This window comes from Artibeus jamaicensis, unplaced genomic scaffold (genome assembly GCF_021234435.1).
Source record: "Artibeus jamaicensis isolate MK-2021 breed Jamaican fruit bat unplaced genomic scaffold, CSHL_Jam_final scaffold_369, whole genome shotgun sequence".
In the NCBI taxonomy this organism is placed as follows: domain Eukaryota; kingdom Metazoa; phylum Chordata; class Mammalia; order Chiroptera; family Phyllostomidae; genus Artibeus; species Artibeus jamaicensis.
The window spans coordinates 17,321,738-17,465,916 of NW_026522042.1; the positions used below are offsets into that span (position 1 = coordinate 17,321,738).

Genomic DNA, 144,179 nt, shown 5'->3' on the forward strand with positions numbered 1-144,179 from the left:
TGCCTCCTATGTTATCTCATGCTCCATATTGATTAGAGGATCAGCACTATGGAGGTGCATATGCAGTTCATATTAATAGGTGAAACTAACTTGATATAGCTGTCTATATCTAAATCCACTAAAGATAATACTAAGATCATGGATTATACAAATAAACAAAAGAGCAAAGACATCCTGTATAAATTAGGTATAGCAAAAACAAAACAAAAAGGTAGGAAATAACAGATCTCCCAAAGTAAATGACATTTAACAATATTCACTTCATATCATGGTTACATGATACGAAACCTACTTCAGAGGAACTACTCTAAACAAAGTTCAGCTTGGAGACTCTGCCTCCAGCCTGGGACCCAGTGTGACTCTTCACTGAAGGCCAGGAAGAGTGCATTAAAACTGTGTGTATTCTGGGGCCCAGAGAGAGCAGCAGCAGATTACCCAAGAAAAACTATTCTTCACGATCACAGAAGCATAAGTGGATGAGTTGAGCCAGGGAAACACAATAGAAACATCTGTGTACCATGCATCAAATTATATCTCATTTGTCAAAGTCATCTGGAGTCATCTGGACAAGCCCATAGGCAAGCTCTGAGGGTAAATAATCTGCCCACCTTGACACAAGCACAATGAAAATGGAGTTTAAATATTCTCGTTTCAAGAAGATAGGAGGTATGAGTGAACATTGATGAAGAATAATCTAATCTGAGAATTAAATTTGAATTTTATGTGATGCGTTTAAATACATGATGGTTTAGTACACAGTAAATAAAATTGTCCTCTTTGGATATGTATACCATATACATTTTCTTCTTTTGGTATGTGTGTATATATTCTTCATGCACTGAATGCTAATATTATTCTTTTGAAAGTACGGGCATGGATTTTGTAATTTTCTACATAAAAAACCTTTTCCTTATTTTAGTCAGTCTCCTTTATTAATTTAAGCATTTTATTTTTTTATTTCATGTCTTATTCACCAATCTTTTATTCATTCATTCATTCATTCATTTATTGTTGTTCAAGTACAGTTGTCTGCCTTTTCACCCCACCACTTCCCCCAACTCCAGGTGTCCTCACCCCCTCCCCTGGTTCCATAACCCCTTGGCTTTGTCCATGTGTCACTCATTGTTGTTCCTGTAAACCTTTCATTCTTTCCCCCTCATGATACCCTCTCACCTTCCTTCTGGTTACTATTAAATTGTTCTTAATTCCAATGTTTCTGGTTATAGTTTGCTTACTTATCTGCCTTTTTGATCAGGTTCTACCTAAAGGTGAAATTACATGGTATTTGTCTTTCATCGCCTGGCTCATTTCACTTAACATAATGCTTTCTAGTTCCACCCATGCTGTCACAAGAGTAGGAGTTCCTTCTTTCTTTCTGCTGCATAATATTCCATCATGTAAAAGTACCGTGGTTTTTTAATTCATTCATTTGCTGATGGGCAGTTAGATTGCTTCCAGCACATGCCTATTATTAATTGTGCTGCGATTCATAGGACTCCACTCTAGGAAGACAAACAATCCAATTAAAAAATGGACAAAATACTTGAACAGACAATTCTCTAATGAGGATACACAGAGGGCCCAGAGACATATGAAAAGATGCTCAGTATCACTAGCCATCAGAAAGATGCAAATTAAAACCACAATGTGATACCACTTCACACCAGTGAGAATGGCCATAATGAAAAAATCAACAAACAAGTGTTGGAGAGGATGTGGAGAAAAGGGGACCCTAGTGTACTGTTGGTGGGAATACAGCCTGGTGCAGCCACTGTGGAATACAGTATAGAATTTCCTCAGAAAACTAAAAATTGAACTGCCTTTTGACCTAGCAATTCCACTGCTGGAATTATACCCTAAGAACCCTTAAACGCCAATTCAGAAGAACCTATGTACCCTAATTTAAGCATAATGACCACAGGGAGATAGTCAAATATAAAAACACAGAGCTGAGTGTTTAATAAATTTGAATATAATTGTTATTTTAAAATTAATTATAAGTAAATTTTGAAGATATTTTATATGGAAACATTAATTTTTAAATGTCAAAGATTTACTAGCAGGGATTATAAATGATGACCAAAAAATCCTTTGTTTTGTATTATTATTTATTTTAATCAAGATGCCAAAATAAATCAATTTGCTAAAGTAGAAAAATAAATAACATATATTTAAATTAATTTTTATTTAGTAATTATAAGTAATGATTTATGTTCCTGTGTGATCACAAAAGGTAATTATCATTTTTAAAAGCTTGAAAAACTGGCATGCTTAAATTAAAAAACTACAAACTCTTAAGCGTAATAACATCTAAGGACTAAATTGAAGATATCCTGCATTAAAGAAAAAAATTTAAAAAGGAAGTAATTTGTCAACTAGTATAATAATAGTTAATTTGGTAGTATTAGATACACAGAGTAGAATTTATGTTGTAAAACATTTTAATTTATCAGGGGAAAAGAGGTTAAGACTTTCATGTTGCTAACAGCAAATCATGTCATTTTAGAATATAATGCTGTTACTTAAAACCTCCAGCCATTTTAATTTACAAAATTCATTGTGCTAATAATGCAGATGTTTCATTTTAATTATACCAAACATCTGGATATTTTGGAACATCTGTTTAGCTTTCTGTTTTACAACATCTAATTTTAACTTCTAAACTTAACCGTGGCATTTTTTCCATTAAGAAATACAGGGCATATAAATACCCATAAGCTTATACCTCCATATGCAAATTCTCCTTAAAATTCTATTGCCCACATAAATCAATTAATACATGTCTCAGGCCATTTAAAACTATGCTTAATAACAGAGTTAATGTCAGTGTAATAAAATATTCACACTTATCTCTTTATATCTATGTATTATATACATGAAATATGTGGTTTATATAATCATGTATAATATTATGCTATCTTGTGGTTATCAAAAAATGAAATTTATGTTATATGTTAGGATTAAAAATAACTTTCATGAATAATACATTTCAAAACTTTTTAAGTAAGCCATTAATTTTTCATTATAAAATTATTTCATGAAAGAACTAAAGCATATATAATTGATTTTATGAGGTATTCTTATGATAGCTCATAGTTATCATTATTCTTAGTTCTGAATAACTCAGCTAGGTTTTTCGCCTGTTTTTAACATTTCTCTTTTATTGATAAAGATTAGTTAACATAGATGAATGTGTGTGCAGATTGGCTAAGGTCCTAGTGACTAATATTTTTAACAATTTTGTGTCAAAATTTGGCTGACAAGATAAGAACAGTTGCTAAAGTAGTTTCTAATCATAGGTTTAAAAAGTTTATAGGGGAGTCTGCTAAAAATATATATCTTAAGTCAGTAGGTTAGAAAAATTACCAAGACTCCATCCAACTTTGCAGGCATGACAAGGAGAACAACACATTTCTAAAACTGGAATAGTTTTATTGCAATGTGGGAAAAAATTCTATAGAAAGTAACATCACAGGGTGATCTGATCACACGCTGGCATGTGACTTTGAATAGGAGCTCTGTCTTTGTCTTTAACAGGCCCTGTTCATTGTCCCTGTGGCTCTATTGATACATCTTTGAAACAACTGCCCTTAAGAGAGCACATAGTCTTGTTAATTATTCTGTAATACAATCCCTGTTTTGCTTCCCACCTCCTTGTAAGCTTCCTCACATTCCTCCTTAATTTCAAATGCATGAAAGAAGCTTCAAAACTATTATTCTCCAAAGAACTTAAGATCTTGTTCCCTGGCATATGACATTGCTTTGAATCAATGAACACATAAGAATCCTGTATAGGTTTTGAAATTTCCTGCATTGACAAAAATATACATATTGCATTGCATCACACTGAAATTCAAAGGACATTTGAAAATATTCCATGGACTACTTATCATTTTTTTCATCAAGTTCTAATTTTCAGAAAGTTAATATTACAATGGATATAACTATAAATTAGATATTACACATGTTTATACATGTTTTTTATAAGTGTTCATACCTGTTTACAAAATACGGACTTAACTACTCCTCTCATACTAATAGACAGAACCAGACAGAAGTCAATAAGAAGTAGAGGACTTGTACAACACCATATACCACTTACATCTAACAGACACAGACAGAATATTTGATGCACGAGAGAATACAGGTGATTCTCAAGTGTTCATGGGACATTCTTCAAGACAGGTCATATATTAGGACACAAATTAAGGCTCAATGGACTTATACAGATAAAAATATAAAGCAATTTCTCCAACAACTATGAGATCAAGTTAAGAGTAAATAACGTAAGGAAAATTGGCACACTTACAACTAAGTGGGAATTAAACAATATATTCTAAAAAAGTTATGGACCAAAGAAGAAATTACAAGGTAGATTTGAAAATACATGTGAATCTAAAAGAAAGCAAATATGAAAACTTATGAGACAATGAGAAACTTTGCTAAGTGAGAAGTTTATAGTTATAAATGCTTACATTAAAAATGAGAAATAGCCCTGGATGATGTAGCTCAGTGGATTGAGTGAGGTCTAGGAACCAAATGGTCACAAGTTTGATTCCCAGTCTGGGTTGTGGGCCAGGTCCCTACTAGGGGGTGTGCAAGAAACAACCACACGTTGATATTTCTCTCTCTCTTTATCCTTCCCTTCCTCTCTCTCTAAAAAAAATAAAGAAAATATTTTAAAGAAAATAAAAATAAGAAATATGTCAAATCAACAACCTTAAACTTATACTCTATGTAGATAGAAAGAGAAGAACAAATTAAATTCAAAACTGGCAGAATTAAGAAATAACAAAGATGAGAACTGAAATAAAGAATTGAAAAATGACAGAAAATTATCAGCAAAAACCAAAAGATCAACAAAATTAACAAAAATTTAGCTTGGTGGGGAAAAAAGATAGAAGACTTTAGTAACCAAAACCACAAATGACAGTGAAAACTTTACTACCAATTCTTGAGAAATAAAAAGAGATTGGAAGAGAGTACCATACTTAACTGTAGGGCAACTAATTGATTAACCTAAGATAAAACTGACAAATTTCTAGAAAATGAAACCTACGGACTCACTTATAAAAAATTAGAAAATCTGAATAAACTGTAAATAATAAGAAGGTTCAATCAATAATAAAAATTTCACCATATTATCCAAACACCCTAAACCTGTGTGCTTCATTGGTGAATTATATAAAATATTTTAAAAGGAACTAATAATCAATACTTTTCAAACCTTTACAAAAAATTACACTTATTCTAGAAGGCCAGCATTACCATAACACCAATTCCAGACAAAATAAAATAAGATAAAATAAAATAAAAATAAACTCACACACCAATATTTCTAAAGAACACTGATGCAAAAATTCTCAACAAAATACTAGCAAATCAAATTAAAATGATTACAAATCACAACCAAGTGGGATTTATTCCTGGTATGCAAGGATGTTAAAATATAAAAAATATTAATTAACATTATACATGAAATTAACAGAATGAAGGAAATAACTCCTATGATCGTTTCAATTGATAAAGGAAAAAACATGAAAAAAATTAACACCCTCTCATGATAATAACACTCAGCAAACTAAGAATAGAAGGAAACTACCTCAACGTAACAAAAAACATACTTGAAAATACCACAGCAAACATCATACTCAATATTTAAAAAAATGAAAGTTTTTTTCCTTCTAAAATTAGGAACAAAGCAAAGATACTTGCTTTCACCACTTCTATTCAGCATATTATTGGAAATTCTTGCCACAGTAATTTGGCAAAAAAAAAAAAGCATCAGATTCAAAAGAAAGAAGTAAAACTATCTCTGATGGCATATGATAAGATTTTACATGTGTTAAATTCTAAAAATACCACAGATAAACTGAAAGGACAAATAAATGAATTCAACAAATTAGCCAGATACAATTTCAATAAACAAAAATCATTTGCATTCCTATACATGAATAATGGACAATTTGAAAAGGAAATGAAGAAAAATAGTTCTATCTAGATTGGAATAAAGAGCCCATTATAAATTTAATTTACAGTTACAATTTACAATTAAGAGAATACAACAGTTAGAAATTCATGGCTGACAGGGACCAGAGGGGAGAGAGGAGAGAATTTCAGGGGAAAAGGGGAAGGGTTCACAGGAACAAGTATAAAGGACACATGGACAAAAACTAAGGCGGGGGGGATGGAAGGGTGGTGGGGAGCACTGGGGGGGGTGGTCTGGGATGAGAGTAAAAGACGGAAAACTGTACTTGAATAATAATTAAATAAATTTAAATTAAAAAAAAGAAGAAGAAAAAAGACTTCGTGACAAAAACCACAAAACATTCCTGAAAGAAATGAAAGACAAATGAGTGGAAAGACATCCCATGATCACATACATGAAAACTTAATATCGTTAAGATGTGAATACTACCAAAAGTGATGGATAGATTTAATGTAACTCCTACTAATTTCCAAATAATGTTTTTGCAGAACTAGAAAACACATCCTGAAATTCCCATGGAATCAAAAGCAAATGAAATAGCAGACACTGGCGAGGATGTGGAGAAGTGAGAACCGCTGCGCACTGTTGATGGAAATGTAAAGTGATAAGCTGCTATGGAAAACAGCATGGCAGTTACTAAAAACAATAAAAAACAGAACTACCAAATGATCCAGAGATTACATTTTTTGGTATGTATTCCAAATAAGTATGGACCGAAGAAGGTATTTTTATACTCATGTTCATTGCACCATTATTCATAATGTCTAAAGCATAGAACCAAAAGAAAAAAAAGGGAGAGTCAGGAGTCTACCGCCAAAATTTGACTATGTTAGCTATGCTTACCTATAATTTTCTAAACTGTGATGAATCACTCTGTACTCCACTTGAGAAACATTTTCAGAAGAAAGAACCAAAGTCATCTTATCCTCAGGTTCTGTATAGAGATCTGTTGGGAGATGGTACTTGGTAGGGTTGGTCCTGCAGGGTCCTGTAGACCTCTTAACATGCGGAAGAGGGTGTGCATGTGTTTCCATCCCTATAGGTCCTGTCTGGTTTCCAGATAAAAGGGTGAAGCCTTATCATGAACACAACAGAAACCAGGCTCTGCTACCTGGAAATGAAAACTGATCAGCTAACAGTTCAGATAGCCCATTAGAAGAAAACAAGCACTGAATTTCAGTGCCAAAAAATACGGTTTATGTTGCTGTATTTTACTAGTTTAATTTTCTGTTCTTATTGGCACCGTGTTTTCCTTTAAAGGAGCAACTTTATGCTGCAAGCAAAGAGCAATACAGGAATTACTAGTAACTTTCCATAGTAACTATAATTAGCCTGTGTATCCAGGAGAAAATTTATCATACTCTCAATCCCCCTCCCGTTCCACCTTGTACTTTAGACAAAAGCCACAATGACTCAGTCTTTTGGTCTTTGTGCAGAGGACTGAATGCCACTATTGCTTTTCTCCCCAAAAGCCCTTTTGTAGTGGAGAACTGGGGAGCTAATTGAACAGCACTGGCTAAGTTTGGCACAACAATAGTTTTGGCTCTGCCTGAAATCCCATATACTAATATGTGGTGGGAGGGGCCCAGTAGTGGGGCACCTATTATCAGAATTGTTTCTCTCAACTACACTAGCCCTTGGCATTACAACTCATGGAAAATGGGCTTGCCTTTTATTGCTAGAAAATGCCTGTATAAAATTTTTTTCAAAAGCTTCTAAAAGGATGGCCCTCTAAAACAAGATTGGGTCACAGTTTGTACCTCTCACTCTTATTTGGTTTTGGCAACTCCAGGGACAGCTCAAGTCTTTTATAACAAATCAGCAAAAATTGATTCTTTGCCTGTTCCTGCAGGCTCCATACATGCCAGCTGTCTTACTCATCTCAATATTACTCAGTTAAGTCTCACTACAGTTTATATAGTTAGAAGAAAAACTCAGATATGGGTGCAGTTAATGTAGCCAGAGAATGGGAAGATCCCCATGGGATAATAGCACTTAACAATGTGCTGGCCTCTTTAAGGGTCCAATGGTTTGTTGGCACTTTGATTGCATTCATTGTTTCTGCTATAGTTGTCACGGCTACTGCGGCCATGGCAACCACTGCCCTCATTGGGTCAGTTCAAACTGCTCATACTGTTGATGTTCTCTTAACCAACTCCACTTTAGAAATTACTTCAACAGGCCCAGATTGATCAAGAAATCCTGACCCGACTTTCTGCAGTGGAATCAGCACTCAACTGGATCGGTGAACGCCAGGATGTGCTAATATGACTCGTCAGCAGCTGACCTGTGATCCTGGTTTCTCCAAACTGTGTGTTACCCCACTACAGTGGAATTTCAGCCAATACTCCTGGAGCGATGTTCAACATCAACCTGAGAGGAGCTTTTTCTACTAATTTAAAGGCACAAATCAATAAATTGCAACTAGAATTACACAAATAGTTGCAGGACATTCAACATTTAATGAAGCAGGAGATTCTTCAAACCCTTAATGATAACTTGGCTCGTTAAACCCAAAACACTGGTTTGATAGACACCAGTTTACTATCTACATGCAAAAAAGTGAAAATTAATCACCAACTTACACCATACACAAAAATAAATTCAAGGTGGATAAAAAACTTAAATATAAGTTGTGACACCATAAAAGTCCTAGAGGAAAACATAGGCAGGAAAATCTCAGACATTCTACACAGAATTATTTTCACTGATATGTCCCCTAGAGCAAGGGACATAAAGGAAAGAATAAACAAATGGAATCTAATCAAAATAAAAAGCTTCTGCATGGCTAAAGAAAACAGCATTAAAATGAAAAGAGAATCAACTGTATCGGAAAACATATTTGTCAATGATACCTCAGACAAGGGTTTGAGCTCCAAAATAAAGAACTCACAAAACTCTACTCCAGAAAGACAAACAATCCAATTAAAAAAAATGGGCAAAGGACCTGGACAGACATTTCTCCAAGGAGGACATACTGAGGGCCCACAGACATATGAAAAGATGCTCAGCATCACTAGCCATCTAAAAAATGCAAATTAAAATGACAATGAGATATCACTTCACACCAGTGAGAACGGCCATCATAAACAAAGCAACAAACAACAACTGATAGAGAGGATGTGGAGAGAAGAGAACCCTAGGGCACTGTTCATGAGACTGCAGACTGGTGTAGCTACTATGAAAAATAGTATGGAATTTCCTCAGAGAACTAAAAACTGCCTTTTGACCTGGCAATAGCACTGCTAGGATTATACCCTTGGAGTCCTGTAACACCAACCCAAAAGAACCTATGCACCCCAATGTTCATAGAAGCCCAATTTATAATATCCAAGTGCTGGAAGCAACCTAAGTGCCCATCAGTAAATGAATGGATCAAAAAAACTATGGTACATTTCCACAATGGAATACTACCCAGCAGAAAGAAAGAAAGAAGGGGCTCCCACCCTTTGTGACAGCATGAATGGAACTAAGTGAAATGAGCCAAGTGGTGAGGGACAAGTACCATATGATCTCACTTTTAAGTGGAACCTAACAACAAAAGAAAAAAGCAAGCAAAATATAAAGAGACATTAAAATTAAGAACATTCTGACAGTAACCAGAGGGGAGGTGGGATAGGACAATGGAAGGGAATAGTGGGAAAGGTTTTCAGGAAAAACCTAAAACCAAGGCATGGTGGAAGCAGAGGAAGGAGGTGTGGATGGCTGGGGTGGAGGGGGCGGGGTTAAATGCAGACAACTGTAATTGAACAATAAAATAATTATCTGTGAATATTTTTTCACAGATGAGCAATACATTGGGTGCTGTATAAGAGGACTGAAAGGAACAAATAGAAATTATAGAATAGAGGGAAACTAAAATAGTTTTGATAAAATACATCTTTCTTCAGAGATAGGTAAACAAGGTTAACAAAATTGGACAAAAACAATGGTAGAAAAGAATTAATCTCAGGAATTCAGACATTTGGGAGTGAATTAGTACAATAAGCAATATATTTGAAAGTGATCATTGTGCTTTTGTCCAAAGTGGTTTAAGTCACAGGAGTTTACTCAGATGGGTTGGGTTTAGTGAGCTCTACAATTTCAAGGTCTGACCTTAGACAATTTACTGAATCTCTTGGCGCCATGAATCTCTATGAAATAAACATGTAGTATTTCATATGGTTGTGCAGATTAAGTGAACCATTACTTGGCATAGTGTCTGAAAAGTGGTTATTTCTAAATAAGCATTCATCATTATTTTTTAGTATTATCAACATATCAGATGATGTATCTATAAAACAGGAGCTAAAAATCAAAAGACAAATGGTTAGGCTATCAAATAAAAGATCAAGTGGAAAGAGAGATTAATGAGATGAAAAGTGATTTAAAATAAACTGTAAATGCAAAAGGATATAAATAGCTTTCAGCATATTAAAGAGTAGAATTGATACCAAGGAAATTTACATTTGTGATGTTTTCCCAGTGTAGAAAACAATGATGGAGATAACATTTATGAGAAATGTAAGCATTATGGCTAATAATACAGATGGGAAAATTAGAGTGCCTAATATGCTCAGATGATATCTTGTCAGATGTTTATCTATGAGATTCCGGTACATTTTTTCCCTCATCAGCTCTTTGACAAGGGCAATTTTCCCTTTTCAAGCAAACACAGAAGCAGAAAACCATTTACCACTCTGCAGCCTCAGGTTCCAGTCTCCAGAGCAAGTTTTACTGTACTGGGGCTGGAATGTAACCAGAGCCAGCGAAAAGGGAAATAAAACAGACAAGAGAGCCAAGTGGGCAAGAATTAGGCACCCTGATATATATCCTTTATATATATATCGATCATAGTAAAATATGTATGCATAAAATATGCATATTCCATCCTTCGTATATGCATATGTATGCATATATCCTTTATATATCATAATAAAGTATGCATGCATATTTTATATATGTCAAGGTAGATAAATAGAAGATAAGCTATAAATAGGTACTACAAATAGATAATGAAGGTAAGTAAAGACATAAGAAAAGGTAGGGATAAAAATAGACAGACACAGAGAGATATAGCCTATGTGTAATAGACTTCATATGTGAGATGTAAATGCTCATATATTTCTCCAGTGTATGACTTTATAAGGGTTTATTCGAATAGTAAATATTAGTGGTCCATAGTTTATCTTGATCAAATGAGCGCAAATGAAATAATAACAACTATTGTATTATTTCAGATTCCAAGTTGATCTTAGTAGTAATTTTATCCTTAGAAAACTACAGGCTTTAATGGGTAGCTGAGGCCTTCTTTAACACTGCAACAGAAATGTGTTAAATAGTGCCTTAGAGGCCTAGTGATTAACACTCAACGATCCTCGGTAAAAGTCAGTTCATTTAGAATTCTACCTCCCTCAATTCTCTTATTTTACTCAAACCCATACATGCTGAATAACGATAATTTATGTTCATAATGATAACTCCAAGGGAATGCAAGACTGCAGTGTACTTTCTGACTCTTTGAAGGAATAATAATATGTTTAGCACTGAGCTAAATTTTTATGCTCCAAGACTTTTCAAATGGCTAATTCCCATATTCTCTAGAAAATATAATAATTAACCAAGATTTCTCTTGTCCCCTATAGCATTCTTGGTAATTAAATTTGCTGTATAGAGAATTAATTGGAACTCTGTGGATACTAGAACCCAATGTTCTTTTATTTAAAAAGTGCCTTGAGCAGGTTTACTTAACGTTGGCTATGTTGAAATTTTTCACTTTCACGGTTGTAATATTGATATGTAAGTTGCTGATTTAAGATGCCTGACACACCACATTTTCAATTGTATTGAATGGTAATCACTGAAATTTTAGTTAAATTTAAAAAAATGCCTGACAGTCAACAGGAATGAATAAATATAGTTGCAGTTGTTATTATACCTGTCAGTCCACAGTATCAGTTCATTCCATAAAGTTCGTTGAGAGACGATGAAAGCATTGTTGTCTACTGAAACAAAATCTGATGATTTTATTCCTCTTGTACACTCAAATCATGGACATCATATTTATTAATCGAGTTCCTGAACTTTTGTTTTTTTAATATCTAAAATAGTGCTACAGAAGTGTTGTGCCTTGTAAATATATTTATATGTGATAGGAGATCATAATTAAAAACAGCTTATTTAATTATTGCCAGAGCTAAAAACCATTGCTATAAACTAGGGATAAGTAACTGAACAATTTTTGAATGTATATATAAAGAGCATTCAGTCATAAAGCTTAAGTTCTACAAGGCATGCAAATAAAAAATAGCCCCAAAGTGAACTCAGAAGTTTACGGAACTAAAATGATGAATCATGCATGTAAAGAGAACAAGGATCCCTTTTCTTTTATGCAGACAATTACATATCTATAATGAAAATCAGGAAGTATTTTTGTTTTGAGGAAAAAACAGCCCACAAGATTTATTATCTGTTGAAATGCCATTTCTGCTCATTATATTTTAAACAATGTAATCACTTTGTGAAACAGTGCTCATATGCTCAACAATTAATATACTAACAGTTTTGACGAAGATAGTCATAAACTAGCCTGCAATTACAACAATTGTTTGATTTTAAGAAAACAAAATGATTTCATTTGGCAATGAGTGTCAAGGAAGCACAGAATAACAGTGTGTTTAGTTAAATACACAATGTGCAAAATATTTCTGTTTTGAATATTGTTGACTTGCGGAAAAATAATAAATTTTTCAAATGCAGATGTTCCCACAACAGTACAATTCTCCGTGCAGGCTGGGGAAGTTGAAGTCAACACATACATTAAAAATAGTCACAGTATTTTCTTCAGATCTAACTACTTAGTCTTTAAAGATACTACAATTATGCATAAAAAGCCTTATGGCTTTTTTATAATTATTTTTTTTACAGTTTAGTGAAGACAAGGAAAGTAAAAATTGAATAATACACGTTTGTCTTCTGCTGATAAGTAAAGATGCTAGTAAAATGCAAGCAATCGTTATTCTATATATTTGGTGGCAAACATTTCCTGTCATTTAGCGACATTGTGTAATCAATAAATGACATATGTCATGATTCTGTGTTCAACGATTTATCCCTCTCAAAGTGAGTAACTCAAAGCCCCAATTCCTATAAGAGGAAATGAAGTAGAAAGAGATTTTTGTCCTCTAAATTAAAAATAATTATTTTAGTATATAGTACATAATTGTCATATAATGCAAGAATATTAAGTGGATTTGAGATTGCACCAAATCTAGAAAATAATTTAGTTACAGAACAATCAAATAATGGTTTTTCAGAGATGCCTATTTCTGTAAAATTAGCCAGTTAACTAGCTTGTCACTTTACTAGTGGAAGTTTAAATATTTAGGCTCAGCATTTTCTGTTAAAAGTAAAACATCAATTATTGTGAGTTATAGGATACCATGTTTAGGACAAAAATACTGTTATGGGGTGCAGTGGATTGAAGAAGGGGAAGAAAATTATGCTAACTTCCAAAGGCACGCTACTAAGTAAAGTTGGGAATTAAAACTAATAAAGACCAACACATATACATTATACAATGAAATGAATCTAATCCTTTCATTCATTTGTATTTCTAGTGGAGTTTATTTTTCTTTCTACTTTCTCTTTTCTGAAGTAAGAACCATCATAGTAAAGTGGAAAAACAAAACAAAACCTAGATGTTAAAAATGGCCGAACATCTGAATAATTTAGGCAGAGCATTTATTTATTTATTTATTTATTTTACTTTTCGTGTTATTTTGCTTCATATATATATATATATATACACACATATATATAATAGATTGCCTCATCATCAGTAAATTTTGCTGTACATCACTGGTTCCCCTCAAGTGATTGAATATTTAGAATAATCTAGAAAATCTATTTTAAAAAATGTAGATATATTATATGGCTAAAGATATATTCCATGTTAATGAACTAAGGAGAAAACTTTGGGAAAACAGCAGCTGCAGTTTGGTTCCCAAAAGACGTTTTTTCTGGAGAAGCAGAATTCTCAAATAAAATGCATATTAGAACAACACAACTCTCTAAGAAAGAATTTACACTCAGTTTAATGGTTTGCTAATGCAGAGGTAAGGGTAGAAGGTTGGAAAACTGCAAAGAAATTAACATGGATGGTGGCTATTACCAACAGTGAATGCTCTGTACCCCAGAGAAACTGAGGCTTTTACAAGGTGATTAGGTCAGGAGGGCCACGGCCCATGAATTCAATGTATTTCTGTATTCCTATATTAGTGCTCTTAAAAAGCAAAAGTGTTCCCAGAGAGATCCCTTTTCTGTTTCACCATATAAGGTTGTATTCAGAAGTTGCCTTCAATGCCCCAGAAAATGATCCCTCACCAAACACCTTGATCTGGGATTTCTAAGCTTCTAGAGCAGTGAGAAATATATGTTTAAATATTTTTGTATTATGTTATGGCAGTCAAAATGTACTAAGATAATCTAAAAAATGGGTTTAATATCCCCAAACAGATTTTTAGACACAAAAAGCATTGGTTGGAATCATGGCAAAGTAGAAAATATTAGGTCTTGCTTTTAACTTTTAACCATGAACATTATTAATTCCTAGACTAGACTCTTCCACAGTACATATTTATGTTATCCTGTGGTTTGTAGACTGGTAAGAAATTAATTCTAGATTGCAAAATAGATATGCTGATTCATGCTACTGGGTTTATAGTTGATGCTAAATAGCCTTATTAAACCCTGTTGAATGCTTGAAACTACAGAATTGCATCAGCAAGAATACAGACATAATAGAGATACAGATTCATTTTGCTAAGCCTGAAGTTGCTGCACTACTAACTCTGAATGTCTTCACTAGATATATCTGATGAAAAAAGGGGAAAAAAAAACAGTCACTTGGGCAGCTTTTAAGAATGCTCTGACTGGAGCTATAAGGAACCGGAAACAAATGGGGGAGGGAAACGCCATTTGTTTTATTCACCCCGTAATATATGAATAAATATGACATCAACAGTTATCTCTCATTTTGAGTCAAGGTTTCTCCTGCAACTCTAGAATGTCAGTATGAAGTGACAGATCCTAGGACTCTTTATTTTCAATAATTGCATGAAATACCAACCTTAAAAGATAAATGACATACAAGAACGTCATCGCTGAGGAAAGCCAGCTTCTCAATCAAATCATCACTTTCCTCAATAACGTCCCTTTTACCTTCAAAGGAGGAATTGTGCCTACTTGACTGTATTTATCTTCATCACATACACATGCACACAACATACAACAGATACATGATAAAAGGGAAGAAAGTGTTATCAGAAGGTGGTAAAAGTAATGGTAAAGATATAACTTGTTAAAATGGCCCCTGTCTCATCCATAATAAAGATTAAATGAAAATCTTTTAGTTGTAACTTCTATCTCTTCCTCTACATGAAATATTTATGTTATGCATGAGCTGCAAGTATTTAGATTTTATTTGTCATGACAACATTTTGCAAATTTGGGTAAATCTTAACTTTTCTTTACATAATATGCTGATTAGATTGCATTTTTCACTGACATCTGTTGCTCTATATTATTGAGAATAAATTGTAAACTCTGTACTCTCTAAGTAAACATGTTTTGCTATTTTTTTTGGATAAAATGTAGGATATAACTAAATATATGCGTTTAATTGCTATTAAAACTGCAGAAAATTATGTTTAAAACTATCACATGACAATATAAGGCACTGTAAATTTACCTACAACAATTTTGTGAGTTTTATTATGTACAAAGGAATATATGGAACATAAAAAATCAACATGGAAAACTTACTTGACCTCAAATGACTCAATTTTTTTAGTGAGAAATCATATCAGAGTATGCATCATCAGGTATTCCTGAATTACAAAATAAAACAAAAGAAGACAAACTATATCTGTCTGTGTCTGGAGTTCAGGTGATTCTAATTGCCTGCTGCTGATTCTGGCTGGGCTTACTCAAAAGTCTGTGGGATGGTGAGCTCAGTCATTGACTAGCATTGTACACTAGGCTTGGTCCAACTGTTAAAGATGGTTAGACCAGCCCTGCTCTCTGTGTTTCTCCTTACCCTGTTAAAAACAGAGGGCCAAAGACAAGACAGAAGAATAAGAGAGCAAGCAAGAGTAGATAAGTTCTCATCAGATATTTTCTTGTGTTATATATCTGCTCACAACACATTGAACAAACAAGTCAAATGTTGTCAAACTGAAGGGGAATTGTGTTCCAGTTATCACTGCTTCGTAACAAACTAGGTTCCATCATAATGTCTTAAGACAATAAACACTATACTATACTATGCATCGTGATTCTGAATGCCTAAACTAGATAGATTAGATTGGCTGTGTCTAATAAATCTTAATGGCATAGGTTAAATTGCTCTACATGACATAGAATGGGATCACTGAATGGATCTCAGCTAGTGGACAGGTTAGTGGGCTGCATTAACCTGTCTGGCATCTGGGCTAAGATGGCTGAAATTCTGTTCTCAATTAGGACCATTAATCAGAAGGCTTAGACATGACCGCTCATGCATGTTGGTCCCAGGACAGTCAGACTTCGATATGATTTCTTTCCTCAAGAAACAATTCAAATAGATCCAGACAAGCTGCATGAACTTATCTTGCCAAGCCTATAAAGTCATGCTGTATATATTCAACCATGTTTTATTGTTTTCACAATTGAAAGCTAAGGACATACCGATATCAGAACTTTGGCTCATCAACTCATCTCTCTGCTACAAGTTTAAGAAATATTCCCAATGTAAGAGAACATAACCAGGTTTCTGGGTTTTTTAAAGTTATTTATTTCATTTTACTTTCTTAATCCTTTTACTGCTAGTTGTTATTTTTTCTTATTCATGGATATATGAATATAAAGAACTCATATAATAATTTCCTTTAACAAAAACAACTTCTGCTGAAATATAGAAATTGTCACACACTTTTTATCTGGTATTACCTAAAACACTCACTGGATTATAAGTACAGTGTAAAAATAAGTATTGGTTCTATAATTATCTACATAAATAATTATATATTTATAAATAATATATTTTACATGTGTTAATATAGCCCCTGGTACCACCAATTCTGCACAAGTTAAAAAAAATAATGCCTGATACTTCACAGCTTCATTAAGCACATCAGAGACATACAAGAATAGACTTTTCACAATGTTGAAAAAAATCATTGAATTCCAGATTTTCACACATGTGACACATGTCCATAAAGTTTCATCTCATGAGCCACATTTGACTGTAACCTGCTCTGAGAAGAGCTGGTGAAGAAATAGCACTAGTGGGGATCCAAGACCACTGCTGCCTAAGACACTGGATTTAGAGTGTGAACTTTCAGCTGGGAAGATGCTTACCCTGGTTCCACAACAGCACAGGTCTGAGAGGCAATGCATAGTGAATTAGACATCAAAAGGCTCAGAATATACATTTGGATAATATATTATCCATGAAGGAAACTCCAAAAGAGAATCAGTCATGGAACAAACTAATGTTGACAAATTTGTTTGGACACAAAGGAAATTGTACACCACTTTTGGTAGTCTTACTGAGGGACGAGGACACACATGTGTGCACAAACATAGATACCAAGATTGTGTGCTAAAAATTAAAAACAAAATTAATTTTGCAGTAATGTACATGATTCAAAATGAATAGGAGGAAATATAAGTTATGTGGTGGAAAATCATAACATTTAAATATTTGACAACATAGTGAGATATTTGAATTCCCTTATATACTCAGAAATTATCTATCTATCTATATGTGTGTATATCAGACATAGAATGAGCAGAATGTATTATTGTGGAATTGAAGATCAAAATTAACTAGAATGCAAGCAGAAAATTAATATGTAAAATTTTGAAATTTTATTTCCCAAAAGCTAAAAGAAATCTTGTATTAAATGCTTTTCTTCACACGGGAGAGTATAGGTAAAAAAAAAAACTTGAGGTAAATGATATCTAAAATAATCCATTAATTAAAATCTGAGTATCTTTGTCAAAAATGTTAGAAGTAGGGATATCACTTCAATGCCCAAGCTGCGGAACATGGTTACTTCTTTAAGTGACTCTATAACCTGTTGAAAAATCTGGGTAAGGAAGTATTGAGTTTCTTTTAAATATCATATGAATAAATGTCTATATTAATAAATATGTAATATTTTACAGCTGTAATTATTATGTTTTATTGTGTATCATATTTATTTAGATTTCTTATTTATAATACAAGTCATTGGTCCTCATTGTCAATATTCTTTCAATATTTTCCTTTTTTCCTGCATGAATTTGTATCTCAAACCAACAACCTAAAGACTCTTATGCAAGTAACTGACTGACTACAATTTAAGAAAAATTAGTATACTGATTTGATACTAAGAAGAAATAGAGAGCTTTACTTTAAAGGTAAAAAATCATATAGATTCAAAATAAGTAGATGATGAAAAATAGATCATGTTAATAATAAAAGAAAGCAGGAGTAGTTATATTCATTTCAGAGAGAGCTGACTTCGAAGCATGGAGTTTTCAGGTACAAAGAAAGTCATGACATAATCATAAAGACTGTCTCTCCAAGAACACATACCAACTTTCAACATGTACTCATCTAACAACAGACCATCAAATTATGCAAAGCAGCTAATAGATTTTCAACGAGAAACTGTTGATTCTAATATCATAGATGGAAATTTCAACACTCCATATATTAAAAATGAACAAATTCACCAGGCAGAAAACTCAGGAAGGATGCAATTAAACTCAACAACACCATAAATCTACTAGAGTTTTTTCATCCTATTTGTCTTTAAAATATTTTTTAGAATTTTATTTTATTTTATCTTTTATTGCTATTCAGTTAAAATTGTCTCCATTTCCTCCTCCACATTGGTCTCCCCTGTTCCCCCCTGCCCCCACCCTCTCAGTCAATCTACTGGGTTTAACTGGCACCTGTAGACTGCTTCATCTTACAGCACAATGCATTTCCTTTAGAGCTCACATGAACATTCACCAAGATAAACTACATTCTGGGCTGTAAAACACATCCTAAAATTTTTAAAGAAAAGAAATTATACAATGGCTGCTCAGATAACAATGAATTAAAGTAGAAATCAATAACAGAAAGACAACAGAAAAATCTCAAAATACATATATAAAGATTAAGCGATACACTTCTAAATAACACATGGGTCAAAGAGAAAATCTTAAGAGATATTAAATCATATTTTGAATTAAATAAAAATGAAAATATAACTCATCAAAAATTTTTCATGCAAATAAATTGCTTAGAAGAAAATTTATAGCATTGAGCGCATATATTAAAAATAAGTTAAATTAGATTTTCGAGTTTTTAACCTTACAAATATTGAAAAAGAAGAGCAACTAAATCCAAAGCATAAAAATACTAAGAATTATAACATAAATTAATAAAATCAAAATAGAAAATTAATAAAGAAAACTGTAATAAAAATTTGTTATTTCACAAAATCAGTAAAATTGAGAAGCTGGGGTAACTAAGGAAAAAAACAGTGAAACCAAAAATACTAATATCAGAAATGAAAACAGAGAACATAATAACAGATCCTATAGCCAATAAACATATAATAAAAAATACTGTGACCAATTCTGTGCCCATATACTTGATAATCTAGATGAAATGGCCCAATTCCTTGAAAAACACAATATATAGAAACTCGCTTAAGAAAAAACTATCTGAATAGGCTTGTATCTACTAAAGAAAGTAAATCAATAATTGCTATCAGATATTGTTATGTGATCCCTCCTATTTTCTTCTTTCCCAAAATTGCTGCAGCTATTTGGGGTCCCTCATGGTTCCATATAAATTTTTGAAATGTTCATTCTATATCTGTGAAATATGTCATTTGTACTTTAATAGGTATTGCACTGAATCTATAAACCGCTTTGGGGAGTATAGACATCTTGATGATGTTATGGGAGGTAGGAGGGGGTAATGGGGGGAAAGAGGAAAGGGTTTTCAGGAACATCTGCAAAGGACCCATGGACAAAACCAAGGGGGGTGGGATGAGAGGTGGGAGGTAGGGATGGCTGGGGTGGGGGGAGTGGTGGGGGTAAATGAAAACAACTGTACTTGAACAACACTAAAAAAAGTAAAAACAAATTGATATCATTTAAAAACAAAAAACAACTAGGACCAAATGAGTTCACTAGTGAATCCAACCAAACATTTAAAGAAATTATACCAATTCTTTACAGCATTTGGAAAACTAAAAGACATTTTTCTAGTCTCTGAAATCTTAAGAAGCATTGGCAAGTATCAGAAAGAATGCTTTAAAGTATAACCAGAGATATTATCAATGATGGATTTAATGTAAAATAAATATACTTCAGTATAGTGTAAGCTATATCGTTTTTGATATATTTTTGTTAATGTTTGAATGTAAGATATCTGGTTTAAGCAGCAGTACTTAATTCACTTCTTTCTTCCTTTTGTTTTTTGTTGTTCATAGGTGTTTTTGCACACTGTATTTATCTGTTAAAGCTGTAAATGTTTCTTTGTTATCAACATATTTACCAACACTACCAAAAGTATTATACATTTTAAGCATGCAAGATAAATTTTATATAAAACCTTGCTACACTTAAAAGTAGTTACCTAAATGTTCAATCTTAAATTTTTTGTTTGTTTGTTTTTTGAAGTTGCAAGTAATATCTCTGTCTCTCCCATTACTACCATATTTGTTAGGTACAGTCCAGGTAGATTTTTAGGTATTAGGGTTAAATTAATTTCACATCTTAAATAAAATTTTAGAGTAATAAAAATTAAGGAAGGCACATTGTACTGTCTATTTTAATGATAGGTTTTAAATTAATATATTAAATTATTCAACATACTCAAACACATTTAAAAAATATCTAGGTTAGAGTGTTTACCAAGTTTTTTTCAGATCTCTAGATCAGACATGTTGCCAAATATATTGCAATGTTCCAGTTGTTCTTATTTGTGTGTATCTATTTCAATAACTTGATGGTTATATAAGAAGAGCAGAGTCAGCTTTATGCTGACAAATTATGCACAGGAGTGATTTGTGGTGCTTTGACATGTTTCTTATCTAAACATTTTAGATAAGTATTGTGTAAAGTACACAATATAATATTTATTTGTAACTAAAGAGAAGCTATCTTAATAACTTAAAGGTAGCAAAAAGCATAATAACTTTTAATCAAAAAGCTCACACACTATGAAACAATACAAAGTAGTAAATACTTGTGGGTAGAGAGAAAGTATTTAATAATACTTAACTATGTTTCATTGGTGTTCAGGTACAGAACCATGTAACACAAATTTTATTTTCTTCATGTTCAATTTTTGTTTATATACTCTGAAGTCTAGAAGAAAAATGGGATCAAAGAGGTTATTCAATTAAGAGGAATAATCGAATAACCTCTCAGGATTATTGAAGAAAATAATGCTTTTCAAGAAGATCAAATAGAAGAATAAATGACAAAGCAGTGGACTTTGGCTCCAGAGTTATTGACTGCCTTCTATCACAGCATTTAGAAAAAAAGTATATGTCTCAGTAAAAATATTTTTGAAAAATAAAATAATGAAAGAAATTATGTTCTTGGTAAATGTCAATCTAAATAAAAAATTGATGAAATTATCTACAATTTATTTTAAGGACATTTTTGGAATTATATTTCGTTTCTAAATAACTAGGATTCAAAATGCTACTAAAATTTGAAAGTTATATTTAATAAATCCAAAGTGAGAAGTTTATTCTCACTTTATGAACACAGATAGATAGTACTTTAAAAGCTTTCTTAACTCCTCCCTCAATTACTTTTTCAACATAAGAACAGTTCTTTAACTTAAGAAAATCAATAGTATCGGTTAGGAGGTTAACTTTCAGTTTCTATGTCTATGAACTTTTGAAACCATAAATTCATAGGTAGATATGTAGTTTGCTTGTGTTTCTTCTCTCAGTAAATACTGTTCTGAATCAAATGTTTTAGTATCTCAATATTTTTCAAAACATAATAATTCTTGACATTACTTTATTAGTCCTCAGATAAAGTAGTAGAATTATATGGCACACATATAAAACCCAATCTATACATAGTAACAAGATTATTTTTAATTAAAAAGCAGAAAATATTTATATATACCAAGAAATAACATTCCCCCCCCCCCCCCCCCCCCTCCCCCAAAAAAAATCTTAAAAAAAAAGAAATAACACATTCCCATTCAACATGAGAAAGAGACATTTTTTCTAGGTGCATAGGTATCATGTTGTGATTTGATATATATTACTATGATAGAATAGAGCTTCATGGTACTAAAATATATAATAAATACTTCATATGAAGTTATTTGTGAATCTTAGTTATTACATACAATTAATTAATTAACAGTGATGAATTGGAGAACTGTTTATATATTTAAGTATTTTATTATATCTAGCTTAGAAATTATCAATGATTTTTGGTTTACCAATCATTCTATAATCTTATGAATATTTTCTTCCCTTATAATACCCTGGAGCAGCATTTTACATGAATTATGAAGTTTAGAAATCAAAGTAAGATGATATAAAATGTTATATCTTGTGCTTTTGACATTCGAAATGCAATTACTCCAATTTAATAAAATGAACAAGAAAATCATTATTAAATGAACTGAAGAAGTGGTGCTTAAACTGTTCACATATGGCAGTGCTCTCTAAGTCCTAAGCATGCTCATTTTTAACAGTATTACAATAGTTTATAAACTAGTCCTTTGGAAACTTTAAATCAGAGATAAGTAATTTGAGTGTGTTTTTTATCATCTCCAAATTAATTTTATAGTAAACAAAATATTTTAATGACCAAACAGCCTATACAAGATTCTATTTAGTGGTATGTTAATACTATTTTTAACACATACACACATGCATGTAGAGAAAGAAAACTGAGAATGTAGAAAATAAAGTTGAACTTTTGAGTACACTATGATGAAGGGTAAAACAAACATACAAAAATAACTTCCATATTTTGTATTTGACTTATTTTTAATTTAAGAGAAAACATTCTGGAAAGAATATTAAAAATTCTATTTTAGAAATAATAACAGTGGTGTTTAGGGCAACACTAATATGCAATGTTAATATATTATCCCTATACATCTTACATTAGTTCATATTGGACATTTAGTCCCGTATAAAACTTTTTAAAATATTTATTTATTTATCTTTAGAGGGGAAGGAGAGAGGGAGAGAAACATCAATGTATGGTTGCCTTTCATGCATCTCCTGCTGGGAACTGGCCTGCAGGGAACTGGCCTGCAACCCAGACATTTGCCCTGACTGGGAATTGAACCGCGATCCTCTGGTTCACAGACCTGAGCTCAATCCACTGCCTGTATAAAACTTTTATTTCCAATAATATTGATCTATATTAAGAACATCTCTCTTATTTATACCAAAAATTTACTTTGTAAGTATAAAATATGCTTTTCCAAACATATACATGTATAAACATATGTCTGTGTGTATGTGTACACATGGTTTGGCTGCCTCTCTACCAAAGGCTTTGTGTGAAAAGCATTGGAATCTTTCAAGTCTTTGATAAAAGCAGTCAGTATGGTGTAACAAAGAGGCAGAATTGAGTTCGACAGGGAATGAAGGAAAAGGCTCAGCTTGAGAGCCTAGCCATAGAAAGTTGCAAACCAAATATAGAAAGTTAGGTACAAGCCTAAAGTGTAATTCGGGACTCTGTTCAGAATGCTGACATTATTTGATGTCATGGGGGAAGCCTCAGAATATTCAGGTGAGAAGCACATAGGAGATGCACTAGCAAAATACATAGTCATGGGAAATGGAAATGACTATGAAAAACAGCAAGATGGTTTAACTAGAATACCCAAATGCCCTCATTTTCCCTAGAACCCTCTACCTTTTCCAATCAACCATCTCCAAATTCACACTCTTTTCTACTCTACCAAACATAACTGAACACTCCTAATACCTCCAAACAAATATAATAAACTTCCTTCTATCACAATCTTCTCTTTGTAATACCCCTAAAACCCCAAGTGTGTTAAATGTATTAATTTATAATCCTTCTTTCAAAATGTCAAATGAATCCTTTCTCCATTCTTTCATCAAGCTGCTAGGCAGTGATGAAAAAAATGTAACTCAATTATGAGGATAACTGTCTCTATAAATCCATCTTAGACACTGGGCATTCATCTGCCTTGTGCTGGTTAGTTCTATTCTCCACAGCAGTTACTACAGATCCCTAAAACTTTAATTCTGCGCGCGTCCTCCCTGTTATATGCATGAGATAGGACTGAGTCTAGGGTGGATCCCTCTCTTCAATCATTCTGGCCAGTAATGTGTGTCTGACCAGAAGGACCACCTCCGTCTACGCTGAGTTGCATGTGTTATTGGTGGCTTCAGACAATTCAAATCTCTGCACAGGAATCTGGGGGCTCCTATTGACCCTGGACATTTCCATACACATTTTAGAGTCAGCTTGTCTATTTCTGCAAAGATTGTAATTGAGGTTATATTTGAGTCTGTAGTTGCATTAAAATAAGTATCGTTACATTATTGAATTTCTCAGTATATGAATATATGCATTCCTAAGTTTACTACAGACATCTTTCATTAATATATATTGTGTATTTTTCAAGTTAGTGGTGTTGCATTTGTTTTTATTATAAGGTTTTGATGTTTGTATATGTTGCAAATGGTATTATTTTAAAATATATATTTTATATTTGTTCACAATATCACAAAGAAAATGTTATAATTCTGAGTATAGGAGTGCAGGTGTTAAAATTTTTATGTAAGAATTATTACTGTGCATTTTGCTTGGGGTGTGTGTTTGCATCCTTGATTTTGCTGTGATAGTGTTCTCTTTAGATTTCATTTCTTTTAGTTACTGTTATAAACAAATACAACTGCATTTAGTATATTACCCTTGGTGCATGGCAAATTTCTAAATTCACATAATGTCTATTTTGTAGAATATATATATATATATATAGTCTAACTATAGTGAATGTTTTACATGTTATTCTCAAATGTTTTTTATTTTTCCCTTGGCTTACTAATTTTCGCTTCAAAGTTGAAAAACAGTGGTGTGTTTTGGCATCCATGTCTCATGGAAAAGAATTTCCAAAATGTGATCTGTGATTTTTGAAGATATCATTCATCTGTAGCTGAATGTCCTTCGGAGACTGGAGATTTGCTACAAAAATGATTAAACGTTCTACCTATTCCTAGCTTTCTTTATCTCCTGCTACTACAAAAGGTGAGAGTATCTTTCTATGTTTTCAGAGAGGCTCTCTGGCTGTCCCACTTGGCTATCATTTCCATGTTTACTACTGTGAACAATTTGCTATCTTTTCTTAGAGATTTAACAGAGTGTAGCAGCGGCTATCCTATCCCATTTCCCTTATATTATCTTCTCTTACCAATGTAAGAGACACATTGCACCAGGTAGTATCTTTCAGTTTACTGGTAAACCATCCAAATTCACCACCGGTGAAAAAGGTGTTAGCCTGTTACTTTGTTACAAGTTATCTGTATTACACCTACCAACCATTCTTATTATAAGTCAACCAGCTCCAAAACCCAATTGCCATAGGCTGGTTTTCTGAGCAGAAGAGTCTGTGACAGGATTAGTATATAGGATGTTTACTAAGAATTATGATTAGTGCAGCAAATGTGAAGGGCAGAGGGGAAGAAGGATTAGATGAAGGGAACACTGAAATAGGAGGGCCATCTGCCTCCATCAACTGCAAAATAAGCCATGGACCAGAAATGCCCTGTCAGAGTTTTTTCGAATTAGACTGAAATAGCTGAGCTTGATCATTCTTTGCACGTGGACATCCAGGTGGCCTTCTGCAACTGAGGTATCCTGAATGGACTGACAGCTGAAGAATGTCCCCCAACAATGTCACTAGCTATCTGGAAAATATCCATCTGTGAAGAAATATCCGAGCAATGTGTGTCTACATTCAGCATGCACTGACCTTTTTTTTGCCATGCTCCGAACAGATTTTGCTTCATCAACATTATAAAAACTGACCATAAACATGCATATATGCAACACACACAGAGGAAGTAACAATAGTAACAAAATGCCGCCCCTGAATTTTCATCTCCTCCTATTCTTGTAATAGTATACAATTGCAACAGGGAATTGTAACTCACCCTCACCATTCTTTTGACATTGTTTCTTTACCATGTCAAAAGAATGACTTTAACATTGCTGATTCTAATATGGAGCTTGTATATGAACAGCATGTTTGTATAAGAATCCTAGGAACTAATTTCAAAAAGTACAGACTCTGGCCTTCAGACATCCCAGCTCCAGAAGATTTGCTGACCTTCATCTGTGGATCCAGGACGATGGAAAATCAGGACGGCATGAACCCGGGGCAAGTGACCCAGGATGATGCACACCTGACCATCTCCTGCCTTATCGGAATGGACTGTGCTCATCTGTCTGTAGAGAACTTGTCAACCCCCTTCTTTATCTCTGCTCTGTTTCCCTCTTGCTCCGTATAAAAACCTCTGCCTCCACTGAGAGATGGAGATGGGCTTTGGGACCTCAGTCCTCCACCTTCCAGCTTGCTGGCACCCCAAAGTAAACCATTTTACATTAGCACCTAGCTTTCCAAGTATTGGCTTTCACAGCAGCAGTTAGCCCGACCTGCATTTGTCTACAGGCTAATTTCTTAGCTTATTTTCTTGGACAGCTTAATATTTAGCAACTACTTCAAGAGGAAAACAATCTTATCTGCTTCTCTTGTCTGTGTTCTTATTTTTCCTCCCTGGGGTCTAAATTTCTCAAGATCAGACTGCTTAGGCAGCTCTTTATGACTATTATAGTTAAAATACATATTTTAATAAGTATCATATGCATATATTAATTATTATACTAAAATATTGGTCTGATGGAAGAGATTCCATCATTGTCAAAAGTAGAAAATGTCTTCCCAGTTTTCAACATTCTAACAATTATCTGATAGTTTATTTTTATCACCCACTATGTACCACCTACTAGGTAAAACATTCTTTTCAGAGTCTTTGAATGTGACCCAACTGGATGAGGTTTACCACTGGGAGGAAAAGGGTAAGAAAGAGCAGAGATGAAAAACAGCAGGAGATTTTAAACCCCTTTAAATGCTCAAACATAGACAAGTAAGAGTTCAATGACTTACACTCTTAAAATGGATCATAGTCTAAATGGCACACCACAACAATATAGTATATTTGTACTATATATAGTATATTGTTAAAACCATTTTAGTGTTTATAAATAGATTTTTTCATGTGTGCCAGATAATATTTTATTCTTCTGTAGTCATGTTACAGGAGGAAGACCTGTCTGTAAATAGAATCTTTCATGATGTCAGAGAAAGAAATTTCAGGAACACACATGTAGGAGCATTTGATCATTATTGGCAAGATTTATTAAAGTGACCCACTCAACAAGGCCCTTCTTAGGGCTCTGTACATAGATCACATTCATGGTTCCCAGGTGCACTATGCCTAATGCTTTATCCATTACTAGGTGCTTTAGCTTGGTCTTGCTGCAAAAATCCAGCTTCTAAAGCCACAGGCCTGCACACAGGAGCAGTAGGCCCAGGAGGGTCCATAAGGCCCAGAGCTGCATCACCCCACACCTGGGGCTGAGCTTGGGCAAATCACTTAACTTTCCCGTGCCTCATTTTCACTCCACATCTGCAGCCAAGGCCTGATGGTGCCTAGCCCATGAATGGCCTTGTGCTCTGGTCCTGAGGCTGCTAAAAGGAGAGAGTTTGGGGCCTTTGTTAAGGATGAATTATATTTTCTTGGGTTTGGATGAGAGTAGTCTTTTTTTTTTGATTCAGTCATTATTGTATTTTTCCCCAATACCATTTGGTACCCCCATAGCCCCTCCTCCCAGCAACCATTACATTGTTTTTCATGTCCATGAGTCCTTTGGTTCTTTCTGCCAATCCTGCAATACCCTATTCTCTTTCTTGCCCCCACTAGCTTTTTACCTTTGTGACAGTATGGGCAGACCTGGAGAACATTATGCTAAGTGAAATAAGCTAGTCAAAGAAAGACAAACACCATATAAATTCACTCATATGTGGAATCTAATGGACAAACTACAAGGGAAATGGGGACAGACCCATAGATGGAGAGCAGGATGACAGCTAGAGAGTAGGCTGTACTTCGAACTATCAAATCCATTTCCTAGATCTTCGGGGAGTTTGTGCTCTATTCTATCTCATCTTTTCCCCAGATTTTCCCAGGCTAAATTCCTCCCATTTGTGGTCTCCATTTTGGTTCCCAGGGCACACGCCTCCAGGTTATGCTTTGTCATTTGGCTCCTATTGTGTGTGCATTTACGCCCCCACCCCCTTGTTCCATCATGGCTTCTGTGCCCTGTGCCCAGTAAAGGAATTCTCCTCCCCCATTAATCTGGGTTTGTTCCCTGGGTATACAGTAAGAAGGTTTTTCCTGCCTACTCAGATGCCAAGAGGGACTGTGAAGCTGCCCCTCCTTAGCTAACCCAGCTTCCTTAGATACCTGGCTTCCTTCTCTTTCATTAATATCTAACTAGGTGCCCACTGTGACATTGGCAACTTAGAATCAATTTCACTGAAGCCAAAGGCTATCGAAACCTGAAAAATATTTGCATTCAAAAGAGACAAAGTATTTATGGAAAGAGACACTATGAAATCTATATACTATTTTAATTAATGCTGGCTACTGAAACATTTTTAAAAAACATTTGACATCAATTTATTTTAGCCCCTAAAAACTGGGTAGATGACATTCCCTGTCAGAACTGATTTGGGCTTTAAATGGGAAATAAAATCCTAAGCTACAAAAGTCAGAAAAATCTAGTTAGGATTTAGTCATATTATAGCTGTCTTCACCCTCATGACTTTTAAAGATTAAATTAAATAAATGCAATAGTTTAAAATTAACCTAAGGTGTTATTCTCTGATGTAATTTGTAGGAGGAATATTATACCTACATAATAAAAACATACTCAATATCCCAAAATTAATTTCTTCTCACAATATAATATCAGATATTGCTATGTCATAATAATGTAGGCTCTTCTTGAAAGTCCAAAATTTAAAAAAGGAAGTATATTTTGTCTTTTCTTATGTATTTCAAGTCAGCACTGCTTATGTATTTTAGAATATATGTATATATGTATATATATACATGTCTATATGTATACATACATACTACATATAATGGTTTTAAAGTATATGTGATTTGGTAAGACTTCTGGTCAAGATGGTGGTGTAGGCAGGCAAGGTTCACCCCTTCATACAAATCACATCAAAATTGCAACTAAAATATAGAACAACCATCATTTAGACTGTCAAAAATCAAGTTGAATGGAAGTCTGCCACTACAGAATTGTAGAAACCACATCCATCCAGACTGGTAGAGGGGGTACAGTCACAGAATGGGCTGGTCCCACACCCACATGTGGTAAATAAAAATTCAAGAGGGATATCTTAGGAGAGAGGAGTTCTAGCCCCATAAAAGTCCCCTTGACCCAGGAAGATAAGTCCCCACAACTTCTTACAGCAAAAGGCAGCATGGATTGAGTTGGTGAAAGAAACTGATGGAGCTCCAAGCAGTTCCTCTTAAAGAACCCACACACACAAACTCAACTACACAGACTCATGTCCTCTGAGCTCCAGCACTGGGGTAGTACTTTGAAAGGCACTGGTGACATAGAGGCAAAAACCGAAGTATCTGGAACCAAGGTGAGTGGAGGCCATTATCCCTATTCTAAGCCCTCCCCACACTGAGCCACAGATCCCACAAGTTGGTGTCATAACTGAGATTCCTTCAAACTAGCTAACACTGTTTGACCTTTTCTTGGAAATCCTCAAAGACTCTGTACCACCTAATTTATGGGCCTACCCAAGATGCTTTTCCATATCAATGGCTGGTCTTAGCTCATGCTACACAACTGTCTAATTCTCTGAAACAAACAGCAACTGGCCTCAGTGAGCCCTAGGCCTGGCATTAGCAGCAGCCAGCCTAGATTCACAGCTTTTTTTTCCCTGGGAATCTCCAAGCCAAGCACAAGTAGCAGCTATCTCAGATTGTCTCATAACTTAGTCAGGGTGGCCCTGGGAAAAACACAATTGGGTGCTGACCTTGGTCTGCACCACCTGGGAAACTTCCAGGCCTGCACACCCAGTGGACAGTTACAGACCACATCAGAGCGAAACCACCCAGCCCCTGCACAGCTGATGCTCCACAGAGGGCAGTGGTTGAGAGTCAGTGGTCACAACCACTTATTGCAGCTGACTGTCCTGTGTAAATCCTGCCCATTAATCTGCCAATAGCTAACAAGGCTCAAGTACAAGAGGAGGATGTACCAGCCCACATGAAGAGTGCACCTCGAATATCCAACTTGGGTGATAGGGGAGGCTGTGCCCCTGGACCCTGTAGGATACCTACTACATTAAAGACACACAGTCATAGCAATTCAACCTAATATATAGAAACGAACAAAAGGAGGCTGCAAAAATGAGGACACAAAAAAAACATGGCCCAATGAAGGAACACGTCAAAATTCCAGAAAAAAGACTTAAATGAAATGGAGATAAACTATCAGATACAGAGTTCAAAACACTGGTTATAAGGATGCTGAAGGAACTTAGTGAGAACCTCAGCAGCATAAAAAAAGATTCAATCAGAAACAAAGGATAACAAACAATTGAAACAAAGATATTTCAAGCAATTGAAATAAAGAACAATTTATGAGAAAACAAGAATAGAATGGATGAAGCCAAGAATCAAATCAATGATTTGGTACAAAGGAAGCAAAAAAAGAATGAAACAGAGCAATGTGAAGAAAAAAACAATTGAATGAATGAGGTTAGTATAAGCAGGCTTTGAGACAAATGCAAGAAGTCCAACATTTGCATCATAGAGGTGCCAGAAGGAGAAGAGAAAGAGCAAGAAATTGAAAATCTATTTGAAAAAAAAAAAGAAAGAAAACTCCCTTAATTTGGTAAAGAGAATAGACATGCAAGTGCAGGAAGCCCAGAGAGTCCCAAAAAAGATGGATGGAATGAGGCCCACTTGAAGACACATCATAATTAAAATGCCTAAGTTTAAAGATAAAGAAAGAGCCCTGGCTAGTATAGCTCAGTGGATTGAGTGTGGACTTACAAACCAAACAACAGCAGTTCGATTCTCAGTCAGGGCACGTGCCTGGGTTGCAGGCCAGTTCCCCGTGGGGAACCCACCAGAGGCAACCATACATTGATGTTTCTCTCCCTCTCTCCTTCCCTTTTCCTCTAAAAATAAATAAATAAAATATTTTTAAAAAAAGATAAAGAAAGAATCTTAAAAGCGGCAAGAGAAAAGCAGTTGGTTACCTACAGGTAAGTCCACATAAGACTGTCGGCAACTGATTTCTCAAAAGGAACTTTGCAGGCTAAAAAGGACTGGCAAGAAATATTCAAAGTGATTAAAAGCAGAAACTTACAGCAAAACCTATTGCTCTATTCAGCAAAGCTATTATTTAGAATCAAAGGGCAGGTAAAGAGCTTCCAAGATTTGAAAAAACTAAAGGAGTCCATCGTCACCAACCATTATTACATGAAATGTTAAAGGGACTTACGTAAGAAAATGAAGATTAAAACTATGAACAATAAAATGGCAAAAATACATATCTATCCACAAGTGAATCTAAAAATACAAACTAAGCAAACAAGAAGAACAGAGACAGAACCATTGATACAGAGAATGTTTTGATGGTTGCCAGATTGGAGGGAGGTGTGGGAGGATGGTTGAAGAGATGAGGAGATTAAGAAGGATAAATACATAATTTCAGAACAGCCATGGGGGTATAAAATACAATATATGCATTGAAGGACAAATACCGTATGATCTCACCTTTGACAGGAAGCTAAACAATAAAACAAACAAGCAAACAGAATAAAAACAAAGACACTGAAATAGAGAACAAGGGGGCAGCGACCAGAGGGGAGAGGGAAGGGAATTTAAGGGGGAAAAAAGGAGGGATTTGGAGGAACAATTATGAAGGACACAGGGATGAGGACTGGGGGGGGGGGAATGCGAGAGAGGGGGGAGACGGGCCGGGGGGGCTGGGATGGGAGAAATAGACAAAAATGTACTTGAAAAATAACTAAATAAAAATTAAAAAAAATAATAAAATAAAATACAATATATGAAAGGGAGTAACCAAAGAACTTACATGACCAAGGAACCCATGGACATGAACACTGGTGGGAGAGTTGCCTGAGGTAGTGGTGGGTGCTGGGTGGTAGGGACAAAAGGGGAAGGATCAGGAGAAATGTAATATCATAATCAATAAAATGTAATTTTCAAAAAAGTATAAGTAATTTTATGACAATAAAGTTTGTAAATAATTTTGCATTTGATTAAAAAACAAAATAACTGAGTTGTTAAAATAGTGAGTTAATAATTTTTTCAATATGATATTTATTAATTTATTTGCCTAATTTTGATTTGTATGTATATTACCTTCCATTCATATAAATAGGAGGAAAAAAACCTTGGCATTTTTTCATTATTTACCTTTTCTCACTATCTTTTTAGGCTAGTAACATTTTCCCTCCTTACTAGTATCCCTAATGTAAAGAATTAAAGCCTAAATTAGTTTCTCTGACTCTGAGTTGTAAAGAATAAAAAACAATTAATATGACTATTTCTCAAATTATACTCTACTGCATCAAATATTTTGTGATTAGGATAATCTGTTATTTTTATTTTAGGTATGTATGGCCAGTGTATCACAACCATAACACTTGACATTTTGTCCTAATTAGGTCAAAATTATAAATTTTAAATTTACAGAAAAAAGGGCAGAAATTCCATATTAACTTTCAGAGATAGAATTATTTTTAATTTTCTGATTTTAAAATGCTTATTCAAAAGTTTCATAATAATAGTGGCCTATTATTACTTATATTCTCTATTTCATAAACATATGTGTAAATATATACACACATATACAACATTCTTTTACAAAGCAATAATATCCTTATAATTTTTAAGATTATTAACAACAATCCCCAAATATAATCTAATATACATTTCATTTCCCCCAAATATTTTGCTATTTTTTTAAACTAAGACCCAATTAAGTTTTCCTCATTATGTTTTTTGTTGTATTTTGTCACTTTTAACAGTGAGAAATGCATCCAATTAAAAAAACAAGAAAACACTGATATGTGTAAAGAAACCAAGCCAGTTTTCATGTAGAATGTAATAATAGGTTCTAAATTTGTTTGTCTCCTCATGGTGTCATTTAATGTGATGTTCTACTCCCTGTAAAATCTAAGTGAGTTCAGAGACTCCGGTTAGGATAAGTTTCTGGCAGAACCCTTCATAAATGAAAATGTCTACTCCATGGCATGTTATATCAGAATGCTTTAAATGCCAATTTATTGCAACCTTAGAGATGTTGTATCATCACATTTAATGAACTGTTCTTTCATTTACATTTATAGCAGCTACCACTCTGTAAGACTTATCACCATTAGTACATTTTTTTACCTCAATGTGTTAAAATGAATTACATTAATTATGCTCTCGATGCTCAAAATATCCCAAATGTGAACTCTAAGAGCCTCTTTAAATGTGCTCTGTCTCCTTTTGATATTCTGTTACTTCTATTTTGTTTGTTTTGCTTTGTTTTTTTGTTCATTTGTTTCCACTTTGGAATATCAAGAGATCCAGATTCATCTTGTACTACTGTTACCCTTGAGGCTAGGCATCAGTCATTTCTCCAGGGAGACAAGATTCTTTTAAAGAAGTAAGGGTAATCAAACACAAACTATGTATAAACACAATGGTGTGTAAAGACAATGGTATTGGAACACAAAGATCTAGATGACAGCTCTATAGTTCTTTACAAAGTCTCATTGCTTTCAGTATAGAGATCTGGGAATATAACTTCATGCTAATGTACAATTCACATCATAGGACTTTCTAATTAATTTTATTTTATGTGTGTCTTCTTACTCATTATAAGAACAATGAATGTGTTATTCCTATACCTATAGTAATATATAACAAATATAATTTGAACACATATTAATATGTTGAAATTTATATTTTATACCTAGTATAGCTTCTAATAGCAGTGTGAATATTACCACTATAAATAAAGCTGATGAATATTAGACATTTTTGTACTTACATGAAAGATGTAAGTCAGAATACTGTGTTCCAAATTACTAAAGTAATTCTTTTCTCTTGGTGGTTATAATTTTTAGTTTGATATACCTTTCAGTTTATTAGAATTCTGTTTTATTTACTTGAATTTAATTCAATTAAGTTTTCTCTTTCAGTATAACTTCATATTTGAGTATGTAGCATATTCATGTTAAATCATATAAAATTAAAATATTTAAACAGATTTTAGAACCCTCACTAATCACTCACCCTGTACCTATCGAATATGCTATAATTAGTCATTGAATACTTTCACGAGTGATGATTTAATTAACAACTTTGTATAGATTTTTTTCCTTTTTGTGGAGATATTTCTCTATTGATTGCTGATTCAGAGAATATATGCCCGTGTAAGTTTTTCAGATGTTTCCAATTTCTCACCATAGAAGTTATGCTATTTTTGAATCTGACTGAAAATGATTGAAAATTCTTTTTACTGGTGTCTTATCAACAGAGGGCGTGACTGGAAAATAAGGTTCAGCAGAAGAGTGATTGTATTCCAAGGTTTTGGTGTCATTAATCTTCAATCCGGCACTTGGGGGCAGTAGTGTCCCTCTCATGTGTTGTCTTAAGAATTCAGTAAGTTTTGTTGTGTTTTTTTCTCCCCCAGGAATTTCTACATTAATAAATTTTGCATTACAATAAACAATAAATTTTCTTTCCCTGCTATAAATAAACCTTATATACTTATTATAAAAATAAGATAACTTATCCATTCAATAATTTTACAAAAGTAATTTTTTTTTAGAACACAAATACGGGCATTGGCTCTTTGTAGGAAATATAGGAGGAAACAATAAAAATTTTCCAAACATATCTGAGAAAGGGAAAAAAAGACAAATTCTGAAAAATGTAAACTAAAACCTAAGGCATCAGGTCATTAACACAAAATGAATTTTAATTAGTGACAATGGTGTGAGAGTATAAGAACTTACCATTTTAATTATATAACAAGAAATGTGACACTAGCTAAAACTTAGGTACATAGGACAGAAATGCAGACACTATTAATTTTAGTGCTATTTGTCATGAATGCTTAACAGGCTTTCCCAAGTTTAAGTAATTAAAAAATAATTTTGTCCTGGGTAGTGTGGCTAAATGGATTGAGCACCAGACTGCGAACCAAAGTGTCCCAGGTTTGATTCCCAGTCAGGGCACATGCCTGGGCTGCCAGCCAGGTCTTCAGCTTGTGGCATGTGACAGGTAACCACACATGGCTGTTTCTCTCCCTCTCTTTCTCCCACCCTTCCCCTTCTGTAAAAATAAATAAATAAAAACTTCAAAAAATACTTTTAAAAGTAACATTTCACATATCTTTTAAAGATCAGTGTTTTATTTACCGTTCATGATAATTATATTTAAAAGTAGGTAAAATAGTTTTACCTATTGTAATAGGTAAAATCTTAATATTTACATTAATATTTTTTTAATGTTAATTGTAAATTTTGTCTCACATAAATCATGTTTGGCATTAGGTATTTTTATTTTGCTGTTTCCATTTTGATTTTTTTCTTTTTAATTCTACTCTTCACTGTCCTTGAACAAAAGTTAAATATGAACATTTGAAAACCTCTGTAAATGTTTAAGTAAATAAATCTATAACAGACTAAACCCCCATTGGTGCAAAATGATAATGTATTATGGGTACCTCAAAAATACTTGGTCACTATATTTTCCTCTCATATATTGGCTTCCAGTTTACAAATCGAAAAAATACAATAAACTGATGATTATTTTTGTTATTTAAAAATGTTTTTCATCATTAAAAATACTGAATTGTTTAAGAAGCATAAATGAAAAATCACTACTTATAAATAGTGATACATAAAAGTCCTGGGGGAAAATTAGACAGGACATTTTCAGATATCCTATGTAGCAATACTTTTACTAATATATACTCCAGGACAAGCAGAATAAAGGAAAAATAAACAAATGGGTCTACATCAAACTAAAAGGCTTCTGCATGGCTAAAGAAAACATCACCAAAATGAAAAGGGAACTAAGTGTATGGGAGAACATATTTGCAAATGATAAATTGCACAAGAGTTCAATCTCCAACATATGTAAAGATCACATACAACTCAACATCAGGAAGACAAACAATCTAATTGAAAGATGCACAGAGGCCCCGAATAGGTACTTTTCTTCAGGGAGGATGTACAAATGGCCCCAGACATATGAAAAGATGCTCAACATCACTTCCCAGCAAAAGGTACAAATTAAGACCACAATGAGATATTACCTCACACTGGGCAGAATGGTCATCATTAATAAATAAACAACCAGGAAGTACTGGTGAGGATGTGGGAAAAGGGAACCCTAGTGCACTGTTGGTGGGAATGCAGAGTGGTGCAACCAACTGTGAAAAACAGTATGGAATGTCCTCAGAAAACTAAAAAGGGAACTGCCTTTTGTCCCAGTGATTCTACTGCTGGGAATATACCCTATGAATCCTGAACTACCAGTTCGCAAGAACGTATGCACCCCAAAGTTCGTAGTGGCCCTATTTGCAATAGCCAAGTGCTAGGAGCAACCTACATGCCCATCAGTAAATGAGCAGATCAAAAAACTATGGTATATTTACACCATGGAATTCTACACAGCAGAAGAATGAAGGAGCTCCTACCTTTCGAGACAGCATGAATAGAACTGGAGAGGAGTATGCTAAGTGAAATAGGCTATTCCATGAAAGACGAATACCATATGACCTCACCTGTAAAAGGAATTTAATGAACAAAATAAAGCAATGAACAAAATAGAACCACCAGCCTGGAAACATGGAACAGACTCAAAGTGACCAGAGGGCAGGGAAGGGGAATAATGGTGGAATGAAGGGGAAGAGACTAGACAAAGAACATATATGAATGACCCACAGACATGGACAGCAGTGTGGGAACTGACTGTGGGAGTGGGGGGAGGGGCGGGATGTGCTGAGGAGGGCAAAGGGCAAAAAATTGGGACAACTGCAAGAGAACAAGAAAAGTGATTTAATAAAAAAAAAACAAGTGTAAATGACAAATCACTCTGTAAACGCCCTCAGTCTGTTGTTCAGCTGTCTATTATATTTTTGACACCTGCAACTTCACACTATTTTCAGGTGCTTGCAAAGTACAATTTGCTCACTTGCATCTTGAAGTTGTAAAGGACCGGCACCCTCTCACACAGTTACCAAGGAAATATGTAACAGTGGTGGTTGGAATTGATGCAAATGGATTACATGCAAGAGCGCAACACTAGTTTAACAAGTACTTTCTATTCACAGATCCTGAAGAGCATACTTTTTCTACCATTTGAGACAAAAAATGGTTCTTAGGCCAAAGAGAACTTGATAAATGTCTCAATAAAAATAAAGAACAGTGATGGATTTTACCAAACAAACAAGTCTATTCTTTGAGAATCCTAAATCCTACTTTTCTATAACACGTGATATAAATCACTATAAATGATAATTAATCCCTTGGATCATTCCATACCACCTGCTCTCTGATTTAGCAAACCTACTTAATATTTCCACACATCTTGTTTACTGAACTGTGATAAATTATAGCCATTGGTTGATCATGAACTTCTATGGAAAATTATCTATGAAACTGAAGCAAAAAAATGAGGGCATTAACTACGAATCTTTAATTACCCTCCAACTCAGAGTGCCAACCCCTGTGATATCTGCCCCCCAACTCAGAGTACAGACCCCTGCAATATCCACCCCCCCACAACACTGAAGGGCAGAAATGAAAAGGTAGATGCATTAGGTAAGCTACCACATACAGGGAGAGAGTTCTCCTCACTCAGATAACATTCAGATAACTTAGTGAGAGTAATGTAATGAGGATACTTTTAGTTGAAACTTATAAATTTTGGTTGGTTTAAATGAAAAGCAGGTGTCATCATTTCTTTGTGTTCTTCGGAACTATGGGGGAAAACTCGGCCATATAACAACTGGTTTTATATGTTCAACCGTGGACAATTGATTTTATAAAATCCTCACATTAAAATTGAAGTGCATATTAACATTTTGAATATGCAATATAACATTCTGACTTCTAAATTACTTTGCTGTCATTCAATTTCAGAGGCCTAGACACTACAGTTTCGATGGAAAAATTCTTTCCAGCATATACATAACAGAATTTGGTGGCTGACTTCTTGTAACATAAAAGGATAGGGTAAATAGGGGTGGAAAATACTTTTGCTACAAACACATGGACATTCTGATTAAATCATGCCCTGAAATATATGCAATCCTGAGAGTATAAAAGGAAAAGTGCATGTGTCAAATATAAATTGAAAATATTAAGAAGAAGTATTTGGGGTTGATTCATGACAGAAAATACAAAATTGAGAACTTTAGAGCTAAGAGCTAAAGTTCTACTGCCTATGCAGGCACAGGAGGCCAATGATATATCTAAAGTCCCTTAAGTGATTATCTAAATAATCTGAATCATCATTTCCAAGGGTGCATTCGACTTTAATTTGGAACTCTTATGTATTGATTATTTAAACATTTTATATGTAGTCGACACATGCAATCTACGTGGTAACGATGTTGTATGTGCTATTTACATGATAACCCTTTATATTGGTGGTATTTCAAAAAGTACTGAACCTAATACTGTTTTGAACTTCTTTTAATAATTTTATTATTTTAATAAGGTTGTGGTTAAAGACACATTTTACTCATTTCAATAAAGATTCAATTCAAGGCGAAGCTGAGTACTCCACCACAGCTCTAAAACTGTAGGCTACAGCCCTGGCTGGTGTGACTCAGGGGACTGACTGCAGACCTGGCAACTGAAAGGTCACCAGTTTGAACCTAGTCAGAGAATGTGCCTGGGTTGCTGGCCAGACCAGGCCTCCAGCTGGGGGTGTGCAAGAAGCAACCTATAGGTGTACCTGCTGTTTCTCTCCTTCTCTTTCTCCTTCCTTTCCTCTCTCTAAAAATAAATTTTAAAATATTTTTAAATTTTTAAAAAATAAAAATAAAATTGTAAGCTATAGCTTCAAAATATGATATAAACATAACTTAATTGATAACTAGGTCCATGGCACTAATAAAAAGTATTACTTATAAAAACTATTCAACAGTAAAATTATTATCAGTTATTATATTTTAATGTAGTTATAACTTTTTAGCAAACAGGTACAATTGCTTAATATAATGTTTCCTTTATATATTAATATGATGATTTTAAGTAAAAGGAACACTATTAAAATTAGCTATCATAAGGAATTAATAGATACTCCTACTGGAAAATCCAGCAAGATGATGTTGGTTAATAAATTATGTAGGTTTCACATGTATAATTCTATAATGTATCTGCAAATTGTATCGTGTGTTCACTACCCCAAGTAGTTTCCCCCCATCAACAGTTACCCACCTTTTACTTTCTCTCCTTTGCCCCACCCCTCTTTCTCTCTGGCAGTACCATATTGTTGTCTGTGTCTCTGATTTATTGTTGTTTTTCTTAATTTGCTTACTTCTCTTATATTTTTCACCCAGCCCTCAACCGCTATCCCCTCTCACTGCTATCAGTCTGTTTCAATTTTGTTCATCGGTTTATTTATTTCCTTAGATTCTACATGTGAGTGAAACCATATGGCACTTGCCTTTCTCTGGCTTATTTTACTTAGTACAATACTCTCCAGGTCCAACCATGCTGTCACAAAAGGTGGGAATCTTCTTCTTTTTAATGCCCCAGTAGTATTTAATTCTGTAAATGTCCTACTGCTTTTTTATCTACTAATCTACAATAAATCAACAAAAAATGAGTTTTGGCAAGGGTGTGGGGAATGGGAGCCCTCATTCCTGTTGGTGAGAAGGCAGCCTGGTTGCAGCCAGCATGCAATGCAGTATGAAGCTTCCTCAAAAAATGAAAAATAGGACTAACTGCCTTATGACCGAGTGATTCCACTTCTGACAACATAGCGGAAGAAACTGGAAACAGTGATTTGAAAGAATGCATGTAGTCTTATATTCATTGCAGCATTACTTGCATTGGCCCAGATTGTGAAGCAGTTTAAGTGCCCATCAGTTGATCTTCTCTGTTCTAAGTCAACGGCATGCATCTCTTATCATCCTGCTGTCACCATCGCATCTCCCATTTGCCACTCTGAAAAGGTTGCCTTTGCCACCCATGTGGTTCAAGCCCATCCAGATAAGGATGATCCAAGATAATAACTCCAGTTCAAGAGTCTTCAGGTAAAAAGATCTGCAAAGTTCGTTTTGTCATGTAAGGTAACATAGTCACATTGTTTCAGGTAAGTACATCTTTAAGAGGGCTTTAATTTACTTGCCACATTTTCTCTTGAAATTCCTGAAGGAAGTACTCAGATGGTTTTTGAAAATCATATTTGCAGTTATGCTGGCTAAACTTGGAATACTAGTGGGAGAGGGTAAAATTAAATTTGAGTCCCCTCTCCCAGCAAGCATGATAGAAACATAGAGTTAGTAAAAACAGTTGCTAGCAGGAACCATGAAAATCAAAATATTATGGTCATTATGAAAGGCAGAAGAGCAGATGGACTATACAGAACCTAGGGAGAGGTCTGCAATGCAGAAATCTTACTAAAAATATATGCTTTTGAAAAGGAAATTAATAGAAAGCTAAGTAAAAAATAGGCAACAAAGTAGCTGGTAAATAAAAACCAGATTTCACAATTAAGAACATCCAGGCCACCACATGAACCACTGTGCTCTAAATACTAAATGCCATGGCCCTGTCCTGTTTCTGTACAAATGTAAAAAAAGAAAAAGAAAAACAAAAACCAAGCCCTGTAGTCAAAATGTTAGGTGAGTCCCCTAAGGAAAGTTTTTCATCATACACGTTGACTGGAAACTGACCTGATCCATCCCAAAAGGAAACTCTCACGCACTGTCTAACCAAGTAATTGCCTCCAAATCAAACACCATTCCAGCCTGTAAGGTAACATAGTCACATAGTCCACCAGGTGGAATGTAATCTTATCGGGTGAGAAATGGAGCTATTACTAAACTCCTCAGTCTAACCCCATTTGCTCTAAATTAACTATGCGTATTTACTCATTCCCTAAGGGCAACTGAATGCCAAATTTTGCCATGTTATGATATGCATAGAAGATCACAACATTAGCACGGCATTTAAGGATGAAAGAAAGAAAGTTCTTATGTAGTTACAGGTAACAAAGTTGGGAGTTCTGGCTTCCAAGGGCCCTGTTACTCCCTGAGCTAAGGAGATTAATATCCCAGGATACTGTTAACCAGCCACAGAAAACCAGTGTGTTGTGGTGCATGAGCTCAGAGTCTGCTTCAGGAAAGAGCTGGAACTGGTACATTCAGCACCAGCAGAACCGTCACGTTGGCAATCTTAAACCATGTGAAAAACCATCACCATAGAAATGTGTGATACCACATGTCACAGCTCTAATACTAATCCACATTTAGATACAGCGTCACCAGCAGGGTTGACAGATCACTTGGTACAGGTTATACTATACAGTAGTGTGTCAGCTTTGAGTTGACTTTTCAGTGCCTGTCCTTAACCTGGTATTGACTATTTTTAATATCAGCCTGTACACAGCAAAAGATGTGGGAAATGCAAGTGGTTTCATTCCTTACACACCTCTCTTTAATTCTTTTTGAAAAAAATGAGTAATTAAAGTAAAATGATTAAATGACAGGGTTTGAGAATGATATTGTGATTGTTAACCTAATCAAGTCACATCTTCCATTGGGTATGCAGTTCTGAGCACATTGCCTTTACTAGAGCAAACTAATATAGCCCTGGCAGCTTGACTAATACTATTAATATGGTAAGTGTATGTTTCTCTACAGTAGGGGTCTGCAAATTGCAGCTGTGAGGCAATCCGAACTGTGTCTGTTTTTGTAAAAAGCCATATTGGAGCACTGTGATTTTCATTCATTTGCGTATTGTCTATGACTGCTCCTGTATTGCAATGGTAGAGACTAAAGCATTTGTAACAGAGTCTTCATGGCTCATAAATCTTAAAACACTTACTCTCTGATCCTTTACAGTAAGCTTGTGTCAATCTCCGTTTTTTATCAACAAGCCAAAAAGAGTAGACAAATATTGTTTTTACCAGGCAGGAACTGAAGGATTCTTTGAGTTTCCTATTTCAGAGATACTTATTTGTTTCTCTTCTCCCAAGTAATACACAGAGATTCTTACTATCTACTATTGTAAATAAGATCACATTAGTTTCTTCTATTGGTGACATAGTGTTGATATGACTAGTAGGAAGAAAATAGCTGTCAGTTTAGAAGTTTTGTAGTTTACTTGTGTGGCAGAGGGTATCAGGAATACAGAGCTCTGCCTTTCAGTGGAAAATTTTATTGGAATCTAGAAAAACGAACTTCTCTGTTTAGTCCAGGATATAAAACCTACCTTAACTGGCTGATTAATAAAATACAGGTAGTATATTGAGATGCCATATAAAGTTTGAAGCAATTTATTACTTTGAATATTTTACTAGTCAGTCTAAAGGCAAATAATGCATAATTTTGACTTGGGGAATACTAGAGCATATGTTATGAAAGAAAAGAACGTAAGCTGAAAATTATATGGAAGATGTTGTAGGGGGTTTAGAAAAAAATTGAAATCTTTAATATTAAGGAATTTTATATAAGCAATTTATTCCATAAAATAACAGAGGAAAACAGTTGTAAATACCACATGAAAGCATTTATCCTTTGCTGTCATGCTAATTACTAACCAGGACATCAAATATCACCCCTTCCCCATTGCTCTACTTATTCTAACTGCATTTAACAGGCGGTGCTACAAAAGTACTACAACAGCAAACTTAAACTTAGGTATGCCAGATGTTTATTTACTGAAATACGAAGAAAATTGGTAAATAATCCATAAACTGGAAATTTCATAATTGTGTGGACATATTTTTTGTCATCAGAACATATAGGAACAAACTGTAACCTGTGGGAAACTATTGTGCCCCATGACAATCGGTGTCCAAATGCTTGTATCCATTTCCACCATCAATCCTAACACCTTGACACCAGCTGAGGATCCAGACCGGTTTGTAAAGGGGGATGGTGGAAAAGTGTAAACTCCAGAATGAACTGATTTTGGTCTCATTTAGTAAAATTGTTTTTTAAACATCAAATTTATATTAATCTTGAAATTAAATTGTGCTAGTAAAGAATAGAGAATGTAATATTGTCTGCATAATGACAATCATGGCTCATAAATAACCTGTCCAAAATATATTCCTTTAAAACTCTGACTATGAATGAATATTAAATCTAACATTTTGAAAAAATAATGAGATGCAATCCTGGTTTTGCAACCCAAAATATCACATTTATTAATTTTGGTTTATACTTCAACTACTATCACAGGACCATCAGAATTTGAAAGTGAACTATTTATTTTTTAACATATATTCGATTCAACAAGTTTAAAATCTATGACATTTACTATTGTCCATTGACCATGGGTGTGTATGAGATGAAATATTTCCAGTGCATATAATCAAAACAGTTGACTGCAAAAGGAGGGTAGCAAAACTTTTTTATTGTCTCTGCATCTTGATGTGTCATTGTTGCTTTTAGCTTACCACCTATATCCATTTATTAAGGACCTAAATGACATTACATCATATTCGTTAAATTGGGGTTCTGTAATTCCAGAGAAACTGCAGAGTTTTGATTTAAAGCATCTCAGATATTAACAGTTTCCAACTTGAATAGAAAGTAATCAGAGCTCCATTTATAACCTGGTAAAATTTAAGGCCCATTTCTCTTGAGACATCACAAAATTTTTTTAAAGATTTTATTTATTTATCCTTAGAGGGGAAGGGAAGGAGAGAGGGAGAGAAACATCAATGTATGGTTGCCTTTTGTGCATCCCCTGCTGGGAACTGGCCTGCAGGGAACTGGACTGTGACCCAGGCATGAGCCCTGGCTGGGAATTGAACCATGATTGTCTGGTTCAAAGGCCTGCACTCAATCCACTGAGCTACACCTGCCAGGGCTACAAGTTCTTATTTATTCTGTCCATGTATAAAGTGTGTATATATATCCTCAAACTCAAAATTGATTCAGTCTGTACTAACTTTATCTCCATTTGTTTAGGTTCTTGTCTGAGTTTTTGACAACTCTACCAGTTTCCATTTGACAATTGAAAATTAAAAGATAAATTGTATTAAGTCCAATCCTTTCCAGAGCTTTCTCCCAGGATTTACAAAAAATTCACCCTTAAAAAAAGATCATAGAACCATGATGCAGCTGTACAATAGGAAGAAATGTCATTCCTTAACACAATGTAGACTTATGCTACCCTCAACAGAGTGAAATATGACATTATTTTCCCCCTTATATAAGAGGTCTGTCCAGAAAAAGTCCAGCCATTGTTAATACAATGAGAACAGTTTGCCTGACATCCATATAACCTGGCAGCCACAGAGGATGGACTGGAAATCAACAAAGATGACTTCACTGTACTAGTCAGTGGGGGAGGTAGATACTATTGACTGAGCATGTGTACTGTGTGGCCTTTGCATTCAAAATGACTGAATGAATAGAGTGATGGATCTGCATGAAATTTGGGTGGAAAAATTCAGATGATTTGGAAGGGTGCATCTATGGTCAACTGGCAATTGGCGGCTTCATCACAACAATGTGCCCACTCATGCATCACATTTTGTTTTTGGTAAAACATCAAGTCATCCAGGTGACTCGGCCCCCTTTTTGGCCTGGGTTTGGTGCCCTGTAACTTCTACCTTTTTCAAAACCAAAATCATCTTTGAAGTGGAATAGATTTCAAACCATTGATGAGATTCAAGAAAATATGATGGGGCAGCTGAGGACTATGTGAGGCCCCAATGTGCCTACGTTGAAGGGAACTGAAGCGTCATTGTCCTGTGCAGTGTAGCTTGTCTCTTTTCTTTTCTTCACTGAATGTCTCTATTTTTCATATGGCATTGCTGGACACCTCCAGGTCAGACCTCATAAAGACAATGGCTCCTACAAAATTTGGTTTGCACTGGAATTTAGATTACTGGTCATTCCCAAGGAAGCTATACATCATAGTTTAGTATCATTTCCTGAGACCAAATTCCATTCTTCCTACTTTTTTCTTTCTCTCTTCATTAGATTCTCCCTATACATCTACACCAACATTTATCTATTCATCTCCTTTTCAGATGTTATTATCTCAGTAGACTTGTCAGATTATGTTATACAACACAGTATATAAATTACTTATTAATAAACTTAGAAAATGTTTAGTAATCCACTCAAAACTGCCCCTCTGTACCTAAATGCTAACCTTGCTTACTAAGACCTCTGCCATTCTTTTTTCAGCCAATAAGATTCTCATTAAACCTTTAAGACATACTCCAAATCATGCTTATACTGAAATGTTGATTTCATGTGTTGTATTCAACACAGGAACAGTTAGTAGTCAAGCCTTCTCCATGAACTCATCTCCTTGAAATAATTACAAATTTGTTAAGGTCCACATATTGAATTGTGGTTATGTTATTTCTAATCAATCTCTTTTTCTATCTCTCTTCCACCCTGGCCCCCCTCTCTCATCTATCTCTCTCTCTTTTCAAATACACAACTGTATACAAACACACACATACACACCATTATATTTTCCCTTTCAAGGGAAATATAATCCTTAACCTGGTATATTGGGGACTATTCTGTGTGGTTTCGGAGACCATAGTCTTTTGCAAGCAGGCCCTGAGAGAGGCTAGTAAGTCTCCCTGGAAAACTAGCTAACGCAGGTGGCAGGCATGACCCAACTCTAACACCAAATGTTCCCTTGGGAATCAGGCCTGAAATGTACATTTTATCCTTTGAAGCTTGCTCTGCCTAGCATAGCCCTGTCAATATGAACCGAATGTTTATGTTCAAGGTATGAGGAGTAAATTCCTTATCTCACAAAACACATCTTAAAGATCATCTGATGTCAGCATGACTCACAGACGCTGACCTATGACAGGTTTCTGTGTTCCTTCAATTGTCATCTATAGCTAATACCTGTTTTTGTATGACAAGAGCCTTTTGACATTGATGGATGAGCTATACATGCATGCTGTATATCCATACACACATCATAAAAGCCTTTTGGGAGAAGGGCTCCAGGCAATCCCCACTAGAGGGAATTGTCACCTGCTTTCCCACTGAAACAGCAAGATTGTGTCTGGGAACATTTGTTCTCATCACTGGTAGCCAGGAGAGCTCTACTGAATGAAGTTCTTCCACACTGGTAGGTAGATTATGTTTACTGAGTATACTTTTTCTTAACTTGTAGAATTTGTCTTTTACCCCCATACAAAAAAAATGTACCTATATAAGCCTATTGTTAACTTTCTAAGTATAACACCTCAGGTGGTAATTCTACGTTAATACAGTTTATCTGGAGGAGATTCAGCTCAAGCACACAGTCAGGCGTGTGCTGGCCACGTTCTTATTTAGATTTCTATCACAGTCTTTTTCCTGTAGTGGCTTAAAGCAGTCCACTTTATATCTACTTTATATCAAACTACTTTATATCAAACCTTCATTTTGACGCACTGTTTTTCTTCTGATTTGAGTTCTAAATCTGGTTTATTTTCTTCACTTCACCCTTGTATACATTGCTAAGACCAATATCTGAGGGAGGTCTTCAATCATCATTTAAAATGGTTCACTGAAGACCACTCAAATAGACCAATGTTAGTCAATTACTGGTTATTAAGTGTCTATCAGTTTAACTAGACATCAGATGTTACAGATTAGCTGTCTAAATGTAAAGAACAGATCTTTCCTATGCTTGTCAAGAAAAATATAGAAAGCTCACCAATTTATTTTACAAAGCTAGCCAATCATACAAAACCAAAATGATACTATATACCATGTACGTTCATAAACACACAAATCCCAGACCAATAGTTTATGAGACTTTATGGGAGCAACCTCTAAATGTTATAGCACATTAATTCCAACCATTTGTTAAAAGACTAAGTGATGAGGACTATTCTAGAAATCCAAAGATAATTCAACGTTAGGAAACCAATCAACATACTTTAGTACATCAGTAACTGAAGGAGAAAAAATTAAACAATTAGATAAATATATGACTGAAAACATCTGAAAAAGTTAGCAATCATTCCACATAAGAATTCTAAACAAAAGAAAATGGCATAACTGTGGCTTTTAAATTTATAATTTGAGTACTGAACTGGAGAATATGTGGAAAATATTTATAAAGAACATGCTTGGGAGACCTGGCCAAAAAGAAACTTTGCTCTTCTCTGAGTTCTGGTGATTTCCCTTTTCAGTTGGTTCCAGCTAAACCCTTTAAACTAAAGCTGTGAAATGCTAGTTAGTCCAATAAAATCAAATTAAAAAATTGAAATCAATGTATTGCTTATTCATAATTATGCAACTGATAACTTGGGGTCTGTTACTTATTTCTCCTAGCTTGGCTAACCTTATCAGGCTAAATCTAGGGATGTAGCCGCTTAAAACAACACATATCTTTTTCCCAGTTCTCATGGCTCAGGAGTCAGTCTGGCACAGTTTAACTTTCTTCTTGTCAGGGTGACACTGTACTGAAGCCAAGGGCTATATTCTCTAAAGCTTACTTAGGAAATATTGAGCCTCCAAGTTCACTCAGATTGTTGGCAGCATTCATTTCCATGTAGCTCCATGGCTGAGGGCCCTGGCTTCTTACTGGCCATAAGCAGGCAGAGGCTCAACATCGAGAGGATGGCATCATCCATTGCCACTTGGTTGTCTCTGAACTCCTCTTATAATACAGAATTTTATGTTTTCAAAGCTAACAAGAGAAGCAATATCTGTTCAAGAGGACAGATCACTCTTTTAAAGGCTTTATACTTCATCCAGGATAATGCTCTGTGTCTTAACAGGAATTTTTTGTATTTATTAATTTTATCTGCTATTTCCAGTTAGCATGATGGCATCATTGTAGTGGAGAGTATGGATGTTTTGCAGAATGTCAGGATTTCATGACCTATTTTGTATGTGTGTGTATGTGTGTGGTGAAGAAAACCAAAAGAATTAATATAAACCTGTGCTGATCATAAATGTGTGCTGCTATTCTTTGCACATAGAAGTCAACTATTTTTTAACCAGCATAATTGACAGAGATTTAAAATAATGTATTTTGTCTAGTAAAGATCCTACTTCTAACACAGGATATCCAGTTGAAATTATCACCTGGTTAGTTTCATGTTACTTTGTCCATAAATGCCATTGTCTATCTTGCATGTGTAGGAGCTCAAAACATGAATGGAATGGGGTGTGATAAGTTCCACCACCCTGATAACTTATGGCTTTCATCCCAATATTATTTATGAGTCTCTGTTTTAGCTGAAGTAAAAGGATTCATCAACTATATCCTTCCTACCCTAATGGATCCTCAAGTCTGGGAACCAATGTGAAAATTCTTTCATTTGTTAAGTATGTGTGTCAATTATTCACCTAGAGACTAAAAAAGGAACCCAGGATGAGTCCATGCACCCATCAGACCCATATAAGATAAACTGGACTAAAACACCACTGCACACCTATAAACAATTTGTTCCCATTTTAACTGCAGTGATCTGGTAGGGTTTCAGTTACTTGGCATTATTGTTAATCAGTACTCAATATGAAATCATCCTTGAAAACCAGGGTGGGTACTCCTTTCCCTCATTTACCCTGGTACAAAGCTGAAGATCCCCCTAAGGAAGATCATGGAGATTATAATATATCTATACAAATTTATGGTATTCCTACCTCAAGGAGCCAGTGCTTCTCTTCAAACAACAGGCTCTAGATCACCATTTATTCCCCTTCTACCCTCTTCTACCACCACTCACACCCCTCCCTTCATGTCCCTACCCCCACAATCACTGCATGTTGTCCATATCCATGGGTTCTTTCTTTTTTCTTTATTGCTTGATCCCTCCACCCCCTGATCTGTTATGCTGCTTTCTCTTTGCAAGTCTGTCTCTATTTTGCTTGTTGGTTCAATTTGTTCACAAGATTATGCATATGAGTGAGATCATATGGTAATTGCTTTTCCCTGATTGGCTGATTTCATTTAGTATAATGTTCACCATGTCCATTCATGTTGTCATAAAGAATATTTTTTATGGTTGAGTGGTATTCCATTGTGTAAATGTTCCATATTTATTTTATCCACTCATCTACTGATAGACACAGGGGCTTTTTCCAAATCCTAGCTACTGTAAATAACACTGCTATGAACATTGGGGTACATATATTCTTTACAATTAGTGTTTCAGGATTCTTTGGATAAATTCCCAGAAGTACAATTGCTAGGTCACAAGTCAATTCCAGTTTTAATTTTCTGAAGTAACTCCATAGCTCTTTGTGTAGTAGCTGCACCAGTATGCATTTCCACCAATGGTGCATGAGGGTTCCACTTTCTCCACATCCTCACCAAAATTTGTTGTTTCTTTTTTAAAATATATTTTATTGATTATGCCATTACAATTGTCCCATTTCTCCCCTTCATTCCCCTCCACTCTGTACACCCCTCCCCTCCATTCCCTCCTTTAGTTCATGTCCATGTGTCACAAGTTCTTTAGCTTCTACATTTCCCATACTATTCTTGGCCTACCCCTGTCTATTTTCTACCTACCGTCTATGCTACTTATTCTCTGTACCTTCTACCCCCTTCTCCTCTCTCTTCCCTGTTGTCAACCCTCCTTGTGATCTCTATTTCTATGGTTCAGCTCCTGATCTATTGTTTCTTTTGTCTGCATTTGTATACTAAGTATGTTGATACAATGAGACATAATGCTATACCCCAAGCATGCTGAAAAAAAATTAGAGTGATAGTTATTGAATGAAAAGATGGCATTTTGTTTGACCTTTATGATGGTTTATTTTACTCTTAATACTTTTATGCTTTTAAATTAAGACTGCCATTGTCCCCATATATCATGGTTATAACCATGTCCCTTCTTCATTTTATTTTATTTTTATTTTTTAAATTTAATTTTTATTGATTATGCCATTATGGTTGTTCTATTCCCCCCTTCATTCCCCTCCACCCTACCCCCATCCTCACCATTACTCCCCCTTTAGTTTATGACTATGTGTCTCAAGTTCTTTAGATTCTATATTTCCCATACTATTCTTGCCCCCCATCTATTTTCTATCTACTGTCTATGCTACTTATTTTCTGTACCTTCTCCCCCCTTCTCCTCCTCACACTCCCCTGTTGCTAACCCTCCTTGAGATCTTCATTTCTATGTTTCCACTCCTGATCTAGCTGTCCTTTTAGTTTGCTTTTGCTTTAGGTGTGATTGTTAATAACTGTGAGTTTGCTGTCCTTTCACTGTTCATGTTTTTTTAACTTCTTTTTCTTAGATAAGTCCCTTAACATTTCATATAATAAGGGCTTGGTGATGATGAACTCCTTGAATTTGATCTTATCTGAGAAGCACTTTATCTGTCCTTCCATTCTAAATGAAAGTTTTGCTGGATAGAGCAATCTTGGTTGTAGGTCTTTGGATTTCATGACTTGGAATACCTCTTTCCAGCCCCTTCTTGCCTGTAAGGTCTCTTTTGAGAAATCTGCTGACAGTCTGATGGGAACTCCTTTGTAGGCGACTGTCCCCTTATCTCTTGCTGCTTCTAAGATTTAAACATCTAATATTTATCTAATTAGCTTGAAAATCTATTTATTTATTTATTTATTTATTTATTTTTAGAGAAGAGAAGGGAGAAAGAGGGAGAGGGAGAGAAACATCAGTGTGTGGTTGTCTCTCATACGCACCCCCTGCTGGGGACCTGGCCTGCAACCCAGGCATTTGCTCTGACTGGGAATTGAACCAGCAACCCTTTGGTTCCCAGGCCAGCAATCAATCCACTGAGCCACACCATCCAAAGCTATTTTATCTAATTAGCTTTTGAAGACATCTAAAGTACAACATGTAATTTATAATATTCCTATTATAAAGATACCTTTACTTGTATCCTGGAAAGTTAAATATTTCTATGTATATATAATACTAGATGATAGTTGGCATCTCAAGTAGGTAAGGGAAGTTCTTGGATAACATGACTGTAAGGAGAAAGGATTAAATTGTGGCCCTAGAGATTTTTCATCAAAACCATCTCTATTTTTCACTGTAAGAAACCTCAAGCTTTAAAAATGAAAAATCTCAGGCTTTCAATTTATACTATGTTTATATATATATATATATATATATATATATATATATATATATATGAACTGTTATTTTATTTGAAGGCTCCTTATTCTATGAAAGTACTCTTTATTTCTAGATTTCTTTTTAGTAGATTAATATGTTTATGAGGATGACCTACACAGAATCTTTCTCCAGCTCCATGGTCATAACAAAAATCTTTGGCTTGGAGTCATGCAATGGGACCCAGAGAATATTAATCCTACCTTGGTAATAAGAAATTAAAATTTTAGGGACTTCTAGCCAAGATGGAGGCATAGGTAGACACACTGTGCCTCCTTGAACAACCAAAATACCGACAACAATTCAGAAACAAGGTAACAACTGAAAGAAAATTAAACTGTATGGAAGTCCGATAACCAAGAAGTTAAAATAGATACATTCATCCAGACCTGTAAGTGGGGCGCAGTTGGGCCGCCAAGTGGAGAGGGGTCACGGCACAGGAATGGGTGATACCAGGCACCAAGAGGCACCAGGCAGACCCTGGGCACCCAGGTGGTGGCTAGCAGACCCCGGGCATGGGGTGGCAACGGGCAGACCCAGTGAGGCAGTGATTGAGAAGTGCGGGCACTGTGCGCAAGGTGGCCGGCTGACTGTGCAGCGGTTCCACATTTGTGCACAGATAACTGGGGAGCGAGACAGATAGAGCATCTCATGGTCCTAGTGCCCAGAAATAAAGCCTCAAAACACGGACTGAAAACACCTGTGGGGGTTGAGGTGCAGGGAGAGGCTCCCACCCTCACAGGAAAGTTTGTTGGAGAAACACACAGGGTCCTAGAACGCACACAAGCTCACCCACATGGGAATCAGCACCAGAAAGGCCCAGTTTGCTTGGGGGAAGTGGCGGAAGGGACTGAGGTGCAACAGAGAGCGGAGCAAGCACCACTTTTTCCCCTCTCTAACCCCACCCCCACATACAGCATCAGAACCCAGCAACTGAGTCGCCCCACCCTGATGACAACCTAAGGCTCTGCCCTCATATGTATCAGGTGTGAACAGACCAAAACATTATGGCTCAAGCAGAAAAATAGCTCAAAGGCCCAGATCCAATACTTCTAAGCAACAAAGAGATAGCCAACCTATCAGATGCATAGTTCAAAACACTGGTGATCAGGATGCTCACAGAAATGGTTGATTTTAGTCACAAATTAGACAAACAGATGAAGGCTAAAATAAGTGAAATGAAGGAAAATGTACAGGAAACCAATAGTGATGGGAAAGAAACTGAGACTCAAATCAATGGAGTAGACAAGAAGGAAGAAAGAAACAACCAAACAGAAAAAGGATGAAGAAATGAGAATTTCAAAAAATGAGGAGAGGCTTAGGATCCTCCAGGACACCTGTAAATGTTCCAACATCCGAATTATAGGGGTACCAGAAAAGGAAGAGGAAGAGCGACAAGTGAAAAACTTATTTGAACAAATAATAAAAGAGAACTTCCCCAATCTGGCAAAAGAAATAGACTTCCAGGAAATCCAGGAAACTCACAGAGTCCCAAAGAAGGTGGATCCAAGGAGGAACACACTAAGGCACATTGTAATTATATTAGCCAAGATATAAATGAAGGAGAGAATCCCAGAAGCAGCAAGGGATAAGGGAACAGTCACCTACAAAGGAGTTCCCATCAGACTATCAGCCGATTTCTCAAAAAAGACCTTACAGGAAAGGAGGGGCTGGAAAGAAGTATTCCAGGTCTGAAAAGGGCCTACATCCAAGATTAATCTATTCAGCAAAGCTTTCATTTAGAAAGGAAGGGCATATAAAGTGCTTCTCAGATAAGATCAAGTTGAAGGAGTTCATCATTACCAAGCCCTCCTTATTATATGAAATGGTAAAGGGACTTATCTAAGAAAAAAGAAGATAAAAAATATGAACAATAAAAAAATAGCAAACTCACAGTTATTAACAACCATACCTAAAACAAAAGCAAACTAAGCAAACAACTAGAACAGGAACAGAACCACAGAATGGAGATCACATGGAGGGTTAGCAACAGGGGAGTAGGAGGAGGATAAGGGGGGGAAGGTACAGAGAATAAGTAGCATTGATGACAGGCATAAAATAGACAGGGGGAGGGCAAAAATAGTATGAGAAATATAAAAGCTAAAGAACTTAATACACATGGACATGAACTAAAGGGAGGAATGTGGGAAGGAGAGGGTGTGCAGGGTGGAGGGGAAGGAAGGGGGAAATGGGACAACTGCAATAACATAATCAATAAAATATATTTTAAAATAAAATTAAATAAAAAACATTTTTTCCAAAAAAAGAATTAAAAATTTTATTTTACAAAAAAATAGGATTAATGTTTTTGTAACAGAATAAATGAACCCAGATTAAAAGAGCCCATGTATAAAATGACAAAGATACTTATCAAATCATCAGTCACTGAACTTGAAAATAATTTATATTCCTTAGCCAGAAACCTTCCATGCAAAACCCAGAAGAAAATTCATCATCTTCATTTACATCTGTAGGTTTTTAGTGTCTTATTTTTCCTAGATCTTCTCTAAATTATTCCCAAAATGTGGATAGAGAATAAAAGATAGTATAGATTAGTAATATTAGACACTATGTATTTCACAAAACAAAATGCAGGAATGTGGACTTTAGACCATGGAAAACGTGATTCCTTGAAAGCGTATCTGTGCATTGTAGTGAGGGACAAGAAGTGACAGAAAGGGAAGGACTGACTGAAAAATGGAAGATTTCAGGAAGTTTGAAAATCAGAAGAGGAAGAGGAGAAAAATAACTGTTTTCTTCAGAATAATCTCTTAAAGTCTAGAATGCATCCGTGGAAGTTAAGTTGGAAGGCCTATGCCCTAAGGTATTGTGGTGCGAGATAATTAGGTATCTACCTAAAAACACAACAGACATAAGCATTTTCCTACCCCTAGCATCTACCTGTGTCCAGTGTACCACTTTGGGACTTATTCCTTTCACGTTTATTTATTTATTTATTCCCTCATTCATTCACTGACTTCTTTAATGTCTAGTGAATTCTAGTGTAGTTCTAGTTCAGATATCACTGATGAAAAGTGGCCATTTTCTCCAATGTCTATGGCAATCAGAGAGTCATCTTTAACATCCATGACATGAACCCATTCAGGGTAGGGCGAAAGAAGATTTATCATTAATTGTATGAAAAATAATGCAATAAAAATAAAGAATAAACTCTGTTTTGTGTACTCATAATTGTGAACCTGCTTAGCCCAACGCTACATATGGTGGGAAGTAGCGTTATATTGACATTAGATAATAATCTGGAAAAACGCGGCATGCAAAACTGATTATTCTATTTCAGCAGGATATAGCCACCCTTGGAGCAAAAGGGAAAGAAGGGGCTTGAAGATGTGAATTACATACACGCGTAAACAACCAACTCAGCCAGTGTTTTTTTGTGAAATGAGAAAATAAAGGCTTACTTCTTGTAAAAATATACTGTACATACCCACTTGCCATGCATAGTGAGTGCGTTTGTTTATTCACTTCACTTGTGTGTAATGACCTTCCTTAATTTTGACATTTAAGAAAATCTTACTGAACTTTTCAAAGTCCATTCCGAGTGCAACTTCCTCTCTAGAGCAATTGAATTTGTGAGCTCTTTGAAGGTGAGACTCACTCAATCGTATAATTGTGTTCTCAATGAATAGCATAGCAAAACACCTGGTAAGTATTTCATTCATGATTCAATAGGCATTCTTGAATTTCTGTCTTAATTAATTTTTCTGGTCCATCTACTGCCATAAAAATGTTCTGAAAATACTTAGAAAGACTTTCAGTCTCTTCTACCCAATATATATTAAATGCAGACTAGTCCTTTTCCCCTCTCTATCTCAATCTTCTTGATGAAAAGTAAAATCTTAATTTTCTTATGTCTTTAAAACTCCCAGTGCAAGCACTATGGCTATTGCATGAATACACATGTGCATGCACAAACAGTAAGAATGTTCCCCTAATTAAGCTCCTATTGGGATCTAACAGCTCTAATAGACCAGGAGGTCTGACTCTAAAGTTAGGCTTTCTTCACAATAGAGTGTTGCCTCTTTGTCTTCATGTCATTAATTTCATCCTGTAGAAAAGTACACACATTTTTTAAAGGTGAGAATATAAACATCTATGTAATTAACCTGTAAGTAAAGTTTTATTCTCTCATTTTCCTCCCACTCAAGAAAAATATGTTTTTATATTTTCAAAAGTAGGGAATTACAGGGAATGCAATAGTCATTTTATATAATTTCTATAAAATTAACATAGATAAAAATAATACTGAGAAATTACTTGCTTAAGCAGTAGTTATGATAAAAATACTGGGAATTATACTAATATGTATTTTATTATTTATTTAGTTAGTTTGCACCTGAACCCAGTAGCTTTATCCCAGAAATGAAATGCTAATTTGGTATTTGAAAACTTAATAATTTAACCCACCAGCTAACAATCTAAAACAGAGTATCTCATCTCTCCTTTTATACTTTTGCCTGTGTTGATTTCCGTGTTTGGAGCACTCTTATCATTCTTTACTTGGCTCATTATTTTTTTTTGAGAAACAGTAATTTTTTTTATTATAATTGCTTAGGAGAGGCAATTTTTTAAAATTTTATTTTCCATTTTTTTACTGTTATCAAGTACAGTGGTCTGCCTATTCCCTCCACCTCTCCCCCAATCCCAGCCATCCCCACATCCCTCCCCTGATCCTCCCCCCTTGGTTGTGTCCATGTGTCCTTTAGAGCTGTTCCTGAAAACCCTTCACCCTTTCCCCCCCATTGGCTCATTATTTTTTATTTTATTTTATTTTTTTTAAGATTTTATTTATTTATCTTTAGAGGGGAAGGGAAGGAGAGAGGGAGAGAAACATCAATGTATGGTTGCCTTTCATGCGTCCCCTGCTGGGAATTGGTCTGCAAGGAACTGGTCTGCAACCCAAGCATGTGCCCTGACTGGGAATCAAACTGCGATTGTCTGGTTCGCAGGCCGGTGCTCAATCCACTGAGCCACACCAGCCGCGGACCATTGGCTCATTATTAACCACTCAATTCAGAAACCATCTCTCTACCACTGCTGCTTCCTCCCCTAAACCATTCTTCTCTAACTGTTAAATGACTGTTAAAATCCCTGCTAAATCTGTCACTTTACATTTCTAATTTAATTTTTAAAATGTCTTTTTATTGAATGCATGGGGGTGCCATGGGTTAATAAAATTATATAGGTTTATGGTATACAATAATACAGTATCTCATCTGTTTACTGTATCACGTGTTCACCACCCTTAGTCAAGTGTCCTTCCACCACCATGGTTTGGTGGAAGGGTTTTTTACCCTCTTTTATTTCCCACACCCTTCAATCTCTCAACGTACTTCATTTGTGTTTATGAGTTTTTTCATTGCTTAATCTCTTCACCTTTTCACTAACATAAATATTTTTAAATAAACTAAAAAAAACAGTGCTCAAGCCAGGTCTATTATATTCTTCCACATAACTGTTTTTAAACCAGTGATAACCTAATCACACCTACAAGTGCATGGTCCATGAAACAGCATTTCTTTAAGAGCAAGCATGTCAAGATGTTATCACACACCTTCAAAAATAACCTTGACATAGCAGATTGCTATCTGTCACTCACTACCTGTGTGAGCATGCAAAAGCTGACTTCTCTAAACCCTAGTTTTCTTAGTTCTGAAATTTAAAAAAAATAATGATATCTAGCCTGATTATATACAGTTTTCATTAAATTGAGTATCTAAAATGCTTGGAATGAAGAAGATATTTCATAATTTAAAAATGATTTAAATATTATACTTCATATTGTGTTAAATTAAAATAGACAAATGTTGAATGCTTCTTATTTCTTTACATAGCAGGTCTCTTTACAACAGGGTCACAAGTGATAAATTAGTACTGAATAAGTATCCAAAATTAGATAACCCTTACAAGAACATGTGAATGTGTCATATTTTGTCAAATAATGCAGTCCAAAGCTTTGCCTCGTTCTGATAAACATTGCTTTTAAAAGGAAATGAAATTTTGGAAATGATTCATAGGAGACCATATGATTTTAAAAGCACATTCTCTACCATTGTCTCCATGAGAGAGAATGGCTGAGAAATTTAAAAGTGTGTATTTTCCTCTGGGTTTCCAAAGGTTATGTTTCAGGTTGATTTTAGGCTCTGTAAAATGCTGATAACAGCCTGTCAGAGTTGATGTGTTTACATCGATTTTTCCATTGGGTAAGCCACACACATGTTGTGTGAAGTGAGTGTCCTTAGAGTACCTTAGTGCATTTTTCTGAACAAATGGCTGCTATTTGGGGGAAAATTGAGTCTTAAGACTTCCATTACCAATGCTCTGGAAATGTTACTACTTTTTAAAATTCTTGCTTCGATTAGGTAATTTTATAAAGATTGTTAGGAAATTTTAGAGTAAAATATATTTATCTAGATTCCTGCATATCCTAGTATATGGGTTTTGAAGTGGAAGAATGAATGTCCTGTAAACATGAAGGAATATTAAAGATTATATTAGCTTTTAAAATGAAGGAAAACCCTTGAATTAAAAATGCTCCTTACTATTAGACATAACCACTCACCTATGATGGCAGAATATGTTCTTCCATATTTGCCATATGTAATTACATTTTTACTGTTGATTTTTCCCAAGAAAATAAGTGATGAAAGTGTAATTATCTATGCTTAGGTAAAAATATACAAACAGCTATAAACTCTGGTCACATGGTACAGATAGTAGTTTTTAACAATCGAGAAAATTGAGAGGAAATAGTAGAGATGAAAACCCCAACACTATGGAGCCCCATCATTGGGAACACATGAGAACAAGCTTGTCAGAGCACACAAAAGAGACAAAGCTATTGTTCAAAAATAGCTAAAGCTCTCAATCTTATCCTGTAGCAAGCACTTTCTCTGTATGGTGTAAGAGTACATAATGTTTTAGAATCATTAAAGTGATGGAAATGTAAAAGTGTCCTTTGGAATTCTAGGAAATATTCTTCCTGTGCAGTAAAATTACCTCATTCATTACCACTCAATGACTATATTTAGGTCTCTCACCTAAAATGCTTCTGGAGATGTTAAACTGACAATCAGTTTGGAAATATCATATGAGTACATTAACTTCAGAGAAATCTGCATACTTGTATAGTTTATTTTGCATTTATTTCTATATCTCTTTTCAGTGATATTCTTTCTCCTATGAATAATTTCAAACTGTAGTTCTGGAATGTTGCTATATTTTTAAAATTTGTAATTCTCTAATATAGTTGTAAAACTTTGAGTTTATTAAAACTATGCATTTAATTTTAAAATAAATTCAGCACTCTTTCCAGGCACTTTAAAATGGCATTTTGACTGAAAAATAGTTTTTATAGGTTAACATATAACTGATTTTGATTTTTTACTGATATTCTGAAGCTTTTATTAATTTTAGTTAGGTAAGCTATTGAAGGGTATTTTCCTTTAAATTCTTCTATGCCATTATGTAAAGTATTAAACTCAGTTTTCAGTATATATATTTTTTAAATCAGGAAGAGTTCTTTTTAAAAAGTCAAATGAACAAGCTATAGAAAAGATAAATTAATAACAAAAATTTCCTTAGTGAAGACTGCTATTTTCAATGTTTTAATTAATATTTTTGTGGACATCTGCATTTATTTAGTGCTACATATTAAAAGTATGTTTTTAATTATTTAGGATTATCTCCTAATTAAAATATTACCATAGTGTTCACATTTTTATTTAAAATTATGCTTTGAAAATTTATTTTGTAAACTATCACTTTAAACTAATTCAGGAAAAGTTTTAAAGAATTAACTTATTTCTCCCATTAGTAATTTTCTGGCTTCATGTAACATGGTGGTAGAAAAGTAAACAAAAAACCTTCAACCTTCAAGAGTTCCAAGCGTTGTCCATCACAAATTCCTACTTGAAAAAATAATCTTTGAAGATTAAGTGAAAAAAAAACATGAATGATCAGAAAAAAATAAAAATAAAACTACTAAGCCCCAACAATTTTCTTTCAGTAAAATAATTACAGAAAATTAAACAAAAGCATGTTTACTTTAGTTATACCATAATGGATAACAAACAATACAATGTATTGAAACCTAGTGCATCAGATGTAGTTCTGGATACTTAGGTTATTTCCTCACGTTTTCCTGATTGTGTGTATTAGACATATGAGGTGCTATCCTGAAACTGAACAAAACACAAAATATCCAACTTGACACTAATAACAATAAAACTATATTACAGGTATGTAATCTATTGTGATAAATTCCAATATAAAATATCCAAATGCTATATAAGCATGTAATTGGGTATGTAGCCTATTCAGAAGGAATCAGATGAAATCCGAAGGATAAACATAAGACAAAATAGAGAGCAGGGTTGTCAGAATTGGCACAGGAAGAGTTTCCAGATGGAGGGAATTACATGTAACAGGTGTGGAATTATATGAAGGGGTTGAGATTTTACCCCATTTGCAAGCTAAGAGGTTATCCTACCATAACACCATGGGTGTTAAAAAGAATCTGCAAAAAAAAAAGAAGAAGAAAGAAAGAAAAGAAGAGAAAATAGAAAAGGATGGTCATGTGAACAGCACGAACTCCTTGTCCATGTGGTTTCACTTTACTTTTACTTTCTCTGTCCTTCAGGGAGAGTCCAATGGTCTGGCTTGGTTTCCAGATGTTGTACCTGCCATGGGTTTACAAGAGAGCTGCGGAGCCCCAGTCTGTGATACTTCAGTCTTTTGTAAAGGACTATGCCATGTGCCCAACTTTTGCCTTAGGGAGTGACTTTATCTTCTTATACAGGACAGCAAACACCTTTGACTCTGGAAGCAGACCCTGTAGCTCCCAAGGCTGTTCAATACACAAACAACCTTGAGAAGTTAGTGTTACGTGGAAGGTGGTGTCTCTGTTTACAAAATGTGTGAAAACAGGGATTCCTTGCCTTGGAATAATTTATGCAATGTCAGCAAGTATTTTCCCCAGATTTGAAACAATTCATCTGTGAACATATCTGAATGTATCCCTTTGGGCTATTTCCTGGAAAATTGTGCTTTTTTGATCATCTCAAAGTCTTCCAATGTTAGGATCTGTTAAGGTTTTGAATCCCTCTTGAAATAATTTTTTATGCTTTACATTTTCCCAAGAAATCATCCTTTTTAATGAGATAATAAAATTCACTTGCAAAGATTTTATAAAGTGTTCTTATTGTACTTTTAATTTCCTCTTTTGGGGAGTATTATTTCCATTTTATTTCTAGTTTTTGAGTGCTTATACCTACTTTTCCTTTTCCCCCTTAGGCTTTGAATATGTTATTTTCTTAAAAAGAGTTTTTGAAGTTTTAAAGCAATTCTGATCTCCCTTATTTTTATTTTTAAGCAATATTTTCTGATTTTACTTTTATTATATCATCTTTCTCACCTTTTAAATTATGTTCTTTAGATGCTTAAATAATTTATTTAACCATTGATGGTTCTTTATGTAAATGGTCCCATTGTGGTGTTTTTCTTTTCTTTTGTCCTCAGACAAGAGTTTTCTCTTGTATCTTCTATTTGAGATGAAATGTCTTCAATCACCATTTACCTTGCTTGTGGTCATTTTATTTCCTCTTTGTTACAGCAACCTTCATGAAAAAGTGATTTCCACTTAGTTTCTGCTTCAATCTATATTTTAGTCTTCAGATAATTTTCTTTGAATTTTATTTCTGTCTATATTAGTCTCCTACACTCAAGGAAAATTCCTCCTGTACATACTCTCTATCACCTCTTTTTCAGGTCATCTTCCCCACCCAGGTTTTGCATGTTAGATTTTAAGATTCAACTCTAAGTTTCTGCTTTTCTCAAAGCAGGAAACATTCCTTCTTCTAGGCAATGCCATCACAGTGAGCACTTTAATATATTTATTGCTCCAAGATTCTTATTTCCAGCTGGGAATTTGAACTCTGAATATATATAAGCAACCATTAACCACTTGATGTCCCAAGAAACCTCAGACTCAGTTTATCTCAAATAAAGTGATTATTTCTATAATTTTTCTAACTCCAAATTCACTTCTTCTTCTGTATTTTATATCTAAAAAAAACATGGCCTGACCACTGTGGCTCAGTTAGTTGGGCATCGTCCTTCAAAGTTATAGTTTGCCTGCTCAGTTCTGGGTCAAAGTTTGCCTGCTCAGTTAGCCTGCACATAAAACACATGCCTGAGATGCAGCCCAATTATCAATTGTCTCTCATGCATTGATATTTCTCTATGTCTCTTTGTCCCACCCTTCTCTCTCTCTCAAAATAGATAACTACAGTGTTCAAAGAAACCTGTAATTACCCAATATTCATCATGTTTTCAAGTTACAAATTTAGTATTTATTATTTTTACTTCAACTAATATTTCCTACTGATTGATTGCTATATTCTGTTAATTTTATTCCTTAATGTCATCATTTGTTGTCAGCTTTCACCAAGATTTCTACATCCAAACCATACTCTCCTAACTTCCTTATCTTTCTATTTTCATTCAAATATTGCTCTTTCATTTCTAATATTTTAGTAGAATGATCTTTTATATATGCAAATCCAATTAATGATGGGTTCCTAAATGGATATAAATATTTTATAAGGAAAGGAACCATAAAGTTTTCACCAAGTATTTTTTGTTAGAACAATAACTAATAAGGAGACTGAGACAAATCATTTTAATTGAATCTTTCCATATTTGCATTTTTTGTGTGTCAGATACTGTTCAAGTCACTGGGTTTTTTTCAAGAAGAAAGAAAGAAAGAAAGAAAGAAAGAAAGAAAGAAAGAAAGAAAGAAAGAAAGAAAGAAAGAAAGAAAGAAAGAAGGAAGGAAGGAAGGAAGGAAGGAAGGAAGGAAGGAAGGAAGGAAGGAAGGAAAGAAAGAAAGAAAGAAAGAGGGAGGGAGGGAGGGAGGGAGGGAAGGAAGGAAGGAAGGAAGGAAGGAAGGAAGGAAGGAAGGAAGGAAGGAAGGAAGGAGGAAGGAAGGAAGGAAGGAAGGAAGGAAGGAAGGAAGGAAGGAAGGAAGGAAGGAAGGAAGGAAGGAAGGAAGGAAGGAAAGAAGGAAAGAAAGAAAGAAAAGAAAGTGCCCAGTTCAAGAAAGCCTCCGTGTTCATCAGGTCATTAACAATGAATTTGTAGATGTTAAATGTCACTGGAGAAAGACTGGCTAACCTCAAACATCCACACTGAATAGTGTCAGCTGCTTTTAGCTTCTTGATTGAAAGGTCTGGTTAATTATTCTAGACAACTGTAAATAGGTTCAGCCCATTTGTGATTTGTACTGAGCTAAAGAAATCATTTAATAGGGTCTTCTAAAGTTATTGAAGTGGGTAATTACATAGATCAACAAAATATATAGGAGACAATGCCTAATTTTTGGACACGATCTCTTCAATCATGGCTTCCAATGTGTGCTAAAAACATATCTCTTCCACATGTACACTGTTGATGTACCTATTGTTTCCTGGGTCTCTAGTTATAGGTCTGTACCTGGGGCTAATGTAGCCACATCTCTATGACAGTGGTTCTCAAACTTTAGTGGGCATCAGATCACTTGTTGAGTTTGCTAACACACAGATTTCTGGCCTTTACACAGCATTTCTGCTTCATCAGGTTGGGGGAAGTGAGCAATAATTAGAATCTCCAAAAAGGTCCCTGATTATGCAGGGGGACCACTCTTTGAGAACTACTTATTTCAATCACACAAAGAACAATGTTAGACCTGTAAGAAGTTATTATATTTTCCCAATCTTGAACTTAGAAATGAAAATCATACTGAAATTCACTGAGAATGTTTTAGGTTTATCATTGTTAGACGCCCTCACCTGTTATTCTCAATTTAAGCCTCCAATTACCTAATGATATTAGAAATATCTATATATGGAGGGCATCCAATTCCACAGAATTCCAGAGAAAAATCATAAAACATTCCTTTTAGATTTCCTGAAAGCATTAGGAGACTCTACTGTTCAGCCTAACACTTACCAGACTCATTCTTTTAAAACACACACATGCATACACACAGCCACAAAATTAATGTAATGCTGTAAATAAAGGCAGGATATCATATTTGTAGTCCTTTTTGTTCTAAAGCTAATAATTCAAAGTGAAATGATAAAATATAATTAACTTAAATTTATACACAGAGAAATATAGAATTGCATAACTAGAGGGGCACATAAAACAATGAAGTGTAAGAGGTTATGTTTAAGCCACAAATAATAAATAACAAAGGATAATCTGTTCAAAATAGACAAATTGTCAGGCAGCTGAAAAGGCCTATCTTCTTGTAGCCTAAATATATGACTTTTACATGAGAAACTAATAAGTTAAAATAATGAGAAAAATATCGTGTAAACATGAATAAAATTTTTATGTAGTTATGTCAGTAATGACTAGATAGAAAATATTATCAGAAAAAGAGGGCCATTTCAGAAATATAATTGCAGTTTATAACCTAGGCAGATGTGTTTTTCAAATTTGCCCCAATAGCATACATATCTTTATTTTGTTTGTGTTTAAATTACATTTAAAACAATTCTTGCTGTTCAAGTACATTTCTCTCCATTTTCCTTCCACCGGCTTTCCCTGCACCGCCCACCCCACCTCCCACCCTCAATCCTACCCTCCTTTGGCTTTGTCTATAGGTCCTTATACATGTTCCCTAATGACCCCTTCCCTTCTTTCCCTCATGCTCACCCTCCTTCCCCCTGGCTACTGTCAGTTATATTTCCTTGTCTCTGGTTATATTGTCTTCTTGTTTTGTCGATTATGTTCCACTTATAGGTGGAATCATATGGTATTTGTCTTTCATTGCCTGGCTTATTTCACTTATCATAATGCTCTCCAGTACCATCCATGTTGTCACAAAGGGTAGGAGCTCCTTCCTTCTGTTGCATAGTTGTTACTGTTTTTTTTAAAGAGTTTATTTATTTATTTTTAGAGAGAAGGGGAAAGAAAGGGAGAGAAACATCAATGTGCGGTTGCTTCTGGTATGCCCCCAATTGGGTACCTGGCCTGCAACCCAGGCATGTGCCATGACTGGGAATTGAACCACTTTGGTTCCCAGGCTGACACTCAAACCACTAAGTTACCACTGCTGAATAATTTTTGATCCACTCATTTGCTAATGGGTTCTTAGGTTGCTTCCAGCTCTTGGCTATTATAAATTGTGCTGCTCTGAACATTGGGATGCATAGTTTCTGCTCTGAACATAGTTTGTTTTTTTTATATTTATTTATTGCTCTGAACATTGTTTTTTTTTTAAATATTTATCTTTAGAGGAGAAGGAGAGAGGGAGAGAAACATCAATGTATGGTTGCCTCTAATGCGTCCCCTGCTGGGATGGGAGCTGGCCTGTAGGGAACTTGCTTGCAACCCAGGCATGTGCCCTGACTGGGAATTGAACCGCGATCCTCTGGTTCGCAGTCCGGCGCTCAATCCACTGAGCTACACCAGCCAGGGCTGCATAGTTTCTTTTGAATTGGTGTTTCAGTGTTCTTAGGGTATAATCTCAGCAGTGGAATCACTGGATCAAAATGCAGCTCCTTTTTTAGTTTTTTGAGGAAATTTCATAGTTTTCCACAGCATCTGCATCAGTCTGTATTGCCACCAATAATGCACTAGGGTTCCCTTTTCCAACAATCACACCAGCACTATTGTTTGATGATTCGTTTATGATGGCCACCCTGACCAGTGTGAATCTCATCCTAGTTTTGATTTGCGACTCTAATGGCTAGTGATGCTGAGTATCCTTTTCATGTGTCTCAGGGAGGATCTTTTTTAAGATTTTATTTATTTTTAGAGAGAGCATAAAGAAAGGAGAATGAGAGGGAGAGAAACATTAATGTGTGGTTGCTTCTTGTGCTCTCCCTATTGGGGACCTGGCCCCCAACCCAGGCATGTGCTCTGACTGGGAATCTAGCCAGCGACCCTTTGCTTCGAAGTCTGTCAGTCAATCCACTGAGCCATGTCAGCCAAGGGTCTGGGTCAATTTTTAAAAGATGAAAATAGGAAAATAGGCAAATCCATAATCACAACAAAGTTTTAACATACTTCTCTTAAAAACTGAGTAAGCAAGAACACAAGAAAGAATACTATAGATTTATCCAACATACACAACAAATAGAGATACATGCTATTGAAATTGTCAACTGAATAATAATCATTCAAATGGAACAATTACTAAATGACTGCTTGTAGGGCATAAAGCAAATTTTAATGTTTTTAAAGAAATTCTAATCTCTAACCAACATAGCGTATATTGGAAATTAAAATAATGAGTGGAAAAATAAAAGCATATTTCAAAATTAAAGCATTTTCTTTAAATAACAGATGGTTCCATCTGTCAAAGAAGACAATATATATTAGAAAATCTATTACCTTAAAAATAGCAATTTTTCTCTGGAAATAAATAAAAAGAGCTTATTTTTCCAAAGATTAAAAGTATAAATTATTAGTTAAACAAATTAAAGGAAGTAAGTAACAGTAGCCCCCATGGATAGATGTCATAAATTAAGAGTAGCTCTAAAAATCCTTGATGTCGAAAATAAAATGAGACTTCATTTTTATGACTTTTAGGAAGTATATTAGAATACTTGGCTGCTGTGGAACATAATTTGGATATACAGAAATAATCAAAACAGATGCAAAAATGAAAATGTAAATTGTTCTATTTCTATTAAGTAAATTGAGTTTATATGGAAAACTTTGTCAAACACACACACACACACACAAACTGACATCTTAATTGTTTCAACAGAAAAAGTCTACTAAACATGAAAGAAAAAAATAACATTTGCCTTATAAAAACTCTTCTGGATTAGAGAATGAGGGATTTTCATTATCTCAAATTTAAGTTTCTCTTGACATGAATGTTATAGGCCAACTTCACTTGTAAGCACTGAAACAAAAATCCTAAGGAAAAGAAAATATTAATAAAGTGAATAATGTGTGTGTTGAAAATAATGCAGCACCATCTAGATTCATTCATTTTAAGAATTCATACTGACTAATTAATATTAACCATAATAACATAAGAAAGGAGATAAATAATATGATCATCTCAAAAGATGAACAAAAAGTAATTGACAAAAACCAAAACCTATTTAATATAAGTTTGGGACAACTAGAAATTCAAGGATTCTCATTACTCTGATAACCTATGACAAACATTGGTTTTAATGTTAAATTAATTAAAATTTTTAAGAAAGAACAAAGATGTCCGTTGTGATTCCATTTAACACTGTACTGAAAATTGTACCTAGCTCAATATAGGCAAGAAAATTCATTAAAGGCTTTAAACATTTCAAAGAAAGAATAGAATTATTTTCACAGATGATATATTTGCTTAAGATCTGTAAAAGTTTCTTATTGATTTCAATAAATTTCAGCTATTTAGCAATGATGCTAGATAAAATGTTTTATGAGTAAACCATGCATATATATTCAGTAATAATAAGAAGAAATTTGGGAGCAAATGGAAGCATTAAAAAAAGTGTCTGTAATCTATTACTCAAAGAATATTGATGTTAACATTTTATTTGTCTTTCCTTTTTAAATAAAAATATGTGAAACATATAAAATATATCTAAACCTATATCTATCTATGAAGAATTACCTGAACCCAAATATTTTTAAATTGAATTTATTGGGTTGACATTTTAAAAAGATTATATAAATTTCAAGTGTACATTTCTATGATACATGGGCTGTATATTGCATTGTGTGCTCATCATCCAAATTCGAATCTATTTATAGTATTGAGATTGGAAAAGCATGTGTGTATATGCACATGTGTGTGTATGAGTGGAATGTGTGTCTTTGTGCACATTCATTTATTTACGTTAACCAAAGTAAGTGAAGCCTCTAGGAAGCATTCCTAGAAGTTAATGGAAGTCCTCTGCCACTCCCACAGCTATCCTGTTCCCTGGAATGAGGTTCTGATGGCTGGGTCTGTCATTCCGGTGGAATGAAAAGGTGAAGGCAAATGGTCCTGGGACTGTTTGAACTTAGTTCCATTCTTTGTGATCTCTTTTCTGCTCAAAATGAAGAAGGGCTGACTGCATCACTTAAGTTTTATATCAGTCCTATTGTATATTGAAGTATACTTACACTTGTAATATATATAGATAATGCATTATATTTAAATTAAATAATTCACACATAGTATATATGTAAATGTAAAACATTATAGATGATAATTATTTTGTTATGTATATGTACATACCCTTTAATTCTAAATATACATTTATAATATATAATTAGAGAAAGAAGAGATTAACCATAATTAAATTTTTATTTCCTTATGATTGTATTTTATTTTATAACCCCAAATGTGAATTTATAGACTCATTTTTATTAGCTATATTTTTCTTAATAATGTTAATTCACCTTTAAAATTATTTGTGTAATAACTTTAATTTATTTAAGCTCCATTCTTAATCATTTTATGTAGGCCATATAAATTGATATAGCTTTCATCCATAAAAGTTATGAAAATATAATTATGCATGCACAATAACTACTATTGTAATGCTTTGTTTTGCAGTTGCTCTCATATGTATTTATGGATTATAGAGTTGTTTGTTTTTCATCTTATGGAGAAAGGCATATACAGTTGAACAATAGCAAAAATACTTTAGTTGGCTAAATATATATATATATATTGAACATTCAAAGATCTTTCTTTTCTAGGGGACTTGATTATACAATCTCACTTGATTTTGTTTTCTTTAAATAAAATTTAAAAACTCTCCTAATCTAAAACTTCTGAATAATATATTATTTCAAAGTTAAGGAGACATTTCAAAGTAGCAACTGCCTTAAAGAAATTAACAATACTTATATTTTAATTATTATAATGCACAGAGTCATATATGATTAAAGATTAATGACATCATTGATCATTCAAATCATGTAGGATTTTGAGATTTATTAAACTCTTTGAATTGCTAACAGCTATTAACATTGCAAGTAACATAAACCCTGGTGCCGATTTCATCCTTTAAATTTCCACTATAAACAACACATTCCCTCTCAAATGCAAGAATTAAAAGGAGATAAGAGCAATCTCTCAAAAATTTCAGTGGGCACATTTTTTAAATCAGAATTATCATCATGTATCTTTGTCAGTGATTTATTTTCATTATCTCAATGATGTCATGACCATACAATTTAGGTTATAGATAAAGGTTTTTGATTATCGTAAAACACTAGTGAAATCCTACCTCCAGTTCAATTATCACAACAATTTTAAACCCATGTAGAAGCTAATTATATGACAGCATGAATAACTAGGATGAATATAAGTATCAACAGTTCACGTTCTTTAAACATGAATCTGTTAAATACTAACTATAAATAACCAAATAGATTGTTTTAAGTGTTACTGAGAAAATGTACTTATAGATTTATCATATTATAAAATTAAAAGCACACCATTTTACTTCTCTATACCATTTTCCCTACACATTTTCTTTTGTTTTTAATATTTTTTATTTAATTATTGTTCAAGTACAGTTTTCTGTCTTTTACTCCCATCCCAGCCCACCCCCCCCAGTGCCCCCCACCTCCCTCCCATTTCCACCCCCCCTTAGTTTTTGTCCATGTGTCCTTTATACCTGTTCCTGTGAATCTTTCCTTTGCATTTTCTTTTGAATTAAATAAACTCACTTGAAGTTTATGAATATCTATTATTTTGTGCTACAATCCAAAGAATATCTGGTTAACTAGAGAAAGGATAGCTGCTAAGTAGCTGCTTTGTTATCGTGGAAGGATATAGAAATATACATTAGAAAAAAACAACTTTATACCAATTTATTTAGAATTACAGAATTAAAGACCTAAATTATATCTGACAGAAGTAACATGAATGCCAAAGTAACATTTTATTACTTTGGTCTTTAGTTTTTATTTTCTGTACAGTAAAAAAATAAAGTTAAGTTATATTAATAGTGGAAATCAGCAGAATTAGATCTACTTTCTTTACAAATAAACAAAAAGCATTAAAATAAAGTAAAATATCAAGATAAACTAATAGTTAACAAAAATTCAAAGATTAATTTCCCAGAAAGATTTTTGTCAGTTGCTTTGGTGTCTTTAAAATGTTAAAGAAATTGACTCTAGAGAAATTAATATATAAAAATAGATTTTTTCTGTAAATAATATTTAAAACTTTAGTATAAAAAGAAAATAATTTAAATTTTATATGATATAAAATTCTTAAAAAATTCAGTCAAATAAATTGTTTTTCATTTTCACTTTCATTCAGAAAGATAATTTGATCTCTTTTTAAAATTTTTATTTTATTGATTATGCAATTACAGTTGTTCTATTCCCTCCTTCATTCCCCTCCACCTTGCACCCCCCAACTCCACCATTTCCCCCCTTTAGTTTATGAGCATGTGTCTCAAGTTCTTTAGATTCTATATTTCCCATACTATTCTTGCCCTCCCCCTATCTATTTTCTACCTATGGTCTATGCTATTTATTTTCTGTACCTTCTCCCCCCTTTTCCTTCTCCCACCCCCTGTTGCTAACCCTCCATGAGATCTTCATTTCTATGTTTCCACTTCTGATCTAGCTGTCCTTTTAGTTTGCTTTTGTTTTAGATGTGGTTGTTAATAACTGTGAGTTTGCTGTCCTTTCACTGTTCATATTTTTTTATCTTCTTTTTCTTAGATAAGTCTTTTTCTATAACATTTCATAAAATAAGGGCTTGGTGATGATGAACTCCTTGAATTTGATCTTATCTGAGAAGCACTTTATCTGTCCTTCCATTCTAAATGAAAGCTTTGCTGGATAGAGCAATCTTGGTTGTAGGTCTTTGGATTTCATGACTTGGAATACCTCTTTCCAGCCCCTTCTTGCCTGTAAGGTCTCTTGAGAAATCCGCTGACAGTCTGATGAGAAATCCTTTGTAGGTGACTGTCCCCTTCTCTCTTGCTGCTTCTAGGATTCTCTCCTTCATTTTAACCTTGGAAAATGTAATCATGATGTGCCTTGGTGTGTTCCTCCTTGGGTCCAACTTCTTTGGGACTCTCTGAGCTTCCTAGATTTCCTGGAAGTCTATTGCCTTTGCCAGATTGGGGAAGTTCTCTTTTATTATTTGTTCAAATAAGTTTTCCAGTGGTGGTTGTTCCTTTCCCCCTTCTGGTATCTCTATAATTCAGATGTTGGAGCATTTAAAGATGTCCTGGAGGTTCCTAAGTATCTCCTCATTTTTTTGAATTCTTGTTTCTTCATATTTTCCTGTTTGGTCATTTTTTCCTTTCTTCTGGTTCACTCCCTTGATTTGAGTCCCAGTTTCCTTTTCATCACTATTGGTTTCCTGTGCAATTCCCTTCATTTCAATTAGTTTAGCCTTCATATGTTCCTCTAATTTGTGACTAAAATCAACCAGTTCTGTGAGCATCCTGATCACCAGTGTTTTGAACTGTGCATCTGAAAGTTTTGCTATTTCTTCGTCACTTAGAGTTATGGGCTCTGGGGCTTTGAGATCTTCTTGAGCCATTTTTGGTGTGTTTGGGCCCATTAAGTATGAGGAGCGGAGACTTAGGGGCAGGGCCACCAGGGCAGGGTCACTGGTTTGTGAGGCTGTATGTGGGGGCGGGGTCAGAGCAGGGAAATGGCGGCCCTCTCAGCTGCGTCCCTCTGCTGGGGCCTGCTCGGTCCCATCTCACTGCCCACTCCCTCACCAGTCTATCTGTGCAGGAATGCGCCACCACAGTCAACCTGCTGCCCTGCTGGTTGCTCACTGGGTTGCTCACTGGGTCACTAACTGGGTTGCTCACTGGGTCTCTCACTGGGTCCACCCTTTGCAACCCCTGCCTGGGATCCATGGGCCTGAGTCCGTCTGACCAAGTTTTCCTGTGCAACCCCACTCTGCCAGCTGCTGGCTTCGCCCCTCCTACTGGTCAGGCTGAAGAATTCGTTGTTATCAGACTTCCGAAAAGTTCAATTTTCTGTGTACTGGCCGTGTTTTCTGTTGCTAATATTTCGTTGTCTCTAAACTTGGTTGTGTAAGAAAGCACGGCGTTTCTACCTATGCCTCCATCTTGGCGAAAGTCCTCCATCTCTTAAAAGAGTTATATTTTATCTTGCTAATGACTAATTACTTTATAGAATTTATATATTTTCAAAATTTCTGAAGTTGAATGTGTAATATTATAATACAAATTGTGAAAATAAACCCATTTATTTCTATATGAATATTGATGTGGAAAGATTTAATTTCAATGTAAAATGTTTTAATTTTAAGCATTTTTTATTTATTTTTGTTCAAGTACAGATATCTGTTTTTTACTTCCATCCCAGCCCATGCCCCCAGTGCTCCCCACCTCCCTCCCATTTCCATCCCCATTCGTTTTTGTCCATGTGTCCTTTATACTTGTTCCTGTGAATCCTTCCACTTTTCCCCTGAAATCCTCTCTCCTCTCCCCTCTGGTCCCTGTCAGGCTGTTCTATATTTTCCTGTCTTTAATTATATTTTGCTTGCTTATTTCTTTTATTGTTTAGGCTCCTGTTAAAGGTGAGATCATATGGTATTTGTCTTTCACTGCCTGGCTTATTTCACTCAGCATAATGCTTTCCAGTTCCATCCATGCTGTTGCAAAGGGTAGGAGCTCCTTCTTTCTTTCTGCTACATAGAATTCCATTGTGTAAATGTAACAGTTTTTGGATCTATTCATTTACTGATGGGCACCTAGGTTGCTTCCAACTCTTGGCTATTGTAAATTGTGCTGCTATAAACATTGGTGTGCATAGGTTCTTTTGGATTGGTGTTTTAGGGTTCTTAGGATATAATCCCAGCAGTGGAATTGCTGGGTCAAAGGGCATATTCATTTTTAGTTTTTTTTAGAATATTCTATACTGTTTTCCATAATGGTTGTACCAGTCTGCGATCCCACCAATAGTAAACTAGGGTCCCCTTTTCCCCACCTCTTCAACACTTGTTGTTTGTTGCTTTGTTTATGATGGCCATTCTGACTGGTGTAAAGTGGTATCTCATTGTGGTTTTAATTTGCATTTCTCTGATGACTAGCAATATTGAGCATCTTTTCACATGTCTCTGGATTCTCTATATGTCCTCCTTGGAGAAGTGTCTGTTCAAGTCCTTTGCCCACTTTTTAATTGGGTTACTTGTCTTCTTAGAGTGGAGTTGTGAATGTTCTTTGTATATTTTGGAGATTAAATCTTTGACTGAAGTATCATTGGCAAATATGTTTTCCCATACATTTGGTTCTCTTTTTATCTTAATACTGTATTCTTTAGCCATGTAGAAGCTTTTAATTTTGAAGAGATCTCATTTGTTTATTTTTTTTATTTTATGTCCTTTGCTCTAGAAGACATATCAGTAAAAATATTGCTTCATGAAATATCTGAGATTTTCCTGCCAATGTTCTTCTATGGACATTCTTTATTCTTCACTATTTCTTTCAAAAACATGCTTTTCTTGCATCATGAGCAATGTCTACAGCCTACCAGAATATTTTTTAAATTTATTTATTTTAATAGCATATATTCTATTTTCCTCTGAGTTATTTTATTTATTTTTATTTTGGCTTTTATGTGAGAACTCTTCCTCAAGTGGGTACTTTCTTGTCTGTCCAGTACACTCATATTTTAAGAGTGAAGCGTTGTCTAATCGTACACTGGTTGTGTTACTGTCAATATGCATATGAGTGTCTGTTAAGGGAATATTAACTAGCATACATTCACAACACAGTATGTTGCATGGATCTGGGATTTGGGCTAGGGAAGAGTCAACTCTGTAAAAAATTCTGAAAGCTGAACTTCATGCTATCCTCTGGTTTTATATCCATTGACTCATCTTCATCTTTGGTCTTCTTGTAAAATAAATTAAAAATAATCAAAAAGATTATAAACCTTCTTCATATTATGATTGTTTTTTTAAATCCTGGTTGTTGGACAATCCAGAATAATCTTACCATCACAAATATCCTTACCTTAATCACATGTGCAAGGTCCCTTCTGCCAGGAAAGTACCTTATTCACTGGTTCCTGGAACTGGTATGTGTACATTGTTGTAGGGCTAATATTTAGTGTACCACAAACCTCAGTCTTGAACCTCAGTCTGTGGGTGGTGCCTTCTCAGCATTCCTATACCCCCACTCACCAGCCACTCTGCCTTTTTTCTTTGGTAGATTTTGGGGTGGAAAAATGTCATGCTCTTCTTGGTGGTATCAGACTTTTTCTTTGAACTAGGACAGAATCTTGAGTCCAAAGAATTTTTTGTTCATCTCTTTCTCTCACAGTAGGTTTTCCCATTCGCATTGCCTGAATGTAGGGGGGAAGGAATATTTCCTACTTCTCTTTGGAGTAGCAGATGCATTTCTGTTTCTGTCCCTCTCCTTAAAGCAGAGGATCTTCCATGGCCATGGGGGAGGCAGGGTTTGCTGCCCTTTTCACGTCAACTTAAGAGTTTTAATCCATATGAGAAAAGGGTACAGGGGGAGCAGTGTTCGTCTGTTCCACAGTTGCAGCCCATCACCTGCCACATGGGCGTATCACCAAGACAGAGGTAATGCAGTGGGAAGACTTGTCATTTTTCTCTATTCTGGCCCATGTTCTCTAAATCTTGACATTATTTACATTTTGAGCCAGATAATGCTTTGTTATAAGGCACTCTCCTATGCATTTTAAGATTTCTGACAAGGTCCTTGTTCTCTACCCACTAGATGCCAGTAGTAATCTGTATTACTTTTCTATTATTGCATGAAAAATTATCACAAAAGTAGGAGCTTAAAGCAAGGTGCATATGTACAATTTCACTGTTTTTCCTGGGTCAGAAGTTAGAAATGGCTTAGCTGTCCAGCAAGAGAGACAGAGAGAGAGAGAGAGAGAGAGAGAGAGAGAGAGAAACCCTCACATTATGGTGAAGTTTTTTTTGTGATAATATGCAATCATGAGTGGCATCCTATCACCTTTGTCTTATCATTGTTAGAAAAAAGTCAAATGTCCCACGCACACTCAAGGTAGAGTAGGAGATGATAACACAGGATGTGTGGACAGTTAGAGGTGATCATAGGGTGTGTCTCCTACACTCCACAACAGTTTGATGACCAGAAATGTGTACAGGTATTGTCGAATCTCCCCCAAAGGGCACAATTCCTCTGGATTGAGAACCACTGTCCTAAATCGAACATACCTAAGTTGATATTTTGAACTTTAGTTTCTCTTTTCTTGATTTTATTCTCCCAGCATTGCTCTGCCAATAATGAAGTGGCCCTTATGTTCCATCTCTCCCCTGAGGGACTTGTTATTTTGGATTCAGTTTGATTTTCTTGTGAGTTTAGTTTGTTAAGGTTCAGTATAATTTATGTTATATATATATATATATATATATATATATATATATATATATATATATATTTACTGCTAATAAAAAGACAGTAATCCCCAGTGGTTTCCTTTTTTCTATGTGGGATTGAACTTTCTCAAGTATGAATTCTTGATATTGTACCATATAAAAGGTGAATATTCAGACTAAATATTGTTTTGGACAGTAAAAATCCCCATTACTTTATTGTTAAAAAATAATGAGATATCACTTTACACCGGTCAGAATGGCTATCATAAACAGAGCAACAAACAAGTGTTGGAGAGGTTGTGGGGAAAAGGGGACCCTAGTTCACTGTTGGTGGGAGTGCAGACTGGTACAACCATTATGGAAAACAGTATGGAATTTTCTAAGAAAACTAAAAATGAATATGCCTTTTGACCCAGCAATTCCACTTTTAGGATTATATCCTAAGAACCTTGAAACACCAATCCAAAAGAACCTATGCACTCCAATGTTTATAGCAGCACAGTTTTCAATGGCCAAGAGTTGGAAGCAGCCTAGGTGCCCATTAGTAAATGAATAGATCCAAAAACTATGGTACATTTACACAATGGAATTCTATGCAGCAGAAAGAAAGAAGGAGCTCCTACCCTTTGCAACAACATGGATGGAACTGGAAAGCATTATGCTGAGTGAAATAAGCCAGGTGGTAAAAGACAAATACCATAAAATCTCACCTTTAACAGGAACCTAAACAACAAAACAAACAAGCAAGCAAAATATAACCAGAGACATGGAAATATAGAACAGGCAGACAGGGACTAGAGGGGAGAGGATTTCAGGGGAAAAGTGGAAGGATTCACAGGAACAAGTATAAAGGACACGTGGACAAAAACTAAGATGGGATGGAAATGGGAAGGAGGTGGGGAGCCCTGAGGGGGTGGGCTGGGAAGGGAGTAAAAGACAGAAAACTGTACTTTGACAATAAAATTAAAAAATATAAAAAAAACCAGATCTCAATAAAGAATATAAGGTACAAAGCCAAAAGGAGGTAGGATCGAGAGTGGGAGGTGGGGGTGGGTGGGGTGAGGGCGAGAATATAGACAACTGTACTTGAACAACAATTCAGTAAATAAATGAGAAGCATAAATAACTAAAACATAAAAAAGAATACAAGTTACTCTACTGGGCATCAAGGGTTATCTATAAAAAGAATGTTCTGCTCCAAAGTAGCTGATGGCAAGAGGCTCTGTGGTCACTGTTTAGTGCTGTACTTTCATAAAGGTAATCTATAAGGGAAGTTACATTTTCCTGGACTTTCCTTGTGACAGGGGTATGAAAACTGAACCGTCCTTCTTCTGTGCCTCTGTTGATAAACATAATTTCATTGTTGATAATATAATTTATGTTATAACTAACTTATAAAAAGTGGTTTTAATAAGGAGAGTCCTGTTTTCAAAACAGATGAGATATTTAAAATACATATTGAATGTGAAAGATCTTATTAATACTTGTGTAATATTTTATTATAATCACTGTAATAACTCTGCATAGATATGCTGACTTATCTCTCAGAAAATTAATGTTTTAGTATTTCTTTGAAAAAGCAGAGACTTTTTGTTTTTAAAATAGGTTACCATTTCCCACAACAATATATTTTTAGATCAAAACAAGTATCTATCAATTTACACATGCTTATCTTACAAAGTTTCTGAGATTTTTGTAGCTAAGATGTTCATCATGCCAGTAAATACATGCTGAAACAACAGCTCAAAAATGAAAGCTTGGAAACTGTGTTATGTACTTGCTTATTTTATTATGTAGACTAGAACAGCTGAAATTTATTAGAATAGAACCCATGAAATTGCCTTTATAAGTCAAGAAAGTAAAATATTATTGAAACTAACAGAATTTTAAGCAGTGTTTTTTCTTTCATAATTATTTAAGTCATATTTAGAATAATTGAAATTATTTGGAATGCACAGCAATATACTATAAATGCAAGAATCTCATTCCTTTAAATATCATTCCACTGTTTTTAAAATATTTGCTGAAATTTAATTTTTGTTTAGCTTAAATATGTTTGAGATTGTTTTGTGTGTTATTATATATTGCTTTATGCCTATAACCACAGATCTGGGGAAATTTTAGCAAACAGAAACACTAAACAGAAAAAAATGAACAAGAGACGGCCATGGTACTGATTAACAAACAGTTTCTTCCTTCTATTAGACTACATATCCTCTCATTTTTCTGATTTTATTATTTTGCCTTTATCCTGTGATTCTTTCTATGCCTTGATTTATTTTTACTGCCTTATATTTATAATTATCAAAATATATCAAGTATTCATTGAATTATCCAGGTTGTTCAACTTATTGTGTTAGCTCTGGAGTGTGAGCATGATAGAACATGATTTTGTCCCTTTCTGTGTTTCTCTCTTTATCACTATCCTCTTTCTTTCCTCCGAGCTCAAACTATGCAGCCCATTTGTTAGTGTCTCTCCTAAGGCAACAACTTTTCGTTTTAAGCTGATGTTATCTGTGCAACTGCTTTTTTCCTCCAGAACATATGGAATTAGTTTCAAATTGGCTGAAAACCTCTTGTTGTCTGTTTCTATAATTGAACTTCCCAGAACCCACTGCAATTTTTTATTCCTTCTAGTGGGAAGTAACCCTTGGGATTTGTTCTCCTTGAGCTTTCAAATTTATTTTGTAGTGGCTTTTCCCTACAGTGGTTTAAATCTTCAATGACCTAGATTTACAGAAAAGTTAACATCGTTGTCACTTTTATTATGGTATTTGTTTCTTACTGCACTGGAAACAAATAATATAAACATTATAATTTTAGTTATATAAGCATTTACAGACTCCTAAACAAAAATCAGTACTATAACTTTCAATGTGACCCTTGATTCAGAATATTGACCTTAAATGTTAACACAAGGTTTTTTCATTTTTATGTTGTATGATGTATTTTTAAGCACGCTTATCTTCTGCTTTACTAAAGAGGTACTTCAGCTCTTCTCACTTGTTATGATTAATAATAGCCCTTAATGTCAATAATCAAAGAGTGATTTAATATTACCAAACTGTTTCAATGCCTTAGTTTATTTTTATTAAATAAAGATTTATTCTTAGATTTTCTCAAAAGCAGTTTTTAGAGAAGTCTGTTTGTTTTTTTAAGACATCAACATTGGACCTTTTATAGGTGAGCTATTAAAAATAACCAAATCATATCCTGAGGATGTGGAATGTACAATGGGAGGGGTAGCATAATGAATACATGAGTTCAGATAGACCATTGGAGATACACACATGTTGAGGGCATTTGTATCTAGGACATGTAGACTAATCAGAAATTGTAGAATTTTTAATTCCATTCTTCTTCCCGAGGAGGAGATACATTTGATCCTGGGGACTAAATTTTACTGAACTTCTGCAGCAATTTGTCATATTCAAGGCTTTTTTAAAAAGGCAAGTCTTGAACTTGCTGCTATGATTGCAATTTAGTCCTTATGGCTCTTTGAACTCTCAGACAACACAGCCCATCAGGAATTTTGACAGAATATTTGAATACACATATTATAATACCAACTTTGCAGCATGTGTAGGATGAGGAGATTTATCAAAGCAAAACAACACTGAGTTTTTATGGATGACAAAGTTCGCATGTAGTTTATGGTATGAAATTTACTACAGAGAAGACAACTCGTAGAGTTGAAGATGGAGATCTGTTTAGGAAAGTAACAAATCAGTGATTTTCTAAGCTGTACATTGGATCTGATTTAGTATGCTCCCTTTCAGCCTTTCCTAAGTACTCTGAATGAGATAAGAAAAGGGAAACAGTGTATGTATTCATGGTGGCAAGAAATGGAAACAACTAAAGTATCATCATTCACCAGATGATCAGATAAAGATGTGATGTGTGTGTATGTACACACAAACATGTACACACACATACACTATGAAATACTAATCAGCCCCAAGAAAAGAGGAAATGCTGCCATTTGCAACATCATGGCTGAATCTTGAGAATATCGTCATGCTAATTAATAAATGAGACAGAAAAGCCAAGAACCATATTTCACTTATATGTGGGATGTGAAACAAGTGAACAAATAAGAAAAGCAGAAACTCATAGACATAGATGAAAGCATAGTGGTTACCAGAGGGAAGAGAATAGGAGGACACTAAAGGATAAAGGAGGGTAGGGTAAACAGAGGCAATCTGGCTCCCTCACTCCGGTGTGTGGTCAGATGTCTGGGGAACTAAGATAAGCTGTGTTCTTATAGCCTTGAAAATGAGTCTAGTAAACGTTCTCATAGCCTTGAGTGGGCTCATATGCACAGAATGATGCTGTGTTACACAATATTCTGGCTCCCTGCTGGGTTTTGTTTGCATTTCTTGTATAAGGGAGTTAGAGGCCTCCTGTTGTTAGACAGGTGACATGCAGAGACATGCAGGGGGACAGGCGACCTGCTGTATGACATATGGGAACATGTGCGGACAGGCAGCCTGCAGCCTGTGTGAATTGCTCCATCCCAGAATGAAGGGCTGTAAGATATCCCCACGGCTCCAGGTATATTCTTCTATCTGCCTGAATCCTGAGTGAATCTTCTCAGTGTGAACAGTCGCAACACTTGAGGTCAAATATATGGTGATGGAAGATGATTTGACTTAAAGCTGTGGGAACACACAGTATACAGATCATGTATCCTAGAGCTGTACGCTTGAAAACTATATAGTCATATTAATTGATGTTACCCTAATACACTTAATTTTAAAAAGTTGTAGCAGTCTTCTACCAGTAAATGAATCCCATCCTGATTTCAATGCATAATCATTGGACTCGTACCTATTAAGAGACAATAATTCCCAAATATAGAGTGTGAACATCAGAGAATGTGTCTCTGTCTGTCACTAATTAATGGTTTAAGGAAGAAAACTTGAGTTTAATGCCTAAAATTTTACACCTACCTTTTCAACATTCCTCTATGTAAGACATTTTTGCCCTGTGAATTTGTAAGATATTGCCAGCAATGCCCACACTTCAAATATTGCTATATTGGTACATAACCTTATCAATATGTCTGCATCTGAAGTGTTGATATAATAAAATCTACTCAAAAAGTCTGAGCTAGATCCTTGATTAGTGTGCTGGAAGTGTGCTGTTAATTCTACCTGACTTTTTAAAGAATTCTGTCTCTCTGATAGCACTTGCAAAAGTCCCAAACTGAGCTGAAAGTCATCATCAAATATGTTTCACAGTTTTTATTTCCTTTTTCATAAGCTATCGCATTCTCTCAAGCAATAGGAGGTTGTCCCTATACAGTTTCAACGCACTTCATCCCTGCACAAAGTTTCAACAGCTTTGCCCCAATTATTACTTTCAGCCAATCTCCTGCTCCAGCATACTCTATTCCCACACACCTTCAGAACTGCATTGTGTTGTGTGCCTGTTGCAGAAGTGGAGTGTGTATGTATCCAAAGCACATGTGCTATGGTTTTTTGGTAAGAAATTACAAGGAAAGAAAAAGAAAAAAAATAGTTACTATAGAACAAAGTATCATGTGTAGAATAATATTCAAATATGTTAGTTACATTAAATCTTTAAAGACTCATTCATGAAGTATATGTAGGAAATCCATAAACAAAATATATAACAAAAATTAATGACTTCAGAGTCTTGATTTTTTATTGTTGTGATTAGAAGTGCTCTATTATAACCATTTTAAAAGTATGTTTAAACTATAAGCAAGAAAAAACCAGATATAACTTGGGTTATAATTTCTTAATTGGCCCTAAACCCTTGGCTTAAAATGCTATTGAACTTAATAGTGTAGTCTCGATTTGGACAGTGACTAATTCAGGAAGGGTTAAAGTCCCCAGCTATAGCCCAGTATCAGAGAATGCTGTCTTTCTGGAGGCTAGGCTGTCTTGTTTGCTCTCCTACTAAAGTGGCACTTCCTTGAGGCTCATATTATCATAAAATTAGTGGAGTCATTCCAAGGTTTGACTAGAATACTATGCCGTGAGGACTTAGGCTGAACCAATAGAGGGAACTTATTATTTTCTTAATTCTCTGGAAGACCCAAGAAGCAATTTGTTTTTGATAATTTCTAGGTATCTTTGAATAAGACATCACACTCCATCTTACATGACAGGGAGTTGAGTATATATGTGTGTGTGTATGCATATGTATATATATATATATATATATATATATATATAAAATTATACACATAGACATTTTTTGGTGAGTTTATACTTTGCTGTGGAAAACAAATCAGTAATAAGATAACTGATCTAAAAAGTTTAAGGACATGCTTTACATTCCAGATCTCAATGTCACAGTCTAGAGGCAAATGACAAAAAACATTGCTTTGCTTGAATAATGCAGTATGTACCAGCACACTCTTCATATATCTAAGCTATACAAAATTATATTTTAAGCCCTGGCTGGTGTGGCTCAGTGGGTTGTGAATGCAACCTGCAGACTCACTGAAGAGTCACTGATTTGATTCCTTTCATTCCTGGGCAGGACACATAACTGGGTTGCAGGGCAGGTCCCTGGTTGGGGACATGTTTCTCTCACACAGAGATGTTTCTCTCCCTCCCTTCCCCTCTTTATAAAATATAAATAAAGTATTTTAAAAATTAGAGTTTAACTCACTGTGTCTCCATGAATCAAAAGGTTTTAGAGTTGTTAGATGTCCATATGCTGTTACTCCACATGCTATTAATTATAGTTCTACCTAATATTCATATATATATATATATATATATATATATATATATATAGTCTATCCTTATACAAACTTAAAACAAACTCTATTTTTCTCTGTTGGAAAAATTCTAATTTTCACTCAAACTCAAATGACTATCCCATGTCTTTCATAATTTCCATTAGGAGTCGGTAAATATAGTACCACATACTTTACAAAAATAATTCACAAAATAACTTTTAATTTTATACTTAACTATCTCTGTGAGATAAATATAAATGAGTGATTCCTATTACTCAATAATTATTAAGGTTATACTATAATAATATCAAAAACTGAAAGTGGATACAAATGGACTTCCTGGGAAAAATATTTCCAAATTTTAATAATTTCATTAATTTACTTTTATAAATGTGTTTATTCAAAGCTAAAGTAACACATAGTAGTAATGAAAAGTTTTGCTTTTTAACCTTACACTTTTTAGTAATGCACAGTATTAATTAGTGCTTGGAGAGTGTAAAGATAGGTGATCATTATTGTATTCATTCCCATATTATTAATCCTGAAAATAGGGAAACAATTACTATCAGATATTTGTGGCATTATTTTTTAGAGAAGGGTCACAGCAAAGTTGAAGGCAAGGTGTAATCTGTCTGCTTTTGGAGAGTCTTGCCTTCAATTAGTGGGAAAAAAAGGAGATAGAAAAGGAAAGAAACCTCTGAAGAGCTAAGGTAAAATGCAGTAAAATAAGGTATGCCTGTATATTTGCTATTCTTTGAAAGGATATCATGTATTCGCATATCTATACCGAGTTTTTTATCTTGATTCAGCAAAATTGTTCAGAACAGAATATTTGAAGATAACATTTTGCAGCTAATGGATTTAATGTTCTACTTATATTCACGTGCTTACCAAAGTGGAGTTCTTTCCACTTCAGTAGAATGACGATAGGTGTTGCTGAATACAAATATCCTTTAACTTTGGATTGAAACTTAAAACAAATTTATTTAATAAGACTGTCTTGTATATTACTATATCCTGCAGATCTTTAAGAGGGAGCATTTTCCATACTTAGCCATAGAGTTAAGTTTTACAGAACAGTGGAGCGAAAGCAGCTGAATGCTCACGGCCACTATCACACTTGTGCCCACACACCCTCATGCTGATTCAGCTACACAAATGCTCTCATTGCATATTAATCACCTCCATTCATATCTGTATATTGTATTGTGTGTTCACCACCCCAGGATAAGTCTCTTTCCATCACCGGTTATTCCCCTGTTTTAATATTTTCCCGACAAGAGAATGTTCACTCTGGTAAGATTTCTTCAATTTAAAATTTATGAAGTTTAAAAACCTTCACTAAAAAATACTCCCATTCAACAACAAATAAGTAAAATAAAACTTTTAAACAGTATGCTTAAATTTTGGCTGACCAGGAGACAATAATATATTCCACCTTGTTCTTTTAGTATTTAAGTGGCAGGAAAACTGAATATATATTTCTCTGTTTTGTTTTCAACTATGAAACAACCAGTTGTTAGATATGAGAATTCTTTTTATGTGGAATGCAGTAAAATATGAACTATTTTATGATTAATTTAATTAATGTTAAAATAAGAAATGTCATAATTTATAAACCAAAAATAACTCAGAATAACTATTAAAATTTCATAGTTAAAATAAAAACATTTATTTACATATTTTTACTTGTAAGAACAACATGTGGTGGGTATAAAGGAACTTTAAGTCACAGGAATGTGTAATATAATGCAGTAAAACAACTATGTCATTTTGTCCCAGGGATTTTGAATATTAAATTCTGATATTTTTATTAGTTATGTTTTCTGGGCCTACACACACATATCATTTAAACATTCAATATTTACTAAACATAGATTTTCTATATTTTGTGTCATATAACACATTTATCACTTGGAACATTTCCACAATATGAATTTTTTTTTTCTAAAATACAGATTTATACTTTTGTCTGGCCATAGCAAAGGTCTGTGAGCAATAATAGAGTAGCCATATTTTTGTTTTCTCCATGGATCAGCTAAGTTTCAGTAGATCAAGTTAGGTTCTCAGATTTTCTATGATAAGCAGGTGGGCAAAATATAGGATTAGTTGTCTGTCAAATCCAAATGGTAAGATGAAACAAATAAATTGAATATATGTGAAAAGACAAACACAAGACTTAAAGGGAAGGAAATTACATTGCCTTATTTTTTTTCCCCACTGTGCAGTCTGCTTCAGTGCCTGCAGCCCAGGGGCAGAGGCCGGGCCATGGTTCCAGGCCAGGATGCTTTGGCGTGGGGCACTATGAGAGACCCCGGGGGGGCGGGCCTGCCAGAAATCCAAGCCCATGCATTACATTGCCTTTTTTACCTTCATTTAGCTCCTCCCAAGTAGTAGTTTATCTAATAAATTAAACACCTGTTCTGGACCACTCTGCCTGGTTTCAGAAATTGTAACTCTACCCCTTGTGGCTAAGGATGAGTCAGGGACCTCTGGAATGCAAGCCACAGGAGACAAAGCTTGTCTCTGGTAGCAAATGCTGCCTCAGTTTCCTCCCTGCCCCCAAAGCATGGCTGGAAGTCCTTGACAGGTAAGACCACTCAGAGGAGGGGCGACCTAGGCCAGACACAATCACTTGGGAGGCCATCATAGAAGGACTGGGGTGGGGGTTGTAACAAAGAGCAATGGACTCTCAACCCACCCCCCCACCTCCCCCCCACCCCCACTTTGACAAAGCCCGAGTCCCCACGTCCTCTGGGAGAAGCACTTCCTGGCTCTAATCCCCTTAAGCCTGAATACCTGATGGGGAGGGGTGCAGCTCTTTGTCTTGCTAGAGCATGCCCTGAGGAAAAATCTGGCATCACAAAGACTTGCTGGTAAACCTGTGAAATCTGCTCTGCTAAGAGTGCTTTCATTCATATGTTAAGGAAGGGTTCCAGTAGGAAACCCTAAAACTCTTCCTGACAGACTCTGACTTGGATTAAGCCCTCAGATTTCTTTGAAATGTTATTTACTGTTTGATCCTTGCCAACCTATATTCCTGTGTATTACATTGCAGTAAAAGCCCTTGCAGTAAAAGCCCTTGGAGGATGGGGCTCAACACCTTTTTCCCCTGAGAAACTGGCCACTGCTCAAGGCCTTTTTCCTCTGGGAAACTGACCACCTCTCCTCCCTAAGCAGATCACATCATGTCTCAGTCATGTTTACTCTCGTCTGTGGCACTCGGGGGGACTTGCATGTTAAGTCGCCCCCACAAACACCAGAACATTATTTTTTAACCTGAACATTTTATTTACTTTTTATTTAATTTTTATTGTATTTTCTTTCGTACTATTTAGTCCCCTTATACTCTCCTCCCCACAGCAATCACTACACTGTTGTCCATGTCCATTAGTCCTTGTTTTCTTTTTGCTCAATCCCTCTACTCCCTAGATTGTTAAGAATATTCTTTTTTTCTGTTAATTCAAACTTAGTCACTATCTTTTTCATCTTTTCTATTCCCTCCTCCTATAATTAGGTAAATAATACAAGGTATAATTGCTTTTTTTAATCTTAAAAATTCCTATTCAATAGGGAAAATTTAGAAGTATGCACAGGTTCCCCCTGACCTAATCTATGATCTTGAAATTATCTTTTACCCAGTTGTTAATGGTATTTGTTCTTCCATTTACTAATACAAAAGTATAAATTATTAACATTTGTCAATAATTCATTTCACATATTTATGCTCATGACTATTGATGGAGAAAAATATTCACCAAAAGCCTATCCAAAGTTTTTACTGATGGTCAACTTTTAAATATCCTTTACATAAAAAAATAAACATCATAGGAACTATATTATATTATTTAGGTGAGAGTGCTTCAACATATCCACAAACCCAAAACATCAACATTGCACATTCTTGCTCATAACACATCGAGGAAGCAATTGCATAAAATCCTTTTGGATGTACTGAAAGTGACCCATTGGCAATTTCCAAGTTCCACTTTGTCCATTATTTTCAGAATTATACTGCATAGAATGATGCATAAATTGGCTATATCAGCTGCTAACCTAGAAAAAATTCCTTACTCATGGTTTGTTTAATATTATATCAAATATATTTCTATTGCTTAAGGTGATCTTATGATAAATTCAGAAAATATCCATGAAATTATTTAATGCTATTCTGGAGATGCTATCCCCATGGATTTTGCAAGTTGAAAATTTCCAGGATTTTCTTCTAGAATTGTGGACAGATTCTATGCATCTATGCTAGAATATTTGAATTTCCCTCTGGATTTGTTTTTGCTCTTGTGCAAGATGTGCTTTCATAAACGTTTTTGTCAAAGCAATCTCTTCAACACGGTGATCTGCTCAAAGTGAAAAATTTCAGATGTTTTTATTTAATAAGAGTAGATGTGATATGACTACATGTATGAATGACTGTACAATATAGGCAGATTTTTTCTTAATTTGTCCAAATAAGCAACTATTCTGAGGTATGTACAATATATTTTGGCTCTTGAATAAACAGATAAGCTATAATAAGCAATATATCTTTGAGGTGTGCAATGTTGTTGATCTAATGTCCGTAAAGTATGATTGAAATGTTCAAATGTATAAAATATATTGGTATAACTGGGGAGGAGTTAATCTGAAAGAAGCACTGCTCCAAATATTATGGTTATAATAATGGGATCTTTGCCAATAGAGGTTCTGCAATTATATTGAATTATTAGGTTATTTCATGAGACATTAATAATGTTTGCAAATTAATGCCAGGATACATTCAAATTTATAGGGATAGAAATAAATTTGGACTTGTAGTAATAGACTTCATGTAGGACAACTTATCTGGCAGTTTCATTTGTAAATTAATTTACTATTAAACTTACAAAGATTGTGTCACAGAGAATAAGAGAGTATTTTTAAAAATAATGGTCTCAATTAATTAGCTAGGAACATGTGAGAGAACTTAGTATTGGCAAATGTGACCACTTTATGAGTGGTTTTATCACTTCAAGGGATATGGTACCAATAAGAGTATTGGTTAGCTATAATAACACCAATGTAAATAAGAGAGCTGTATTTTGTGCATCTATATTTAAGAAAGATTTTCTTTGGGAATTCAGAGGAAGGATATGAAACTTTTAGATGCTAAGATGTGCCTCAGTGTGACATCATTTTATGAATGTTTACTATATGTTCTCCTGTTCCTTAATCGATAGTGAACATTAAGGTTTTCTTTCCACTTACTTGTATGCTTATAATCACTACAGGTATCTGCTTTTAATTTCTGTAAGTGTTTAAAAACAAATATTTTCAGATCTTTATAGGCAGAAAATAAATTATCAATCTTGTTTTTTTTTCAGGAAAAAATAATTTTATCTGAAGTGTCAGGAATTTATTTTGATTTTCATACTTGCACTTATTGAAAATATTTAGCAACTTAAGGGAAGATCTCATTTAGGAAACACCACCCGCTTGAACTTAATTTTCCAACCAACTTTGCTTCAGATGAGAGCCCACTTATAAAAAACAAAAAAAAGTGAAAGAGCAATACTCCCTTAATTTGTTTAGTGAATTTCTCCTAGAGTATTGTTGGAAGTTTTCTTAGATTCTCTTTTTTAAATATTTTTAATTCTCTTTTAATTAATTTTTTCTCCCACAACTTTAAATCTTTTCCAACTTATTCTTAAGGAAATGGTACCTGAAGTTTTCTATGTAATTCAATGACTGTTTGTTTTGTCCTCTCTCAAGGACAAGGACTATTTGTTTAAAAATCTTAAACTAACAAAATAAATTTAATAAAGATGGCTCAATTAAATAAATAATTCAGAACTGAGATTGCTATTGAATTATTTATCTGTCTGTAAAAAAAAAGAATTTGGGGCAAACTACTGAGTGATAAGGCCTGAATATCAAAGTTTTAATAGAATGCTTTCAAATGATAGTCTTCAAAATAATCTCGATGGAAGCTTCAGTTATCACAGAAAGAGGCTACCATTCAGTATCAGATACAAAACCTTGAGTTTATTATTTGCCAAGGAAAGACGTTATCTGTTGTAGGATGTTGTCTATCATGGCACAGCATACTGTTTGTCTTCAACAGGACTATAAGAAGCAAGAGATCAAGTAATGGGAGCCTTTCAGAAACTTAGGGTTGCCACTGATTGATACTGTGTCACAATGACTCACAAAAAGTTATTATTGGTTATCATAAGCTTAAAAGTAGTCTCAGTGGTTATAGTCATTATGGTTAAAAAACAAGTCATCAATTCCCTTTTAAAACGTATAAGAACACCAATTCATTCTAAAACTAGGAAATGTCAGAGTCAGCAATACACTGGTCAAGTACAGATAACCATCTAAATATTTTGATCATTGATATTTATTTTGATTTGTCACTTTTGAAGAATTAAATCACAGATAACTATGGCATTTAAGACTTTCTCTCTCCATATGGATCTTAGGGGTAAATGATTGATGACCCATCACAGAAGGTCCAGTGAGAGATTGCCTTGATATTTGTGTCTTTGTGCATACATGTACATATTCATATTCCAAACATGGTATAAAGCACTATGATTTATGTTAGATAGTGCCTGGCCAGAAATACCTTTGATTACTTTGCCCAGGAAGTTGTAGGACACCCCGCACAGTCATATTATAATTAAGGAACAATTAAAATCCTGTCCCAGTTCAATCCATTCCTACCTAAAAAAACAAGCTGTAATTCACCGTACTCCTAAAACACCATACTCTGTACTCCTTATATTAATAAAATGCACCATAATTCACTTAGACTCAGGCAAAGAAAAAAATTGACAAGTCACGGCTCCTCTATTTTTTCACATTCCAAAGCATACAAAAGCCTTGGTAGCTCTGTTTTCAATTATGTTCACAACTTCAAATGATGACATATTCCCATGCCTACTCCACTGAAATCGTTTCCTGTTCCTCAGTATCCCCCTGCTCCTCACCCCCCATTCAACTCATTCAGCGCCGATTTTTTTAAAGGATTTTATTTATTTATCTTTAGAGGGGAAGGGAAGGAGAGAGGGAGAGAAATACCAATGTATGGTTGACTCTCATGCATCCCTGGTGGGAACTGGCCTGCAACCCAGGCATGAGCCCTGACTGGAAATCGAACTCTGATCCTCTGGTTTGCAGGCCTGCACTCAATCCACTGAGCTACACCAGCAAGGGCTCAGCACTGATTTTTCAAAACTAAATATTGTTTTGACACTTTTCTATTCCAATCTCCAATGTTCCTTAGCTATCCTACTTAGAATACAATTAAAATAAATTCCCGCTGCTGGCAAATTCTCCATCCTCATCTTCCACTAATCTCTTTAATTCAACCATTCCACATACACAGCATGGAGACAATCAACACAAAGCCTTATTTACACATGCAGTTTTCTATGGAGTATTCATCTGAGTGACTACATGGTTTACTTATTTACTTTATACATGTCTTTTTAGATGCCCCCAACATAAGAAAGTCACTCCTATATATTGTCTTCCCCCTTTTGCTTTCTTAACACATATTTTGCATTTATTTATTTGCTTGTTTGTTCATTCATTCCTTCATTTAATCTCCATCTCATTGAAGAGTTTGTTTTCCTTTCTTATTGCTGTAGCCCTTTCACAAATAAAATATTTGGAACATAATAACCCTTTCATAATGCATTTCCTGAGTTAAATAAGCACTGATCAATGAATAACTTACCATAGAACTTTTAGTGGAAGACAGGGAATTGGGGTTAGATAGGTGTCGTCCCTTTCTCCTGCTACGACACCCACTAAATAGGACTCCAGCTCATTATTGGAGGCAGCTGGTGTTGAGCACACAAATCAAGGTGCATTATGAAAATGGGCCAGGGTGGGTCTTAATGAACTGATGTAAAATACAACACTCTGAAATAACATTCTTTAATAGTAATTTATTTTTTGTGATGATTCATTTGAGTTACATAGTTCTCTAATCTAGTAAACAACAAACACAAAATAAAGCCTGAAATTGCCGGGAATAATCTCCTCATGAAGAACTTTTCTGAATTCAGGTATAATGCTACACTGTGACTGATCACAGTAAACTGTCCCTTAAGTTGTGTGAGCATGTTTCCTCCCATGGCAGCCACTTATTCCCCTGTTAAGGAATTATAAGCAAAAGTAGAAAAAGAAATGTATCAATCTAAAGGGTTGACATTTTTGTTTACTTGCTAATTTATATCATATTAATCTTACTTATTAAATGCTTAAATTGTTTTGATAAGGAAAACGTGGATCCTCTTTAGATCCAAAATATTATTTAGCATTACTCTTTAAAGAGCGGTAATGAAAGAAAATTACATTTTGACATGCTAACAATTCATCATGGTCTCCCAGATTTATTAATGTTTCTTACACCTACATAGTTGCGGGTTTTGTCCTTGCTATATCTACCAAACTGAACATCATTCAGACTAGCCTTTCAACCAAACAAACTCCTTTAAAAGGCAAAATAAATTCATGAATAAAAATTCAGTAAGAAGGATATTTATATGTTTATTTTCTTTCTGCCCAACAGAATAGTTCCAACTGCATCTGGCTAGTTCTCTCTCTCATAAATGCATAAAATGCCTTGTCACCCTTCCATTTCAAAGATAAATTGTGTATTTTGGACATTAAACCGTGTACATTATTATATGGTTTGCTGAAATTTTATCTCATTTTGTAGTTGTCCTTTCATTTATGGTTTCATTTTCTGTTCAGAAGCTTATAAGGCTGCTTTAGTCCCATTTGTTGATTTTGGCTTTTGTTGTTTGGGCTTCTGCTGTCAGTAACAAAAACTGTTGTCAAAACCAATGCCGAGGAGCTTATTCCCTCTTTTTTTTTCTAAAAGGTTTATAGTGTTGAGTCATGTTTTAAGTCTTCGACGCATTTCCAGTTAATTTTTTGAGTGATGTAAGACAAAAGTCCACTTTTCATTGTTCTGCATGCATTTATCCAGTTTTTCCAACATTATTAGTGCAAATTGGTTGAATCACTATAGAAAACAATATGCGTTTTCCTTTCAAAATTAAAAATAGATCTACAATATGACCTTATTTCCACTTCAGATTATATATTCAAAGGAAAGAAAATCGGGGTTTTAAAGAGTTATATGCAGTCTCTCATTGATGGCAGCATTTTTCACAATAGCCAAGAAATAAAAACAAACTAAATGCCCTTCAAAGAATGGACAGATAAATAAGATGGTGGACATGAACAAAGGGACATCCTGCCATTGGTGACAATATTTATAAATCCTGAACACATTATGCTAAGTGAAATCATTCAGACATATGCAAGTAGAGTTTGATATCATTTATAAATGCTTCTAAAAAAGCTGAAGTACTAAACCAGAGACTAAAATGGTAGCCACTATGTAATGGAGTTTGTGGTAATAGGATAGGTTTTGTTGATTTTGTTTAACAAAACAAACTTACAATGAATAGTAAAAAAGTCCTATACCAATCTGACGTGCAGTATAGTGACTATAAACAATAATATTGTATTATGATCAGCAAACTTTCTATTAACCTAGAACTGAATTAATCTAACCACCAAAAAGCTAATGATTATATAATCTGATGGAGGTATTAATTATTCTTACAGTGGTGATTATGTTACAATATATACATGTAACAAATTAACATGCAATACCCTTAAACTTACACACTTTGATGTCATTATAATATCACTTTTAAAAAAAGATAATTTAAGTAAATTATATGAAGGTATGAACCACATAGAGAATATTTGTGTATGAATGATTAGATGAAAATAATTTCTAATTAAATGATCATAATACCTGATGTAAGGACCATTAATCAACAGAAATGTTATGCAGTAGTTACCAGCAATGCCCTGTTCAGGAAGTAAATGTTTTTCTCTGGGGTTTAGAGGGCATAGTAGTGCGTATGCCCTCTGCCCCATGCCTGGCCACTCTGACTCTTAGAATTGCACTGCCTGAGCTGAGCTCCGTGTAGTGCTGGAGATGACCCAGACGCAGTAAGAGAAAAATGGTTCCTCATTCAGTAACATCATGATGATTGTTTGAAATACATTACTATGGGATCATTTACACCTTGTAAATTTGCACATATCAGGCATTGAAGTTGAGGATTTTGTTTTAGTGAGGGGGTGTATAGTTTAGCACTGTAAGTAATAAAATAGCAGTAAATCAACAGTAGCAAAAATATAGAGAGAAGATGTTTAAATAAACCCATTTATTGCAAAATGCCTGATATTAGCACACTTTATTTTCAAAGCCTTTGGACTTTAGAGTGCACAAAGGACAGGTGGCTTGGGAACTAATTTGATGTGACTGACATTTCATGAGTTATAAAAAGGCATCTATGCTGATCATGAAAAACAATCTAAAATTCTTATTTCTGTGTATGTGGTAACTTGATGTATCACAATTATATAAGATTCATAAATAAAACATATACAAACCATTTCTTCTTTACTGTTATTAAAACAAAAATAAAACCTAATGTTTGGAAGTCTCTTCCTAGACTGTAAAAGTGCTCATTTTGCATCTCAGAAATGTATTTCACAAGAAATGAAAGTGTAGGTTAACAAAATATCCCCAGTGCAATTTATATTATTCTGTAGCTTCTGTTTTAAAATATATGAAATGTGTGCAACACATTTTATTATTTAATTGTTTTTTGAAATAGAGTATATTTTTTCTTTTGAGAAATCAAACTTGCCTACTTACAATTTTATACTTTTAATATTAAAGCATTAGCAAAAGTATTAGAGAACTTTTCAAATCTTACTGCAGGCAAATACTATAAGACAAAATGGTCTTAATTACATTATTTCATACTGTAGGTAGAAGCAAAGTAATTAACCTTTTTATACTTACTAAATATTTACTCATGAAATATGAGAGTAATTTATAAATGATGACTTTCTAATCTAACATGAAGAGAATATTTAAATATTCAATTATGTGAGTATGTGAAATAGAACTCTTAAATATTTTGATAAAAAGTATTTTTTAATTTGTCTGACAGTGAAAGAAAAAGTGGATGTATTTCCAGGTTCAATCCAAATTTCCAAGACCAGAATATTAATAACAAATTATTGAATAAGTGTTGAACATAAACTTTTGCTTTGCTACTTACTACTTCTAGAATCTCAAGGGAGTTATTTAAGCTTGCAGTCTATGTTAACTTCAACAGTTACATGAGAATAATCCCAGTGTAAACCTCATAAGATTTTCATGGTGATAAAATAAGAACATATATACTTAGAACAATTGTCTGACACATTAATTAGTAGGCTCTAAATAAACATAAGCTCTTAAAAGTTATTTTTCCTTCCCATTTCTCACTTACTTTTCAACACATTCTGAAAACACTGTTATGTGATAATCTACACCATGAAAATTGGTACTGACAAGCTGAAATTTAATAAAGACTTGGAAGTATTTTCATTGTTGCAAGCAAGACACATACCAACTAAGCATTGTTAAGCAGTAAAATTTCATTCACACATATTATTAATTGTAGTTTTCCATGAAGTCCTTTATACTTTGTCTCTACTAAATCATTTTCTTTCTATTTAAAGCCCTTACCCAGCCACAGAGATTGGCATGGCTTCCTCTGTGCCTCCTGTAATAGGCTTATAAGTCAACACTCCAAAAGAAATACTCTACTATTAAAATTAGAAATGATAACATAATCTGTTAAGAAAGACAACTACAGAAAACTTGCTGCAAATGTGTTTCAAGCTTTTCCCATGGACCAGCATAAATAAAATATGATTTATGTTTTAGCTGTCACTTTTTACTTATATGACATTTCTTAAAGTAAACTATAAATAATTGTAGTTTTTAAGATGTAGCTTATCCTTAAATCACTAAGGAATGGATAAACAGCAGCTTTGCATTACTTTAAGGTGCTCATATTTATAATTTCAATTCTCTTTTCTGATCCTTTTGATATAATCATTGTGCTGACAAATAGAAAGGTACAACAGGAAGTAAAAGTCAGAATCATGAAGATAAAATTGATCACGGCATTCAGTTCACTGCCAATTATCTGAAGAAACAAATTTCACCCTTCATTAGCTTTAATACACACAGAGAGGGGAGATACAGGATGCTGATTTCATTCTTCTTTGGATGACATATTCCAGGTGCACTATTTATTACTTTACAGGAATTTCACACACTGACACACTTTACATGCTAACTTTTTGAAGGAGCTCAGCAACAAGAAACTAAGGAAACCCATTAGTAATAATAAACATGATTAGCGAGATTAGAAAAAGAATGAAGAGCCAGCGATGATTACTTCAGCTCTGCCAAAACTTCCTGTTGATTGAGATTAAAGGAAATTTACTATGATTAAGTTAATAACATGAGCATGCACATTTGATTAATCTATGTTGTTTAAAACATAACTGTGAGTTATTAAATTCATTTGATTTTGATATTGAAGATAATCTTAAAGAAAATCGGTGGATATTTTAGTTATGTAATATTTTGTTACTTGGGTATTAATAACAACTTCCAATTACCGATGCAGCAATTGTGGTTCATAGAAAGGATGACACTTGGATAATATTTCTATGGCACATTGTGCAGAAGGAATGAAAAATTATTTCAATAAATAAATTAAGCTAAACTGCATATTTAAGAATTAGAAATTAAGGAAAAAATTAATCAAAATAACTCAGCAATAATTTCCAATCCTGTGTAAGTCTAGTGACTCTTAAAAAGTTCCATTTATTTCTATCTAACATATATTTTATAATTATTAAAAATTCAGTATTAAATTAAACCAAACTGGCAATTGAAAGGTCTGTATATAGCATTATTGCATAATTATTATTGGTTTATTGAGACTCTTTTTGGATGATTAGTTAATTAAGAAAAGCATATCAGGAATATATGACTATATATTGTATATATCTCTAAAATAAAAGCAGTAGAATGTAGACTATACTTGATTTTGAAATCTCTAAGGCAAGGAAAACTGTGCATTTGTATCCCAAACAATACTTATTCAAGGAGAAGTTATACATTTAATATGATGTTAAATAAAAAATACATTTCTGAAGATTGATAGTAATATTCAATTTTAAAAATATCTAAAATAAAATACTTGGAGATACGAGTTTTAATTTCTTGTTATATTTGAGTTTTTTCTTTATCTTAAAATATTATGAGCATTGATATTTTTTTGTAAAACATATTTTTATTCATTTATTTACAGAGTAGGTAAATGTAATCTTTTTTCTCAATTGTTAAAATAGATCACAAATAAGTTAAACAATTATATTTATTTTTATAATTTCAACCATGTTAGCACTCAGAGTTTGGAAATTTTGTAAACTGAATTAAATATTTAAAAAATTTCATCTATTCATTATTAGAGAAAGGGGAAGAGAGTAAGAGAGGCAGAGAAACATTGATGTGTGGTAGTCTCTAGTGCACCCCCCTACTGGGGACCTGGCCAGGAACCCAGGTATCTTCCCTGACTGAGAATCAAACCTGCAAACCTGTGGTTCGCCAGCCAGCACTCAATCCACTGAGCCACACCAGGGCTGAATTAAATTTTTAAGGAGATATAAACAAAGTGCTTTTAATGATATTAACAACTCATTACTAAGGAAAACCAAAGCTACCCTTTTCTTGATATTTAAATATGACACAATTTTTTCATTAGTTGGCTCTCTGGTCAGAATGCAATACTAATACTTACTACATGTTTTTTGCTCAAATTGATTTAATTTATAGATATTTTAATGCTTCCAGGATATTAGTATAAAAATATAACAAGATTCTTATTCTACTTAATGCAAGAAATAATTTATGTACTATAGTTGCTGTTTGCTATCTATCTGGAAAAAGTCCAACTATTGTTAACATAATAAAAAGGGTTTGTGCAACATGGGTGTAACCTGGTAGCCAAGAAGAGAAGACTGGAATGTGTACATGCGAACAGTCATGACTTTATTGTACCAGACAGTGAAGGTGTGCCTTGTTGACTCAGTTGAGTGAACATGTGTACTGTGGGAACTTGGCATTCAAAATGACCGAGCAAATAGAGCAACAAATTTGCATCACATTTTGCATTAACTTTGAACATTCTTCACTGGGAATTATTCAGGTGACTCAGAAGGCCACAGCTATGGACAACCAGTGACTGGCAGATTCATAACAACAAGGTACCTGCTCATGCATCACATCTTGTATAGAGTGTGTGTGTGTGTGTGTGTGTGTGTGTGTGTGTGTGTGTGTGTGAGAAAGATCAAATCACCCAGGTGACTCAGCCCCCTTACAGCCCAGATTTGGCATCCTGTGACTTCTGGCTTTTCCCAAACTAAAATCACTTTTGAAAGGGAAGAGATTTCAGACCATCTAGGAAATTTGTGAAAATACAATGGGGCAACTGAAGACAGTAAGAGAATTGTGTGAGGTCCCAAGGTGCCTACTTTGAAGGGGACTCAGGTGTCCTATTCCTATGTACCGTGTTTCTTTCATCCTACATCTTCTTCAAGAAATATCTCTGTTTTTCATAGTATAAGGATGAATACTTTCTGGACAAACCTTATATTTTGAGTCAGTACTTAGAAGCCTTGCATTTGAGTTCTATGCCTTGAAGTTCTGAGGCTCAATAATCTTTTAAAAAGTTAATCTAAGAATTTGTTACCTTCCTTTAAAATTAATGTATTATCACTCCTTATAGAATTTATATTAAGAAACTAAAGTGCTAATATGGAAGTGCTTTTTATAACACATATGGTTCTGCGTACAAATTATAATTTATATATCTTATTCCTCATCTAAAAATGAAGTGCTTTCAAAGATGTTTTAAGAGGTATTTTTCTTTTTGGAAGCCTTTAAAGTGCAATAGAAAATGATGCACCAAATTGCAGGCAAAACACCCTAATAAAATCTCTCAGATGGATTTTACACTTGTTTTACATACATAACATCTTTAAACTATTCCTACTAACAATTTTACTATAAGTAAAATATATGGGCTATGGATTACAATTGGCATGCAGATTTTATTATTGTGATAATTATGGAAATCTTAGGAGTATATTTTTTAAAAATGCTTTTTGTTGTGGGTGATTCATAGCAGCTTAGTAGAGTTCCTTCATGTAACCTAACATCTGGAAACCCACCTTCTTCTTTCCTCGCTGTGAATAAGAATAGCAACATGTTCTTGTGAGATTGAAAGGGTTTAGCCTCACATTATACAAATGTAGGGATATATTATTTTCATTTTCTTTATTTTAAATTGTCTGAATAAAATGTGGCCAGCATAGTGACCTCTTGACATACTCAATTTTCAACTGATTTGAGGTATTTATTTTATTTTTTATTATTATCCTTCATCACTTCTTCCACGTTTTGTATTTAAAAGATTTATTTGTAACTTTACTCACTACTTTACACATTTTCCTTGAGCTGCTATTTTTCCATTTTAAATGCTTGATATACACTATTAATTTTAATTGTTTATAATATATGACAATGAAATACCTTATGCTATTTATTTTGTTTGATTTAGGTTTAATCAATACCCTGCATATTTTAGTAGAATGAAATTTCAATGTTGTAAACTTATGGTTATTTTTATTTCTGTGAGATTTCTTCAAGAGATTATTTTTAAAAATTAGAAATGATTGTATTATTCTGAATATGCATTTATATATAGATAAACATATGGTTGTGATTAAATTTTTGTTATTTCTTTCTAATATTATGTTTAGGAAACATGCTCTGTGTACATTCTCCAATACTTTACAGAGTGCCTTTGGATTTTCTACATACCCAAACAAACAATTATTATTTTCTGTTGGTTTCATGGACAAGAGAAAATATGTGCTTACCCCAATTTATTTTCAACTTTAGAATGTGATCTATAATTAGAAAATCATTTTATATCAAAACATATTACACTGCATATATGTGCACACTCATAGGCATATAACAGTAAATAAGGAGCAAGAGGTGGGTGACAATATGAATAGGCTATGAGATATAATCATTCTATTATGTTAAATACCATCGTATTTATTTGTTAACTTCTGACTACAATAGCAAAATGGTGTTGTCCTTCATATACTTTTCAAAGTGTTTCCCTCAATCTTTCTGGTATCCACCTGGCACCGTACATAGTTATCACATTATTGACTATGTCTTTTATGCTATAATTTACATCACTGTGACTATTTCATAATTTGCACTTCATCCTTCACCTTTACCACCCTGTGTTTTTTTTCCATATGTCCACGGGAGCACTGCAAAGATAAATTAAATCCCAATTGGCCAAATTGGCCCTTAATTTTCAGCCAAAACTTTTCCAGTCAATACACTTGTGTCTCTGATCACACTTTTAAAAGTAGATCAATTCAATACAAATGAGAAGTTAGCACATTCATTAGCTAGATAATACTTCAAGCAAAAATTATTTTTATTTTAATAATATGTACTCAAACCTAATTCTAACTGATATAACCTCAGTGGACCAGCATAAACACGTAGGTAAGGGCACAGTTTACACATATATTGCAACACATACACTGCAAAATGACTTAGCACATTGAGTCTGCCTGCACCTCCATCACATCACATGGTTGCCATTTCTTTCCCCTGAGAAGGTTTAAGATGTACTCTCTTAATAAGTTTATTATATAACACAGTATTTTTTAAATTTTATGTAGTTATTTTTCAAGTACAGTTTTTTGTCTGTTTCTCCCATCCCAGCCCCCCCTGCCCCGTGCTCCCCACCTCCCTCCCATTTCCTCCCCCCAGTCCTCATCCCTGTGTCTTTCATACTTGTTCCTCCAAATCCCTCCCCTTTTTCCCCCTTAAATTCCCTCCCTTCTCCCCTCTGGTCACTGCCCACTTGTTCTCTATTTCAGTGTCTTTGTTTTTATTCTGCTTGCTTCTTTGTTTTGTTGTTTAGCTTCCTGTCAAAGGTGAGATCATATGGTATTGCTAACTATAGTCAGAATGCTGTGCATTTAGATCCCCAGAAGTTATTCATATTCTAACTTGAATCCTGTAATCTTTGAGGAACATCTTCCCATTCTCCCTACCTGCAGCCCCTTGAGCCCCATTCTACCCTTACTGTCTATGATTTTGCCTTTCTTCGATGTCACCAATAAGTGATATCACACAGTATCAATCTTTCTCTGTCTTATTTCGCTTAACATAAGGTTTCAATGTCCATTCATGTTGTTGCTAATAGCAGGATTTCCTCCTTCCTCATGACTGAATACTATTCCAATGTAGGACCCATAGGACCCTTTAACAGGCCTCTTTCCCTCTCTTTGCCTGTAGCTTCTCATCCTCACAGAAACGGCAAAACTTCTTTTCAAGGTCTCCTCAGGGGTTATGGAACAACCTGGTGAGAGCCAAAGAAAAGGGACATTTTAAAGACTATTCTCAGAATTTCTACATCAATACCTTGGATTCTGTTAATCAAAGTGAGTTATAAAGTAAGCTAAGATTCAAGGTAGTAGATAAATAGATCATATTTTTATAGTAAAAATACTAAAGTTGTACTTCAAAGGGTATGCATGGAAGGATAAGACACAATTTAGGGAGATGCGTGGATGAGCAACATGATATATTTCAATTAATGTCAGAGTATCCACCAAATAACATAGTTATTTAAAACAATGTAATCACAGGTACACTAATATTACTTGTTCTTAAAATCTTAACTTGTATACACTCTTCATTCAAAATGCATTTATAAATTACATGTGACAAAATGTAAACACTAAAATCTAAGTAAATACATTAATTCAATATTATTAATGTTATTTTCTTGTTGGGTTCAATTCTTCAAGCTGGGTTTAATAGAAAACATATGCACTTACCTTTTCTATATTTACTTGTTGTTGATTGGATTTTTTTTATTTTGAGGGATATTAACCATCATATTAACTAATATTGTCATTGAAAAATAATAAATACTTCCACTTTAACCGGTTAATCTAACCAGTTATTTCCTAAGTTGTGAAGGGACAATCTATTTAATATCTAGAATGGTGTACCCAAGAGAAAATGTTCCATGAACTTTTCCTCATGGAATATTTAAGTGGGCATACTATTTTCCCTGTTCAGCATATGCAACCTGTTCTCACAACATTTTTACTTTTTATGAAATTCTACTTCTGGTTCAGGTGATTCAGGTTGGTCTGAACCTATGACTTTATCATAATGTTGGGCATAGCTTCTAGGTCGGCCTATTTAATGTATTATTTCCTCCTGTGAACAGCTCATGGTTTATGCATGGACTGGTAAATCAGCCTGGTCTATGTAGAGTCAGACTAGTGATTTTGCATGAAATTATTGACATATTGGTATTTGCCTTTTCCTGGACCCACTGGTAGCAATCTTTTCTATGATAAGCTCTTATTTTACTGTGATCCTGAGGCCAATGTACCTGAAAACAAAACTATAGCACATTGATGCGGACACTGGCTCGTGGTGCCCGCAGTGTCATGGATGAGGCATGAGACAAATTCAAATGGACTACTGAGTCCTGTGGAGGAAAAGGGACAGCACAGCTACTCTCTCAAGGGGGGAGCACGCTGACCCTTGTCTAGACAGGCTTTTACTGGGTTTGATGTACGCCGGACTACTGGTGCGGCTCATTAATCATCGTCAGGCAGTAAGGGTCAAATGATAGAAAGCATACAAAGAACTATTAGGGCTTCTTCTGAGTCAGTGTCTATTAGCTAAAGGGCTACAAGACTTTGGGAAACAAACTAAATTCCTGCTCGGACTTTCATCATTTTACTAAGAGCATTCTTAGCAAAGTAGGCTTCACAGGATTTTACATACCCTTTCTCAGGCCTGATCACCCAGGCAGCCTGCCCTTTGTAGCACAGGGCTGCACTACCCTTTGTCATTGTTTCAGGCTTAAGTCAGGCAGGGGAGGCAGATAACCAAGGAATTCTGGGAGACTTCTCTCGGACTCAGGGGAGTCAAGCGTTGTCAAAGCTGAGGGTCAAGGGTCCATCACCCCCTTTCTCCATAGCCCCCCCAGGTCCTTCCCTGGGGCCTCCACATGATCATGCCTGTCTTAGGTGGTTTCCCCCTTAGGGAATCTTACCCATCATTGGCTAACTGATCAAGCACTGGGAGCCAGTTATGAAAAAAGGAGCAGAAGCGGTGCTCCTGCCAGGGAGATGAGCTTTGTTTCCTTAGTGGCTTACGGTCTGTAGGTTACTCACTCAGCCTTAGCCATGGGTGTTTCAGCTCCTGAAACCAGGCAGGGCGGCTCCCAACAGCACATAATACATCATGTCCCGATGGCCTGTACAATGTCCAGAATCCAGCATGTTCGACCTCAGAGCCACCACTGGACTTTTATAGTCATGAAAAACTAAGTTTTCAATTTTTCTCAAGTTGCTTAGAATTTTTTGGTTGCACCAAATTATTTTTAGCTTTTTTATTTTTTAAATGTATGTTTAATTATAGCTGACATACAATATTAGTTTCAAATTTATGACATGGTATATAGTGATTGGTTTTCTATCAAAAGCAATACATATAATATCAAAAATAAAATGTTCATCAAGGTGCTTTCATGAATATAATATTACAAGTGGGTAGAAGCATGTAGGGAATCAGTACAGTAAATCTGTTGACTTTGTGGAAATGGTACTAAGGGGTCATTTTTATTTGAATGTGTCTTCTATAATGAGCATATTCTACCATTGTCTCTTGTGATTTGGAATGTCATAAAAATTCTGAGTTTTTGGTTTTTTTGTGTGTCTTTTTTTGATAGAGTATGTCACAATGTCATTTACAGTTTAAATGACATGGTGTCATTTACACTTTACTTGCATATTAAATTAATTAATTTTCTTTATTTTAATCAAAGTATAATGTTGCTTCACATTTCTATATTATTTTGTCTAAACAAACTTTTACTAGTATACTTGGGTGTCCACCCTGTGGTCCTGGGGTGCATGCAGCTCAGGATGGCTACGAATGCAACTCAACAGAAAATTGTAAATTTATCTAAAACATTATGAGATTTTTTTTGTGATTACATGTCACAATGTATTTAATGTGTGGCCCAGGACAACTCTTCTTCTTCAAGTGTGGCCCAGAGGTGCCAAAGATTGAACACTCCTACTAGGGTTAAAATACAAATGCTTTTCAATTGGGTTTATTAGGGCAAAGACATAGCAGGATTCAATGCTGGTGAAGGACAACTTCAGTTAATGTTAGTGTCAAGTTATATGAGGACATGAGCAGTAAGGCACGTTTGCAAACCTGAAAACATGTGCCCCATGTGTGTGGTAGAAAATGGTTATAAACTTCATACAAACTATTTAAACATTTTCATTGTGTAAAGGGATCTGAGAAACCTAGTTTGAGAAACCTACTTTACATATAGATATAGGTTTATTATTTTGTCTATTAATAAATAAAGTGACACTTGTTTTTTTCCAAATTGCCTTGCATTTCAACTTTCTAATGAATCTCAATAAAATATTTCATTGAACAATGTTATTTATTAACATTGGCAACTAAAGAGGTTTACACAGGGGTTTATCTATTTAAAACATATCTTTAAATAAATGGCCTCCAGCTGAGTATCAATACCCTGTAATTATTTTGCCCTTTTCATTCCCATTGTCAAAAATACACACCACCCCAGGAAACCAGCACACCGTACACATTTAGTTTAAAAAACTAAATCACTCTGTCTCTACACAACCAGTTATAAATGTTTCACTGCTTATTCCTTACACAGTACTCACAGAGCCAAACATTGTCTAAGGGAAGGTTTACAAAATTGTAAAAATCATGTCTCAATGTAAAGAGAAGACAATAAGGTGAAGATCTGGTTGAGGAAGAAGAGGAGGCAATGGGAGGAAGATGAAAATGGAAGAAGACATTTTAACAGAAATAAGTAAAATAGTGCAAATTTCCAAGTTTCTAAGATATTCCTTTCTGTCTCTAAGAAAATCGACATTTATAGTACAGATTTAGAATAGTCAAGTTTCCTAAATAATGTTGTAAAGTTTTTTAAATTATATTTCATATATTTGTCTGTTTCATAATTTGTTTTTCTTTCTTTTGGGGATGCCAACTGTGAACAAATGGGGCATACATATTTAATGGGACCACCATGAGCAAAAGGCAGTTGTCCACATTAAGTATATTCTAATTAAGTTAAGTTAGTGACATTAAGTATATTAAAGATACATCATTCAGAGAGTCGGGCTAAGTTTTCTAGTTATTTTTAAGTGGGAAAAGATCCAGGCTATCAATTGTACCATAAAAGCAATGAATTCAAATAAGAATATTACAATAATTACAGGATATTCAGTGGGAAAAAGTAGGAAGTGAGAATTTATATTGGGTCAGGCTATCCTTCGAATATAAATTTAACAGTTTTGATAAACCATATCAAGGGGCATTGTTCCCATGATTCTTCTCGAGAAAAACATTTGAAAGGTTAACCACCTGCAAAAAAAATAATGTGTGAAGCTGTAACAAAAGACTGAAGGTAACTTGATTCATTTATCTTCAGAACTAAGATGAAAACCAGTGTGGCATATGACAGAATACTATGTGTATTCACGCACGAGCCCGTCCATCATGCATGTCAGTAAGCATGATGTAAGAATAAAAGTTTAACAGCATTAAAGAAGATAGATTATAAACTAATATTGCTTATTGCTTTTTTTGTTCTAATAGTTGGGAGCCATAAATGGTGACAGAAGTACAGTAAATGTACTAGGAGGTTAAAGTATATTTAACAGTATGGAGGTGATCATAAAGATAAGTTGTTAAAAAAGTATTATGATTAAAATTGAGTGGTAGAAGACAGGGAGGATAAAAACAAAAATGTAATAGAAATATATATATATTTCTGGTACTATATATAGTATATATAGACCTTTGGTTATCTATCTATCTATCATCTATCTATCTATTTATATATATATATATATATATATATATATATATATATATATATATAATCAGAGGTCTCTAAAATCACATTCAGATTCAATGATTTACTAGCAGGACCAAAAGCACTAATGAAGGTTAAAAATAATTATTGGGAAAGGAAATCATTAGATAGATTGATAATCTCATATTTTTTAGTAAAAGTATTTTTAAAGTTAAAAAAGAAAAAAAAGACTCATGGGCATGCACAACAGTGTGGTGATTGCTGGGTTTGGGGGAGAGGGGATTAAAAGGGGGATAAATGGTGATGGGAAAATGTAAAAAATAGAATTATATAACCACAGAATTAATTATAAAAGACAAAATTATGATAATGTACTTAAATTTATGTGAAGATATTAATAAAATTGTATACAATGGATAATTTTCTAGAAAAGTAAATTATCAAAATGAATTAGACTCATTTATAATGAGACATAGAGGATTTTTCAAAGACCTTTCTAAAGCCTCAGGACTTGACACTTTTCCTGGTGAATTCAACTGAGTGTTTAAAAATCAGACAATTCTTATGCTATATTAGTGCTTCCAAAACAAAGAGAAATGAAAACTTTGAAATTATTTTAAAGCATACATGATATTTTTAGTAAAACATAACACAGATTGCCTTTGAAAAGTAGTAACTGCATACCAACCTTAATTATTGATAGTAATGCAGAATTGTTAAGTGTTAGTTAATAGAATATGGCAGACCATTAAAACATCACCAAGTTAGTTTGTTCCAGAAATGTAAAAAAAAAATCAGTAATGGAAAGCATATAACAATTACTCATCATGTTAATAACCAAATGAGAAACTCATCCTCTTTATAAACAATGCAAAGGCGTTTGTCAAAATTTAACACAAGTGCTAGATGAAGACATTGAAAAATCAACAGGAACTACGTCAAAGAAAGGAGAACACTTCTCAGCCCAAAAGGCATCATTACTCGTAATAGGGAACAATGGAACACCTGAGACTCAACCACTCATACCAGGACCAAAACAAGAATAGGAGTTAGCTATTGTGCCTATTATTTATCATCCTTTTGGAAATATTAGCTTATCATAGACAAGGGAAGAAATTGGAAATGTAACCACTGGGAAGGAACAGGTAAAACTATTGCTTTTCCCCAATGATTTCATTGTATAATGGAATAAGTTTCAGAATCAAGTGAAAATTATGAACAATGTGAGAATAGAATGAAGTAGCAGAGTATAAAATTATAATTTAGAACACTGCTCCCTTTCTCTGTGTGGATAAAAGATTCATTTTATTTATTTACATATTTAGTTATAATTACATGAATGTGTGAAAATATTGGGTATAATATATAATATGAAAAAAGATTCATTTTACAATTTAAAAATGAGATAAAATACTTGGAAAAAGTAACAAATATATGCATATTTTATTTTATTTATTTATTTTTTAAAACTGCTTACATTTTTTTAAAGATTTTATTTATTTATCTTTAGAGGGGAAGGAGAGAGGGAGAGAAACATCAATGTATGGTTGCCTCTAGTGCATCCCCTGCTGGGAACTGGCCTGCAGGGAACTGGCCTACAACCCAGGCATGTGCCCTGACTGGGAATTGAACCCCGATCCTCTGGTTTGCAGTCCTGTGCTCAATCCACTGAGCTGTACCAGCCAGGGCTCAAATATATGCATATTTTATTAAAAATATAAAACACTGCTGAAACATCTTTCAATTCAAAATTGATTTATATTAAAATGGTGTTTATTTACAGTGGTGTTTTAAAGTAGACTTTTAGTAATTGACCCCCATTTTTTTGACTTATGACTGTACTTGAAAAGTCAAGAACATTTGAGTAACAGACTTAATATAGTTGCAGTGTCTGTCTCTGGGCGAGCAATATTCACTCCAAAAATGTTCTCTGAGTCTTCACTCTCTTCCCACCCCCTCCTGTGTTACATCTGCCTTAGAATGGAAAGCAGGAACAAAGCTTGCATTCGGGGAAACAGCAGGAATAGAGGCTCATTTGTTGTTGCACAAAGGTTTCTGTCAAGCAAACAAAAAGGATGCTAACCTCCTCTGGTGGACAGTTACGCCTCCATCTAAAAGCTACTATGGTTGGTTTTATGCTTTGAAAACTCACAGTCAGAATATTCACCACAGAATAGCAATCTGACAACTGGGTGTGTTTAATGCCATTTATCGACACAAAAAGCTAAAAATTCTCCCAAGCTGTCTTTTATAAACAGTATCTCTTCTCACTATTATTTCATTTATTCAATTTACTGTTTAATCAAAATGTATTTTCCAAGAAAACAATGCTGTTTGAATGCTATTGGTATTCAGAAATGTCTATAAGTATTAATAAAATAAAATTAATGTCATGATTAAGTAGAAAATGATCAACTTCATTTAAGAGGAGTAAAATTTTCAATCTTACATATTTCAATATTACATATGCTAATGAAACCTGGTGCTGTGAAAAACAAGGCTGTGTCTGTCATCTGAGTTCTGGAAACAAGAGCCTGGCTTCTGTCAAGGTATGGGATAAATCGGCAACGGTATCAGTGTGTTCAAAAGTTACAGCATGGAGGATAAAATCATAAATTTGAACTCAAGTTGCTAGGTTTGAAGTCTGGATACTCAACATATGACCTTCGGTAAATAATATAACTTTCTAGACTGTTTTCTTTACTGTGGAATAGAGATAATCCAAGTAACGTTACCGAACAGAGGTCCAAGGGGGGTTGCAATATTTGGCCCACCTAGAAATGCCAAAAGCTGCTACAGAACAACAGGGTCCCCTTCCCCCATGAAGATGGTATACTAATACCTACTGGGCTCATCTGTATGCCACCAATTTTGGAAGGACATCTCTCAATGCCAGAGATATGTGAAAAGAAAAGGAAAGGTTTATTTAAAGCTGTACAGACTTAAAGTAGTGACCCCATGTCCCCATTAAAATATCAAAGTCCTTTAGGATAACCACAGACGCCCACAGCACTTCCTTCCCCCCTGCCCTAATTCAGGGTACCGTATCTCAGGAAAAGAGCACACATCTGTTTCAGGCCACTGGCACCATCAGCTGTTTCGCCGTCCAGGCAGGATTTCCAGTTAATCCAAAGTCATGTAGCACCTTCTCACAGTCCATTGGCAAGAGTTCTTTGTACCCATTTTTCCAAAGTCTCTTCTGCTTCCCAGGCCACACGGTCAAAAGGGAGCACCCCAAAGCCAAGTGGGCCTCTTCTACCAAAGCTTCAGGGGTCAGCACTTTGACCAAAAGCCCATGTCTTTCATCTTCTTCACCTGGCTGCAGGAATCTCCATTCTGGCAAAACTGCATAGTTTTCCCTTTCACCTGGGCAAGAGGGGGTCCTAACTCTGCCCAAATTGCATGGCTCTCCCCTCCTGACTGCAGGGGTCTACATTCTTCCAAAACCACGTGGCTCTCTCTTCACCTGGCCAAGAAGGGATCCTCACTCTGCCCAAAACTGCATAGCTCTCTTTCCAGTGGCTGCTGTGTCTGGGTTTAGATCCCTGCGCCAGTCCTCCTTTGCAGCCCCATTTCCAACTCCTCCTACAATCACTTATACCGGGACTCCTGTATTCTCCCAGCTTTATGGGGCTGCCATAGTGAGTCCGGGCAAGTGTGGCTCCATGGTGTGGAGCCAATCAATTCCAAGCTCTCACGCAGGTGCTGTAACTCAGGGGACCTGCCCCCCAATTATATCCTGGGTAGAAGTCACTTCCTTCTCCCTGGCTCAAAGCATGGCCACAGCTATTTAACATATCTATGAAACCAGTTAAAGGTTATAGATATGTTAAATGACCATTCCAGAGGTTAGCTGTGAAACTGTTGCTATGCAAAACAATTCTTAATGGCCTTGCTCCATTTGTCCCTTTCCCCCTGGGGGGGGGGTGAGGACATCTTAATATTTCCTGGACACCCTGAGCTCTGGACCCCATTCTAAATTCTTTTTTGGGGCCCCCCCCACCTGACTGTGCCCTGTTACAGTAACTTCTCAAATAATAGCTGTGGGAGTTAAAAGAAACAACTCTGAAGCAATCCTAAGGATATTTATCACTTAATCAACATTGGGTTAAGTGTTAGGTGTTTTTATCACTGACATTAATACTATAAAGATATACATAGTAAATTGTACACAACTCTGGAAACAATTAGGTCACCCAGATCTTTTAAATTCAGTTTTCTCCATTTTTTGACAGGTAACTAATCATTCACAGCAGTCAATAAATTTGAGATAGATCTTATAATTCTTTGAATTACCATCCTAATTGTGTTTCTAACTTGCTAGTCATAGGCTATGTCAATTTTTGAACTTTCTACTTTAAAAAAAAATACACAGTAGCTATCAACTTCAAGGTCAAGATGGAAGAGTGAGCCCATGCTAAAATATGCCCAGTACTTAGTGCTCAAAACACATTGATTTAGTTGGAATATATTTTAAATTACTTTAAAATGCATTTCTAAATGCAAAAATAACAAAGAGGAATCTCTGGAACTAGAAGAAATCTGTAACAGTGAATGTAGGAGAAATATAGTTACGAATGGATGCTGTGCAAACATCGGGAGTCTTCCTCTTGCCAATCAGAGTTATGCATAAATGAAAACTTGACATATTTTTTAAACCTTAGCTGTGTTTGCAGTAAAATATTAATCACCCATTCATTATCACTCTGATCCAATGGAAACATTGATTGTAGGTGGGAGAACACTCTAAGATCAGGATAAATCAGCACACATACACAAACTGAATATAAGCCACCACTAGTCACGTTCTTAAAAAGGTACTAAACAAGAAAATAAACTTACAGGGAAAGAAACAAACATACACATGAAGTCAGAAAGTTGAAAGTTATGAAAAACTTTGTAGTCATTTCTAAGAATATGAGAATTCATACTCAATATATTAAAAATTATAGAGCACTATTAAAAGAACTAAATTTATATGCACTTAAAATGTAAAAGAAATAAAATTTATTTACATCACCCACTGCACAGGATTGTGGATGATGTATATATAATTTATTTACCTCACCCAAGTAAGGATTATGTAACCCAAGTCCCACATTTAAAATAATCAGGGAGGACTATATCACAATTATGCTGGTGGGTAAAATCATTTGAGGATTTAACATACCCCTGTTTTTCTAAGGCTTTTATATACTATGTTTCATTTAATCCCTACAAAACCATATTACTGACTTCATTTTATACAAATCATGAAAGTGAGTCAAGAGGTTATATAATTGTAAATATTACTGGACGAATCTTTGAGAGCATATTTAAATGTACAATTTTAATATTCATTTGACATCAATTATACAACAGCTAAAAGAAAGGCTCATTGTATTCTGTGAAGCCGCTTTTATAGTGAGTAAGCCACACTGATACAGTTCGAGTGACCTTCCCCGATGCTGGAGTAATGCACAGAAAAGACAGTGGTTAGCATGTTTTTCTTCTTACCCCAAAGACCATGTTTCAGCTGGCTCTCTGACATGAATGGCAATTAGCTCTCATTGCTCTTAAAAAAGAACAAAATCTGCAATATTGAAAAAAGTGTGCTAGGTGTAAACAATGTGGACGGATATTTTCAAGTCAATTCTTTAGAGAAAATGCATAAGCTCTGGTGGAATATTCCGTGCCAAATATATATGTTATTGTTATGTGTTATTAATTTAAGGTTTCTAAAAATACATGCAGAATAATTTTGGTTGTAAATCTCAGCGCTGCCATTTCAATGACAAAGAAGTATCTGGAATTTGAGTGAATGCATTTCTTTTTTCTTTTATGGCTTTTCTATTTTAAGGTAAGTTGATAGCTTTTGCCATTCTTGATTGAGACTTATGCCTCATTGGAGACCTTAAACAATGTCATCAATTGGGTTACTCTGAGTGTCCAAATATACCTCTAGAATCCTAGCAGGGGGCATTCTTTATCATTTACTGCAAATGATATATTAAAGCCATTTTTATCATTCTTCCAGTCAAATAATCAATGTGATTTTAGATAAATATAAAGCTCTAATTTCTGATCTATTTGTTTCTTTTATTTTCACTTCTCATACATTCTAAAACATGTACCAGTTTCAAAAAGAAACAAAAAAAAGTTTTGTTTTTTTTCTTTTTCAAAAGTTGATCCTACTTTGGATGTCCGAGATCTTTTTTCCACTACCTCTTCTCTCAACCATTTTCTAGACTTTCCCTGCCCCAGTACTTCTACATAAAATACTGGTTTTGGCTCTCAGATGTCGTTTTTAGTGGGCATATGCCTTCCTTTTACTTCCATGCACATCCTTCATTATGTGAACAATTTCAACATTTTTTTTTATTTTGTGGCAAACATAATCAGTAATTTTTTGGCACAACACAAATATATTTCTTGCCAATCTAACAAAAATAGGTATAATTTTGATTCATTTACACTGGACAACCATAGTGTTGGCTTTCTGTCATTTTTTTTTTATTTGACAGTCTAAGGGAAAATAGGTCAGCATCCCTGACTCAATAGTCAGGTACTACATGTTTTAAAAATTCGTTCAGCACATGTTTTGAAAGTCACTGCATTATAACAATATGTAAATAAATTCACAGTCATCCATAATAGTTATGGAGGGCTGATCAATCTTTCTTCCAGTTAAGGTGTGAATCTAACAGGGGTTTCTTAGCTCTCTTTTCCGACTGCACATCTTAGCCATGACGACCCTTTCAATATAAGACAGGTGTCATTTGCCCCAATGAAACATGTGAAAGCAGATGTTCATGTGCTGTGAATGAGCTAGCTACTCTGGGGCAGGTAAGTCTTAGGGCAACTATCAAACATCCTCAAATTGGCAAGTTATTTTTATACCTAATTGGTAGTTTGCTCCTTCATTAGAGAAAAACTCAATTGAGTGATAGAGCTCACTTTTCTCTATGGTCCATTAAATATTGATGGTTAGAAAAACCCCATAGTGTGGGGGCAACTTCTTCTCGAGTCCCCCTGAGTGCCACGGACATGAGTGAATATGGCTGAGACACGGTGGTGATCTGCCTGGGGAGGAGAAGTGTGTAGCGACCAGTTTCTCTGAAGAGACAAAGGCCAGCTGTGGCCAGTTCCTCCAAGGAGAAAAAGGCCCTGAGCCTCATGCTCCAGGGCTTTTACTGGGTTGTAATACACAGGGATACAGGGCGGCAAGGATCAAACAGTAGATAACATTTCCAAGAGAACTGAGGGCTTCAGAGTCTGAGTCAGTGTCTGTCAGGAAGAGAATTGCAGAAACTTTGGGAGACATATCCATTTCCTCTCGAATCTTTATCATATGAATGAAAGAAAGCACTCTTAGCAGAGCAGATTTCACAGGTTTATCAGCAAGTGCTTTGATGCCAGATTTTTCCCCAGGGCACACTCTAGCAAGGCAAGGAGCTGCACCTCTCCCCATCAGGTATTCAGGCTTAAGGGGATTAGAGATGACAGGAAGCCCTTCTCCCAGAGAACATGGTGACTTGGGCTTTGACAAAGCTGGGGGGGGGGGCGAGAGTCCATTGCTATTTGTTGCAGCCACCCCCCAAGTCCTTCCATGAAGGCCTCCCAAGTGATGGAGTCTGGCTTAGGTTGCCCCCCTCTGTGAGGGGTCTTACCCATCATTGACTTCTGACCAAGCTCTGGGGGTAGGGAGAGGAAACTGAGGCAGCATTTGCTACCAGAGACAAGCTTTGTCTCCTGCAGCTCGCATTCCAAAGGTTGTCCCTCGCCCTGAGCCACAAGAGATTGAGATACAATTTCTAAAACCATGGCAGAGCGGTCTACAACACCATATGATGCTGTGGAAATAAACATATGTTATCTATGTATATACTCCAGAGATATCAGGTTCAATTTGTTTTGTTAACTAGGCTATATCTGGATCAGGAACCCTAACAGTTGCTGGGATGAGTCCACTGTCTTTCTCCAATCAAAGACCTTTATTTTCACTGTATTTTAATTGTTTTTTTTCATCTGTGTTCCTAAAAGTTTTCTGAAGGAAAATGGTTTCTTGTCTTTAGCTGCTGTACCACTGGGCACAGAGTTTGAAAACACAGGTGATGGAGTGGACCTGCTTTAAAATATCTCCCTCCACCCACTACCCACTCCCCTAAACCCAACATTCATGTCAGGTTTTAGTAGTCTAGAGTGCCTGGTATTTATTCACAGTGTCATTGCAAACTACCTGGCAGTTGGCTCTTTTTTCCCCATTGATTGAAACATCCAAAATTTGTCAAAATTTCAAAGTATACTAGAGGTAAATGTCCCCGAACAACTGCTATTGTTGTTGATATGTTCACTTCATGAATTGCATTGTCAATGCAATTGACATTGGGACTATGATATCCTTGGAGCCATTAGGTCCTCAAGGAAAAGTCACTGTTTTCATGGTAATAAACCACATTTTCCATGACATCCCATTCAGAATTGTCTACACGTTCACTGGGTACAACAATCTGTTCAGCAGGCAACAGAAGCGTATGTAGCTGTGTGTCCAATTACAAAAAATCAGAGATTTACTTAGCTTTAGAGAAAAGTTACAATGAGCAAGGCATTCCCATTAACTTGGAAAATTCACAATACAACAAAACATAACATATTTGTGGGTAAGAGAGAACATATTTGAAATAGAGAAAATCTCCTGAAGTAACGTGGCAGGTAAAGTATGGGAAATAATGGTCTTTGAGCAGGAAAATTAGGTTTGTTGACATAGAATGATGGGGCAAATGTATTATAAATTGGAAAAGCATACCATAAAATAGCAGCTTGATATTTAATTTATTAAGTAAAATCTTAAAACAGTTTAAAATTTTTTTTGCTTGTAGCTGCATAAATTCAGTTTGGGGCATGGGAAAAGACAGCTAAATTAAAATGTGCTTGGAAAGAATGAGCAAAAATCATGCTGATATAAAACAAAGGCTTCTATGTGTTACCTCTCTAATGGTATTGCATTTATTACGTGATATAAAACTCTCCAGGGCTGGAGGCATTTGAAGTAGAAAGTAATACTACAGTGAACAAATTATGCAAACATATGTGGATGATGAATACATCTTTATTCTACTTTTCATAGATGAGAAACGTCTGATGTGGATATGTATAATTTCTTTAAATGTACCCTATAAATACCAGCAGACTTTTGATAAAATAAATGTAAAACCAAAAAAGACTTTACTGATAAAGCAAAGCAAAGCAAAATGAAACAAACAAAACAAAACAAAAAAACCCCAAACCATAGCTTCTGTAATATTTTAGGAGAACAAATCAGCATCACTAAAGAAAAAATAAGTAAAACAATCTGTAAAGGCAAATTAAATTTTTGCCTCATAAAAAAGATAGCTCTAAATCAGAATGTTTGTAATAAACCATTTTCATATACAAGGGTCTTTTTATAACATGGGTGTTTAAGTGTGGCTTTTTCAACAGAAAGATACCAAAGACAGTATATAGACACTTTGAAATTCTTTTGGATTCTTTCCTTTTCTTACACCTCTTAATTTTTTTTATCTCCTAGAATATGGTTCATGTGAAAAAATAAACTGAACAAAAATTTGCATATATTATCCCAAGACTTTTCCATTTCCAGTTTTTATAATTTTATTTTATTTGATAATTCAAGTATAACTTTTGTTAATAAAAGAAGAGTTCAACAGCGTATGAAATGAATTAATTGTGTTCATTTTAAACATGGCTATTTTGTATTTTAAACCTTAATGGAATTAAAATCTCATCCAGGATATGAAGTAAAAAAAAAAAGATGATGAAATATAAAGTAATTCTGTGATCTTGGTGACCTAAACTTGCCATTAACAACCTAAGTTAATGCTTAGAGGAAATTTTTATATATAAATTGTCAAAAAGTGAAGGTTTCAAAGTGATAATACTTGGCAATATCCCAAATGTAAGACCAAAAAAATAAATAACCATCTAGTTGACAGCTCTTGGCTTTTCGCCTTGTTTGAATAAAACATTTAAGTACTATGCCAGCAATTAATAGCACAAGTAGGCAAATGTCCAAATATTGAAATCTATTCTGCACTTTTTAAAGGCTTTTGCTACACTTATTATAAGTTATTATGTTAATTATCTCCTATAATCTTCAGAAACAGTTGATGGGAGGTTATCTCCTGGTTCACAAACAAGGTATGTATAGGCCGAGGAGTGGAGGAGCCAAAACTCCTTCAGGTGGGTGGTGTTGTTTTTTATCTTGACTCACATCTGTTACATCAAAATTCCAGCCTTGTCATTAACTTACAAGGATTTCATTCATACTTCTAAGCGAAGGATAACTTGGAATATTAAAAAGGTAGTAGACATTAAAATTATCTGAATTTTCTTTATGTATCTTTTTAAGCATTAAGTAGATTCCTTGTGTTTGAGGCCTTTCCTCTGAAGTAAAATTAACATCATTACTTCAGATTCACTTTTTAAAGATTCTGAGTACAAATACCTGTGGAAATGCAACTCAGAAGGAAATATTTGTTCTATTACATTTATTGATATAGGAATTGAAGAAATATATATATGTAGAATGGCAGTAAAATATTTTTCTTTGTTCCTATAAATATATATATTAATGTATTTATTTGTATAGGGTTCAGGCCTAATGAAAACATATTCAATTTACATGCAATTCTTTTTTCTCCATGTTTTCATTATAGACCAGTTTTTCGTTTAGGGAATTTCCTCGCTAATGCATGTGTAAGGCTACAGGTTTGAGGACTCTCACTTTAGACCTGCACTCTACTATTTTATGATTGTTCATAACTATTTAGGTGTTTGTCCATTTTTTGGTACATTTTGGGCTATTCATTAACTAAAGGGATGCATTTAGTTTTGCTAAGCCAATAAATTAAATTTAGGTAATAGTTTACATTTCTCAAGAGATATTTATATGGCTACCTTCAAGTTTTCTGAAAGAAATGGGTGTTAATATTGGATGGCACATAGAAAAAGTAAGTAAAAAAGGCAGAACAATAGATTATAACTTGTATGTTTTATTTATCTTGCCATTCTTAAAACCAATCCATGAGAGCAGTTGCCTATTTCATCTAGGTGTAATACCAAATATAACCATATAAAACATAAAGAATTGCAATATATTTTTAATTTAGAATTGTATTTTGCTTTTGCTTTCACATTATAGTGTTCTGTGTGAATTAATTTTTTCTAATTAGATTGCAGTCAAACAAAATATGAGTTACATTTACTGAAGTGATTTTTGGACTGTTTCTTCACAGTAATTGTGACACTGATCTCCCTCAGTGCTTCTGAGCGACCACCTTAGTTAAGCCTTGTTATGTCATTTCTAAAGTTTGTCCTTAGACTTTTTCACAACTGCCATCAGACTGTGGGAGTTCTTTACGACAGGGGTCCCCAACCTCCAAGCTGTAGATGGGTACCAGTCTGGGCCTGTTAGAAACCAGGAGCAAAGCAGGAGGTGGTGAGTTTGAATGTACTTGAATCATCCTGAAACCATCCCAACCCCCTCTGGGCACCTGGTTGGTGGAAAAATTGTCTTGCAAAAAACCCGTTTCTGGTGCCCAAAATTTTGGGGTCAGCTGCTTTAAAGCACAAAGACAGGGATTCCAAAGTAGCTGGGAGTGTAACTACACACTACTCCCAATGACTCCTGCTGGAGGAGGAGAGCCCGGCTCTCATGCCTGGAGTCAGACCAAGTTGCAACTGCAGGGCTGCGCTGCATGGACACAGTGGGGCTGAAGCTTCACCTAAACTTACATGCATTCTTGGTTTCTTTTTCTTGACCTGCTTCTCCTACTCTCCTATACTTTTTTCTCCCTGAAGGAAATGCTTAATAAATCAATTGCAATAGAATCTCTATCTAATGTTCAATCAAGGAATCCAAATTATGATCTTATATCTTATTTCTCCAAAGCTAGTGAACATTAATACAGTGTGAATTGAGTGATAAGTATGTGCTATAATTCCTAGTCATGGAGAATGCACTGAGGGTAACCAGGCCAAATTGAGGGTGACGACAAACCCAAAATAACAGCGGGCTGAGAAAGGTCAAGGTTTCCTTCTCACACATATATGCAGGCAATTCAGAATTAGCATGGAATTTATTGAGCATCAGGGACAAATGTTCCTTCTATTTTCTGTCTTTTCCAATAAGAAAACATGTATTCTAATCAAATATGGTTGAGTCTGTTTTACAAATTTTCATAAGAGTCAAGAAAAAATGTAGACAATTCTCTTTTTAAAGACACTTTTCAATAGTTTAAAAGGTCACTTTTGGACTGAGATTGAAGTACAAGCTTTTGAGAAAGGAGGCTGAGAAATCAAGTTTTTATTTTGTGTGGCCATATGCTTAGTAAATATCGACAGCGTGCTATAAATAGAGAGTAATGGGAGGATGAATATTGGGAAAGAAAGAGCAGCAGCTGTCATAGCAAGAAAAAATGGAATATATATTTTAAGCATTGAATATATCACACAGGAGTGTTTTAGGCATTCCAAAAATGTCAATTGGAAATATCTCAAAGTTTTTTTTTTTTTATAACCAGTTAACTGTCTGTTTTTGTTCTTTTAATTGAAGTAATAAGTCTGAAATATAAAAATAAATAAATAAATTTGGCATAAGAGTCTGTTAAATGACTGCAGATGACTTTTAAAGCTAATCAGTGTATTCTAGCAGTCAACTCATTATCCCAAAAGTCTGTTTGGATATAAGACTTCCTCTCCAACAAAAATTCACTCTTGTTATATGACTCTAGAGAACTGTTTCAGCCACTTAAAAAGACAGATGCTGGTCTCCTTTGTGCTGTGACTTTGCAGAAAGATCCCCATGAATGAATAGTTTTGGAAACACCAACTCAAGTATCGTAGATTCTGCAAGTCTACTCAGAAATATGGTTATTGAGAAAATTACCATTTTACACAGTAAAAGAACCTGTATCCAGAAAAAGTTTTCATCAAACTGACAAATGCTCAGTGTCATTCTGACTTCAGAGAGAGTCTCAGAAGCTCTAACACAAATTCTCTCATTCAGGTTTTACAGAAATTTACCCAATATGTTTTATTTAGTAAAATGTGGTTTAAAATCTTTATAAAACTCTTGTTTAATAAGGGTTTTAAACTCCATAAAAAAAGGATATTACAGGATCTGTTATATTTACATTTTGTCTCTAGCACTTAAGATAATGCCTGACCTAAAGTAAAAATATAATGTTTATTGAATTTAATATTAATATAAATGTGTTAATGGATAAATAGTGAATATTAGTATTTTGGCTTTAGTGATCCAAAATTGGATAAATAATCTTATTGCAATAGCTAGAAATTTCAGTTGTCAGAAAGCCTAAGTTTACTCTCCTGCCAATGTTAAAATCATTTTCTCTATGACCCAAACAGCAAAGAACACTTACAAATGAGAACATACATTTTTCTAAAAATCGGAGTATTGTTGCTTAGAATGTGTATCCTGTGTGCCACTCTAAGTGATAAAGACACAGAGGTCAACATCATGTACATCATGATCATACTTTCAAAGACAGAATGAAAGTTTTAGTGTCTATTTATATAGAGTAAATAAATTAGTAAATTTTAAAAAGGCTTAATGAATAAAATAACAAGAAAACTAGAAAAACTGAACTTTTTACTGATTGCTTGCAGAAATAAATACATGTTCAGCCCTTAGAGATTATTCTCTGGGGGTTATTTTATATTCAGAGGAGTAATTTCTCTGACAAAAGAGAATTTACTCCAGGTTTTTGGGGAAGGACTCAGTGAGCTGTGCTGGAAAACACCACTTGGCTCCATAGCCGGTATGTTTAGTCAGGTCTCAGGGGTAACACAATAAAAGGCATCAAATGGTTTTTGTATTAAGTCATCACAGTAGAGTTAAAAATCAGTAGGAATTCACACAGATACAAAAAGTTCAAACAATTTATGACTGCAAACATAGAAAAAGGAATTGAATAGAATAATCAAGAGAGTTCAAGTCACTTGAAGAAGTTACTCTTTGGTGTAGAGAGAGTGATAGTAATTACTCAAAGTCTGAAACATCATGACAAGTTTGCAAAGCTCTAACTTACGTGCCAAGTGCGATCTTGCCTATAGTGTTTCATATTGTAATATACAACTGCCCTACAGGTAGTATATAATTGAAAAGTGTATCTTCCCTCTATTTCTTATTTTTCTTATATCTAAACCCAATATTCTCTCTCCAACAAGTTTTCTGATCTCATGTATGTGCATGGATATATCTCATGTGTATAATATATACATACACATATATGAACTTTTATACATTTTATATATTTATACATACCTATAATATACATAGGAGGACATGCATGTATATATATGAATATATGTATGTATATAATGCTTATTATTTTAATGAAATAAGTATAATATTATTAATATAATACAAATGTATCAAATATATGATAATCCATCTACTATGTTCCTGGAACACTTCCTTGCTTTCCATATGATAGAATTTCATGTATTAATTGACAATTAATTTATGTAATTAGTTTTATTTATACTTTGATAACTTGTTCTTTTGTTCACATAAAATATAAGCAAACATTTTCAGAGTAAATATAAATTTTGAAAAAGACAGAATGGATTTAATATTTGATACAATATAAAAACTTGGGGAATCATGAAGTAGATACATTTAATCAGTTTTAGCATAATTTAATTTTTCAGTCGAGCTATAGGTGAATTAGAATTCTTTAAAAACCTAATAACTTTTGATTGTGATGAGAGCAAGAAAAAGTGAAAATTTAAAAAAACAGGTCAATATTTCTGTTATTTTTGTGATTTATGAAAAATTATTATGATTTGATATTATTTAACTATATTTTATTGTCACTAAGTAAAGTGATAATTTAGAAACAAGCTATATTAGAAAATTGTGGATTTGTTGCTGTTTTCGCTGTAGAAACTATAATATACTATGCTTGAAATTCAATATTAAGGCAAGTAACCTTAACCTACAAAATTATATTGTTTACAGGTTTTCAGTATGTTTAAAGCAGCATAGTCAATTGTTATATGTACCATTTGGGGGTTGCTTCACTAATGCTAAAACCCTTCAATAAATATAATTTAAATTGATTTGTAAGTACTGTTTTTAAAGAAACTCATGCTCGGGTTATTCTTTATTAAAGACAATATCACAAGATGAATACAAATGAGATCAGAGATTTATGTCAGTTCAATCACAATCACTCATGGTGAGAAGGAATTTCATGGAGCAAGAATACAAAATCATTGCTTGTCTTCCTCTTAAAATGAGAATATGTGCTGGAATGAGACTGAGGTGCTCACAAGCATACCTTAATTCACTTAATAATGACTGTGCTTTTTCGGCAGAAATTCAAGTCAGATGAGGGACTGAAAGCATACTCTGTGGGAAGTAGCTGTATTTCCCCAGAGCTGATGAACTTTGGAATGGAGGTAAATTGAGGAAAAAATGAAAAGCAGGCGTCCCACTGTAACTGTAGCAAGTACTCACACTTACAAATGGAATAGGTAGCAATGCCTGCCTGCCGAGATGAATGGCTAAAGAAGAAAAGAAACAATTTTCAGCTCTTCTTGATTCTACATTATTTTTGTCAGGAGTGCTGCATGAAAGCTAGTAAAATGATCCCTGAATGCCATTACCTCTGGAATGGATTTAATTGGATAAATGGCAGCAGGTCATGGTTCCCACTGAGGGAGAGGTAGTTATACTTATGCCATATTTTTGTTTAAGAAAGTGTTGTAATGTCCAGTGCATTTTATTTTTGAGAAACTATGATAATAATACTTTTATCCTTATTTCTTTAGACATGTATTGGCACTTCAAGCACTGCACCCAAAACCTACCACATCCATTATCAGTGAAAAACTATAGGATAACACTGACCTCAAAATAAGAAAATATAGCCTTTGTGTTTCTTATCATGTTTATCTAGTACTAAGCTATTCTTCAGAAAACAAAGATATGACTTTAATAAATAAATTTAATCAAACATGCATCATATTATATTTCTACATATTTAATAATTTTCCTTATGATAATCCACTGATAAGTAGAGTACAAGATGGCATATAAAAACTTTGTATGGTATTTTATTTATACGCTATTTTAAACATTCAACAGAAATTATTTTGTGATTAAATTTTAATGATAAAATATAAGAGTTCTCCAGTACAAATCCAGTCAAAATATATGATGTGATGAAACACAATGAGAATTTCTATAATAAGAGTAGAATAAATATTCTAGATTTTTGTGGTCTTATTTTGTCATTTTCTGGTTGATTTGCAAGCTCTTTGTTATTTTTTGATTTGACATTGTTAAAATAACTGTATAAAGAAAAGGAAAATGAATAATTGTATTTCTTCAATATTAGATGGAACAAATTTTTAAAATTTTAATATTATAATGGTAAAATATATTATGTATAGTACTTGAACTATGCATATGATATTATAAACTTATTCTAAATCAAAACTTAGGAATTAAAAACTAGTGGAGGTGTTTTCATTCTTTTTTTTTCTTAGAGAGGGGTAGGAAGAGAGAGAGAGAGGGAGAGAAACATCAATGTGTGGTTGCCTCTCACATGGCCCCCACTGGGGACCTGGCCTGCAACCCAGGCATGTGCCCAGAGTGGGAATTGAAGTGGTGACCCTCTGGTTCGCAGGCCTGTGCTCAATCCACTGAGCTATACCAGCCTGGCTGTTTTCATTCTTTAATAGGCTCTTAGTAAAAAATGTGCAACCCTGACTGGTGTACTTCAGTAGGTTGGGCATTGTCCCACAGTCAGAAAGGTCACTCATTTGATTCCTGGTGGGGATGCATTTCTGGGTTGTGGTCCAGGTCCCTGGTTGTGAGCCTGGGAGAAGCCGCAGATCAATGTTTCTCTTACACATCAATGTTTTTCTCCTTCTCTTCTCCTCACTCTAAAAATAAATTTTTAAAAATATGTGATTCACTATATGGACAATATTCTGTGTTAAATGAAACATGGATGTGTATATAATTAACATTCCTGCATGTTCAAAATTAATAGACTGTCCATACTTTGTGTGTACATACAAATATGTACAGATGAGGGTAGCAATGTATCAAACCTCAGAATTAATACCTTTTAATTGATTTACCTTGTAATCATACTTAAGCAAAAATTAGATATTTAGGATATGCAATTTTACTTTGAACATGTAAGTTGCCTCAAGCAGGATTAAAGTGTCATTCTCTAAGGAAATTATACAAAGGGAAATTGACCTGTGAGTCAATATATCACAAGAAGAGTAAAAAGCTTTTTTACTTAAGTTACTTATAACTGGAGCAAGTAAACCCAAAGCCAGAATAGCCCCAACTACTAAAAGGATTTAGAAGAATATGAAGACTCCAGATAAAAAGAAGATGCAAAATTTTCATTGTATCACCTATAACTCCCATCTCTTGTATATACAATTGATGATATTGAAGTATTCCTGGGATATGTAGGAGGCTGGGAAAGTCCTATCTACACCTGGAAGCATTTTATCCTGTCTACTGCTTTATGTAGCTCAATGCACAAATATGTTTCTGTATCTTCTTTTATAAAGGAATCTTACTATGTAACTATAGCTGATGGCATTTTCCACCAAAACTAGAACAAACCCAACATGAAGGTGACTTTTATATATGTGCTGTAATCTGAAACTATGATCGACACAATCCAAATAAAATGTTAATCACCAACAGTATTTTAATACAGTTTTCTATAGAAGAGAAATAAAAAGAAAAATACAGATTATTTCCTCTACTTCTGTTCTATAGTTCTCCAGAGTACCAATCAATATTCCCTAAATATGTATGTGAATTGATAAATACATATATCTATAAGAAATAAAATTTTTTTGCCCTGGCTGGTATAGCTCAGTGGATTGGTCATGGGCCTGCGAACCAAAGCATCATGGTTCAATTCCCAGTCAGGACACATGCCTGAGTTGCAGGCCAGTTCCAGGCAGGAGATGCATGAGAGGGAACCATATGTTGATATTTCTCTCCCTCTCTCCTTCTCTTCCCCTCTAAAGATAAATAAATAAAATCTTTTATAAAAAAATGAAAATTTTCAATTTAAACAACTAATCAGTCAAAGATCTTATATTCTCTTTTTTCTCATTGAATTTTTGCATCTAGAAATTTTCTAGAGATCATCTATGGTATAAAATGAGATAAAGAGTTCTCTAGTTTTATAAATTAAAAATAATTCTATGTCTCCATCAGATCAATTATGAGAAGCTGCTCTTGTACAAGATTATACATTCTTGCATAGTCATTATAAGGCTAGTTTAACAGATTATTTTTTAACAACCCTATAAATATTTACTCACTTTATCAAACTTTTCAATGGCCTAGATTAGAAATTTATTACTAATAATATTTGTATTTAAGTGTGACTCGCCTAAGTAGCCAATGAAATATTTAAGCAAATAATAGAAATGAAGTAGTTCTAGTAGATAATTTGACATAATGAGTTTATATAATAGAATAAAGTAAGATAAAATACATTAATCACACTATTTAATACAATAAACATATGTGGTGCATTTCCAATGGATATTCTAATATTCTAGAACACAAAGGACCATTTCTACAAGTTCTTTTCTTTGGGATTTATAAAACCTTAAAATAGTTTTATAACAAACTTGCATTCTTTGATAGTTTATTTTCAACATATCCTCACAAATTGAATTTTTAAGTTCATATCTTAGATTTGATTATGTTTATAAAATCGTTCCTCCGTAGAGGCCCAACACACAACTTTAGTATTCCTTAATTTGTTATCTTAGTGTGGATTATAATTATTTTAAAACAGGTGCAGTGTGCCACTAAATTCCATCCACCCATGTTCACCAAAATGAAACCTCAATTTGACCGTGATTGTTTGACCAATCTTTTCCTCGACCTTATCCTTATACCCATGACTGAATAACTGTGGTTGGTTTGAATAACCAAAATGGACTTTATAATGCGAAGAACAGTTGTAGACTAATCTTTCTTTTTCCATTGCTAAAAAAATTACAGAAGGACCCCTGGCTGGTGTGGCTCAGTGGACTGAGCCCTGGCTTGCAAACCAAAGGGTTACTTGCTCAATTCCCAGACAGGGCACATGCCTGAATTGCAGGCCAGATCCCCAGTTGGGGGCATATAAAAGGCAACCACACATTGATGTTTCTCTCTCTCTCTTTCTCCCTCGCTTCACCTCTCTCTAAAATAAATAAATAAACAAACAAACAAATAAATAAAATCTTTAAGAAAACAAAAAAGATAGGATGTCATTATGTATATACCATACTTTCTAAGAACATCTCTAATGTACATTTGATTCAAGTGGAGTACAATATATAGAGCTTCTGATTCTGATTTTATTATACCTAGAGATGACAAAAATACCTGGCTTTTAAGTAAATTTCTATTATTCTTCAGATTTTCCAAGTTGTTTCTTGCATAAAACTTCAATTTACAGATTGGGCAAGTAAAAAATTCTGCATACACTAATCAACAGACTTGAGTACTTATATTTTAAAGCTATAGGTTTTGCTGATGAGAACCAAAGTGGTACTTTGAGTTTTATTATATATGAAAAAAGAAATACATTATTATCTTAAAAATAAACTCCAGCAGAATAGTTCTATTATATTAAATTACTCGTAATTGCTTGCATAGCACTCAATTCAAGCAAAGCTCTCTCATCATATGATACCTAGTATTTTAACAGTGGAATTGACTTCTTTTCCAAGGAAGGAGACCCTTTACAATTTAAACTGTTTCTTAAAAAGTAAAGATTTCATGTTCTAAAGGTGTGAATTATGTATTAGGGTAAAGCATGTTACAGACAAGAAATCTAAAGATATCTATAGTAGGGTCTCTGTTCCTAAGACCACCAGGGATTCAGGCTGACAGCAGTTCTGCCACCTACCATGGCAACATCTGGTCCACGCGAACGCTCTCAGTGCTGCAATAGGGAGAGACATCGGAGGCTTGAGTGTGTCCCTCTTTGAGTGGTAGACACAACTATTATTCAGACCACATTGGCCAGAATACAAAACATGACATTGCCTAACTACAAGCAGGACAAAAAAACATACAGTCAATAAAGTATTTGGTGAGTGTTGTCATTGAAATAATTTGTATGGTATAAGGAGAAAAAAGGAACTAAAGCAGGAATCAAAAGTTACTATAATATGTTTTGATTCTAGAAGGCAAAATCATTTAAAATATAATGAACTCTTTCAAATGTTCATAGTTATATTTTACATATAAATCTCTGTATTGAGATCTGGCTAATAGTAAGTGCTTAACCAAATTGAACATTATAAGACATGAACCATTTAACATATTATTCTAGATAATATTCTAAAGATCTCTGTGGCAGAAGTTCATGACTATATGTGTTGTGTGATATAAGAAGTTCTCCTGAAGTAGGTGTCCCTGAAATTATTTTCCTTAACTCCCACAACACTAAAATTTCTATGCTTAAAAATAGGATTATAGAGAGAAGATGGCAGCTAGGTAAGAGGGGGAAGATTCCACTTCCCCCTACACGCAGGAGAGAAGCCTGGCCAATCTACAGAGGAACCGAGTAGATGGCCAACAGTATCAAAGCATATATGAAAATAGGAGATCAAAAATTGTAGGAGACATTGAAAAAAACAGACAGTAAGGAGAGTGCTTCAGGACAATAAGGTGCCAGAGATCAGTGTGGGGACCAGGGAGGCTATAGCCACAGGGCTTTTGGGAAAGAGCTGTGTCTGCACTCCCTCCCCAGCCAAGCAGGGTTTGAGCAGTACTGAGAGAGACCTGGTTGCTTGAAGTCACAGAGAGGGGAGTAAGGACTGAGTGGCAAACACTTGGGGGCTGTGAGCACCCATGCATAGCCTGGTAAGAGTGTGCACTAGAAGACTTCCGCCAAAATGGAGGCATAGGTGGAAGCACTGTGCCTCCTCGCACAACCAAGTTTAAAAACAATAAAGTTTTAACAACAAAAACGCAGCTAAACCACAGAAAATTGAACTATACAGAAGTCTGACAACACCGAACCCTTCAGCCAAACTGGTAAGAGGGGCAGAGCCAGCAGCAGGGAGGGGTTGGGCAGGAAAGATCCACTGGACCAACCTGGGCCCATGACCCAGGCACCCCAGGGGCCATAGGCGGATCCCAGGTGTGGAGTATTGGGCAGACCCACTGTGGGCGCAAGGTGGTGGACCCACTGAGGGCTGACCACAGTCACACATTCGTACGCAGATAAACTGGTGAAGGAGCAAGCAGTGAGACAGACCATGCAGGCCCCAGTGGCGAGAAGCAGCAGAGTGGACCACTATTGTCTCTCTCTGATCCCGCCCCCATGTACAGCATCACAAACCAGCAACCTGGGTAGCCCCGCTCTGGTGAACAACTAAGGCTTTGCTCCTCATACCTAACAGGCATGAAGAGATGAAAACATGGCTCAAGAACAACTCAGAGCCCTAGAGCCAATAAATCTAAGCAATGAAGAAATAGCCAGACTTTCAGATGCACAGTTCAAAACACTGGTGATCAGGATGCTCACAGAACTGGTTGATTTTAGTCACAAATTAGAGGAACATACGAAGGCTAAACTAATTGAAATGAATGGTAATGCACAGGAAACCAATAGTAATGGAAAGGAAACTGGGACTCAAATCAAAGGAGTGGACCAGAAAGAGGAAAAAAAAATGACCAAACAGAAAAGGATAAAGAAACAAGAATTTTAAAAAATGAGGAAAGACTTAGGAACCTCCAGGACATCTTTAAACGTTCCAACATCCGAATTATAGGGGTACCAGAAGGGGAAGAGGAACAGCCACCAGTGGAAAACTTATTGGAACAAATAATAAAGGAGAACTTCCTCAATCTGGCAAAGGAAATAGACTTCCAGGAAATTCAGGAAGCTCAGAGAGTCCCAAGAAGTTGGACCCAAGAAGAAACACACCAAGGCACATCATTATTAAATTAGCCAAGATTAAAATGAAGGAGAGAATCCTAGAAGCAGCAAGGGCTAAGGAGACAGTCACCTTCAAAGGAGTTCCCATCAGACTGTCAGCAGATTTCTCAAAAGAGACCTTACAGGCAAGAAGGGGCTGGAAAGAAGTATTCCAAGTCATGAAATTCAAAGACCTACAACCAAGATTGCTCTACCCAGCAAAGCTTTCATTTAGAATGGAAGGGCAGATAAAGTGCTTCTCAGATAAGATCAAATTCAAGGAGTTCATCATCACCAAGCCCTTATTATATGAAATGTTAAAGGGACTTACCTAAGAAAAAGAAGATAAAAAAGATGAACAGTAAAAGGACATCAAACTCACAGTTCTTAAGAACCACACCTGAAACAAAAGCAAACTAAGGGGACAGCTAGATCAGGAGCAGAACCATAGAAATGAAGATCACATGGAGGGTTAGCAACAGGGGAGTGGGAGAAAGAGAAGGTACAGAAAATAAGCAGCATAGACGGTAGGTAGAAAATAGATAGAGGGGCAAGAATAGTGGGGGAAATACACAATCTAAAGAACTTGAGAAACGTGGTCATAAACTAAAAGGGGGAATGGTGGGGAAGGGGGTGTGCAGGGTAGAGGGGAATGAAGGGGGAAAATAGAACAAGTGTAATTGCATAATCAATAAAATATATATTAAAAAACGAGTGTGCACTAGAGCACATGTCACTGGAGGTGGCCTGGCTGGGCACCTACACCCGCAACCCAGGGAGAGAGAGCTTTGTGAAACACCCAGGACCACACTCGTGGACCCAGAGAGAGCATGCACACCTCAGGAGACCTGGAGACCACACCAGTAAACTCGGAGTGAGCACATGCACCTCCAGCGACCAGGAGCCCACATCTGTAAACCCACCCTTCAGCCTGCTGCAGTCAGCAAGAACAGAAAAAAAGGCTTGGCTGGTTTGAAACCAGCAAGAGGGTTTTGTTGTTGTTGTTTGTGGTGTAGCTTTTTGTTTGTTTGATTTTTTTAAATAAATGGTTTAATTTTTAAGTTTTATTATTTTTATCTCTCAATCTCTTTTGCTTCTTTTTTCTTCTTTCTTGTTTTATTCCTTCTTCTGTTGTTTCCAATTTTATCTCTTCTACCTTCCTTAGTCTGCTTTTTCTTTAAATACCCACAAATGAGACAAAAAAACCTGGAACTGTGAAAAGACCAGAGTTGGACCCAAAGAGGGGGCATCCCAACAGCTGAGACAGAGAGACAAATTTCACTTTGCTATTACAGAGACCCTGCAAGATATTGCATATTTGTATGATTATTTTTACATATTTTTACATTACTCTTACATCTTTTATTTGAATAATATTTTTGTATTCTAGTCTTTCTGTTTAGTCTTCTTTGCTTGGCTGGTCATATTGTATTGTTTGACAGGTTTCCCTTGTTCTCTCATTCATAGTGTATTGCTAATTTACTGTCCTTCACCTGTATTCCATTAGCACACTATTGAAGGTCCAATACCCCCTATTCTTGATATCTAGATCTTATAGATTCTGTCATATGATCTTTGCTCTAATATTATTGTAAATAATAGCTATTGCATACTATTGTAAATACTACAAAACACCCCTCCCAGATCTTAGCCCACTTCATGGTTTCCTGAACTCTATTACTGTAGTGGTTAACTTTATTCTCTCACACACTACACCTATTTACTATCCTTTGCTCTCACCTTGCCTCATAATCTTACCTCCGACAACCTCACTGCTTTCTAGATCAAACTCACAAGTCTTCCCTCCCCAACAAGAGTCTTATCTTCTTTCTATCCTTTCTAAAAAGTGGCTATTTGGGTGGTATATCATGGTTGACACTATACATAGCCAAAGGATCTCCTATCTTCTTTACTGGCTGCTACTGTAAATAGCATAGAATATTCTCTTGCTGTCTTAAACTATTTTTTCTTACCCCTCCAACTGATCACAAAAAAGAGTAGGTGGAAGTGGATACACAAAGGAGTCTGCACCACTGAATCTCACAGGCATTCTACCACAGAAGCGCACATCATAAACCCAAGGAGTCTAAACAGATCAATGTAAGAAGCTGAGGCTAACAGGAAGAGTCTCACAAACAATGGAAGACAAAGAAACTATCCCCAAATGAAATGAAAGGAGGAAACCTCAGAAAGAATGCTAAATGAAATAGAGGCCACTCAACTGTCAGATACTGAGTTCAAAGCAATGGTTATCAGGAAGCTCCTTGAGCTCACAGTGAATTACCAGAAACTACAGGGAAACTACAATGAACTTGCTGCAAACTATATCAACATGAAAAAGGAAATATAAATTATTAACAAGGGCCAAGAGGAAATAAAGAATACAATATCTGAACTGAAGAATACAAGAGAAGAAATCAAACTCAGGATAGATAAAACAGAAGATTGGATCAGCAAGTTGGAGGGCGAAGTAGAAAAAACAAAACACCCAGAAAGAGCAAGAAAAGGAAAAGAGGCTCAGAAAGAATGAAGAGGGATTAAGAGAAATACACGATATATGAAACAAAAGTAATAATATCAGAATAATAGGGATACCAGAAGAGAAGAAGAAGAGAAATGGATAGAAAACCTATTTGAAAAAGTAATGATGGAAAACTTCCTCAATTTGATGAGAGAAAAAAATCACACAAATCCATGAAACACAGAGTCCCAATCAAGAGGAACCCAAAGAAGCCCACTTCAAGACACATCATCATTAAAATGGCAAAATTCCAAGGCAAAGAGAGAATCTTAAAGAAAGCAAGGGAGAAAAAGGAAATAACATACAAAGGAGCCCGATAAGGTTAGCAACTGGCTTCTCAATGGAAACATTCCAAGCAAGAAGAGAATGGCAAGAAATATTCCAAGTAATGAGACCCAGAGGACTACAACAAAGGCTACTTTACCCAGCAAGGTTCTCAATCAAGATAGAAGGCCAAATAAGGAGTTTTCCAGACAAAAGAAGTCTAAAAGTATACACCAAACCAGCTCTGCAAGACATGCTAAAAAGACTGCTTTAAGGAAAGGAAGAAAGGGGGGGCGCAGGTATGAAAATGACAATGAATAAGAACCTATCACTAATAACCTAAAATGTAAATGAATTAAATGCTCCAATTAAAGGACATAGAATAGGTAATGGATAAAAAAGCATCACCCACATATATACTGCCTACAAGAGACCCCACTGAGTACAAAAAAACTTACACAGGTTTAAAGTAAAGGGCTGGAAACAAATTTTTCAAGCAAATGGACAGGAAAAAAAAACAGGGTAGCAATACTCATATCAGACAAAATAGACTTCAAAAAAAGGGCAAAAAAGAGAGACCCAGAAGGCCACTTCATAATACTCAAGGGAAGAATCCACTGAGAAGACATAAGCATTGTAAATATATATGCACCCAACATAGGAGCACCCAAATACATAAAGAAAATCTTAGAGGACTTCAAGAAAGATAAAAACAGCAATGTAATTACACTAGGGGACTTTAACCCCCTATTGTAAAAAATGGACAGATCTTCCCCCAAAAATATCAACAAAGATATTGTGGCATTGAACTAAGCCCTAGATGAAATGGACTTAACTGATATATAGATAACCCTTCATCCCAAAGATGCTAAAAACAGAGTCTTTTCAAATGCACATGGACCGTTTTCAAAGATTGACCACGTGATAGGACACAAAAGCCTCAAAAAATTCAAGAAAATTGAAATCATATCAAGAATTTTCTCTGACCACAAAGGACTGAAACTAGAAACCAACCCCAAGGGAAAAAATCCAAAACACTCAAAATCATGGAGATTGAATTAGCATGCTATTAAACAATGAATGGGTCAAGAATGAAATTAGGGAAGAAATCAAAAAGTTTCTGGAAACAAATGAAAATGAACTCACAACAACTCAAAATTTATGGGACACTGTGAAAGCAGTCCTAGGAGGGCAGTTCATAGCGATGCAGGCCTATATAAAAAAAATTAAAACATTTCACACAGACAAGCTAACCTTATGCCTACAAGAACTCGAGGAACAACAACAAAGACAGTCCGGAGCTAGAAGAAGGAAGGAAATAACCAAGATCAGATCAGAACTAAATAACATAGAGATGAAAAACATGATTTTAAGGGTCAATGAATCCAGGAGGTGGTTCTTTGAAAAGATAAACAAAATCAACAAGGCTTTAAGCAGGCTCATCAAGAAAAGAAGAGAGAGGACCTAAATAAACACAATCATAACTGAAAGAGGAGAGATTACAACTGACACCACAAAAATATGAAGGATTGTAAAAAATTACTATGAAGAACTGTATGCCAAGAAATTTGAAAACCTGGGTAAAATGGACAAATTTCTAGAAAAAAATATAATCTTCCAAAACTAAATGAAGAAGAAATGGAAAGCCTGAAAAGACCAGTAACAGCAGAAAAAATTGATGCAGTAATCCAAAAACTCCTGACACAGAAAAGCCCTGGACCAGATGGTTTCACAGGAGAATTCTACAAAGTATTTAAGAAAGTGGTAACCCCTCTCCTTCCCAGACTATTTAAAAAAAATAAAAATGATGGAAGACTCCCAAACTCTTTCCATGAAGCCAACATCATCCTAATCCCAAAACCAGATAAAGACACAACAAAGAAAGAAAACTTCAGGCCAATATCACTGATGAACATAGACGCTAAAATCCTCAACAAAGTATTGGCAAAATGCATCCAACAATACATTAAAAAGATCACACACCATGATCAAGTGTGATTCATCACAGGAATGCAAGGATGGTTCAACATTCGCAAATCAGTAAATGTAATACACCACATAAACAAAAGCAAAGACAAAAAACACATGATCATATCAATAGATACAGAAAAAGCATTTGATAAGATCCAGCACCCATTTATGATAAAAAACATTCAGCAAAGTAGGAATAAAGGGAGTGTTACTGAACAGAGGTCCAAGGGGGGGCAATATTTGGTCCACCTGGGATTGCCAAAAACTGCTACAGAACAACAAGGGCCCCTTCCAAGGATGGTATACTAACACCTACTTGGCTCATCTATCCGTCACCAGAGGAAAGACATCTCTCAATGCCAGACATTTGTGAAAAGGAAAGGAAAGGTTTATTTAAAGCTACATAGACTTAAAATAGTGACCTAATATCCCCATTAAAATATCAAAGTACTTTAGGATAACCACAGAAACCTACAGCACTTCCTCCTCCCCCACCCTAATTCAAGGTACCGTAACTCAGGAAAAAAGCACACATCCTTTTTTCCAGGCCGCTGGCACCATCAGCTGTGTCACCATCCAGGCAGGATCTCTACTCCAAAGTCATGTGGCACCTTCTCATGGTCCACTGGCAAAGAGTTGTTTTACTCTTCTTCCAGGCAAAGTCTCTCCTGCTTCCGAGGCCACTCAGCCAAGGGGAGCACCCCAAAGCTGTGTGGGCCTCTTCTACCGAAGCTGCAGGGGTCAGCACTCTGACCAAAATTGCATGGTTCTTTCCTTCACATGGCTGTGGAGAGGGTAGGATCACCACTCTGGCAAAGCCGAGTGGCGGTTCCTTACTCTGTCAAAATCGTGTGGCTCTCTCTTTCACCTGGGCAAGAAGGGGGTCCTCACACTGCCCAAACTATGTGGTTCTCTCTTCAATGGCTGCCACATCTGCGTTTAAATTCCCAAGCCAGTCCTCTTTTGCAGCCCCATTTCCAACCCCTCCCACAATCGGTTACACCTGCCGAGACTCCTGTATCCTCCCGTATCCAGCCCTTTACTGGGCTGCCATAGTGAGTCTGGGCAGATGTGGCCCCCATGGCATGGAGCCAATCAATTCCAAGCTCTCACACAGGTGCTGTAACTCAGGGGACCTGCCCCCAGTTAAATCCTGGGTAGAAGTCACTTCCTTCTCCCTGGCTCAAAGCATGGACACAGCTATTTAACATATCTATGAAACCAGTGAAAGGTTATAGATATGTTAAATGACCATTCCAGAGGTTAGCTGTGAAACTGTTGCTATGCAAAACAACTCTCAATGGCCCTACTCCATTTGTCCTTTCACCCTGGGGAGGGGAAGGTGAGGACATCTTAATATTTCCTGGACACCTTGATCTCTGGACCCCATTCCAAATTCTTTTTTTGGGGTCCCCTCCTGGCTGCACCCTGTTACAGGAGCATTCCTTCCATAATAACCATATATGAGAGATCTACAGCCAACATCATACTCAATGGGCAAAAACTAAGCTTTTCCAGTAAGATCAGGAATAAGACAAGGTTGTCCACTTTCATCACTTCTATTCAATATAGTATCGGAAGTCCTAGCCACAGCAATCAGACAAGAAAAGGAAATAAATGCATCCAAATTGGAAAGGAGGAAACAAAACCGTCATTGTTTGCAGATGACATGATAGTGTACATAGAAAATCCCATAGTCTCCACCCCAAAACTGCTCAACCTAATGAATTCCACAAAACAGTGGGATACAAAGTCAGTATCCAGAAACCAAAGGCATTTTTGTATACCAACAATGAAACAGCAGAAGTAGAAATCAAGAAAAAAATCCCATTTGATATAAAATAAAATACCTAGGAATAAATTTAACCAAAGAGGTAAAAGACCTGTATGCAGAAAACTATGCAACACTAAACAAAGAAATCAAGAAAGACACAAACAAATGGAAACATACTGTGTTCACAGATCGGAAGAATTCACATCATCAAAATGTTTGTACTACTTAAAGCAATTTACAGATTCAATGCAATACCTATTAAAGTACCAATGGCATATTTCACATACACAGAACAAACACTTCAAAAATTTATATGGAACTATAAATGATCCCGAATAGCTGCTGCAATTTTCAGAAAGAAGAGCAAAGTAGGAGGAATCACAATACCTTATATCAAACTGTATTACAAGGCCACTGTAATCAAAACAGCCTGGTACTGGCATAAAAACAGGCACATAGACCAATGGAACAGAACAAAGAGCCCAGAAATAAACCTAAATCTCTATGGTCAATAATATTCAACAAAGGGGGCAGCAACATAAAATGGAGTAACAATAGCCTCTTCAACAAATGGTGTTGGGAGAACTGGACAGCTACGTGAAAAAAAATGAAACTTGAGCACTTACTTACACCATGCACAAAAATAAATTCAAGGTGGATAAAAGAGTTAAATATAAGCAGTGACACCATTAAAATCCTAGAGGAGAACATTGGCAGGAAAATCTCAAATATTTCAAACAGCAACATGTTTAGTGATATGTCTTCTAGAGCAAGGGACATAAAGGAAAGAATAAACAAATGGGATCTCATAAAAAAAAAACAAACTTCTGCATAGCTAAAGAAAATAGTATTAAAATAAAAAGACAACCAACTGTATGGGAAAACATATTTGCCAATGATACCTCAGACAAGGGGTTAATCTCCAAAATATACAAGGAACTTACACACCTCCACTCTAAGAAGAAAAGCAACCCAATTAAAAAATGGGCAAAGAACTTGAACAGACACTTCTCCAAGAGGGACATATAGAGGATCCAGAGACCCATGAAAAGATGCTCAATATTGCTAGCTATTAGAGAGATGGAAATCAAAACCACAATGAGATACTACTTTACACTGGTCGGAATAGCCATAATAAACAAATCAACAAACAACAAATGTTGGAGAGGTTGTGGAGAAAAGTGAACCCTAGTGCACTGTTGGTGGGATTGCAGACTGGTACATCCATTATGGAAAACAGTATGGATTTTTCTAAGAAAACTGAAAATAAATTTGCTGTTTGACCCAGCAATTCCATTGCTAGGATTATACCCTAAAAACCCTGAAACACCAATCCAAAAGAACCTATGCACCCCAATGTTCAAAGCAGCACAATTTACAATAGCCAAGTGTTGGAAGCCACCTTGGTGCCCATCAATAAATGAATGAATCAAAAAACCATGGTACATTTACACAATGGAATTCTATGCAGCAGAAGGAAAGAAGGAGCTCCTACTCTTTGCGACAATATGAATGGAACTGGAAAGCATTATGCTAAGCAAAATAAGCCAGGTGGTGAAAGACAAATAGCACGTGATCTCACCTTTAACAGGAACCTAAACAATAAAACAATCAAACAAGCAAAATATAACCAAAGACACTGAAATAGAGAACAGTCTGACAGTGTTCAGAGGGGAGAGGGGAGGGAATTTCAGGGGAAAAGGGGAAGGGTTTACAGGAATAAGTATAAAAGACACATGGACAAAAACTGGGGGGGGTGGAAGTGGGAGGGGGCAGGAGGGCTGGGTTGGTGAGCTTGGATGGAAGTAAAAGACAGAAAATTATACTTGAACAACAATTAAAATTTAAAAAAGGTTAGATAATGTATGACCATCATAAATGAAAAGTACAGAAAAGTGAAAAGAGAAACATATGTTGTTTCAGCATTATAATAAACCTATAAAATTATAAAAATAGAATTATAGTATTATATTATTTTTTCACTCTTAATTACAGCTTACAAATTTAAATTTTTATTTCACAAATTTAAAATGTTATCCAATGTTAAATTGTAATTGCCTCCAGTGTAGGTAAGACATGACACCAATAGAAGCTCTTGAAATTGTGAAATGCATGTTTGCATTAGATATGGAAAGGCATTGGGTCAGCTAAACATCAGGAATCGAGAGGGTTTAAAAGGGTGGGAAATATATACATATATGTGTGTGTATATATATATATATATGCATATATATATGTATGTATCTAGAGATTATATATGTATAACTTCTTAAACAGATTTTATATTTATATTGGTGTTAATCAATTCTGATTATACTATAATCAATCCTAACATTACAAAAGAAATTTAAAGCTATAAAATACTACATCTTCTAAAATGTAGAGAAATGTAAAGAAAAAATGTAATGCAGGGAAGACAATCTGTCACATTTTGCAACTAGGAATATGAATTGTTAAAGCAATTTTTGGAATTAATTACACTGTTCCTTATCCTCAAGTATGCTTGGCACTGATTCCAGTAGTTTTTGCACATTTGTAGAAAAATGTAAAAAAAAAAGTTCATCATTGAATTGCTTTTTATAACAAAAAATCACAAGAAATGTTGAAAAGGAATAACATAATATATTATTGCATATGTGTTAAATGAAATATTACATGGCTTTTAAAAAGATGTATAAGAAATAGCTTTATTTTAGAATAGTACTGATAAGAAAGACTCTCTAAGGCACAGGATGAAGAGGTAGAAGTACACAGACAGTATGGAGAGCAGAACCAATGAAATGGCATTAGTCCAGTCAAGACAGCATGAATTACATAAAACAAAGTAGAGTCACACATGTCAACCAAGATGGCTGCCTGTCAGCCACGACACTTTGGTTCAAGAGGGAAACTACCTAAGTAACTCTAGACACATCTGACAAGGAGAACCACCGAAGGTATTTGCACGTGTGATCAGAACAGCCATATCTACAGAGACCATAGACATTCCCCACTTACTATCAGGAGTACTGAGACACATCAACACAACCAGAAGGGTGGAGTCCACCACTTTCAAGGTATAACTGAGTCGGGCTCCAGATCACTGCTGAGACAGCTGAGTTCCACACACCAGAGTGCTGCTCCATGCCACCCTGATCTCTCTAGGAGTCGGCTGCTGGAGGCTCTGCCCTGCTGGACTGAGGACTTTGTTTGCCTTGCTACCCATCTGGCTCCTGAGATCCTTCCTTGCAAGATGCTGATGGCTCCCTTTCCCACTGTGCTGTCTTCCGGACCTGCAGACAGAGACTCTGGGACTCAGGTTCTTTATCCTCCACCAGTTGCTGGGTGTGTGTGTGTTATATTTCTCTTATATTGTTAGAGTATAAATAGGATATTTATGTATATCAATATTATATTTTGAGTGAACCTACATTCAATAAAAACTGAGTAAATAGCATAGTTACTTCGTGTGATCCTTGTCAACTCCTTGGTGCCCATTTGCTGAGCAGGCAGCTAGCCCAGAAGTTGACTTATAGGAGAGACTATAGTCAGGAACACACACTCATTACACATAGCTATCATTGCTATCATCGCTAATATTTATTGGTTTTTTCTCCATGTTGAATATTGTTATAAACATGCCAAATGTATTACATTTATATTCTCACAATAATGATGCAGTATAAATATAATTATCTTTTTAGAGATAAGGAAAAGGACTCAATGAGAGGTTTTGGTTTTACTTGAGATTGCAGGGCTAGTGAGTGGTGAAACCTGGAAGCAAGTCCAGGCAGCCTGCTCCTCAGCCTGTGCTGTCCCTACCAGAATAGAACAGATGTGCTGATGCACAGAACAGTGGTTTGTGTCAGAGAACACTTGTTTCCTTTGAAAATCTAAGATACCTTGAAGTACACTTACAAGTTCACCGATGATTCCAGGGGCAGTTTTGCACACTGTTTATAACAGTATTTAATTTCCTTAGTTGTAAAAAATATACAAAACATATGCGTTTCAAAATTTCTAATGCAAATTGTATTCACTTGGAATTGTTTCTTAAATAATTAACTTGGAATTAAATAGTTAACATAATTGAATAATTTTTATTCTTTACAATATTAGTACATATATGGTTTGAAAATATACTTTTTAAAAGTTTTTAAAGAATAATGATGTTTAGGAGTTAAATACTTGCCTGGCTTGTAAAGTAATTGTCAATTTTATGATGGCTTTATCTTTTTTTATGAAAATGAGTTAAATGTATAATTCTTTAAACAATGCTTATTGTTTCCATGACCTCTTCATTTCTATATCAATAGTTATAATGTCAACATATCAAAATGAAGTACGAGCTTCATAGCATCTGTAATAGGTACTTGAATAGTGACTGTTATAAAACTTAAAGTAGACACTGGAGAATATTTCACATTTTATAATTTTATTTTTAAATATTTTATTTATTTATTTTTTGAGAGAGGGGAAGGGAAGGAGAAAGAGTGGGAGAGAAATATCAATGTATGGTTGCCTCTTATTTGTCCCCTGCTGGGAACTGGCCTGCAACCCAGGCATGTGCCCTGACTGGGAATCAAACCGAGATACTCTGGTTCACAGGCCCGCACTCAATCCCCTGAGCTATGCCAGCCAGGGCCACATTTTATAATTTTAAAATGTATTTTGTGTTTCTTTTTTTTAAAATAAATTTTATTTAGTCATTTTTCAAGTACATTTTTTTAATCTATTTCTCCCATCCCACCCCCCTGCCCCGTTTTCCCCCCTCACATTCCCTCCCCCCCCTCCTCATCCCTGTGTCTTTCATACTTGTTCCTCAAAATCTCTCCCCCTTTTTCCCCTTAAATTCCCTTCCCTCTCCCCTCTGGTCACTGCCCACTTGTTCTCTATTTCAGTGTCTTTGTTTTTATTCTGTTTGCTTGTTTGTTTTATTCTTTAGCTTCCTGTCAAAGGTGAGATCATATGGTATTTGTCCTTCAATGCCTGGCCTATTTCACTCAGCATAATGCTTTCCAGTTCCATCCATGTTGTTGCAAAAGGTAGGAGCTCCTTCTTTCTCTCTGCTGCATAGAATTGCATTGTGTATATGTACCACAATTTTTTGATCCATTCATGTACCGATGGGCACCTAGGTTGCTTCCAACTCTTGGCTATTGTAAATTGTGCTGCTATGAACATTGTGGTGCATAGGTTCTTTGAAATTGATGTTTTAGAATTCTTGGGGTATAATCCTAGCAGTGGAATTGCTGGGTCAAAAGGCAGGTCAATTTTTATTTTTCTGAGAAAATTCCATACTGTTTTCAATAATGGTTGTACCAGTCTGCAATCCCACCAACAGTGAACTAAGGACCCCTTTTCCCCACAACCTCTCCAACATTTGTTGTTTGTTGCTTTGTCTATGATAGCCATCCTGACTGGTGTAAAGTGGTATCTCATTGTGGTTTTAATTTGCATCTCTCTGATAGCTAATGATATTGATCATCTCTTCATGTGTCTCTGGATATTCTGTATGTCCTCTTTAGAGAAGTGTCTGTTCAAGTCCTTTTCCCATTTTTTAATTGGGTTCGATGTCTTCCTAGAGTGGAGTCGTGTAAGTTCTTTGTATATTTTGGAGATTAAACCTTTGTCTGAAGTATCATTGGCAAATATGTTTTCCCATACAGTTGGTTGTCTTTTTAATTTAATACTGTTTTATTTAGCCATGCAGAAGCTTTTTATTTTGATGAGATCCCATTTGTTTATTCTTTCCTTTATATTCCTTGCTCTAGGGGACATATTCGTAAAAATGTTGCTGTGTGGAATATCTGAGATTTTCTTGCCAATGTTCTCCTCTAGGACTTTAATGGTGTCACGGCTTATATTTAAGTCTTTTATCCACCTTGAATTTATTTTGGTGTATGGTGTAAGTTGGTGCTCGAGTTTCATTTTTTTGCACGTAGCTGTCCAGTTCTCAGAACACCATTTGCTGAAGAGGCTATCTTTACTCCATTTTATGTTACTGCCCCCTTTGTCAAATATTAATTGACTGTAGAGAGTTGGGTTGATTTCTGGGCTCTCTGTTCTGTTCCATTGGTCTATGTGCCTGTTTTTATGCCAGTACCAGGCTGTTTTGATTACAGTGGCTTTGTAATACAGTTTGATATCAGGTATTGTGATCCCTCCTACTTTGTTCTTCTTTCTCAAAAGAGCAGCTGCTTTTCAGACTCGTTTATGATTCCATATAAATTTTTGAAGTGTTTGTTCTATGTCTGTGAAATATGCCATTGGTACTTTAATAGGTATTGCATTGAATCTGTATATTGCTTTGGGTAGTATGGACATTTTCATGATGTTAATTCTTCCAATCCATGAACAAGGTATATGTTTCCATTTGTTTGTGTCTTTCCTGATTTCTTTCTTCAGTGCTGTGTAGTTTTCTGCATACAGGTCTTTTACCTCCTTGGTTAGGTTTATTCCCAGATATTTTATTTTTCTTTTTGCTATATCAAATGGGAATTTTTCCTTGTTTCTTTTAATGTGTCATATTTTTATAATGAGGCAAACCTGCCTTTTCCAGAAAGTGGGTTTGTAGATTTAAATTGTAGATATATTAATGATGGCATTGATGTAATATAATTAATACAATATAGTATATGTATCAATGATGCAATTGATATAATATAATAAAGAACCATGTATATAAGTTGTATTTGATTATTTAATATTCTTAACTAAAAGACAATTAAAGTACAGTAGTGATACTAAATTTCCTGATCCAGAATTTACTAATGTATCCATAAATAAATTAATAAAGAAGATATACCTCACAAGACAATGTCTGGCACAAGTAAGTCAGTAATCTAATAAGTAAAAGTAAATAAGTAAAGCTAAAGTAATAAAATCTTTTCAAACAAAGTTGAAACAATATTTTTTTTGAAAAATTAAATTGTTCGTCTGTTATTTTACTTAATTAGGTGACATTTCACTAATATTCATCTAGGACAATGTTTACCAACATCTCTCTGTAATATGTCAATCATACTCTCAAGCACTAGAAATGCATAACTGAGCAAGTCAGACAAACTCTTTCACCGTGGAGCTTCCTTCTATTACGTGTCTGAGAGGCAGGGATATAGAAACCTAATCATATACGAAATTAATAAATATGAAATTTCAGACAGTGATCAATATAGTTATAAATCAGCATGAGAAATGTAGTGGATGGGAAGTTACCTTAAATACAATGGTGAGGGTAGTAAGGTAATATGAATGAAAGGGTTAATGATAGAGGAAAAAGCAGTCACATCTTAATCATGACAGAAAGGTTTGATTTGTTCTAATTCAAGAAGAAAGACTTCAGATGATTTTAATCAGAGATTTGACATGATTTAGTATATTAAAAACAGCCATCCAGATCTAACTATTTCTTAGGCTTTTGTATATATTAGCCTGAGCAAAAGGTAATCCATGTATAATAAATAAAATTAGTGGAAATGGAAGAAAATAAGCGCATTTGGGAAATATCTTGGAGACAGACCAAGAGAGTGAATGTACTTTCTGAGAGTAGTGCCTGAATAGATTAACCCAGGATAAATTATGTGATATGTTTATAAAATAACGTGAGAATGAATCAGTCTTGAACTGATGGAAGGGAGTAGGGAGAGGGCAATTCAAGTGTCTTTTTTGGGGCATGTAAATAATGGATACTTATGACATTTCCAAAAGAAGATTCTGAGTAGTCTGTTGGAAACATGGACATGTTTCATGGGAGATATCAAAATGATAGATATACATCTTGCAATCATCAGAGTGTAGATAATTTCAAAGCCTTGAGATTGGATGCCCTTCCTCAATAAGAGAGGAACAGAGGCTGAGATAGAGCACTAAAGCACTCTAACATTGTGAAGACAAGGAGAAAGAGTAACAGGTTTTCCATGGTCACTGATTCCTGGACATGGAGGTTTTTCAAGAAATTGGGAGTAGTTTTCAGTCAAATTCTGCTAAGAGGAAAATCAAAATGAAAACATAGGATTAACAGTTTATAAGACATAATAAGGTGCTAATGTCTTTGAAAATAATTATTTCATTGGCATGTTCAAAAATGATACCAAATACAGTAAACCACAGAAAAAATAAGGACAAAAAATAAGGCAAAATTCTATATAATGTTTTATTAATCACATAGCCATAGGGAAAATAATAAATTTTACATAAAGTTGTGACTCTTCAACTTTATATTTTAAAGCAAAATTTAGTGGTTAATATAAAATAATTTTATTTACACTGCATATGAAAAGACACATTGGAAAAGTTATGTTACCTTCCCGGTATTGATTACTTAAATAGTGTTTAGATTATTTACACCTCCATTCATTTAAATCTCTCACACACATATTTACCAAAAACAATGTAATTGTCATCTAGTTTTTATCTGATTATTTTAAATAGTGCAAAATAAAAATACAATTTAAACCATTTTTAAAATAAAAAGGTCTCTACTTTATTTTTAAGTGGTAGTTGGTGTTTGTTTTTTGTTCTTGACAATGTTTGTCAAGGCTCAGGCTTTAATAATTCAGGTATATTATTTTAATACCATCCTTTTTGTAATAAAAATGCATGTGTGTTAGTACCTGTGTATATGAGGACACACACGCACATACACACACTGAGAAAGAGACAGAGGAAAGGAGAGAGAAAGGAGTCCTTAGTTTTTCAACCAATGATTATACACATTGGTTAAATTTAAAAAATATTTAAAAACAATTTAAAGAGGAAGATATATTTTATGTATATTTCCCTATTAAACCTAAACCATCACTTAATGTTATTGATGAAATTATTAACAAATTTTTAGACTGCTTAATAGAGTTTAGGTATACATATTAATAAACATTGCATCATATATTTAATTCTAAAGTTTTGTAAACTATTTTATATACCATATTTTAAAAGGGATAAGCATAGATAACATACGAATGCTAAATATATGTGAAATATAAAGCATTTCTTAGAAGTAAAAAAGCTAAAAGTAATCACATTCTATAATTCAATGAAAACACATGCAAGTTTTACAAAACTGGTATACCTCTTCAAATATTTAGAGAGATGACTCATAGACATGGTAACTGAGGTTGCATATCTCTGAATGGCACAATGCAGACTCGAAAGGAGTGGTGGCTTCTTGAAATTTCCTCCAGCTAAGTGGATGTGAAATCAGCTGAAGGCAAATCAGTGCCCACTCTTGGAAGGTCCAGATTCGAATCTTAGATCTTTGAGAGTGGGCTACTTAGAAAGCAGAATAATCTTGTTTGGTATTATTGACAACTTTTATTAGCATACTACTTTGTACTGTTGCATTGAAAGGTGCCTTTCCAATCAGATGGCAACAACTGGGAGACGTTAATGCAGAAGAAAGACCCCATGACATCACACATTATCCTCCCCATAGATTTTGTGAAGACATGGTCGGATGAGACAGATCCAATCAGTGTTGAGGGAGTGGGAGGAGAAAGAGGGTATGTGAATTGTTAAACTTACATTTATATTCTAGCTTAGAACAAATTTGTCATTAAGTTTAAGCATCTATAAAGACTTCAAACTTTCTATGATAGGAAGGCATATCTAATATTATTTCCTAATTATGTTCACAAAAGACATATGAACACAAAAACAGTGGGAGAAAACACAGGGTAAAAAGCACCTTTCATTAAAACATTGAGCTACATGATTGAAAAATAAAAGACTCTAGTTCCAGGGTAAGAAGTAAGATAAGTAGCAGTCAGCATTTTATAATGAATATTAAAATCACCATGCATAGTAAAACCAATGGTCACATTTGTTTCATAAACATTGAAGAGATGAATAACCAAGCACTAAAGCTACTTTGGGAAATAATATTGAAAGCCCTTATGCGTAATATTTATGTTTAACAGTGTATTAAAAAAGGAAAGTAAAACTAAAAGAAGGTGAAGTGAAATTTTAAATTTATTATTATAGCGATTCTTTAACTTCATATAACCACATTATATCTTTAAAATATAATAAATTCTAGTCCTGGTCAGGTGGCGTAGTCAGTTGAAGTGTTTTCCTGCACACCAGAAGGTGTGCATTCAATTCCTAATCCCAGCACATACCTAAATTATGGGTTTTATTCCCAATCAGGATGCACACAGGAGGCAACCGATGGACGTTTCTCTTTCACACTGACCTCTCTCTCTCTCTTCCTCTTTCTCTAAAATCAATTAACATATAACCCCAATGGATTAAGTAATCACATCTTCATGTCTATAGGGAAGAATTCCAACCACTGTTAATTTAACAATAACAGTTCGTGTGACATGGATATAATCTGGCAGCCAAGGAGAGTGGACTGGAATATGCATGCATGAACAATGACAATTTCACTGTACTAGTCAGTGGGGGCAGTAGATGCCATTGAGTTAGCATGTGTAGTGTGTGGTCATCAAACTTAAAATGTCTGAGCAAGTAGAGCAACAAATCTGCATCAAATTTTGCATTAATCTTGAACATTCTGCCAAAGAAACTATTGATACGATTCAGAAGCCTGCAGCTATAGGCAACTGGTGATTGGCAGCTTCATCACAACAGCAGGCCTGCTCATGCCTCATGCCTCATGAAGAAATTTTTTGCAAAACATCAAATAACCCAGTTTACTCAACCCCTCTATAGCACTTTAAAAGGGAAGAGATTTTAGACCATCAATGAAATTCAGGAAAATAAAACAGGGCAGCTGATGGCGATTAGAACGGTATGAGGTCTCCAGGTGCCTACTTTGAAGGGGACTGAGGCATCACTGTCTTATGTACAATGTTTCCTGTATCTTGTATCTTCAACAAACGTTTCTATTTTTCATAGTGTGTGGCTGGATACTTTCCGGACAGCCCTCTATATATGTACCACATATTCTCATCCAATCATGTAATGATGGAAACTTCAGTTGTTTCCATGTCTTGGTTGTCATGAATAATGCTGCAGTGAAAATATAAGTACATATATCCTTATAAACAAATGTTTTCAATTTTTGCAGAAAGATACCCAGAAGATAGAAGACTGGGACATATGGTAAGACTATTCTTAAAGAGCTCATATAACTCAATGACAACAACAGCAACCAAAATAGACAATCCAATTTAAAAATTGGCAGACAACCTGAACGATCACTTCTCCAAATGAGCTATACAATGCCAACAGATATAAAAAACATTGCTCAACTTCACAAGTTATTAGAGGAATGCAAAAGAAAACTACACTGACATATACCACCTCACACCTGTTAGGATGTTTATTATCGACAAGACAAGCAATAATGTGTTTGAGAGGTTTTGGAGGTGAAGAAATTACATTTTGATTGGCAGGTACAGGTGGTGCCAGCTTCCCCAGGGTAGAAATGACTGCCCATACATAGGTATGGGAGGAGGTCTGTTAGCTCCGTCTCCTTATCTTGCTCTAGTATCTATTTGTTCATTTTGCATATGTGATGGGAGGCAGGCAATTAACCAAAGTTGTCTTATGTTTTCCCCCCTTTGGGCACTGTGGAACCCCTTCCTTTCTCCCTTCCTGGCCTTGTGATGAATTTACAGTCTTAAGGTTTTCATTTTCCCAGCTAGTGCAGACGATGCACAGAGTTTCAAGGGTTCCCCACTCTTCTACACTATCATAGTTTCACTTATTTTTTGGGACGCCTGGAAGCCTTATAGGACCGGGCTCACGATTACCGGGTCAAGGTGTGAGTTTTTGCTTTTAGCCTCCTAAAAGGAGGATTTAGTTCTTTGTTAGGTTGTAGTGGTGAGGGCCCTGCCTTTATTTCCCCTCTAGCCCCTCATGCCACCATGACAGGTTCCGAATGAAAATAGCTTAAAATCCGAGTAAAGATTTTTCCCATAGATAAATTAAAAAATGAATTAAACATTATCTCAGATTAACAAAATTTTAAAATTTTGGTATCTATGTACCATAGCCGAAAAGCAGCATAAAACAAACAAACAAATACAAAAACATATTTTTCTAGGTCCATTTCTTTAATAATATAATTTATCAGGCTTACTAAAATGTTACCTGTGGGAAAAAGTAGAGCTGACATAGCAATATATCATAGGCATTATAGTCTTTGGAAAATTGCCCAATGTAAAAGTAAGGTATTTTGGTTACACTTGATTAAGCTAGTCAAACAGTGTCTGCTATTATCCACAGCTTGTC

At 34.9% G+C, this 144,179-nt stretch overlaps 1 non-coding gene across 1 annotated transcript; it reads right to left on the bottom strand.

The window, feature by feature from the left end:
* Nucleotides 1-83,745: 83,745 nt before the first annotated feature.
* On the bottom strand, nt 83,746-83,878 carry LOC119049400 (small nucleolar RNA SNORA42/SNORA80 family). Its single transcript, XR_005082513.2, has one exon. It is a non-coding gene; the product is annotated as a small nucleolar RNA SNORA42/SNORA80 family (small nucleolar RNA).
* Between the last annotated feature and the right edge of the window lie 60,301 nt (nt 83,879-144,179).